The sequence below is a fragment of the Micromys minutus genome (assembly GCF_963924665.1).
Source record: "Micromys minutus genome assembly, chromosome: 11".
Lineage (NCBI taxonomy): Eukaryota > Metazoa > Chordata > Mammalia > Rodentia > Muridae > Micromys > Micromys minutus.
The window spans coordinates 41,940,896-42,084,488 of record NC_137980.1 but is presented as its reverse complement, the minus strand read 5'-3'; the positions used below and the strand labels follow the sequence as shown (position 1 = coordinate 42,084,488).

General features: G+C 49.6%; 2 protein-coding genes across 15 annotated transcripts in view; one reads left to right on the top strand and one right to left on the bottom strand.

The window, feature by feature from the left end:
* Positions 1-37,370, top strand: part of EYA2 (EYA transcriptional coactivator and phosphatase 2) — a 164,259-nt gene extending 126,889 nt beyond the window's left edge. For 2 of the 3 annotated variants that reach the window (XM_080924721.1, XM_080924720.1), the window contains 7 exons: positions 20,763-20,852; positions 27,860-27,918; positions 29,615-29,775; positions 32,079-32,193; positions 32,962-33,083; positions 34,580-34,680; positions 36,749-37,370. In XM_080924721.1, the coding sequence (XP_080780847.1) occupies positions 20,763-20,852; positions 27,860-27,918; positions 29,615-29,775; positions 32,079-32,193; positions 32,962-33,083; positions 34,580-34,680; positions 36,749-36,829 (729 nt within the window). In that variant the 3' untranslated portion in view covers positions 36,830-37,370. The remainder of the gene's footprint in view (positions 1-20,762; positions 20,853-27,859; positions 27,919-29,614; positions 29,776-32,078; positions 32,194-32,961; positions 33,084-34,579; positions 34,681-36,748) is intronic. The other variant, XM_080924719.1, reaches the window with a different exon arrangement.
* An 11,111-nt stretch (positions 37,371-48,481) lies between these two features.
* Positions 48,482-141,855, bottom strand: ZMYND8 (zinc finger MYND-type containing 8). 12 transcript variants are annotated; one of them, XM_080925657.1, is made up of 24 exons: positions 136,779-136,959; positions 136,010-136,074; positions 132,935-133,005; positions 109,274-109,422; positions 103,756-103,974; positions 100,293-100,406; positions 97,474-97,566; positions 96,262-96,349; positions 94,615-94,670; positions 92,618-92,695; positions 92,002-92,117; positions 87,354-87,835; positions 80,524-80,691; positions 76,676-76,825; positions 73,909-74,418; positions 69,918-70,319; positions 67,581-67,771; positions 61,272-61,352; positions 59,227-59,305; positions 58,269-58,508; positions 56,803-56,963; positions 55,874-55,940; positions 51,302-51,385; positions 48,482-49,943 (listed from the first exon to the last, which is right to left on the bottom strand). In XM_080925657.1, exons 3-24 carry the CDS (start codon positions 132,957-132,959, stop codon positions 49,795-49,797), a joined length of 3,702 nt encoding a protein of 1,233 aa, XP_080781783.1. In that variant the 5' UTR covers positions 132,960-133,005; positions 136,010-136,074; positions 136,779-136,959; the 3' UTR covers positions 48,482-49,794. The 12 variants fall into 12 exon arrangements, with proteins under 12 accessions (XP_080781783.1, XP_080781777.1, XP_080781786.1 ...); XM_080925651.1 differs by lacking the exons at positions 136,010-136,074; positions 136,779-136,959 and adding an exon at positions 141,809-141,855; XM_080925660.1 differs by lacking the exons at positions 136,010-136,074; positions 136,779-136,959 and adding an exon at positions 141,809-141,855 and having other exon boundaries at positions 70,077-70,319.
* Positions 141,856-143,593: the final 1,738 nt, after the last annotated feature.

Sequence of the window (143,593 nt, the reverse complement as noted above, 5' to 3'; positions counted from 1 at the left end):
GGCTCATCGGCCTTCTTGTGTAATCTCTGAATCTCTGAATGTGCTCATTCCTCTTCTGGAACCTTCCATTACCTCCCCCAGCTCCCTATTTTTTAAAAAAAAAAAAAGAGGGTTTTTATTTGCTGATTCTGGAGGGTCTGAACTTAAGAGAATTGACATAGCTGGCAGTCATGGTGTACACCTTTAATCCCAGCAGAGACAGGTAGATTTCTGTGAGTTCGAGGCCAGCCTGGTCTACCAAGCAAGTTTAAGAACAGCCAAGGCTACACAGAGAAATTCTGTCTCAAAAAATAAACAAACAAAAGCCCTTGAAATAGCAAAGAAACTACTAATTTCTCATGAGCATGCATACAGACACACATGCACATGCATGCACACACTCATACATTCACACACACACACACACACTCTCATACATTCACACACACACACACACACACACACACTCATACATTCACACACACACACACACACACACACACACACACTCAGACCCCAGAATGGAGGTTCCTCCAGGCTTTGCTCTCTGACATCCTGAGAAGGATGATCCTTGCCAGGATTGCTCACAGCTCACCTCATATACGCATTTCAGCCACAAAGAGGGAACGTGAAGAAGGAAGCCACTCTTTTCTTTCTTTCTTTTTTTTTTTTTTTTGTTATTGTTGTCCTCATTAAATTTTACATGAACAGACATATGTGTGCATCTCTTGCATATCAGTGGAGGCCAGAGGAGGGTCCTGGATATTAGGAGTTAGATAGAGTTGTGAACCACCATGTGAGTGCTGGGAATTGAACTCAGGTCCTCTGCAAGAGCAGCCAGTGTTCTCAACTGCTGAGCCTTCTCTCTACCCGCTTTTCTTTTCTTTTGTCCTCCTTTTAAGGGCCAGACCCAGAAGTTACACATATCATTTGTGTTCACATCCAATTGGCTGAAATTTTGTCACATGACCACAGCTAGCTGCAAGGGAGTCAGGGCAAGATAATCTTTCTCTGAGGCAATCACTTGCAACCAGTTAGGATGCAGGGGTCCTGTTTTTCTGAGGAGAAAGAGATTGGGGAAGACCACTGGCAGTTTCTAGCCCAAAGTACCACCCAGCATACAATTATTTCTGTTTATGGGACAACAGGATTTGTGAGTCTGAGCCTCCAGAGACAGGTCCAAGCTATACCTCTAAGCCAGGAAGTCAGAGAAAGGGGAACAGCCAACATGAGCACACAGAGTAGTCAGGACCCAGTAGCCAGGACAGTGCAGTTGGGATATTCCTAACAAGAACCCAAGGCCTGCACTTCTGTCCCTATTGGTTCTCTGTACTTCCTCTGCTATATTCAGGGTACTTATTCCTACCACCTGAGAGCAAGCAGAACTCTGGGTTTGAAGCACATATTGGCATGCTACATGGCTAACTGATCAAATCACAATACCTGAGCCACCCAGGGATCACTGAGAATCAGGTCTGGCTGAATCCAAGAGCAGCATCTGCAGATCACCCTGATCCAACTTTTCCACATGATAATTGAGTCCCGCTCAGCAATCCTAGCTGAAAAATGGGGTTTCTGCTTCTTAAATCTCAGAACAACTCTTGTCCCATCCTGGCTCCAATGCCCATCCCAGCCTGTGTACTTATGTGGACCCAGGCTAGACCCAGTGTCCACTCCTGGTATGGATGAAGTGGACACCAAACCATCTTGTGCCCTAGAGCTGGACCCTCAAAGGAACCTGAAACAACCTTTCTGGAGGGTGGAAGAAACAACTTTTCTGGAGGGTAGAAGACCCCCAGAGATGTGAAACTTGCTCTGGAGGTCAAAGCCTCTATGGGGCATACCTGCCAAGGAACCTACTGTCCCACTCTGTTGAGCATTACACAGAAGCAAGACTCATGTCTGCCACAGCCTAACCAGAAGAGGGATCCCTGTTTACTTAGAGAACAGAGACCAGAGCTAGCCAATTAAGGAATGATTCAAAACAGGGTGTTTGTGTTTTAAAACAGAAACTGGGCTGTCTTCCTGATCCCAATCAGGGGGTGCTGAGTTCAGCTGTCACCTCTCACTTCTGTGCCAACCTCTCCTGCCCCCCAGGGCTCGGGGCCCTGCAGTAGCTACCTCCCACAGCTCCTGTGAATGCATCAGCTGTGCCCCTGTGCCTCTTGCCCACTTTTCCCTGAACCCTGCTTTTCCTGCTGGGATTAGGAGAACACAGGTGGGAGGTGTGGGGATCCTTTGCCAGGAAGCAGGATGAAATTTGGGGAGAGGTACCTTTACCATCTATGATTTGAGCAGAAGTATCTCTGTTGTGGATTGTCCTGCAGCTATTTGGATTTTGACGCTAATTCCACTTCCCCAAGAACTGCCAAGAATCGCTGCCTAGTCAGGTGACTTCATCAGAACCTTCTTCCCATTTTAGGTTGTAAAATAAAAGGGAGATCCAGTGGTTGGGCAGGAAAGTGGAAAGAGAGGGTCTGAGGAGGAGGAGAAGGTGGAAAAAGATGGAGCTGAAATACATGGCCTGGAGAAACTGCAAGTTCTAAGGGATCTCATAGCTGAGAACAGAGTAGTGTAGTGGTAGAGCTGCCCAGTCTAGGCGCGCAGCCTGTATTCATATTAACTGAGTTGTGTTTTCATTGAACGGGCTTATTCGGGTTGAAGAGGTTACAACTACAAATTGGCGCCCAACCTATGGATTAGAACTCAGTTAACCCGAGTGTAACATTCACTGCCCCCTCCCTGACTTGAGCAGAGGTATCTTAACCATCTTTCCTCCCAGATCCATGGTGCTGCCCACACTCTCTCTGTGGTCCACCCTCCAGACGCTCCATATACAGAGGTGGAGCTTAACTCTGAGATGATGACTACAGCTTGTCTGACTGTTGGTTGTTGTTAAAAGATGACATCCCGGAGTTCGGTGCCAATGTTAGGAAAAGGATGAAGGGGGGTGTAGACATGGCCCATAGAGGTGTGGCGAGGCCTGGAGGCAAGGGAGATGACTCTGGGGGGCTCATGCTGGGAATCCCTTCCCCCTGAGGGACCAACCACATGATGTATAGTACAGAATAGAGTTTATTCAGGTCATGGGGGGAGTTAAGAGGGTAGCAGAGGCAGAGAGAGAGAGAGAAGAGAGAAATAGAGAAGTAGAGGAGTAGAGGCCAGCCATGAGCACATGGAGAGAAAGGGGGGAAGAGTTAGAGGAGGGGCAAGGGTGGGAAAGCAAGAGAGAAAGAGCACAAGAGAGAGAGGAGGGGGCAAACAGCCTCTTTTATAATGTCAGGTAACTGGGGCGGAGCATACCTGGCTGCTGCCAGGTAACTGGGGGATGGGGCATACCTGGCTGTTGCCAGGTAACTGGGGGGTGGGGTTTACAGAATCCCATTGGTGTCTGCTTTGTAGAGGTTCAGTGTGCTTACTTTCAGTGTACGCGGTACAGCAGGCCAGTCTATTCCCAGAACTGAACGTTCAGTGCCATGGTCTCATTTTCTAATTTTGTTATATTTACTTAGCATGTGTGTGTGTTTGTGTGTGTTGCCACATGCGTGCGTCATGGTGTTCACATGGGTCACATAACAGCTCACAGGAGTCAATTCTCTCCTTCCAACAAGTGGATCCGGAGGATCAAACTCAGCTGTATGTGGGATGGGGAGTCAACCATTCAGATGCAGGCTTGTTTGGGGCTGTCCGTTCTACGTCACTTTTCTGTGTGTCCGTCTGCCTACATCACCTTTATGGTTAGTTTTGGAATGGCAATGCACATCGCCTTCAAGTTGACCTCTGTAACTGACACCTACCTCGGGTGTGTCGCCTGTGGTTCTCACAGGACCTTTGCACGCACTGTCTTGTCTACCAGGAATCTCATTTCCCAATTCTGTTCCAGGTTCTTCCCTTCCTTTTTCAGGAACCTGCCCGCAAGTTCCCTCAGCAAACAAACCTTGCCGCCTCCTGCCGCAGCTGGTTTATGCTTTCCCACCCCACTCCTGCCAATAGCCACAGCATATGAACGTAGACTCCATGAGAGCAGTTCCAAGGCGGGTTATGTGACCAGGGTTCACCGGCCCTGTAAGGTGATTCCAGCTTCTTGGAGCCTTAGTTGAAGACCTGAAAACGCACACAGATAGCAGTGTGATGGGGGAACTTTCCAGGAGCAAAGCAACTGGGGGCAGATCAGACGTGATACACCTAAGAGCAGCAAGGGTACTTGAACCAGAGAACTCAGGGCCCAGGTATTATCATGCCTTCCAATTCCTGGGCTAGGAGGAGGAGCTGGTTGCTATGAGTGACAGGGTTTCTGTTTTGATTGACAGACTTGGATTGTGTGAGCCTTTGCTCACTAGAGAGCATGTATCTGATTTTAACTATGCTAACCATCGAGTTAGACATAAGACAGTAAATAGGCTTTACCCTGAAAGTTCACTCACAGGATATCTTGTGCCTTGTTGCTCATAAAGCCAGAAGTCCTTCAGGCTAGATCAGGCTCCAACCTCCTATACAAAGATATGTTCTGGAATCTGTGTCCAGGGCATACACAAAAGGAAAGTGACCAGACCCACAAGATGGCTCCACAGTTAAAGGTGCTTAACAACCTGAGTTCAATCCCTGGGACCCACACTAGAAAGAGAAGACTAACTCCCAAAAGTTAACCTCTGACCTCTATAGAGACACTGTGGCATTTGTGGCATATGCCCATACTCACAGACCCAAGAATAATAAACAAAATAAGTTGTTTAATAAGATGAGTTCCTGGGCTGGAGAGATGGTTCAGTGGCTAAGAGCACTGTCTGCTCTTCCAGAGGTCCTGAGTTCAATTCCTGGCAACCATATGGTGGCTCACAACCATCTGTAATGAGATCTGATGCCTTCTTCTGGTGTGTCAGCGGCAGGATGATCATATACATTAAATAAATAAGTCTTTCTCTGAGTGGCTACTGGAGAAAGGCTAGCTAATTCTATTGTTTAGAGATAAGTGTGCACATGGCCCAAGTCAAGTGGAGTCCCAGTTCACTGCATTATCCCCTCTGCCTGCCTGCCTCACATAGGTACCTGCGGTATAGACCCAAACTGTGTGCAAAACTTTGAAAACTGTACACTAGCCATAATTTTATGCAATATCTGAAAAATTCAAAATCAGTGCTAAGACTTAAATAACGAACAAAAATCGGCATTTGAAATAAGGGTTAGTGACTGTGATTCAGGTCACAACCTTACATCGTGAGAGTAGCTGCCAATCAATGCTGGTTCCTTGGCTGAAGTGGCAGTTAAGTCTCTACGTGGCAGATACATCAGTGTCACAACAAGAATAGACTGGCTTTATGGAGTCCTGGTGGGTTGTCCTGTGTGTGTGTGTGTGTGTGTGTGTGTGTGTGTGTGAGAGAGAGAGAGAGAGAGAGAGAGAGAGAGAGAGAGAGAGAGATCAGGTGTACTGCACCTAGTCTCTACCTTGTTCCCCGGAGACAGGGTATCCCCTGAGCCTAGAGCTGAGTGGGCAGCAAGCCACCCACAATAATCCTCCTCTCCCCACCCTCCTGCACTGGGGCTACAAATGCATGTATGACCACACCCAGCTTTTTATGTGGATGCTCAGGACCAGAACTCGTGTCCTCCTGGGTGTGTGGGAGCCCCTCTCTACCCACCGAGCCTCCTCCACAGCCTTAGATATAGCTTGGTTTTTCTTGTACATATTTCAATAACTTTTTCCACGTGGTCTAAAGTATAGAGATATAGAAGTATGTTTAGGGGATCAGTTTTCTTCTGCCTTGGGCTAGACAGGAGCATGGGCCCAGCTGTAGCCTGAGGCCCAAAGAGAGCCTGGCAAACAGTAGGAGCCAGGAGTCTGCTGAGGCCATGAGAGTTCTTGAGGGGACACTGAAAGTGACAGAGTTCTCTGCCCTTGCTGCCCTAAATAGAGTTTTCTTTTGCCTTAATACATTTTACCACCCAAATCAAGCCTGTGTTCTCCGGCGTCCTCGTCAGCCATCCCCAGACCAGATCAGACTTCTAGAGTCTCAGCAGGAAGAACCTGGAGCCTAGGATAGTGCAGTCCTCAACTCCTGGGGTGTCACTGGGGTGTGTCTGGTTCCTGTCGCTGGGGCTTCTCATAGTGAGGGTAGTCATGGTCACAGCTGCCTCATCCCAGCCAGTGCTTAGCTCCTGAGTGGGCCAACAGGGTGGGGCCTCACAGTGGGGAAGCCAAGGGTCCTCAGAACTCCCTCCCCATCAGCAGGTTTGAGTTTGGGGACCAAGGCCAGGAGCCAGCATTGCAAGTTGTTCCTTTAGTCCAGAACTTCGGACTTGCTCCTTTTTGTAGAGGAAGCAAAGATCAGAGGACATTCTGCCATGTCACTGTAGGAGGGACTGGCAGAGCCTGTGGGTCAGAGAGGTTGGTATTGTGACAGTATACCCAAGACCCAGGTGCACCCATGGTGCCCTGAGTGTGCCCAGCAACTATAGCAGCTCAGCTCTGCAAGCACCCGCCCCACTCCTCCTGGGCCAGGGTCATGTCCCAAGCACTGAGGAAACAGCTAGGAGCCAGGGCCAGGAAAAACTTATGCCTTCGAGGGGGACAAAGAAGACAATAAATGAGAGAAATCAGGAATACAGAAAAAAGCCAGACACAGTGATACAAATCTGTGGTCCCACGGTTGGGAGGCTGGGGCAGGAGGATCACCAGTTGGAATCCAACCTGGACTTTATAGACAGAGCCTGTATTAGAAAGAGGGAGGGGCAACAGAAAGAGAGAGAAAGAAAGAAAGAAAGAAAGAAAGAAAGAAAGGAAGGAAGAAAGAAAGGAAAGAAGGGAGGGAGGTAGCAAGGGAGGGAGGTAGCAAGGGAGGGAGGAAAGGAAAGGAAAGGATAAAAAAAAGAAAGAAGGAGCAAAGAAAAGCAGAAAGTCCGATGGGGACAGGGGATCAAAGAAGCTACATTTGAACATAAACCTCAAGCCAGTGAGAAACAAATGCCCAGAAGAAAGACAGGGACTAGCACATGTCAAGAAGTCTGGTGAGTGTGAAAACCAGCAGAGAGGCCAGTCAGGCTGTAGCCAGGCAGGAGTCAGGGGACCACAGCAACAGCCCAGCTTCTGCGAGAAGCAGAGAAGCAGGAGGCTGGGGGGGGGGGGGTGCAGAGGAAAAGCCAGGATGAGTTCTCTTTCAGTAGAAGCCCTGGCTGCTCCCCAGGGAGGTGTGGTCAGGATTGGGGAGAGCCTTAAGAGAAGGGCTGCCTTCCATCTGAAAGATTCTATTTAAGATAGAAGGTAGAGCAGGGAGGGAGGAGAACAGGAGGCTGCATCCATTTTAAAAGCAAGCAGAACCAACCACAGATAAAGATTCAAAGCAGGGCCAAGGAGCCGGCTGTCAATAAAATGTGTGCTTTGCAAGCATGAGGTATTGAGTTCAATCCCCCAAACCCATATATATATATATATATATGTGTGTGTACACCACACATTTAAAAAAAAGTGTAATCCTAGCACATAGTGGAGACTTGCCTACACACAAACACACAAGTACAAACATATACACATACATCACATATAAACATACACACTACATATACATAGACATACACAAACATACACCACATACACACATACACCACACGCACAACAGAAAATTTAAAAATAAAAATGATCACATTACTATTTTTGATGATGCTAAGGTTCAAATGAGCAGGGCCCTTGGATTGGCTCTCCACCCCCACCCACCTCAAGACACAACTCTCTGCTCACAGCTGCCTCTCAGACATCAAGATCTCTCCATCCTCAAACAAACACCAGGCAAAGTGCTTAAGGGACGCTGTTTATTTTATTTCTTTAATGAGAAAACCTTCGGGTTCCTCCGAGTTCAGCTGTGTTTATTTACATTGTCCTGGGCTCCGGGCCTGAGGTCTGACGGGCTGAGGAGGCCCAGCCCCAGCAAAACACAGACCTTAGAACTCTATAAAGTAGACTCTCAAAATAAATACTGCCTAATTCGCTCGGCAGAGGTGGATTAAGTCAAGATGAACACAATTTAGAAAGGATTTGCTGAGGAAGTGGGAGATGTTGTTCCCCCACTGGGGCTGAGCTGCATCAGAATCTTTTCTCCACCTTCGGACTTTGACAGTTAAAGCAATTTAGTTCTTGTGCCTAATGAAGAAACAGCTTGGACCAGTGCTTCCGACCACGGAGTGTGTGTGTGTGTGTGTGTGTGTGTGTGTGTGTGTGTGTGTGTGTGCGCGCGCACGCTCGGGGCAGGGTGGGGGGTTGGTGTATTAGGGGTTGGGGTAACTTGCCCATCCTATAAGGCATCTGTTTTGGGGTGGGCCAGGGGATCCGGAGATACTTTGAAAGAGACGTCACTCAGGTGACTAACAGAGATGGGGCCTCCGGCAGAGGGTGGTACCCTTTGTCATCTTAATCCTTTGTAATAGCGGAACCCTGAGCAGGAGCCTAAGGCCTGTGCTTATACGTTTTCTTGGCATTAAAGGCTTCCATCTAACAGAAAATACAGGTTTTGGTGACTGCTAGAGGTTATCTGAAAAGCGTTCATTATGGTCTTTCTTTGAAGCCTCGACTCGCTGTCACTTGGAAAAACTGTCTCCTTGTGGAATTCCCCACCCCCCACATTAGGTTGAGGGTAGGGGGCTAGTTAAAGGCTTAGAAAGCGCTGCCCCTGCTCCCTGCCCACCTCCTGGAGGGGACCTGAAAGGAGAAGAAAAAGGTTTGCCCACCTCTGAAAACCTAAGGGCACTTGTTTGGAATGGGGTGAGAGGTTCTTTTGTTCTCTAAATACAGGGGCTGTGCTCTCAGGGGTCCTGGTGAGAAAGGTCGAGGTGCCCTAGACATGGAAACAATGGCAGAGGGTTCCTTTCCTTGTTGAGAGGGTGCACCCGCCCCCCAGCGCCCACCTGTGCGTCACGCCCTTTAGTCTCCAACAATAGGGGTTTTGAGCCTGTCCTAAGGTTGCTAGGATGCCTGGGGCCTCCAGGGATGCAGTGAGACTGGATGAGTGGCAGGTGGGCATCAGTGCTGCAGTCCGCACGCTTGATTGACGCTGCAGTGGGGTGTGTCCCTCCCCAAGCCAGACTGTGTGTGTGTGTGTGTGTGAAAACTCCCATTAGGACCTTATTCTAAGTAGGAACAGATCGCTAAGGGATCCCTCTGGGGACACCGCCGGGTCACGTGGTGGAACATCATTTGGTCACGAAGAGGAATGGAGCCGTGTTACGTGGGGCAATGTGAATGAAGGAAAGCTGCAAACATGAAGAAGTAGGAGAAGAGGAGGAGGAGCCTTCCATGGTCTCAGAGCATGTGGCAAGGGAGCTGGGATGTGGCTGGTGAGGACCTGGGATAAAGCATGGTGGAGAAACCATGTTTTGTGAGGATGCATTTTATTTTTCAGTGAGGAAAACTCTGTGCAGATGGAAGTGGTAGCTGCCCCTGAATTATGAACTCCAAAACAAGCGTGTGGACCAGAGAGATGGCTCAGCCATTAAGGGCACTGACCTGCTCTTGCTGAGGAGCAGGTTGCTTAGCAAGATGCACGCATGCACGCTCACTCGAGCGCAGACACACACACACACACACACACACACACACACACACACACGATGTTTTACTGACACACAGCCGCCCCCATGTACTTACATATTGTCCCTGGCTGCTTTTGTGTTGCCCTAAGAGGGTTAAGGGGTTATAGTCAAGACCACACAGAACATAGTGCCTAGTATGCTTTGTATAAAATAAAGGTCACCCTCTTGTGGTCTAGAACGTACACTCAGAAATCAGATGGCTCAAGTTCAAAGCCAGCCTCACAAGTTGGTCACCTTTGTGCCTTCTCAGTTTCAAAGGTGAAATGTGCACATTAACATGTCACAGGTATTTAGAAGGAGTCAGCTCTGGAATGGGCAGATCTTATAAAGTAAATGAATGGCAGTGTCTTACAGAGTTGAGTTTTAAACCACATGTGGTAATAATACCTGTGATCCCTCACTCAGGCCTGAAGCAAGGAAGATAAGGGTTCAAGGCCAACCAGACCCTCTTTTAAGAAAGAAAAGAAAAAGAATTTAATTTCAAGAACCAAATAGGCTCTGTCACAAATGCTGAACAAGTTGACTGTAATGGGGCAAGGACACAAATTGTACATGCAGTTGTGTTTTAATAAAACTTTATTCGTGGACAGAAAAAGAAGCAAATGTTTAGAAACAGGCCACTGGAACCAGTAGTAGGGGCTGATGCCTGTAGTACTAACACTAGGGAGAGTTTGAAGGTCAGTCTGGAATACAAAGCAAAATCTTTTTTCAAAGAAATAAAAACCACGCTATGGGCTGTGTGCAGTACTGTGTCCCTGGAAGGGGGTCTGAAGGATTGCCACCAATGAGCAAAGTGAAGGAACCACAGGAGTGCTGGTAGGGACAGGGGTGTCCCACCTATCCCTATATGATCAACGCATCTCTTTGGTCACAGCAGGCTGCAGTGTCTGTCATCCACACCTCTCCATCCTCGACTGTCATGGACCCGGCTCCTGTCAGGGTGATGGTCTCAGCCAGGCTTTCAAAGTTGTCTTACTTGTTAATAGAGGCAGCCTCTGTGTCCAGGGCAAACAAGATGGAGTCTGCCGTCCCCTCTGTGCTTCTGGCTTTGGGTTTCTGACCTTGGATAGAATAAAAAAAAAAAAAAATAGCCTGTCTAGAAAGCATTGTGTTCTTTAAACATAAACGACTTTAAACCAGTAGCAGTCCAAGTGCCGTGAGGCCTGTCACCCGGAGAGCAGAACTGGCTAGAACACCTTTGCTCTCTTGATGCTGATTCCATAGTGGGTCCCCAGTTGGCTCTTGTGACGGTGACGGAATTTATCCTGAGGTCTTTGGTGGAGTTCTTGTTCATACACATAAACCCTTGTGTTGATAGTTTCCTATTTTTCTCACTCTCCTGTTCTCCGGAGCTGCCCAGGAAGCAAGTCTGAAGGGCTTTTGGTTTGTGTTGTTTTCCTTTACTGTTCAAACGCACGAATTAACCTTTTTTTTTTTCCCACAACCATCATTTTCTTGTCTTTCTTGTTTAAAAAGGTGGGGTTCCCCCCCTTTTTTCTTTCTCCTTCTCTCACAAGCTGATCTGTTTTCCAGGAGTTTCCAAGTAATTAAACCCAATTAAAACCATTAAATTCATGCTTTTAATGACAACTTTATTATTGAAGGCTAACCACAAGGAGGAGGTTTAACTGGCCTAGCCTTCCACTGTGTGCTAATCCGCCCCTAACCTCTGGCTGACACTCGGGAGATAAACCCTGCAGAACAAGCGAGCTGCTCTAATGAATAGCTTTAATTAGTAGTTTTCTTCCTCCTGGCAGAGTAATTATTTGTTCGGCTTCTAAACAACTACTTGGCAGGGATATTTAAAGGCCCAGTAGATTTGGACGGAGTGATGGCTTCAATTGGTTTTGTGTGCGCAGGTGGGACTTTTTTTTTTTTAAGGAAGAGAAGGGGGTCTTCATACAAAAATGGGTGCAATCGTATATCATCCGGCATATCATCCTGAAGTTGGGGATGGTAGGGTAATTGACACAGAAGAAAAAGCAAGGTGACCGCAGGCGGCGGGCTCTGAGCCAGCCCTAGAGTTGGCGAGACACCCACCCTGTGTATGGAACGTGGGCAAGCCCAGACAGCACCGCTCAGAGACACAAGCCTGGCTCCGGGGCAGTCTGGGTCCTGACAGGAGAGGCAAGGGCCTGGGGTGGCACAGAGCCAAGCCATTGCCCTCCTTCTGTCCCCAAACCTTTCTCCAGGTGGCATCTAAGGAAGAAACCAAGTTTACAGGATGGGTGTGGCCAGAGAGGCCAATGAATGGCCAATCCCTAAAGCAGAGGCTTTTCCTGTGACCAGACTATTGACCCATTTCTCTGAAGTGGACACTGTGGCTACTCAGGTCAGGATGAGGGACATGAAGTTGAGTGCGCTGCCCCCAAGTCACATTCAGAAAATACAGGCAAAGTCCCAGTATGCACCCAGGGTCTTCAGTGTGGGTGCTTCCAACTACTGAGTCTCACTTTCTCCTTGAGACACAAAAGGGGCGCCTCCTGCCATTGTGGTTGGGAGCCTTTAATTAGGGGTGGTGGCGGGGTGTCATGTAGTCCAGGCTGGCTTGGAACTCACGGTAGTCAAAGATGACCCTTGAACTTCTGGGTGCTGGGATTACTGACAAGTATCCACGTCTGGGTTTACACACTGACTGGGCTTGAACTCCTGCTTTGTGCAAGCTAAGAAGGCCCTCTACTGGCCCCAGCCCTAGGTTTCTTTTTTGTTTATAATGTAGTTCAGTTTGTGCCTGTGTTAGTGAGAAAGCTAGCTTCGTTTCACTGTTTTTCCCACCCTGGAATTCAAAGTTAGTTTGCTAAAGCTTGCCATCTAGAAACTCACTTTTTCTCATCTGGAGTCCTTCAGACTGAGTCTTCAAAACTCGAGTGACAGCTCCTAGGGCCGGATGGGCCAAGTCTAGGGAAGTCCGTGGCTGTCATCACCGGGTGGAAGGGAGAGGTTGCTGTTGGCATCAGGGGTGGAGATTAGATATGCCGATACCTAGAAGGCCTCCTCTGGACGTACTATAACCACTGAGCTGGGGGCCCAGAGGGCCTCAGGTAGTTGTGTGCATGCTATGCAAACATGGTGGCCTGAGCTGGGATCCTTAGGTCCATGTGAAAGCCAGGCCTGGCAGCACATGTCTGTAACCGGAGTGCTGGGTGGTGGGGAAAGTGACAGTAGAGGCTCCCCAAGGCCCAGTGACCAGCCAGCCTAACGGAAGCTCGGAGCTCAGGTCCAGTGAGAGACTCTCAAGAAAAAAAAAAAAAAAAGTAGTGATAAAGGAAGATGTCCAGCATCCACACACACACACACACACACACACACACACACACACACGCACACGCATGCACAGGACTAAGGCAAACCCCCTGACTGTATCACTAGAACACTGAGACTAAGTACTCTCCAGGGACCTTGCAGACAAGTGACAGGCACATTCATGTGCCCTCTGCGGCCTGGCTGAGGCTCTGTGGTAGAGTGCTTGCCTGGTACCTACAGAGAGGCCTTGTATCCGGAAGCACAAGGAAAAAAGTTAACCAGCCCAATGAAGTTCCTACCCATTCACAGCAATCTTTCAGAAACACATTTAAAGAGATGCCTGCTAGCAGATGATTTTGTGTGTGTGTGAGAGAGAGAGATGAAGTTTGTGTGTGAATGTGTTTTGTGTGAGTGTATGCACACACACATACACTCACACACAGAGAGAGAACAACTCTGTAGAGTTGATTCTCTCCTTCTATCCTTGTTTGGGTCCCAAGAATCAAATTTGGGTTACCAGGTTAACACAGCAAGTGCCTTTACCCACCAAACCATTTTGCCGCCCCCTTAAATCTTTTTTATTTATTTATTTAGTCAGGGTTTGTATTCCTGAACAAAACATCATGACCAAGAAGCAAGTTGGGGAGGAAAGGGTTTATTCAACTCACACTTTCACATTGCTGTTCATCACCAAAGGAAGTCAGGACTGGAACTCAAGCAGGTCAGGAAGCAGGAGCTGATGCAGAGGCCATGGAGGGATGTTACTCACTGGCTTGCTTTCCCTGGCTTGCTCAGCCTGCTTTCTTATAGAACCCAGGTCCACCAGCCCAGGGATGGCACCACCCACAATGGGCTGGGCCCTCCCCCCTTGATCACTAGTTGAGAAAATGCCTTACAGCTGGATCTCATGGAGGCATTTCCTCAACTGAGGCTCCTTTCTCTGTGATAACTCCAGCTTGTGTCAAGTTGACACAAAACCAGCCAGTACAAGATATATGAGTACACTGTAGCTGTCTTCAGACACAGCAGGAGAGCATCAGATCTCATTACAGATGGTTGTGAGCCACCATGCAGTTGTTGGGAATTGAACTCAGGACCTCTGGAAGAGCAGTCAGTGCTCTTAACCTCTGAGCCATCTCTCCAGCCTCCGCCACCCCAGCCTAAATCTTAGAAAGTAGACAACTACTGTCTTAAACTAGGCATTTATCAAAAGAAACATTATTGTTGACTTCATTGTAGTAATAGAGTATTTTGTTTTATGTCATTGTCTCTGCAAAGACATTCTGGAAATGAAGTTTTTAGTTTTAGGAGTTTTGTTTTGTTTGTTTTTAATTTAGTCAGTCGTATTTAGTCAGTCATGAGTTCAAATCCCAGCTTTTGCCTCTTGTTAGTAGCGTGGCCTTGGAGTCTTGATTTGTCTGGAGGAAATTAACTGCGGCTGGCCACGTAGTCTGGGAAAGAGCAAGTTACAGCAACTGCTTGCCCAGCTGTGACCTCTGGTGAAGTTTGCCTCCTGTGGGTGTGTGGGGTGATGAAATCCTACCTCACAAGTACTTGATACACCGAGGTCATTTCAAACCACGATAAATGCTATTAAAAACTAAAAGTAAGCCAAGTAGTAACGGAGCACACCTGTCATCCCAGCACTCAGGAGGCAGAGCCAGACAGATCTCTGTGAGTTCGAAGCTGGTCTAGTCTACAGAATGAGTTCCAGGACAGCCAGGGCTATACAGAGAAACCCTGTCTTTCAAAAATGGGGGGAGGGTGGAGGAGCCACTAGAGAAACAGCTCAATTGTTAAGAGAAGTACTGGTTGCTCTTCAGAGGTTCAATTCCCAGAACCCATATGGTGGCTCACAACCATCTAAGTCCAGTTCCAGATGCTCCAATGCACCTTTCTGGTCTCCACGGGCACTAGGCACATACTGATGTGCCTACAAGCAAGAACAATCAAATTAAAAGCAAGCAAGCAAACAAGCAAGCATGTGCGAAGTGCCGTGGCTTTAGTTGGTGGAGTGCTTGCCTGGAATGCACGGAGCTCTGGGTCCAAATGCCCTGAAACTACCTAAAGCAAGCAAGATCCCAAGCCTGGAATCCCAGCATTCACGAAGTGGGATGAGGAGGATCAGAAGTTCAAGGCCGTCCTCTGCCACATCACTCTGAGTCTGAAGGCAGCCTGGGATACTAGAGACCTGCCCAAACCATAAGGCAACAGAAGAATGGGCCACAGCTTGCAAAACACCAGGTTAAATGGTTGTGTGAGAATTTTTAGATGGGAGGTATTTTCTGTGAAAGATTTTGGGCCCTGCGGCGTTTTTGCCAAAGGTTCCGAAGCCCCACGTGTTGGTAAGAGGTATCAAGCAAGGCCTTACCTGGGGAAGCCCTGCAAAGACTGCGAAGACTCGTCAACTGTATTCAGATGAAGACACGTGCGTGCGTGTGTGCGTGCGTGCGCACGAGCGTGCATGTTTGTGCCTCCAGAGGCCAGAAATAAAATCACCAAATCACCTGAGTCACGGATGATTGTCAGCTACCTGGGAACCAAACCTCAGGCAGAGTAGCAAGTTCTCCTTCAACCTCTGAGCTGTTGCTCTAGCCCAGGGAACCAACTGCTGCCCAGGTTGTTCCAAGCCACGCCCATCTCTCTGGCCCAGGGAACCAACTGCTGCCCAGGTTATTCCATGCCACGCCCCTTGCCTTCTCGGGTGATTATTGCACATCAGATTGATTTCCTTTTAGGAGAGACTTTCCCTTTTTATAGTCTTACTGTCTCACTTCCATCCACGCATCCCAAGATACCATAGCAACCACCAAGCTGATGTCTGAACAGCCCACAGGATGAAACTGCCTTCTCGAACTAGAAGAATTTCACCACAAAGGCATTAGAATTGGGTCCCCGTGCTTCGTGGGGATCCAGAGTACTGCCTCTGCCCCAAGGGCAGTCCCATCACAACTTCCTAGCCCCCTAACCCAAGGCATGCACGGACCACCACTACGCCATCAAAGTTAATTCCAGAAACCCACAGAACATTAGGGTTCGCTGGAAAAGTTTGGCCGAGTCTGGGCCTGGTTTGTAGCTTCTCAGGGAGACAGCCACCCGCAAACATCCTAGGCCAAGAACGGCATTCCATCCTCCCCGCCCTGCCCCAGCAGAACCCTTCCAGGGGCGTGTTCCACACTTCTCCAGCCTCTCGGTTCTGGCTTTAATTGCCCTTTGTTTTCCAAGTCACCCACGTAAGACGGTGCTAGTTTAGCAAGTTAACCCACTGGACCCGGCTTTAACCGGAAAAGCGTGCGGTGGTTAGGAAAGTGCCTTTCAAGCATCTGACATCTCTGGCTGCAACGTGGGGATGTCAGAGCTGCGTCTTTGTTAGGGGTGTGAGTCCTCCACAGGAGTCCTGGGACTCTGGGCCGGGTGTGTTTGACGTTCGGTGCACGGTTGGCTGAGACAGGGATCAGCCTGGATCGGTAAGCAGGGTGAGAAAGCTGACACGCTTTCGGCTGTATGTGGCTGGGTCACACTGTCGACTGCGTGGCTGAGTCCAGCAGAGCAGGCTGATGTGTCATGGTGGGGTGGGGTGTCAAAGTTCATTCAGCAGGCGACTTGAAGTATATGGAAGTGTCTCTCCAGCTCTTACACCTGAATTGTTTTTCTTTTAACTAATCTGTCCTTTCAAACAATAGTAAGTAAGTCTGTGGCAGGGTATATACGGATATTCAGATATATGTGTATATGTATGTATACTCACATACGTGTATATGGTTCACGTGTGAATGCACATATGTGTGCAGCTGGCTAATGAGCTTCAGAAACCCACCTGCCTCTGGCCCACCTCCAGCACCGGAGTTACAAGTGAGCCACCCTCCCTGGCCTTTTCCCAGGTGTTGGGGATCCAGACTCAGGTCCTTGAGCTTGCATGGCAGGACCTTTTACGGACTGGGCCATCGCTCCCCCGCCCCTGTGACCATCAACTCTCAGTATTTGTATCAGCACAAGGACGTCTGACGGACTTCTTCCTGCTGAGATTTGGGTTTTCCATTTTGCTCTCTTTGACTCCTCCAGCCGGACGGTCCAGTTAGATCGCAAAGATTGCAAAAAGTTCCACTCTTTGACAATTCACCCTCAGTTCTGTGCGGATCATCTCAGCAGGTCCCTTGCTCGTGAGTTTGTTGGTGCCTTTTGTCCTTGTTCTGACCAAATACCCCATAAAAGGCAACTCAGGGAAGGAAGGGACCACTGTGACTCACAGTTTGGGGGGACACAGTCCATGGTGTCTGGGAAAGCAGGGCAGCAGGAGGCCAGGATGCAAATAGTCTGTCCATCAAAGATGAAGGCCCACCCCTACTGACCCACCTTCTCTCCTGAGGCTCCGCCCCCTACAGGTTCTGCAACCTTCCAAAACAGCACCACCCTTTGGTTACCAAATGTTCAAACACTTGAACCTGTAAGGGCTCAAACACAAGAAAGAGTATGAATTTCTCCCCCTGGGTTAAAAAAGCAAAGTGGCACTTCAGAATATGTTGCCAATCATTCTTAACTGTTTTTAAGCCAAGAAAAGTCTGCATCAACTTTTAAATTCGTGACATTATATACAGATAATTTGAGAAACAGCAGCCCCTACCAGGAGACAATTTTCAAATCGTGCTGAACTATACTTAGATGCTTATCCCCAAGTTTCATTTTTCTGTCTCCTTCTTCATCTCTGATGTCAAAAAAAATGCAAAATAAAAAATGTAGTTCTCAAGGCTGGGGCCATAGCCCATTAGTGGAGCACTTACCCAGCACGTGCAAAGGCCCTGGGTTTCCTCCCAGCACCAAAAGAATAAAGACATCACCAAAGTCCTTTTATCCTAGCACTTGGGAGGTAGAAGAAGAGAACCAGGGGTCTAAAACTAGCACTGGCTATGTAGTAGGTTTGAGGCCAGCCTGGGCTTCCTGAGGACCCGTTCAAAACAACTGTCTCTCACCCTTGTTGTGGTCACAGGCACAAACTTCCTGCTCATGTCCCGCCTCTATCAGCCAGTCATGCACAGCGACTGTTGCGTACTGGGTCAGTCCCTTTGGGCCACATGGCTGTCCTCTCTCCTCCTGCCTTTCTAAAGGCTCTCAGAGGTGCGCAGAGGGAAGGCACACAACCTTCCCTGGGTCACATTGACTCCCCAGGCTCCAAGAGATTCTCCACCCTGCCCCCACTGCCCTCTGCAGAGTCTGTCTGCCACCTCCTGGCCAGAACCCTGGATTGAGGCTCTGCAGCCCTGAGGAGGTGTCCTGGCCTGGGTCTCCGCGGCTACCCTCCCCTCCTTTGCACTTTTCCTCTTTGTTGTCTCGTTTCCTTTTTGTTGTTGTTGTTTTGTTTTTAAGGTCCAAAGATGTTTGCATTTGGAATTACTTACTTTTAAAGCAAGAATGCCTCTGTCTGTCTGTCTCTCTCTCTCTCTCTCTCTCTCTCTCTCTCTCTCTCTCTCTCTCTCTGTGTGTGTGTGTGTGTGTGTGTGTGTGTGTGCTCACTGTCACGGGCTCATGTGCACATGGAGGCCAGTAGACAATCTGAGCCGTTATTACTAAGCACCAGTTGGGACTGGTTTCACTCACTGGCTAGCGGGGAGTCACAGGCACCCACCTTTGTCTGCCCCTCAGCACTGAGATTATAAGTCTGCACACCACACTGAGCGTTTTATATACATCCAGGCTCAGGGGTCAAACTCAGGTCTTCGCGCTTGAACAGCAAACCCCTCACTGCCTGAGCTGTCTCCCCAACCCTCAGTCCCTTGTTGGCTTAAAGTTTGTTCTAGCCTGGTTTCTGTTGTCATGGCAACCACAGTGACCAAGGGCAGCTTAGAGGAGGAAAGAGTATTTGGTTTATACTTCATGGTCCCTCACTGAAGGAAGATGGGGCAGAAACCGGGAGGCAGGAGCAATGGAGGAACACCGCTCACTGGACTGCTAGCAAGCTTTCTTACATAGCCTGGACCTGCTTCCTAAGGATGGTGTGCTCCCAGTGCACAGAGCCGTTGCATACCAATCACCAATCAAGACAGTCTCTCTCAGACGTGGCCAAAGGCCAGTCCAACTGAGGCGGTTCCTCAACTGAGGTGCCCTCTTTCCAGGGGGACTCTAGGTTGTGTCTAGTTGACAGTAAAAACTGGCACACACTTGAGTCCACTGTCATCTGTGAGGCTGCCCCCTCATTGTCCTGGAACCCGGGCATAGGTCGGGCTCTGTGAAAGGCTCTGTGTTGTGGAGAGTGTGGAAGACCACAGGGCTCTTAAGGCTCCCAGCTGGGCTGGAGATAGCATGTGTGCCACATACAACAGTCTTCAGGGCCCAGCCAATCCATTTTCTGAAGGCTTTCAGGACCCCACAGTCTCTGTGCGGGGGCCATTATTCTCTGTCTTCATATGCTGGTAACACTGTTAGCTGTGCCCCCAAACACCTGGAAAAACAGCTTTACAAAAAAAAGATGAACTTTGCTCACGTGTTCCAGAGGGTTCTGCCCATGGTTGCTTGGTCCTGTGCCCTCAGAGAGAACAACATGGCAATAGGTGTATGAGGAAGATGCTGTTCACCTGGGGGTAAGGGGGAAGAGGAGATAAAGCAGAGAGGGGGGAGAGAGAGAGAGAAAAGGGAGGACGACTAAGACATGTCTAAGACAGGATACAACAGTTAACGGTCAACCCCCATTGGCTTACTTCCTCTAGCTATGCCTGAAGTTTCCAGAAACTCCCAAAATAACAAACAGATAGGGACCAAGCTTTCACCACCTGAGCTTGTGGAAACAATTTAGAATCAAATCAAACACTGAAACACACACACACACACACGAACTAAGCAGCAGGGGTGGTAGTGGTACACACCTTTAATCCCAGCATTTGTGGGAGACAGAGGCAAGCAATCTCTGAATCTGAGATCAGCCTGGTCTACAGGGTGAATTCCAGGATAGCCAGGGGTATACAGAGAAACCCTGTCTCAAAAAAAAAAAAAAAACATAAAACAAGACACATTAAAAAAAAAAAAAAAAAAAAAAACAGGCTGCAGAGATGGTTTAACCGTTAACTCACCGACTGCTCTTCTAGAGGACCTGAGTTCAATTCCCAGTGACCACATAGTGGCTCACAACCATCTATGCTGAGACTGAGAGCCAGTGCCCTCTTCTGTCGTGCAGGTGTACATGCAGATAGAGCACTCAGATATATAAAATAAATAATCTACAACAAAAGAAAAAAAAAAAAAAAAAACAAGAACAACAAACAGCCCTTCATTCATGAGTCAGACATAACAGGCAATCAGCCACGTTCGCTGTACACTGGAATGTATCACCCTCTGGGAGGAGCAACTGGGGACAAAACCTTATGCCAGCTACTTTCTTCTTTCCTGAGCTCCCTGACAAAAGCAAGCTAAGCTAAGGAAGGAAGGACTTCTTCTCATGGGGTGGAAGTCCTGTGGCAGCTGGTTAGTTTGGGTCCCCATTTGGGTAGGGAGACGGATGAAGGCTCTGCCCACTTCCTTTCCCATCTTCCCGTCTTCGTTTGATTTGGGACCCCAGCCCTGGCAGTGCTGCTGTGCACACCCGATTGGGTCTTCCCACCAGGCAAACCTTTCTGGGCACATTGTCACAGGCACACCCAGAGGTGTGTCTCCACGATGAGTCTGTGTCTGTCAAGTTGACAATGGACATCACAGTAGCCAGCTGTGTTGTTTATAGTGGGGATGGGGGATGGGCACACCAGCAGGACTCAGCTGTCCCGAACTGCGTGCTCTGATCAGCTTGCTCCGTCCCCTTCGAGGGTTCTTGGAGATTGCTTATAGCCATCACTCCAGAGTGGTCTCATTTTATGACCTCTGCCTCCTCTCTCCCCGTCCCAGGCCATGCTCTCAGCCACGCAAGAGTTGAGAGCAGGGACTTCCAGCTGCCTTCCAGAGCCCCAGAGGCCACATGTGCAGAAAACTGTCCCTTCTCTTTCCCACAGGACACCACGACATCAGTGCGCATCGGCCTGATGATGGAGGAGATGATCTTCAACCTCGCCGACACGCACCTGTTCTTCAATGACCTGGAGGTCAGCACGCGACGTTCGCTCTCACAGCTGCTTGGCTTACTCGTGTTAATTGGGGATCAGGAGATGCTATCTCTGATAGGAATTTTTTCCTTTTTTATGTTTAAAGATTTGTTTATTTTATGTATGAGTACACTGTAGCTGTCAGACACACCAGAAGAGGGCATCAGATCCCATTACAGATGGTTGTGAGCCACCACGTGGTCGCTGGGAATTGAACTCAGGACCTCTGGAAGAGCAGCCAGTGCTCTTAACCACTGAGCCATCTCTCTAGCACCCCCCGCCCCCAAAGCTTTAAAGGTTTTTGAGACAAGGTTTCTCTGTGTAGCCCTGGCTGTCCTGGAACTCACTCCGTAGACTAGGCTAGCCTTGAGATCAGAAATCCACTGAGTGCTGGGATTAAAGATGTGCACCCCCACTGCCTGATTCCTTTCCTTTTAATTTTTTTTTCTTTTTAATTTATGTGTCAGAAGAGGGCTGGAGTATAGACTGGCACGAGCCACTTTAATGTGGGTGCTGGAGACAGAATGTGGGGTTTTAAAGGAGCATTGGAGACGCCCTCCAGCCGTCCCTTGTCTCTCAGAGACTCTAATCCCTCACTAACGACTCTTAAGATCATACAAAACTGTAGTAGTCAGTGTCCTATGGGGAGACACTCTTGTCAGAGTGACCTTGTTGATCCTCCTCTCTTCCTGCTCCAGTCAAGTGGGATGATGGTTCTGCTAACCCAGTAAAAAACTGGCGGCCTCATCCTTTTCCCTCTGAAATGCCTTACTTAATGCAGTCACCCAGGCACTAGTGCAGGTCCTCTTAGGACATCGAGACTTAGCAATAGGGCCAGGGGGAAACTTTTTTTAAAAAGAATTTACATTCTTCTGGTGCGTGTTTTACCAAGAAGGGGGGAGAGACAGAAAGAGAAAAAGACAGAAAGACAAAGAGAGACAGAGAGAGATAGACAGAGAGAGACAAAGACAGAGAGACACAGAGACACAGAGAGAGACAGAAAGACAGAGACAGAGAGATAGAGAGACAGAGAGGGTCAGAGAGAGACAGAGACAGAGAAACAAAAGACAGAGACAGACTAAGACGGAGGTAGAGAAAATACACTTAGTGTGTTTGCCCTTGGACTCCTTAGTGAGATGATTAAAAAAGACGTGTCAGACATGGCTTAACTCATTTGTTTGAACCTGGTCTGTGTTGAAAGATTTGAGGATGAATTCAAATGAAAAACACATTTAAAAAGAACTCCTTGGGGCCAGTGAGGTGGCTCAGAAAGTAAAGGTGTCTGGGGCATCTTAATTTTGATCCCAGACCCACACAAAACTGGAAGGAGAGGATAGAATCCTCAGCCTTGCCCTCTGGCCTCACCTGTGGTACCCTGTGATACGTGCACACACTCTCCTCAGGTTTATGTGTACGTGTGTACACAATAATGAGTTCGAGCTGCAATCCGGTTTAAAGGTGACCTTTAGGCATCTTGGCAGACAAAGAGAGCAGGGAAGCAAGACCCTTTCTTGTGATGAGTTGAGCTCTGCTCGAGGGGAAGAGGGCAAATCCCCCAGGAGAGCCGATAGATTCGCAGGCTGCACTGACTGTGAACGAGAAAGGCAACCTAGATTAAGCTGGACATGAAAGGACATTTCTGTCTGTCCTGAGGATGTGGCCAACTGGAACATCCCTGAGGACTAAGCTGTGGTAACAGTTCCCAGCAAAGGCTAGACAACAGGGGACCCCTGCGGAGACCCCAGGGCTGCACACAGTTTCATGGTTGAGCAATAGGAGGGCCAGGCAGGCACAAGGCACTCTGTCCATCTTGGTGAGCGGGGAATCAGCCAGATTGGTGTGGGCTCCAGGCAACACCTGCAGAGGCCCACCCTCCCGTTTTTCATAGACCCCAAAGTCAGTAACTGTCATGGCCACAGCTTGCGGAAGGCCATCTTAGTCACCAGACAACTGGGGGCTACTCAGGGATTCCAGACTGTTCTCATTCTCCAAACCTTGTTCCGTGGCGTTCCCATGCCAGATACCCCCAGAGTCCCTTAACAGAACTGAAACCATGTCTTCAAGGAGTAGATACATGCCTCTTGCTGAGACAGATAGCTCTGTGGGACCATGAAGAGCAATTCCCCAGGGTGGGCTGTAGCCAGACTCAGGAGGGAGATGGGAACCCATGACAGACTCTGTGCACAGGGGCGTGGGGAATAGCATCCTGTTTGCTGTGCTTTCTACAAATAGGGCCCCCAGGGAAGTCTCCTACAGCCCAACCAAGTGCAGATGTCACATCATGTCAGGTGGAGAACTCTGAAGACACTAGGAGGGTGGCAGAGAGGCTATCATGGAGCCCATGGATTTACCTGGAATTCTGGCTTCCCTTCTGTAGCTATGATGAAACACTCTGACAAAAGCAAGCGAGAGAAGTAAGGGTTTATTTTAGCACACAATTTTAGGTTATAATCCACTACTGTAGGGACCTCAAGGTCTCAGGTATGTAAAACAGCTAGTCACATCACATCCACAGAGCAATGCATGCATGGGTTACATCATAAGGCTAGCCTGGGCTACATAGTAAGGTCAGCCTGGACTACATAGAGAGGCCAGCCTGGGCTACATAGTGAGGCCAACCTGGGCTACATAGTGAGGCCAACCTGGGCTACATAATAAGACCAGCCTGGGCTACATAGTGAGTTCAAGGCCAGAAGCTGGTACAGAATAAATGATACTGTCTCAAAAAGAAGGAGAGAAAAGAAGAAAAAAGAGAGGAAGGGGAGGGAAGGAAAAAAATAAGGCCGACTGGTTGTGGTGGCAACCAGCAATAGGATTTTCTGAAGAGGAGAGGACACTTAAATCACAAGGAACTAAGGAAGCTCTCAAAATTCAATGATTCATGATGTCAAAGGAACAGGATGCAACCGATAGGGTCCCCAGGGGCTAAAGCTGGGGTGATTTAGTAATAAATAATGAGTTATTAAATTCCAGCTCAAAGTACAGAATGAGCACTCGGGGGTCCGTGCTGACAGATGACACATCCCTGAGTAAGCAAACAGGGAGGTGGCCCCACCTCCCCGGCACAGAGCCCCACATGCTGCGCACACGCTGCAGCCTCCACAGGAGCCAGTCGGCTATGGCCGAGGCAGATGGCCGAGGGCAGCTCCTTCTGAAAGTCGTGAGGGACACGAGCTTCCAGCTCCTGGTGGTCTCCAGCATGCATGTGTGTCACCTCCTCTTGGCAGCACTCTTCCTCCATGTGTGTTTCTCTCTGTGTCAGATCATGTTTTCTCCCATTCACGTACTAACCGGCCTGACCCTGCTTAGCCTCCCAGATCAAACCAAACTAGGCTCCTGCAGGGCGATACGGGCAAAGATGGAAATCTCCCCTCTGCCCAAACCTAGGGACTCAGCAGAGTCTCATTCAGCGCCAAATAAAGACACGCTCACAGGCGTGGGAGGTTAAGTTGCCAACACAGCTTTTTTTGTGAGGAGGACAGTTCAGCCCATAACACGCCCTGTTACTCTCTGCTTCACTTTCTCCCATGTGATGTGGGAAGATGAGAGTCTCTCTTAATGGATGTAAAGGCCTAGGCAGAGTCCCTGCACAGTGAAGCTCATAGACTGTTAGGTCTGTCTCCTCCCAGGAAGAGATTTTCAATCACTTACTCAAAAGTAATGAATATATGGTTAACCTTTGTGTGTGGCTGCATGTGTGGCTGTGTGTCTCTCTCTCTGTGTCTCTGTGTGTCTTCGTGTGTTTGTTTATGTATGTGTGTGTCTATGTATCTATGTCTGTGTGTATATGTGCCTCTGCATGTGTCCATGGGAGTGTGTCTCTGTGTGTGTTTATGTGTGTTTGTGTCTCTTTGTCTTTGTGTGTGTGTGTGTGTCTATATGTGTATGTGTCTATATGTCTATCTGTGTGTATGTGTGTGTATGTTTGTGTGTGTTTGTATGTGTATTGTGTGCCTGTGTGTATATGTATCTCTGTGTGTCTGAGTCTCTGTGTCTCTGTGTCTGAAACTGTATATCTATGTGTGTGTGTGTGTGTGTGTGTGTGTGTACTTGTGTGTGTTTGTGTATAGTATATAGAGCCTCCCCATTTGTAAGTACTCTACCCACAGGCTAGACCCCAGCTCATAACTGTTTTTGTTGTTTTTTTCTGTACTGAAGAACAAAACTAGAGCTCATGCTTGCCAGGCAAACACTGTGCTGCTGAGCCACGTCCCCCCTTGTTTTGTTTTGGTGGTGATAGCGGTGCTGGGGACTGCACACAGAGCGTGCACATGCTACACAGGGCAGTCTCTCTGGGCTACATCCCTCGCTCTCGTAATTTTTATCATCTTTATCATAATTTGGTGACCCTGTTTAGATATGGCTAATCCTCTACTGCCCACAGGCAAACCTCAACTTCTTCCCTGTGGATCTGTTGTTTCCTGCCAGATGTATAAACACCTACATTGTTCTTTTCCCACTTTTGAATTCTCTATAGCTGGTCTTTTAAAATAACACATATTTTAGCAGGTTGCTGTCAACACACACACACACACACACACACACACACACACACACGCATGACCCCACGATGAATGTCTTCTTCTTAGCCGATTTCCCACAATCTCGGATGCCTTGAATCCTTCTGTGAACAAACTTGAGGACCTGCCCTGGTCTTCCAGGCTATGAAGTTGGAGTCCCTCCAACACCACCATTCATTCCCCTCCATTCCAGTAGGCAAAAGGGAAGGGGTGGGTCATCTGTGTGTGTGGGCATGTATGTGTGCATGTGTTTGTATGTGCACGTGTGTGTTAGTATGTGATGTGTGTGTATGTAAGCAGACATATGGTTGATCTCTCCACAAGTTCCTTAATCCATACCATCTCACCTGTATAGAGGTCATCAGAACTCTGTCTTTGCCATTGGTCCCACTGAAACCCCTTCCTCAGGCTAGTCCCCTTTGACCTGAGATAGACCAGAATTTTCCTGCAAACCATGTGAAGATACCTCCCCTCCAGCTTTAAGAAATGCCCCCCCACGCCTGGGGATACAGCAGAATTAGGAGCAGCAACCTCCCTCCAAAAAGCCCCGTCGGGCTCCCTGTCCCCAGCTTGCATTGTCCGGTGACCCTGGCCAGTGGCTCGCAAGGTAACTCGATCCAGGTCAGCTGACAGAGTATGAGGTAGCGTCTAGCGAGTGTCGTGGTGTTTTATGAAGTCCGAAATGTGATCGCGCCTGTTGTCACAGTTTAGCACCCCTGACGATCCCTCACAAATGAGGAAAGCAGAGAGTTACATGCCTTTCCCCTGAAGTCAGGGATGCCCTGGGGTGGGAGCTGTCTGACCCTGCAGGGGGCTCAGGCCCGAGAGAAGGGCATCCTGCGCCAGGTCTGCAGGGCATGTGAGACGGACAGCGCTTACCATGTTCTCTCCAAGCCTGGATCTGTGAAGTCAGCCTTGCATTGTAAATGCAAACCTTTAGGTGATGGGGACGCCTCTCAGTTGGCAGAGCACCTGCCTTGGAAAAAAAACACAAAGCCCTGGTTCCATCCCTGGCACTGCATAAACGAACCTGTACTGTGTCCACAACACTCAGGTGGTGGAGGCAGGAGAATCAATAGTTCTGGGTCAGCCTTGGCCACATCATGAGTTGGAGGCCAACTTAGTCTGTCTCCGAAGAAAAATGAAACTCTTCAGGGTGTCCGGATGGGTCCTGGGCCCTACTTCATGCGGAATGGCTGTGAAGCAAAAAATCTCAAACTCAGATACCCCAAGCACCAAATAAACAATGTGGACATCCAGAGCCCAGGGCACAGCCAAAGTTCAGTTTCAAATGGCATAGTACCTGGAATTGAGAAAGCATTCTCTTGGTTTACATATTGGTGATTGTTACAAAAAAAAATATTTTGGGAGAGTTTAGAGATATGGCCCATTGGTTAGAGCACTGACTGCTCTCCCTTGGGACTCAGATTCCATTTCCAACACCCACGTGGAAGATCACAACACTCTGGAACTCCAGCTCCAGGATATCTGACACCCTCACACAGACATATATGCAGGCAAAACACAGATGCCCATAAAAAGTAATTGATTAGTTAGTTATATCCAAGTTCCAATTCTTTTTAGAAGAAAAAAAGAAGAAAGTTATCCCAACACTTTGGCCACCACATGTATTTACATGGGTGAGTGTGCAAGTACAGGTGTACACACACACTGTGACCCCAGTCCAGTTTACAAGCTCTTTCCTGGAAGGGCTCACTAACCCAGTCTAGGAGTCGGATGGTGACCCCTTTGTCCTAGAACAGCACTCTCTGTGCATCCTGCTTTATGGTGTCTTCAGGTACATGTGGTTGTTGGTACAGAAGGGAAACTGAGGCACAGAGCAAGTGGAGCAGAGGGTGACCTGTGGAGGCTGATGCCTGGGTGCCACAGACCTCCCTGTGTTGTGAAGGTTAAATAGCACCCACCCGATGGTCAGGGTAACTGTTTTCCTAGAGTTTGGGGGAGCCTAGGAGTCCCCCAATGCCACATTAGTCATTCCCCTTTACCTGTGCAAAGCTCGCTCAGCTGAGCTGGCTGCTTCCCTAATATTGCTCCTTGAGGCCACGGGCTTGTTCTTATGGAAACCAAAAAGAAAGCAGTCAGTATGTCAGCAGAGGCCCTAACCTTTAGTGACAAAACCCATGCCAGCCCCTGACAATGCCAGCTCCAGAGCTTGCCCACCCTCAGCTTAGGAAACACATTCTTAAAACCAGGGCCACTAGGCTGGGATGTGGCCCAGTTGATAGTGCTTGCTTAAGAGGCATGAAGGTCTAGGTCTATCACTGGTGGTGGTGATGCTCCCCTGAACTCAAGAAGTGGAGGCAGGAGGATCAGAAGAAGGTCAAAGTCACCCTCCACTACATAGTGAGTTCAAGGCCAGTCTGGGCTACATTAGACCCTGTCTCAAAAAAAAAAAAAAAAAAAAAAAAAAAAATCACCTCCACTGCAGACTAACTGGTACATCTTGGTCCTTTCACATTTCCAAAGGACTGTGACCAAATCCACGTGGATGATGTCTCATCGGATGACAATGGCCAGGATTTGAGGTAAGGATGTGGGGCCCAGGAGTTTCCCTCTCACTTGGGGACCTCCATGCAGGTCAAACTGGACTCCTGCCTATACCAAAGAAAAGAATTTCAGGACGAGCCAACGTGGATTTTTTTTTATTATGTTTTAGTGTGTGCAGATGTGCTTCTCTGTGTACGTGTGTGTAATGCCAGATGTTACACGTCTTACTTTATAGCACTTATTTTTATTATGGGCTTTCTCAGTAAACCTTGAGTTTACTCTTCCAGCTAAACTGACTGGCCAACCAGCCCCAGGCATTCCCCTGTCTCTGTCTCTAAAGCATCTTACCATGCGCTGAGATTATATCTCCATACACTGCATTTTTCATAGGTGCTGAGGACCCAAACTCAGGTGCTCTGACTTGTGAGACAGGCATTTTACCCACTGACACATCTCCCAGCCCCAGATTTCCAGCACACAGTCTGATGAAAAGAAGGGTGCTTAGGGAAAGAGTAAGGCTCAAAGGAGAGGCCGGCCACTTTATTGTCCTTGCCATGAGATAGGTGAGTAAGTAGATAGACGAGACATACATGGATGGATGGACGGATGGACAGATGGATGGATGCATGGATGGGTAGATAGATGATAGATATATAGATGATAGATGGATAGATAGGTGATAGATAAATAGAAGACAAATAATAAATAAAAGGTAGATGACTGGTAGTTGACAGCCAGATACAGAGAAATAATTGGAAACTGATGATTGATTGATTGAATAATAATAATCAACAGATTAATTGAGGACTGGAATTAATTAATTGAGGGTTGAAAGGTAAACGGATAGGTGATAGATAGCACATAGTTGATAGACAGACAGACAGACAAAGATGGCTAGCAGATAGATTAGCTGATTGCTAGATGTTATGTTGGTGATAGGTGAAAAGTAGATTGAATATTAATAAAAAAATTGATGATTTATTGTTGGTGGATAAATAGATAATTAATAGGCAGATAACAGATAAAGATAGATAGATAGATAGATAGATAGATAGATAGATAGATAGATAGATAGATGGGTGGATGAATGGATGATGGATAGACAGATAGGTAGGTAGATGATCAAAACTGGATAACTGGGAGAGATTAATTGATTAAGAAAGATAAGTTCGGACATCTGTAAGATGCTGTGGCTGCTTGAGTTGCCTCAGGAGTGTAATCTACAAAGTTTAAAGATTAAGCAAAGCTCAAATTTTAAGCAAACTTTAAAAGTTAAGTGAAGATACATGAGCCAGTTTACCTACTCCTCTTCAAGGATGTTGGAATGAGCACACTTGAGATGTCTTGTCTGGAGGAAAGACAAGAGACAGCACTGAGGTGTCAGACTCAAGGTTCCGAACACTTCGGTCCCCAGTAAGCATAAAGTTCACTGGCACTTGGAATTCCACAGGGCAAAGGTGGAGGTTTTCTCAGGCTTCGCTACTGTGTGCGAAAGCAGTGATAGTCTCCCCCAAAGAGTGTAGGGTTCACTCTGATGCCCAAAGACAGGAACAAGGGCTCTGTTTGGCCTCAGCAAGCATGCAGCCTTCTTAGGAATTCAGTGAGAGCTGAAGTCCCTCCCTCCAGACACATGCCCTGAGTGTATCCAGGGACCCATGGATACCACAAGGCCTATTATGGACCCAGGGACTCGAGTCTCCCCACACTAATGTCATCCCTGTCCTGTCTCTCCAGCACATACAACTTCTCCACTGATGGTTTCCACAGCACGGCGCCAGGAGCCAGCTTGTGCCTGGGCACCGGTGTTCATGGCGGTGTGGACTGGATGAGGAAGCTAGCCTTCCGCTATCGTCGGGTGAAGGAGATGTACAATACCTACCGCAACAACGTGGGCGGTGAGTGACAGAAAGGGGGCAGGACATAGGAGACTAGGCCCGGTGCTCCTGGTCGCCGCTGTGGACCAGGCACTGCTTTGGAAGGTTCTGGAAGATTTATGAATAGATGAATATCAGTGGGCTGATTGGTTTCCGGTGTATGTGTCTGTGTGTCTCTATATGTGTCTGTGTGTGTGTGTCTGTGTGTGTGAGTGTGTATATGTGTATGCGTCTGTGTGTACACATGTGTGCATATGGAGGCTGATGTCCAGTGTCTTCTTCAATCACTCTCTGCCTTGTTTTTTTAAAGGTTTTTATTTATTTTATGTATGTGAGTACACTGTAGCTGTCTTCAGACACACCAAAAGAGGCATCAGATCCTATAACAGATGATTGTGAGCCACCATGTGGTTGCTGGGATTTGAACTCAGGACCTCTGGAAGAGCAGTCAGTGCTCTTCACCGCTGAGCCATCTCTCCAGCCCTGCCTTGGTTTTTTGTTTTTTTGTTTTTTGAGACAGGATCTCTCGCTGAACCTGGGCTTGCTGTTTAGCTGGGCTAGCTGGCCAGCAAGGCCCAGAGACCGTTTCATCTCACCCTCTCCAGCACTGATTTACAGGTTGGTGCTTTTTACCTGGTGCTGGGGATCCAGACTAGACTCTCTAGTCCTAGTGTGGCTTTTGAGGCACAACCTCTCTATGTAGCCAGGCTGGCCTTGAACTCACAGCAGTCCTTCTGCCTTGGCCTCCCAAATGTCATGTTTACAAATGTCTGCCAACCACTCCTGGCTGCCTTGATGTCATGCAGAGAATGTCTCAGAATGCTGGGTCCCTATGGAGTCCTCTTAATGCTACCAAATTGTGTCCCGGCGAACTCACCCTCCCCATCACAGGCTGCTTCAACACCAAGCATGTTCCTGCCACTGTATCACCCAGGATGGCCCTATGTATCCCACAAGTCCCTCCTGTCCCTGTCTTGTTAGAGTAGGAAGCCTAGAGGATAAGCAGGCATCAAACCCATGATAGCATGGGTGCTGTTGTAGCTAGGTTGTTTTGTTTTGAAACAAGGTTTCTCTAACAGTCCTTCCCTGGAACTTATTCTGTAGATCAGGCCAGACTCGAACTCACAGAGTTCTGCCTGCCTCTGCCTCCCAGGTGCTGAAATTAAAATTGCACCACCATCCCCGGCTCACAAGCTTATAGTTTTAAATCCTCATGCAAAAAAATGCCCTGGCTAGAAGAAGTCTAAGTGTTGGGAGAGAATACTCTGAAGGGATTTGATCCTAGACGTTGGGTAAAAGGACTAATCTGGGTAAAAGATAAGGAAGGTAAGAAGAGAACTGTTCGGGATCTGTAATGGAACATGCGAAGGTCCTGAGGCAGGCACAAAGGACAAGCTCTGAGGCCAAAGTAGAAAGACTCCAGAGCCCTAGCAGGGAGGTGAAGCTGGCAGCTGACACAGGGCCATCTGGAGACTCTGGACTTTATTTTAAGGAGACTGAAGGCTAAACTGAGAAAGACAACTTAGAAACATCAAGGGAGTAAGCTGTCAGTTCTGTCTCCATGATTTCCTCCCTGTGCTAAGCAAGTGTGTCAGCCCCTCACAGGGCCTGCTTCTCCATCAAAAAGAAAGAACACAATCAGTGCCCACCTTTCGGGCTTCTGCAAGGATGAAAGGAAGGACACCTCGCTAAAAGCACATGCTTTGTGCATAGTAAGATCCCAGCAAAGTTGGTCACCAGTATCTCCTGCTCAATCCTTGTGTCCATCTTAATGGTTTAAACCTGGTATGTGTTACAATTCCAAGCACATAGAAAACAATCTTGAAATGCTGGATTAATGGGTGGGTGGGTAGATTGATGGATGAGTGGATAGGTTGATGGATTGATAAACAAATGAATGGGTAGGGTTAGATGGATTGATGGGTAGATGGATGGATGGATGATAAATGAATGGATAATGGATGGATGATGGATGTGTGGATGGGTGTGTGAATGGATGGATGGATGTGTGGATGGATGGATGGATGGATGGATGGATGGATGGATGGATGGATGGATGATGGATGGATGGATGGATGTGTGAATGGATGGATGGATAGGTAGATGGATGGATGGATGTGTGGATGGATGGATGGATGGATGTGTGAATGTGTGTGTGAATGGGTATGTAGACAGGTGAGTGGATGGGTAAATAAATCAGTCAGTGGATGTTCTGAAGGTAGGGCTAGCCTGAGTTGCCTTTGAGTGCTCTGATTTGACTCCCTAATTCCCCTCAGCTTTCTCTAACCAGAGGTTGTCGTCTTTGTTGCCTTTACTACATACAGGCTTGATAGGCACTCCCAAAAGAGAGACGTGGCTGCAGCTGCGCGCCGAGCTGGAGGCCCTGACTGACCTCTGGCTCACCCACTCCCTGAAGGCCCTCAACCTCATCAACTCTCGGCAAGTGCACAGTGGTGGATCTCCATTCCCACACTTGGCAGGGCTCTCCCTTGCATGCTTTCCCGACTCGGGCCAGAGCTTAACTCTTCAAGGCCCATTGGACACCTGCTCTGAGTAGCTGAGATCACTGCCCCTTCCTTCCAGGTTCAGAACTTTCTTTTTCGCCCCCATTTTATTGTTGGATATTCTCTGCATTTCAGATGTTATCCCTTTCCCCCAGTCCCATCCCCCCTCCCCCTCCCATTGCCTCCATGAAGGGTTCAGAACTTTCAAAAGATGAGAACTAACCCGAACTGTCTTGTGGAGCCCAGTCCCCACCCAAGCTGTCTCGAGCGTCTTCCGTGTCTCATGGCCCGGAACCTTGTAGCTAACAAGTTTGCCGCCCTTACAACCCATTCTTGGTTCTAAGTAAAGAAAGAAGCTGAGCATAGTGGGCACACCTCTAATCCCAGCAATCAGGAGTCAGAGGCAGGAGAATCTCTATGAGCTGAATGTCACCCTCGTCCTCATAGCAAGTTCTAGACCAGCCAGAGCTTCACAGTAAGACCCTGTCTCAAAAACATATAAATAAAACTGAACAAACAAGAAAGGAGCCACCTCACTGAACATCGATGTCAGGCAGCCTCAGGCCAGAAGCAGCTACAGTGTCCCTGAAGGTAGCCCAGCCATCCCACAACCCATCCCCAGATCCTGCCCTAACCCACCCATGACACCAGGACTGTCCTGGTAGTATCTTTGGGACTGACACAAAGTTGCCTTTGTCCCCAGACCAAACTGTGTCAATGTGTTGGTCACCACCACGCAACTGATCCCTGCATTGGCCAAGGTACTGCTGTATGGTCTGGGCTCTGTGTTCCCCATTGAGAACATCTACAGCGCGACTAAGACAGGTAGGATGGGCTGGGTTTGGGGCATATACGGGACTCACCCAGACCACAAACGGCCCTCACAGCCTTCCAGAGAATGTAACTGGACTTGGAGCACAGGGTAGAGTGACAGGAATCAATAGCCCTGCTTACTCTCAGCTCCTTGCTGACTTCCTCCAAGGAAGGACGGCTTTCTTTTTCTTATGGGGAGAAATTCTTACATCCCAAATATTCAGGAATAAAAAAATAAGCCTAGGTCTAGGGCTCAGTGGGTAAAGTGCTAAATATGCAACTCGAGACCTGAGCTCAGATGCCCAGTACCCACCTTAAAAAGCTGGGCGTGGCTGGGCATGGTAGTGTGTGACTTTAATCCCAGCACTCAGGAGGCAGAATGGAGCAGATCTCTGTGAGTCAAGGCCAGCCTGGTCTACATAGAGAGTTCCAGAACAGCCAAGGTTACATAGTGAGAGCCTGTCTCGGGGGCGGGGAGGGGGAGCTAGGCATGATTGTACATGTTTGTTACCCCAGCACTGGGCAGGCACAGACAGCTGGCCTAGATGAACTGGAGACCTTGGGTTCAGTGAGAGACCCTGTCTCAAACAACAAAGATAAAGAGACATTTAGGAAGGCAGTTGGCATTGACCTCTGACCTCCACAGCACCTGCGTGCACATCCACACGAACATACATGAGTACACCCCACACATGATCACGAATTCTAGTTAGTTGAGATGCTATTATCTTTAGTTATTTTTAAATCATAGTCTTCTATTTTGTGCACATGAGTGTGATGTAGGAATGTGATGTATGTTCACATACGTGTGCATGGACACACACAAGCTTCCCCCATTTTGAATCAGGGTGTCTCCCTGAACTTGGGCCTTGGACTTATTTGTTTATTGTTTATTTAGGTTATGCTGGCAGCCAGCAAGTCCTAACTATCCTTCACGCATGCATGTGTACGTGTGCGAGCACATTCCTGTGTGTATGCATGCGTGCATGTATGTATGTATGTGTGCATGTATGTGTGTGCAAGTATGTATTTTGGAGTGTGTGTATGTGTGTTTGTGTTCAGGGACCCTTTCAGTTTGTTACACGGGTTCTGGGATTTGAACTCAGGTCCTTGTACTTGCACAATAAGCATTTTTTACTAGCTAAGTCATTTTTCCTTCCTAAATGTTTTTATTGGGGCAAAATAAGAATATAATTATTTTCTGTGGTTCTGGGAATTGAACTTGGGTCTTGATCACTCTTCACTAATGTTCTGTCACTGAACTACATCCCCGGACCTGTTTTGACTTCTTAATGGGTGAGATTGGGTCTCACTAAGTTAGCTATGCTCGCCTCGAGCCCACCTAATGACAGTGCTGAGCTCCCTGGGGGATAAATGGCAGGGTAGCGGTGGCTGCCCTGGATCTCCTAGCAATGGTCTCCTTCCCTGGATAGCCGCCACCTACACTGTCCCACCACTTACGGGGATCTCCAAGCTATGGTCTCCTTCCTTCCTCCCTCTCTGTGCAGGCAAGGAGAGCTGCTTCGAGAGAATCATGCAGAGGTTTGGCCGCAAAGCCGTCTACATTGTGATAGGCGACGGGGTGGAAGAAGAGCAAGGAGCCAAAAAGGTAACCGGACCTCTGTGCCGCCTGCTCTTTCCCCGCCTCCCTTGTGCCTTGTCTGGGGCTTGGCTCTCCCAGGATGCTCACATTTGCAGATCCCTGAAGCATCCTGAGTAATTTCCTCTCACAAATCCACCTTGTGGCCCTGGCCACTGCCCCTGGCAGCCTGGCCTGGTCCTGGACCCCAGGGACCCTGTGGACCAGCAGGACCTGTGCACGTGCGGGGCATTTTCTTTCGTGCTCAGAGGCAGCAGGTTCCAAGAATGCTTCCCTGCTAATAAAGATGGCATTAGGCTAATGAAAAGACAATCCCACATCTGCCTCCAGAGAGCACAGGGATCTCTTGGAAAAGAAACAGCTGCCCAGACCCTGGATCTGGCCCTGTCAACGGCACTCCAGAGAGCGCCCACCCCCCACCCCAAGGCCAGGCCAGCTCCTAGTTAATGTCATGAAGCTTAAATACAGGGACCTGCTTTGTTCCTTTGCTCTCATCTAACAAGTCCCAAAGAGAGGCAAATGTGATTAGGGTCTCAGTGGGAAAGCTCAGAAGAAGCAAGGCCCCTAGAAGGCTGTCCCAAAGTTAGTCCTCTCTCTAACAAAATTACTTCAGGCCTGGCTCACCCACCTCACCTAAGTCCTCTGGTCTACGGTCAGCAGCTGCCATGGTCTTCTGCCATTTCCCCTTGTTCCCTCATATTACAGAAAAATGGCCCGGGGTGCTACAGCCATTGTGAGAGGGTGCTCCAGCCAGTGTGAGGGGGTGCTCCAGCCAGTGTGAGGGGGTGCTCCAGCCAGTGTGAAGGGGTGCTCCAGCCAGTGTGAAGGGGTGCTCCAGCCAGTGTGAGGGGGTGCTCCAGCCAGTGTGAGGGGGTGCTCCAGCCAGTGTGAGGGGGTGCTCCAGCCAGTGTGAGGGGGTGCTCCAGCCAGTGTGAGGGGTGCTCCAGCCAGTATGAGGGGGTGCTCTAGCCAGTGTGAGGGGTGCTCCAGCCAGTGTGAGGGGGTGCTCCAGCCAGTGTGAGGGGGTGCTCCAGCCAGTGTGAGGGGGTGCTCTAGCCAGTGTGAGGGGGTACTCCAGCCAGTGTGAGGGGGTGCTCCAGCCAGTGTGAGGGGGTGCTCTAGCCAGTGTGAGGAGGTGCTCCAGCCAGTGGGGGGTGCTTCAGCCAGTGTGAGGGGGTGCTCCAGCCAATGTGAGGGTTATGTTAGCTGAGCATCTACTTTATGCTGTCCACCATTCTAGACACAAGATCCTGTCCTCACCACTCAGTCAGTACACAGCCTGGGAACTACAAAGTGTGTGTGTGAAAGTGGAAAACAGGGTTAGAAAGGTGAGACATGACAGCATGCAAGCCAAGCCAGGAGCAGGGGGACTGAGTTCTGAGAGGAAGTAAGCTGAGTGACATCACATCAGGACTGAGTGGCCACAGGGGACATAGAGGAGCTGCCCAGACCCCAGAAGAGCTGCAGGAGTTAGGGAAAAGAAATTCTTTTCAAAGCGTACATTTCTAACTTTACATGCACCACACGGAACAGGGAGAGCACATAGGCATGTCGAAGTGCCTGCTGGGTAGACATGAGGACCTGAGTTCAGATCATCTGTATCTTATGTAAAAAGTGGGGGAGGGGCCTGGGGATCAAGAAAGATGGAGCCTAGTCTAGCTCTGAGTTCAATGAGTTTCAAAAAAAAAAAAAAAAACAACAACAACAACAAACAATCAAACTAGAGAGAAAGACAGCAAGCAGATGCCTTCACGGCCCAGTGATCCCTCCCCAGGGCATTCTCTCCTGAAGCCACCAGCACTGCAGGAAACCTTCGTCCACCCTTCAAGGCTTGAGAAACCTTCACGGGTGTCCTGGCCTCTCCAACCCACCTACTGCCACCCAAACCCGAGGCTGCCTCTCTGCTTCCTGGGTCAGGTTTTGCCATCACCTGCCTGAGGATTCCGCTGTGCGGAGACGATAGCTCGGGCCTCACTGGGATAGTAGACACACGGGGACCTGCCGAAATGGTCTCGGACCCTCTAGGCTGGTTGGGCAACTTATCTGGACACGTGTAACCATCTGCTTTCCGTCTTAGCACAACATGCCTTTCTGGAGGATATCCTGCCACGCCGACCTGGAGGCTCTGAGGCACGCCCTGGAACTGGAGTATCTATAGCAGTTCCGGTTGCAGCCACCACCTGCCACCCACCAGCCAGGCCCCTATCCCCAGGGGACACGCTCCACGGCCATTTCAGAAGTGTCCTCTTCCCTTGGGGACAGAGAGTCGAACTCTGCTATGAAACCCAGAGACCCAAATGAGGGCGCACCGACTCATCTTGTTCTCCTTTTTAATTTATGGACTGCTCCCATTACCCACTTGTCCCTGTGCTATGGTTTCTTGGCTGTTGGTGTGGTTTGGGGTTCTAAACTGCCTGTGGGGTAGTGAGTACCCAGTTTTGTGTTTCAGGGACAATCATTCTCGGGGCATCGGTGAGGGAGGCGATGTGGGGGTTATGGGGAAGCCTGTTGCTTACCTTTTCTTTTCCAAGCTCCTCCCTGATGTCACATGGACAGTGTGGGTGCCTTATGCCGCCATCTTGTGTTGTAGGAGAAGGGGGTGGGGACTCTGGGAAGGAAAGGGTACTCAGCAATTATGGATAAAGGCATTAAATAAAACCACGTTTACATTTTATGTCGGAAGAGTATGGTGACCTTTGCCCACTGTTTAGGCTTCCACATGTTAGCATTTTCAAGTTGCAAAATAATAAAGTCTCATTTGAACTTGAACTGGCTTCAGTAAAGTGGGGAAGAGCATTGCCTGCTGCACACACAGTACCTCCTTGGCCAAATCTCAGCCACGTTCTTTCCAGGAAGCTGGATTTAGGGATGTTGTCATTAAAACAAAACAAAACACTCTTACCTCCAAGGATACAGGAGACAGTTTGTTCTGCAGCCATAAGTCGGGAACATACATTCGGTTACTTCAGGTTCCATGTTCCCGCACGGTGACAGACTCATGAAGACTCGTCACAACAGATCAAAGACAGTCGTAAGTTTATACGTTTTTAAAAAATTTATTGGCAAGAGTGGTGGGTAGATTATGGCAGACTTAGATGGCCTCTGCCACCAACCTCAGATGCTGTCTGACAACATGCTTAGCTTTTGGGTTGGTGAAAGCCAATGGTCTGTTAATATATTCCAAGAGGTTTCAACTGTTGGTCACAAAGATGTTAGGTCAGACCCAAAGGGGTAAGCAAGAAATGGCTGTTTGGGAAGCTAAAGATAGCCCCAAATAAATGGTGATTAGGCTCTGGACATATCTCAGCCCCTTCCCGATTGCTGAAAACTGGGAGTCAGTCACTGTCTGTGAGAAAATCAGTATTATATATGACTTCTTTCCAGGAACTCAAGCTCACCTGGCTGGGTTTCCTCATGAACGGACAGCTGAACAGTTTGCCCCCAAGAAAGCCACCAGCCGTAATGAGCTCCTGCCAAACAAACTAGGAAAAAGCAGTGAGCTGGCATCTGCTCTCCAGTGGTGCCAGGGACTTGGCTCTGAGGAGGATAGGAAAGAGGTTTAAGGAGCCAGTGAAAGGGGCAGGAAGGACATCAGAGAGGTGTTGAAAGCTCTGTGAGCACATCCCTGTGCAGGACCACGCCCATCTGACTGATACGAAGCAAAGACACAAGCTCCTTCTCTGTGTAGGCAAAATCCATGATCCCGGGAGATGGAATGGGAGCCTCAGAGCTGGAAGCTCAGTCACCAGGAGACAGTCAGAGGAGACACTTCCTGATTAGATTCCACACTGTGTTACAGAATATTTCAGTAGACAAAGGAAGGTGCGCCCAACAGTGGTACTGTAAGATACATATGACATATACAGAACACTGTGACATATGTGATCACATATGTCATGTGCTAATATGTCATGGCTTCAGCTGTCAACTTGACATAAACCCAAATCACCTGGGGAGATCATCAGTGAAAGAACCAACCAGATTAGAATAATCTGTGGGCATGTCTGGAGGTGTTTCCTTAATTGCTAATTGATGTAGTAGGAGCCAGTGGTGGTAGGAAGTAGCTGAAGGCTGGAGAGATGGCTCAGTGGTTAAGAGCACTGACTGCTCTTCTAGAGGTCCTGAGTTTAATTCTCAGTAACCACATGGTGGCTCACAACCATCTATAATGAGATCTGATGCCCTCTTCTGGTGTGTCTGAAGACAGATACAATGTACTCATATACATAAAATAAATAATATTAAAAAGGAAAGAAAGAAAGGTAGATGAGCAATCCAGGGAGAGTAAGCCAATAAACCAAGTTCCTATGTTGTCTTCACATCAGTTCCTGCATCTAGGTTCCTGCCTTGACTTCCTTCAGTGATGGACTGTGACCCAGAAGTGTAAGCTATATGAATCCTTTAACTACCTAAGTTACCTTTGTCCAGTGTCTTCACATAGCATCAGAAAGCAAACTAGGACACTTTCATGGCCAGGTGATGGGAATCACCCAAGGGCACACTTCTCAGACTTCATCCCTAAGTAATGGTGGAATGGGAGATGGCCCAGTGGGTGGATAGATAGGTCATGGCCATTGGACAAGCATATGAATGGATGGTAGATGGGTCAGGAGTAAGTACGTATTCAAGTGAATGGATACTGGAACAATTGAAAGATGATCAATAGATGGGTACCTATGCTGGGTGATTCGCTGACAGGCTGATAGATCATGGGTATGTGGATGAACAGACTCATTGACCTGTGGTGGTGATATGGATGGATGGACAAAAGTTTAGATGAGTGGTTAGAAATGTGGATAAAAAAAGGTAAAGAAAGAAGATTAATTAGCACCCCTGGAAGGACGGTTGGTCACTTTTCTTGGTGTTGGAACAAAACGCACGACAAAAATAGCCTAAGGGAGGGAAGGTGTGTTAGTGCTCACGGGGAAGGCATGGCAGCAGGAGCATGGGCAGTTGGTCATATGGCATCCACCGTCAGGAAGCAGAGAGACATGAACACCGGTGCCTGGCTCATCGTCTCCTTTCTTTGCAGTATGGAATCCCATCCCATAGGTTAGTATTGCCCTAATTCTAATTCTGATGCTAATTCTTCTGTCTCAGTTTATGGTTTCTATTGCTATTATAAAACACCACGAGCTTTTTTAAAATGTACTTTGGCATTTTGCCTGCAGGTATGTCTGTATGAGGGTGTTGGATCCCCTGGAAAAGGAGTTACAATCAGTTGTGAGCTACTAGGTGAGTGCTAGGAATTGAACCCAGGTCCTTTGGAAGAGCATCCGGTGCTCTTAACCACTGAGCATCTCGCCAGTCCCACCATGAACTTTTAAAAGTAACCTGTGGAGGAAAGGGTTTATTTCAGCTTACAACACTCAGACTTCCATCACTGGGGGAAGTCATAGCAGGAACTCAAGGCAGGAACCTGGAGACAGGAACGGAAGCAGAAGCCATGGAGTGGTGCTGCTTACTGACTTGCTTCCTCGTGGTTTTCTCAGCCTGCTTTCTTATAGCACCCAGGGACAGCCCAACCCACAGTAAACATGGCCCTTCCACATTGGTCAAGAAAATGGCCCGCAGTTTTGCCCACAGGTCAACTCTGGGGGCATTTTCTCAACTGAGATTCCCTCTTTCTAAACAGCTCTAGCTTGTGTCACATTGACAGAAAACTAACCAGGACATTTTCCCACCTCAGTTAACCTAATCTAGAAAGTTCCCCACCAACAAGCCCAGACTCGTGTTTCCATGGTGACTTTGAATCCTATGAAGTTAACATTGTGAACCATCACAGACAGGAAACTGAGAGGAATTACTGATGGCTAATGGGTGGCTGAGAGCCAAGTGATGGTGGATGGGTGTACAGATGTGAGTGTATCCAGATGTTGGGTGTACAGACATAGTGTATACAGATGTGAGGGTATACAGATGTAAGGTGGCTTATTAGCCAGACAGATGGGTAATACAAGCAGAATGTAAGAAATACACAGGCAGCAATGTGGAGCAGAGAGTGGTGGTCAGACAGACAAACAGTGCAGGTACAACTCCTCACATCTTACTATCTGGTCCATATCTCAACCCTCCACTAGCCTATGTTTCCCCAGGATGAGTGGAATGATCTGATTGGCTGAACTGGCTTCCAGGAGGAGTGGACAGAGACCAGAGCCAAGCCACCCTGGGAGTCTACATCATGCATACTCAAGGACTCCTGTGTTCCAAGAGCACCACACCCTTCTACACATCCACTATGATCTAGTCTCATATCTTTTTCTTCCACCACCACCCTACGCTGAGGGAACTTCCATTTAGAGATGAGCATGCGGGGCTTCAGAGATGCTAGTGGCTCAGGTCACTGGTTGCTCTTCCTAGAAGACCAGGGTTCAAATCCCAGCATTCACACACAGCTCACACCTGTCTCTGACTCCAGTTCCAAGGCTCTGACACCCTCCTCCATGCAGGTAAAACATCAATGAACAAGAAAAAATTATATGTATAGAAAGAGTTGAGCAGGAGCAAATCACTTAACACACATGAGATTCTCTTGTTTTTCATTAGAAAAATTCTTACAGGGGACTAGAAAGAGGGCACCGCAGTTAAGAATGCTTACTTTCCTTCAAGAGATCCCAAGTTTGGTACCCAGCACACACACACAGCTCATAACAATCTATAACTCTAGCTCCAAGGGATCTGATGTGCTCCATGGGCATACATGTACATACATGGCAGGGAGTCATGTAGACACGCATAGACACATAACTACAAATAAATAATTTTTAAAAACAGTCAAATTTTAGCAGCAGCTGAGAAAAGTTTCAGAGAGAAGGTGATCTTATCCTCAATTACTTTCAGGGTTACTTTCCTGTTGTTATGGCTTCTGTCAGGCTGGTCTGACAGAGGCTAACAGTTTAAAGACTCTAAAGCAAGCATTGAAGTTGGAAGTCTGGGTGACTGTGGACGAGGGTAGTATCGGTCTCATCTCTATGTATGTCAGAGACACTGGTGTAGAAAGGGCACCTAGGAATGCTCAGAAGAAAGAGTGGCTGGGTGGGTGTATTGGCTGATAGATGGGTTTGGTTGATAGGTAAGTATGTAGGTGGGTGGATGGATGGGTGAATGATGGATGGATGGATGGATGGATGGATGAGTTGTTGGGTGAATGGATGTATAGGTGGGTGGGTGGATGGATGAGTTGTTGGGTGAGTGAATGTATGGGTGGGTGGGTGGATGGGTGGGTGGATGGATGAGTTGTTGGGTGAGTGAATGTATGGGTGGGTGGGTGGATGGGTGGGTGGATGGATGAGTTGTTGGGTGAGTGAATGTATGGGTGGGTGGGTGGATGGGTGGGTGGATGGATGGATGAGTTGTTGGGTGAGTGGATGTATGGGTGGGTGGGTGGGTGGGTGGATAAATGGTTGGTTGGATGAATGGGTGGGTGGTTGGGTGGATGGATGAGTCGTTGGGTGAGTGGATGTATGGGTGGGTGGGTGGATGGATGGTTGGTTGGATGGATGGGTGGATATATGTATGGTTAGATAAATGGATGAGTGGCTACGTTACTGGCAGCCGAGTAGGTGAGTGGATGATGGAGCCTGAGTTAGGTTCTTTTGAAAAGGTTTCTTTGACAGGATCCTGTGCACAGCCTCTTGAAAGAAATGGCAATACCTATTCACAAAGAGAGGACTCCCAGAACTTGTCCCGGGGTAAACTGAAATCTTGTTGGATAACATTTTCTTTATTTAAGGATATTAACTTGTTTATCATTTTTATTTTTGAGGCAGTGTCTCACTATGTAACGTTGCTGTCCCGGTCTATGTAGACCCAAACGGCCTCAATCTCTGAAATCCACCTGCCTCTGTCTCTTTAGTGCTGGAATTAAAAATGTGCCACCATAACCAGTTTAATATACTTTAAAAATTTTTGAAATAGGGTCTCACTATGTGGCCCAGACTGGCCTTGAACTCATGGCAAACCTCCCAAGTGCTGGGATCACAGCCATGAGCCACTATACCTGACTGAAGAGATTTTAGCTTTTGGTGTAAGGCATGACTCTGATTCCTCAGCGCCAGAGGCTGCTGTCCTCGAACCAGCCTAGGGTGACAGAGATCCCTGCTGTAGGTGACCCAGAACGGAGGGGTCTGTGGATTGGTGGCTCAGACAAAAGAATGGAGGCTAGAGACATCATCCTAAGGAGGGAAAGAGAGCATTGAAGCCCAAGGGGTGGGACAAAGGAACCTTAAGGCTGGGGACCAAGGCTAATGTCAGAGGGACACACAGAGGGACACACAGGTTGGCCCTGGGTTGGGGATTTTAGTTTAAATCTCTTGAAGAGACCTGGGAGGCTGTAGGCAGGACACCATGTGGTCTGACTGAGGCTTTCTACACATCCTGGTTTGAAGGGAATAATGATACCTTGGTCACATTGCTTGGTCACAGGGTTCCTTCCTGGATTTCAAATTTCATTATTAGGTTTTTCATTTTATGAGCAACATAAAGTTTATGGTGCAGATCTCAGCCCTCACCATCCCGATGTATTTGTATTTACATGATTCCACTGGGGTGGTTACGTCACACAAGTTAAAACGGAACGGAGTCCAGAGGCCCATCTGCTCCTGGCACCTCTGCCCTTCACCTCCGCTGCACTGGTCTGTCTCTGGACCTGGTCCAGAACATGGGCTCAAATAGAATGACTCCTTGGTGCTCAGCTTCCTTCCTGTGGAATGTTCATAGTTGGTTTAGACTCATAGTACATTCTAACATACAGACTTAATCTAAAAGTTTTGTACCTGTTGAGTGTGTTGGCATGTGCCTGTGCCCCGGGAGGCAGGGGCAGGTGAATCATGAGTTCAAGACCAGCCATGTCTACTTAGAAGGACCTTGTTTTAAAAAGTTAGAAAGATGGCCAATAGATATATTTATGAGTTGATCGATAACTAATAGATGATAAGTTTTAGACTGGTTGATGAATGATAGAAATAGATAGGCGGTAAATTTATAGGCTGATTGATAAGTGATAGATAATAGATCAATAGACGGGTTTCTATAATAGAAATAGATTTCTTTCTAGAATAAATCATTAGCCTCGTTTCCGTACGGCCTGTTCATGCTATGTTCATCAGTGACCACCAGATGGCAGTGTGACACAGATGGACAAGCTGTGGGACCAGGTGCCCACAATAGCATGAATCTCCCAGTGACAGGACTCTGCAGACCTTGCAGCACAGATGCCCTCAGCCCCAAAAGTTAACAGAGCACACCTCTGTCAGTAACCTACTCTTGGACGCCATGTCTATGAGAGACAGTAGAAATGGTGGGCTGGCAGCTCAGCTCAGTCTTAAACACGGACACTCACATTCTCCATAATAAACTCATTGTCAAAGCTGAGACTGTTTACGGAAATGTTGGTTTTATTTTTATTTTGGTGGGTTGTCTTGGTTTTGGTTTCTTGAGACAGAGACGGTAGCCCAGTCTGGTCTCCTTGGTAGGTAGCAGAGGCTGGCCTGTGTGTTCTCAATCCTTCCGCCTCTGCCTTCCAAGTGTTGGGATGACAGGTTTGTGCCGGGTGGGCTAACAGGCAGACGCTGCTACACCTGGGGGCACGTATTTATACCCAGAAGCTCATGCTAGGATTGTGCTAAGTCGGCTTTGATCAAACACTGATTTTAAACAGTAACATTGTATCAGGAACAGTAGCAAATGCCTGTCATTCCTACACCCAGGGGACCAAAGGTGTGAAGACTGTACATTTGAGGCCTGACTAAGCTACAAAGTGAGACCCTGTCTCAAAATTGGAAAAACACACACACACACACAACTAAAATTCAACCTTATGTCTGTGGCTAGAAATGGACCCTAAGTCTCCTAGCTATTGTAATCATTATGAGTGGGAGAGACAGAGAAAGATGGGGAGGAAGAGAGGACAAGAGGGAGAGACAGAGAGAGGAAGAGAGACTGTTCAGCCTGAGTTCTGAGCCCTGCATGGGAGTCTGGGCTAGACGACCTCACCTCCCAGCTGTGAGGTCAAGAATTGGCCACAGCACCTGAACCTGTTTCCCTCTTGTAGATTTTCAATTCTTTAATTTTATTTCCCAAGGGCTGTTCAAAATCAGCAGGCTTGGGGCTGGAGCGATGGTTCAGTGGTTAAGAGCACTGATTGACTGCTCTTCCAGAGGTCCTGAGTTCAATTCCCTGCAACCACATGGTGGCTCACAACCATCTGTAATGGGATCTGATGTCTCCTTCTGGTGAGTCTGAAGACAGCTACACTGTTCTCATATATATATATAATAAACAAATCTTTTTTTTTTTTTTAATCAGCAGGTTGTGACATTAATTCAACAGTAAAGCTAGCGGTGCCATTTAGAAGGCCGTGAGACATTAGAGGAGGCGCCTCCTGGAAGGAAATGCGTCACTAGAGGCGGTCCTTACCAAGCCTCACTTCCTGTCCGCTTCCTATGAGCGCCAGCTCAGATTCCTGTTACCATTTTTCACCACCCTACTGGCTGCGTCTCCTCCTAGACCGTGAACAAAATGAGCCCTTTTCCCTTGTGCTGTTCCTTGTCAGGAATTTAGTCACTGGTAGACGTGGCTTGGTGACACATCCTTTACTTACGTACATGAGTGATGTTCACAGGCACACGTGTGAGCATGTTCTCCTGGGAGTGGGTCATCGTTCCCCATCTTCAGCCTGTGTGATGCTTAGGCTCACTTGAATGCCTGGGCTCAAGCAATCCTCCTGCCTCAGTCTCCTGCCTGAGTAGTCACACGTGCAGGCATGCACCACCATGTATTTTTATGACGGAGGGCAGCTAAGCAGTTTTAAAACTACTGCTTATGTATTAGTATTATTGCTTCTAAGAAACAGGGTTGCTTGTAGCTGGGGGAAATGAGGCTTGAGACATGACGTTCCACACATTTAGAACCAAAGCTGGCCCTGCCCAAGACCCACCTCTGCCTCGGACTGTCATCCCTCTCCAGATAGGATGGAAGTGGTCAGGAGCTCAAATCTGTGTCTAGTGTACAGCAGGTGCTTAATAAACACTAGAAGTGGGTCTGTAATTGCGTTCTTCCCCAGCAGTGTCAGGTGACCAGTAGGCTCAGGGCTGAGGCAGTTTGGGGCTTTTGCAGCCCCTGTTGCTGGTATAGAGAGGGCATAGTGAGGGCTTACTGCCCAGGGTACAGACTGACAGAACGCATGAATTCCACCATTCTACATTCTTCTCACAAACCGTGATCCCACAACTCTACCCCCGTATGTATTTATATAGAAATATAGAGGGATCTTGGGCTAACCTAAAATTTTGAACTGAGTGTGACAATGCTTTTAATCCCAACACTTGGGAGCCAGAGGCAGGCAGACGACTGTGAGTTGGAGACCAGCCTGGTCTCCAAACAGCCACTACCCACAGCAGGCATGATCCACCCACTAGAGCAGGGCTCAGCGCCTGCCTTCAAGCCCAGGTCACTTCAACAACCGCCCGGTCCCAAGCGCCTCTTCTTTGGACTCCTGCCTTGGGGTTCCACGTTTCCGTTCAGAGGGTCTTCCCATAAGCATCGTGACGGCCACCGTTCACCCTCACCAGGACCACCCCTGGAGCAGCTCTGGAAAATCTAGCTGGCCAAATCCACCTCAGAGGACTGATGTCATTACTAAGGGGGCATGGAGTCCAGGCACCGACTGTCTTTCTAGGTGCCTCCAATACTCGATCAACATTAAGGGTTGTTGCCTGAGGGGCCAGCAAGATGGCTCCACTGGGTAAAGATGCTTGTTGTCAAACTTGATGACTTGGGTTCAGTGCCCGGGACCCACATGGTAAGAGGAGATAACAAAGTTGTCCTATCACCTCCAAATGCACAGACAAGACAGACAGATACACTGAACACACATACAGTAAGTTTTGTAAGAGAGATGCTTTAAAATAATCCACACTAGTTCCTTGCCTCCTGGTTTGAGGGGGCTGCGGGGGGGGTGGGTCCAGCTGTCAGATCCCCAAAATGACTGTCCCCAGCCACACCCTCCTCTCTGTCCTACTAACCTTCAATAACTAACTGGAACCACCCAGAACATGATGTATGCGGCTGTCTTCAACAAGGATTTCTACGTGTACAGATACCAGCCACATTTGGGTCATGATTGTGTGACCCGTGCTTGACTTACCTGCAGCGCTAGGGTGACCGAACCTTGCACCCTGTTTTTCCGTCCCCTTAGCCTAGGGGCTGCAGTTCCGCACACGGCCACCAGGCGGCAAGACCACTGAACTGCATTAACTGGTTTGACTAGCCAGATTCTGCCTCAGATCCCTCGTCTTCCCCTGCTAAGCAGGAGAGGGTTCTGCGGGTTCAGATTTGTAGTTTGGCATCTGCAAACACTCAGCTCAGGACTTGGGAGTGTAGCTCCATAATAGGCAACTAGTGCAAACACCCTCTACCCAGTACAAGGTCACGACCTGTGGTGTCCCGCCTACCTGCCATACATTGACCCTCTGGGCTGCAACCAAGCCTCCAATGAGACCAGAGCATGTACCACGTTTGGAGATAATCTGTCCGCCACATGGGGACAGACTAAGGACTGACTGTCCACGTGCTAGAACATACTTCTGTAGTATAAGGAATGAGGACATTCGGGCCATGTGTAATCAAGGGGCTATGTAAAACAACTCTGATTAGAAAGTGTGCCGAACGATCCGTTTGTGTATACAGAGGGGGAGAGAAGCCTGCACTGTGTAAAAAGCTGGACTCCGAGGGACATTCAAGGACACTGGTCAAGCTGGGTGGCTGGAAGGGCCTTTACACAGCCCCCTTTCAAAGGACTCGTGTGACTGCCTTTGGCAGTCGGATAAAGATATATCAAATTTTGCATTAATTGAATTGCTCACTCACTTGAAACAGGGTCCCAAGGAGCTCAGGCAGGTCTCATTCCCTAGCGAAGGGTGACGTTGAAGCTGTGATTCTCCTGCCTCTGCCTCCCAAGTGCTGAGATTACAGATGTGTGCTACCATACCTCATCTAATGGAACCCTGGGGACCAGACTCGGGGCTTTGTGCATGCCTGGCTAACTGAGCCATATTCCCAGGCTAGAATTCATACTTTTAAAAGCCCCACCATTTTCCTACTCCATGAGCAGGCAGTCAGTTCTTTCCTACATGGAAAGCGTGGGGGATGCGGGGCTCAGGAAAGGAAGGCCTAGAGGTGGCTTTCTGAGGGTGGCCCCGTAATAACCCTCTTAACTCCTGGAGACACAGAGGGAACAGGTCAACCCTCTCCCTCACAACTAACACCCAACTGGGATCCACACCTGAGCATTTGCCCACGCAGGCATGAGCCCCAGGCCAGAGATATGGGCATCTCTACCCAAAAGGCCATGGGAAACCTCATCCTTTGAGGGTGGACCCTTAGGGCTAGAGCCAGAGGTTGATGTGCCAGTTGCTTCTGGTGGTGCACCCCCACGCCTGAGCTCAACCCTGTGCCTGGCCTCAGAAGACTGCAGCTACCATGGCCTGTAAGAAAGTACCAGCCCAGGCCCTGTCCCTGGAGGGTGCCCAGGACCTCAGGGGGACCTGCCTCTTGTATTTGGCCATCCAAACTTGACACAGCCACACCCTGACCCGAGGGAGACTGGCATGACCAAACTCGTTTGTCAAAAGGGTTTTTCTTTTTTTTTAAAGGTTAAGAATCTGAAAAACTTGGGATGTCAAAGGATAAGAACCCAAAAGATCATCACCTCGAGAGAACACCACTCAGTCACGAAGAAACACCATCGTCAAAAAAGATATTTAAGTTTAATACAAATTTTATACAAAGAAAATGTGAAAAAATACTCCCATATGCTAAAAGCAGTTACGCTTCCCAAATAAGGCCAGCTAGGCTAGATTGTTTTTTTTTTTTTTGTTTTGTTTTGTTTTGTTTTTGACGACCGCAATTCACAAATTTTCTCTCTCTCCTGTTTTCTTCTAGCATTTCTTCCTTTCTTCTCTAGTGGGGGTAAACTAGCTGGACGAGGCGCAGCTTGCATTCTCTTATCAACAATGAAGAGAAAGTAAACGGAGACTAAAATGTACAACGGAATGTTCTGGAATGATATACAGTTAATTTTTTTTCTGATATACACACATCACCTTTTGCTTCGATCGATGCTCGTTTTACACAACATACAAAATGGAACTACAGCAGACGTAGCATTAAGGGACAGCATGTCGGGTCCTGGCTCTCTCTCACACTGCCTGTGTTTCATGCTTACATAAAAACGTAGAACGCCAGCATATAAATAATACATACATGCTCCATCCCGGGCTCGCGTGGTCTCCTCGTGCACCTTGCCTTTGAGTCCTTGCTTTGCAAATCTGTGTGAGTACTTATGGGAAAAAAACCCAGCAGAGAGAAAGGGTCTCCCTGTACGAACGTGTGTGTGTGTGTGTGTGTGTGTGTGTGTGTGTGTGTGTGTGTGTGTGTGTTCAAGACACCACAGGGATTGTTCGTGTGGACCTTCTGTAAACAGGAGGCTGCTTTGCCCTTTCAGGGACCATAGCTGGAAACACCACACACTCTTCTCTCCGTGTCCTTCGAGCCCAGCAAGCCTGTGTTTCCTAACATCGTCGTGTAGGGTCTGTGAGGGGCCGATGGCTTGGTGTGGCGGGTCCAGCACAGCCTGAGAGCCCCAATCATGGTGTGCTGTGGAGACAGTAGCTCCCTCCCCTGGGTATCCAAGGACAAGGGCCTATGTGAGAATAGCAATCCCTGGGCCCAGCCCTGACACCACAGTGAGGCCAGTGGGCTAACCAACCAGCCCCTGGGTTATCAAAACATTCTTTTAATTGTAGATTTTTTTTATATATATAACCTGTTTTTCTTTCATAAGTTAAGGTCAGTATAGATATGAAAAAGAAAGGTACGCTAGGTCAGTGACATCACAAAGTGTACCTACATACACCTAAAGTGTTTGGCTCACAGGGTAGAGCAGTCCCGGCCACGTAGAAGCTGGGGTGGAGTCAAGTCATGGAGTCAAGTTGCTGTCCTGCAGCCAAGCCCACGGGCAGAGCCTGAGTTGGAAAGTCTAAAGGTGGCGGTTCTCCAGTTTGTTGCTTCCTGTTGTTTGGGTTGTTTCCCCCCACAGGGAGGTGTCTGGCTCACAACGCACCCCTAGTCCCAGAAGGCGTCTAGCCTAGACTCCCGGGACTCTTTGGGGATGAGGTTCTTCGTGCTGGTCCCTGCACTGTGGTCGGAGCGGGCTGACCCTCGCTTCTCCTCGCTGCTGCTCCATAAACCCGCCTTGCTGCTCCGGGAATGGTCTGTGGAGGAAAGGCAGCAAGTTCAACTTCTCTCCCCACCTCTCCTCAAAACTCATCTCCCCCGGGGAGCCACCTTCCCTCCAGACGTCCCACACCCACAGCTGCCCCTGAGATCCCTTGGCTGTGGCACAGAGGGCAGCTGACTTTTAGGCTTTAGCTACAGCTAACTGGAAGATCAAGGTGTCACACTTGCAGAGTGAAGCTGACAGTGATGGTGTCCAGCTGACAGGGAACCCCTGCCCTGTTAGATGACTGGACCACGCACTTTGTCTCTGACCTCGATTCTTGGAGAAAGACCCTCAGAAACTGGCATATGTGGTCTTCCTTACATTAACAGAACTCCTGATTAATGTATGAGACTCACATCCAAACCAGGAAGAGATTGTAAGAGGAGAAACAAGGACCAGATGAGACGGCTAAGCCCTCCCAGACACTGCCTCCGTGGACTCCCAGTAAGGACCATGTTAGGGTCGGTAACAGATGAGATCCCAGCTGAAGCCTAGGATGGCTTTGAGGACACACAGGCAACAAGTTAGGTGGTGGCTGAGGAAGCAAAGAAGAAGCTAAAAGAAGAGCCACAGAAGCTATCTCAGAAGAGGACAATAGCCCCAAACTATGGGCACGATGATGGCTTTAATGGCCGGCCACCAAGATCCCTTTGCTGCTCCCAGATCCTCTAATTCTCTTAAGCTGTGGAGGATCAAGCTGAAGATGGAGTGAGGCCAGTGAGGGACCACTGCTGCCCCTGGCGGACTACACTTCTGCCTGTTCTCAGTGCACATAAAGAAATAAACTATAAATAAAAATAAAATAAACTAAAAAATGCCCCTTTGCACTTATGTTCAGCCAGAAGGGGGCAGTGTTCTAAAGGCTCCAATGTCGTCTATGTCCGCTCCTGTTCCCGGCGCTTACGCTATGCAGTCTTCAAGGGGGTGACATAGATGGGGTCACACATCACCAAGTCCTTCCAGCTGTGGGGAGAGCCAAGACCAGTGGGGACATGAAAGAAACAGAACTCGAGATCTCAAGGTCTGTAGGCCTGAGGCTCAAGTGGACTGGGCCCAGGATGCTGGGTAACATGGCAGATCACGGCAGGGGTGATGTAGTGTCCAGCTAAGACAGAACAGAGGCTCTAGAAGGCCGAGCCTACGACAGTTTGCAAAGGCAGCAAGAGGACTAGACAAGAAGACTGACAAAGCAGAGGAAGAGAACACTCAAAGCACAGGACAAGCACACACACGCGCGCACACACACACACACACACACACACACACACACACACACACACACACACACACACGGCTTCTGAATGCCAGGAGTAACTCCCAGCAGCTCCCCTGAGACAGGGTCATACTTACACTTCTGGGCTGGGTAGTTGGGGTGCGGCTGGTGGTCTGTAGTGGTTGGGGTATAGGCAGGCTGCTTGTCACACCTCTTGCTAACTGAAGAGAGCACAGGTAGCCTTAGAATCTGTCACAGCTAAAATTCCACACAACCCCAGGGGCCGACACCCACGGTCACTGACGGGCTAGCAGTTCCTTCAAGAAGGCCACTCAACTGGATGTGCTTAGAGGTGACTGGGGCTTTTAAAAAACTCATGTAAACCACAAACAGGGTCGCTGGACACAGCACCACAAAGGAAGGAAGGTGGACACGTGACATACGGGGACATGAAAAGCAGCCCCGTACTTTGCAAGCCACAAATACTTGGGATTTTGAAAGCAATGTTCTGAACCAGAGCCTGGTTCTAGCAGGGAAACTGAGGCTGCACTGAGGTGCACTAGAGTGCCAGGCAGGCTGGCAAAGGGGCACACTGAGGACAAGGGAGGGCAACTGGCAGGGACCAGCTGGCTCAACTCTAGGCGGCAATAAAGGAACATCCACAGACTCTATCCAAATCCTTAGACAAGCCAAGTGTGTTTCTCCACCTGTTGCCCCAGCCCTCAGGAGGCTGAGGCGGGAGGTTCATGACTTTGAAGCAAGCCTTGGCTATGGAGCAAAAGTGCCTAGAAACCAAAAACTGTGAAGTAGAAGGGGTGTATTAAAGAATATCCTGAAGAAGGAGAAAACAGAATTGAGAGGAAGGAGAAGAGGAGACAGAAATATCACCACAGTGGCCATGTGCCTAGGTACTGAGCGGCATTATATTTAGTACAAATGAACTGTGGGATTACAACAAGAGGGGAGACGAGAAAAGCCAGCGGAACACGTGTGTTCTCAGTCTTGATGCCAGCAGACCACGAGCAGACACGGAGAAAGAGAGCAAGTTGCCGAGACTCTCCTGACAGGCTGGGAGGAAGGCAGGTTCCACTCAGCCAAGTGTGGCCAGAGCACATAAAGCAATCGGACATCAGGGAGGCAAAGTTCACCAATACATCCTAAAGGCAGGTGAGGAAGCGGGCCTGTGGAAGTCCCCAGAGGGCCAGTGTGGCAGTGGAGTCAGGTGAGGCCACCTTGCTGGATCTCAGCTTCTGTACTTGTATGCAAGGACAGTCTGCCTAAAGGACAAAATGCTGCTGGGGACATGACTCTGTGGCGAGCCCTTGTTCCACTCGGATGCAGCTCTGGGTTCAATCCTCAATACCACACAAAAGGCCTGGGGAAGTGTGTGTCGTATACATGTAACGTGATTGTGTGGGGTGTACATGTCACATGTGAAGTGTGTGTGTCCATGTAAGTGTGTGGGGTGTGTGTATATGTAACATGTAAGTGTGAGGGTGGAGTCTGAAGGTCAATAAATGCCTTCCTCAATTATTTCTACTTTTTAAATTTTTGAATCTAGGTCTCTCACTGAAACTCATGTCTGGCCAGTGAGTCTTCAAGAGATCTCTGGATCACAGGCACATGCTGTCTCACTAGACCTTTTACATGGGTGTACATTTTAGGCCTTCCTGTTTGTACTGAGTCACCTCTCTATCACCCCGACCTCATTCTTTACCCCAGATATTCAAGACAAGGCTTGTTCTGAAGTCTCCACCCGCCCGGGCACTGTCTGAGAGAACATGTCAGAACATGTCAGCTGGGTTGGGGCTCAGAGTGAAGAACAGCAGATTAGCATACGGTGGCTTGGGGTCTGCCCCAGCATCGCAGCCACACCCAGCGCTGTAAGAAAAGTAAATATGGCAACCCTTGCTTGTCACAGCCTCCTGTCTCTCCATCTGCGCCCCCCACACCCCCTTCCGATGATGGGTTTTACTCTGTAGCTCTAGACGGTCTGGAACTCACTCTGTAGACCAGGCCGATCTCAGATTCACAGAGACCCACCTGTCTCAGCCTCCAGAATACAGGCATGTGTCACTATGCCCCAATGGATGGCTTGTGTGCGCGCTGTCTCTCAAATTTATATGAGCACACTGTAGTTATCTTCGGACACACCAGAAGAGGGCGTCAGATCCCATTACAGATGGTTGTGAGCCACCATGTGGTTGCTGGGAATTGAACCCAGAACCTCTGGCAGAGCAGTCAGTGCTCTTAGCCGCTGAACCATCTCTCCAGCCCCTGGCTCTATCTCTTAAGACAATGGTGACATGCCAGCACAGAAGCCAGATGGATGGGGAGTGGGAAGAGGGAGATGGAGGTGAGATGCCAAGGAGGCTCTAACTGGGCTGGGAAGCAGAGTGGGCAGGTGTCAGGTTGTGCTGTTCAATCCAGTAACCGTGAACCAAAGGCACTACTTAAATGACCTACAGGAAAAAGTCCATTCCCACCCCTCAGGTGCGTGAGCTCAAGGGTCTGACATCCATTTCCATGACGGACAACACAGACCTGACCGTGACTCTTATCAGTGATGAGAGGCGTGGCATGAAGACACTGGTGAATTTATCACTGCTCCCCAGGAAGATGTAGGCGGGGCAGCTCAGCAGGCAAGGACAGCAGAGAGGCGGCTCAGGTGCGGGGAGCTAGTCTGACTAACAGGGCAGATCGTCAGCGGGTCTGCTCAGAACAGCACCCGCACCTGATGCTCATGAGGATACAGAGGCAGGGAAAGCCAAGCAGGCGTTCTCACAGGAACCGAGAACTCTGAATACTGCTGTCACGGAGTCGGGAAGCAGAGGACCTTGGTAGGGACTTAGTAAGGTGACCAAGCAGTTGAGAAACTGTGCCCAGGGTGATGAAGACTTGTCTGTTCGCCGGGGTGATGTTCTCCAGCTCACTCAGGGGCTCAGGTGCAGCCTGAGGAAGCTATGGGAACCGGGCCTTTGCCAGGTGTACGTACTGAGGAGACAGGGACCCTGGGAGACTGGGTTCCGTGATCGGAGTTTCTGATGGGAAGAGGGCCAGGGAGACATGGCTGACAGGAGGGGGTAAAAGGGAACGCTGAGATTGGATAAACCAAGGCCACACGGCATGGCCTGTACAACTGTCTCTGGCTTCCACTAACAGTGGCTTTGTGGGTGCTACCCACTGCACCTGGCACATTGGGAAGGAACACCTGCGTGGAAGCCCTAGCTCGGACACCTAAGCCAAAGCAAGATTTCTCAGAGGCTAGAACAGAGAGGCACCTCCTTGGAGTTCATGACTCCCTCCCCCACACACAGCCATGTCCTCCTAGACCTAAGGTCTTCTTCCACTCTTCCCTGTGAACCAAGAGTCAATAAGTCAAAGGGCAACAAACGGAACCCACAGGCCCAGGCCACACAAGCTCGTCTGCAGGCCGGGCTTTGCTGGGACATTACCAGCCACACATCTGGCTGTTTGTTCTGTGATGTCCGACAGCCACCAGGTCAGCATGGACCTGCTAAGGGGGTCCCTTGGGTCAGTCCTCAGCTCTACCTTCTCTGCAGCTCCCAGAGTCCCGAATGGTAGTTCCTAAGTGGAATAGTGCTGGCTGCACTCTAGGATTAGAGCATCCCTACAGTGCTGCTCGGGCTTCTTTCCTTGTTTATATTTGAAACTGAGTTTCACTCTGTAGCCCAGGCTGGCCTGGAACTAACTCACAGAGATCTACCTGCCTCTGACTCCTGAGTGCTGGGATTAAAGGCGTGCGCCACCATGCCTGTTTTCACTTTAAACTTATTTTCATTATCATCACTGAAAAGTGGAAAAATCCCTAAGGCATCTCTTCAAACATAATTAATTAAAAAAAAAAAAAAAAAGGTTCCATGGCTAGTAGAACCCAGCTCACTGTCTTTGTGAAGAGCAGAACTCAAGCCAGGAAAGGTGGCACAGGCCCATTACTCCAGCACTCAGGAGGCTGAGGCAGGAGGATGATGAGCTGAGGCAGGAGGATGATGAGATCAAAGACTGCAATTCAAAACAAGCCAAGATGTTAATAACATCACCATCTGTCATGGAATGAGCAGCTACGCTCAGCTCAGCAGACAGGCTGGAACTGCAGGGGACAGTGGGGGAGGGGCTGCTTCCTTCACCAGAGGCCTGGGATCATCACACTGTGAGTTTATCTCCTCCTTACCACCAGCCTTCAGACAGTGACCATCCTCTCTGCACTCGCTGTACACAAGAAAAGTCTTAACTTTTAGTTTTCAGCCACAGGAAATCAAGGGACAAAAGATCCTGGGGCCGAGACAACAGGAGAGCACTCGTATTGGCTCAGAACTCTAGAAGTAAGTTCAGAAGAACTCAACAAGACACCCAAGGCTCCCAGGAAAGGAAGACGACTTGTATCGGATCCCAGAGGAAGCTGAACACAGAAGTTCTGGCATCACCACCTTCATGCGAAAGGCTTTGAGGATCTTCAAGAACCAAATATACCCTGAGGACCTCAGTGACACGAGGGGATCACTCTGTGTCCCCAGGAAGGGCGCCCTCAGTAAACACAACCAATACAAGAGGTACCTGGATAACACCCTGCCTAGCCATACCTTCACCAAAATCCATCCAAGGTACGCCAAAAAAATCCCAAACCTCAGACTTCCCCCAACCTGACCAAAGTGATATGCTAAACCCATGTGCCCACTGGGGCTACATACCAGAGCCTTGGTTGGAGCCTAAGAGAACGGAGGAGGGCGTCTCTCTGGAGCCAGAAAGGTCCAGGGTCTAGAAATAAAAACAAACAAAAAGATAGAACCCCAGGAAATCATGGGAAGGCGCACCACTCCCCCCCACCCAAGACACCTTAGAGGCCTCTACCTGGTGATCAGACAAGAGCCAGGGCAGATGGATGTCCACACACCTTTGGCTCTGCCTGCCCGATCCAACAAGCCAGAACTGGATGGATCGCCCACTTATCCCTGCTGTCTCAGCTCCCACTACATTCACTACTCCCCCTGCTTTGCTCTCGGACCTACCCAGTACCTTGCTGTGCAAAGAAGGTGTATACTGCTCAAAAATCTTTTTATTTCATGTTAGTCTCTTAGGAGGCAATACTCAAAACGGTCTTTACTGACCACCCAATGATCTGGGCTCTTGAAACACACAGCAGCAAGTGTAAGCACAGGTCAGTAACCACGACCCTTAAAATAGCCCATGTATTGGACTGTTATCACATACCCCACAGGAAGTAAGCAGCTGCGAGCCCTATGGTCCAGTGTGACAGCACTGGCCACATTGGCCACTTGAATCTCAAGTAACTTTATAATGAGCAGGTCCTTGATCACATCAGCCACACTTCTAGTCCTCCATAGTGACGAGTGGCTGGTGGCATACAGGGTCGGCAGAAGAGACACTATTTTACTTCCTCAGGAGGAACACCCTTCTGAACTTTGAGGAACTCTACAGAGCAAAGGTCCCACATAGACACTACCTGGACACCCCATGCTCTTACTGGGGTGGGCGTGGGGGCCACACTGCCATAAAGAACCATTCTCCCTCCACCCAGATAAACCCAAACAGCGAGGGACACCAAGCAGATACAGAAAGGGTCCTTAGCACAAGGTGGCTGTCAGTGGGGGACTCTCACCGAGTTACTCTCCTTGCTCTTCTCTGCTGACGTCTCTTTCTCTTTGGGGGTGCTGGCTGGTTCTGAAGGTGCTGACTGTGTGTTGGAGGAGCTGCCCTGGGATGACTTATTTCCTGTTTCCGTGCCTGCCTCGGTATCCGCTTCCTGCTGAGGGGCAGTAGCTGGGTACCAATGAGAACGAGGGAAGTCATGAGATGCTTCAAGCCTTGTGTGAACGTTCAGGAGCCCAGTTTACAATTGTGCTACCCCTGGAGCCCCCCCCCCCCCCCCCGCAGCTCAGTCCTGATCCAACCCCACCAGGTTCCATCCCTTCCAAACCCAGCCAGAGATCTCACACGGGCCTCCGACCCCAAAACCCAGAGCTCCAAGCTTTATTTGAAAATAGACCTTTCAATATTGAGCGATTCAATCTTTAAATCATTTTGCTGAGAACATGTCCTCAAAGCAAAGGAAACTTTGTGGGGAGCCAGGATATGACCCCCGAGGAAGCCTGTGGTCTCCCACTAGGCTTAGATCCACCTCCGCCCAGCCCAGCTGAAACAGAGCGAGGGAGATTAGCATTCTTTGAGAGGGGCACAGAACTTCTGGGTGAACGGAAGATGTCACCATGCCACAAAGAAAGTCCAGCTTGTCATGTCAGAAACTAACTATCTCGCAGAAGTACCCACATGGAGGCCTCCTCCTAATGAATGTCACCAAACACAGTGGCGAGAACCCCTGAGTCACTTAACCATAAACCCTAACTACCCTACTCAAAGTCACTGGAACTGCTAGGAGGTGATATTTCCTGCTTCCATCCAAAAGGAGATGAGGTTGTCTAGGCGGGCTCCATAACCAACCAGTTAGTCCCCAGCAAACACACGTCTCCCGGGCTCTTCACATTCTCTAGTGTGGGGACACTGGCGAGAAAGAGCCCATTCCCAGCCAGCAAGGGACATCCAGGGGTGTCCCTTCCCAACTAAACTCCTTCCTTAACCTAAGAACTGGGACGGCATCCTGTTTGAGGCAGCGAACCATTATCACCTCAAAGAACAGAGGTTCTAGGGGCTGAGAGATGGCTCAGAGGTTAAGAGAGCTTTCACGGGCTGCTCTTCCAGAGGTCCCGAGTTTAATTCCCAGAAACCTGGTAGTGGCTCACAAGCATCTATAATGAGATCTGGTACCCTCTTCTGGCATTCGGGCATACATGCGGACAGGACACTGTATATAAAGGACATAGTCTTTAAAAAGAAGGGGGTGGTGGTCCCACAATCACTGAACCACTCAGTGCCGAATCACCAGCTCGAAAGCTCCGCTAGTGTGACTGCCAATGGCTGCAGACACTGAAGTTTTGAGATTTAACTTCAGGTCTGCATCTCCTGTGAGTCAGAGCAACAGCTGTTCAGTGGCTAGAGCCCGGGTGAGTGTCTCTCAGCACCCCAGAGGCCCCACCGTGCAGCCCTCCCAGGCAGGTGCACAGACATTACCTGACTGGGTGCAGGACTTCATGTGCTCCGGCCAGTGGGCCTGCTGACAGGGGTAGTCGCAGTAGCTGGTGTTCCAGCAGCAGTAGAAGATGGCCTCCTTCTTGCAGTTGGCACACCACTGCTTCTTCTTGGTCTCATCGACCGCCTGCTGCTTCTCCAGCTCCAGCTGCTTCTTCACCTCAGCGATGAGCCGATCCCGCTCCTGTTCCAAGCTCTGCCGCATCTCAGCCATGGTCAACTCTGCAGGAGGAGGACACCAGCTGCATCCGTTACTCACACAGCAGAGGACACCGGGCATCTGACCCCCTCAGGTTCACACAGACACAACTTGGAAATGGCCCCCACTACTAGCTCAGTGGCCCTGGGCCAGTAACCCAGCTGGGACATTCATCACTTGAATCTCATAGCCTGTCATGCCGCCAGTGACGTGCCTAGTATGTAGGGGATATCATCTACACCCCAGTGATGTCACCCCGCGTAACCCCAAGTTGTAAGAATCCCACAAACCCTTCAAATGATTCCAAAATACATACACAGCACCTACTATGTGCTGTGGCCAGTTGCTATGGTAACAGAAACCACCAAACCACTCATTTCTAAAAAGAATTCCAGGCAGCATACACACTTACAAGTGACCCTTACACTGAAGCTAAATGGTTCCTCTAATCTTCACAAGCTCTTCTTGAATTAAAAAGACCAAAGGGCCACCAATGTGACTCAGCTGGTAAAGCTGCTTGTGGCCAAGCCTCATACCCTGATTCAGTCCCCAGATCCCACACCAAGGTGGCAAGTGAGAACACAGTTATCTTGAGAGGGAAAAGTCACCCGACGCTCAGCTCCTCCAGGCTGGACCCTTGAGAACTGTGATCCCCCTGCCTCCAGGAACAGCCTCCTTTCAACCAGTTCACATCTGGGCCCAGCCTGGGAGCAGCCAGAGCCTCACATCCCCCTGCCTCACCCAGATTGTGCTTCATCTCAGCGAGCTCCTGCTGGTGTAGCCACTGCAGCTTCTCAATCTCAATCCTCAGCCTTCGAATCTGCGGGCAGAGCACAGGGGCCTGAGACTCCGCCACACCGGCTGCTCCCCATCCGGTCCCCCAACTCTACCAGGCAGCCTGGCTCTGAGCCCACAGCCCCACAGCTCAGGACTGGGGGTAGGGAGATCAACACATTCATACTCACTCACACACAGACACACAAAGCTCACTTTTTCCACACACAGCCTCTTTCTCTCAACATACACTCACACACAAACACACACCCTCTCATACACTCACACTCTCTTGCTCTCTCTCTCTCTCTCTCTCTCTCTCTCTCTCTCTCTCTCTCACACACACACACACACACACACACACACACACACACACACACACACACAAATTCTCGAGGACCGGTAGTTCTGAAAACCAAGACAAATGAGCCAGTCTCCCCAAAAAATGCAGGAGAGAAAACCACAAAGACAAGGATGAAAGTATTTTCATAGAAACAATATATCTAACATTGAATTGGGACCTTGATTTTTTTTAAAAAAACACATAAAAACAGAGCTGCTGAGATGGCTCTGCTGGTGGGGGTCCCTGGCACCAAGCATGGTGACCTGTGTTGGATGGTAGGAGACACTGGAGAGAACTGACCCATCTAACCCACTCCTAACCACTGCACAAAACCCCACACACAGTCCCGGTGCCTAACACGTCATTCCTGACATTTCGAATCCCGTATCTCTGAAGAACAAAGGGATCTTGTGGGACAGATATATCTGGGGCCTCTCATTTAGAGGGAGAAAGTAAACCCAAAACCACGCTGCTTTTCAGCAGGGCAATCTGCCCACCCACAACAGTGATAACGCCTACTGTCATTCTGAGTTGTCACAACGTACAGCACTTCTGACTCAAGGGGTACAGACAACCAGTAGCTGCTCTACACCCTCAGCCTACACGGGATGCCCCGGAGCCAAGGGTCACCTGTGTCACAAACCTGAGCAAATGAATGAACAGGCGAATGTCAACACAGAGGAGATACTGCAAGATCAGGGCCCGGGGAAGGGGTGTAGGCATCCTAGACAGATCCAAGGTTTCAGCAGAGACGCATAAACCAGAAACTGTACCACAAGAGCTCAAAACGAACAGAAAAGGCTGAGTGTACTGGTGCTCGCCTTTCATCCCAGCTCTCAGCAAAGAGGCTGTCCACTTGAACTTGTGAGATCCTCTTTCCCTGGCCACCACACCTCACACACACACACACACACACACACACACACACACACACACACACACACACACACACACACACAAAAGGTTCTCCCAGGACAGAGAGATTTCTGCTTGACTGACACTGTGCGTGTAATCACAGAGGGTGGTATTCATAAAACACGCCAGCACAGCTGCACATGCTTGTTGGTTCTTAAATCTCCCCTGATTTCTCTGGGGGCCTCTCAGAGGTCTCTATACTCCCGCAGTCCTCTCTTGCTGTCTTAAGAAAATCAGTGTTTCTGCTTGGGATGCATGGCCAGCCCGAGAGAAATCCTGCCCACCCCCTCCCAGTGCGTTGCCTGGTGACAGGCCACTGACAGGACCAAGGGATCCACAGATAACTGCAGGTGGTCACTCTGAGTGGCCTCAGAGGGAAGTACAGGGGAGGAAGTGTGAGTGTGAGTGTGTGTAAGTATGAGTGTGTGTGTGTGTGTTTAATTAAAAGAAAGCTTCATAACTTATAAGAGGTGACTCTGTAAGTAAATAGTTCAGCACTTTAACCACTGCCTTTACTCACAAAGCTATGGTGCCTCTGATACACAAATTCTCACACCAGAAGTGCTTGTGTAAAAAGGGGAATGAAGGAGACTACAGCTCTGGCCACACGGACACCAAAGGTGTCCTGTTTCATTGTGATCTAAGAGGACACAGGCAGGAGGCAGGGCCAGTCTCCCAAACCACCTACTTAATCAAACTCCACCCATGCTCAAAGCCCAGCTTCCCCAGGCCCCGGAACTCCCCAGCCGCTGACCTCGGCAATCGTGCTTCCAGTGGTGTTCTTGGAGAGGTCATTGTAGATCTCCGTCATCGTCCCCTTAATGGCGTCCATCATCTGGGGAGGTAAAAACAGCTCCAGTAACCCAAACACAGTGAAGTGTCAGACGGTGTCCCTCCCAGACCCTGGGTGCTTCAGGTTGTCACAGAGCAAGGAGGAGCTGCTCCTAGTAACCAAGGGTAGAAGCCAGGGAGGCCAGTAAAAGATCTACAGTGTACAGACCAGCCCCTCACTGAGCCTAGAAACCCGAGACCAAACTCTGCTCCCACGTGTCTTGTTGCGTCAACACAGGAGGTTAAGGAAGGGATTATTCTGTCCTCGTGGCTTTATTTAAAACAGAAAAAGAAAAGAAAAAAAAAAAAAAAAAGCCAGGTGGTAGCAGCACACACCATCAATCAGCCTTCAATCCCGGAACTCTGGGAAGCAGAGGCAGGCAGATCTCTGAGGTCAAAGCCAGACAGGTCTACAGAGCAAATTTCAGGAAGGCCAGGGCTACAGAGAGAAACCCTGTCTCAGAACGAACAAACAAATTATAGTTTTGCTTGTTTGGTGGGCTTTCATTTTGTTTATTTGTTTTGATTAAGTCCAGGCCTGATCCTACCGCACCATGCAGCTGGTGACTGGCCTCTGACCTCATCTGGTTTAAAGTTCAGTGGTAGAGCTGGAGTCCAGATCTTCATTGTGCTAGGGAAGCAAATAAGGTATATCACAGCCCACCAAAATAAATGGGGGGTTGGGGGATATTTAGAGATAGGGTTTCTCCATGAAGCCTTGGCTGTCCTGGAGCTCACTCTGTAGACCAGGCTGGCCTTGAACTCACAGATTCTTCTGCCTCTGCCTCCCAAGAGCTGAAATTAAAAGGCTCATCCCACTACCGCCCAGCTTCAGGTTACTGTTAGAAAGCATATGTATGTAGATATGCAAAAGCCTTGTGGTTTGAGTGGAGGTCAGAGGACAACTCTGTGGAACTGGTCCTCTCCTCCCCTAGATCAGATGGCTTGAATATGATTGGCCCAGGAAGTGGCCCAGTTGGATTTAGGCGTGGTCTTGTTAGAAGAAGTGTGCCACTGTGGAGTGGGCCTGAGATCCTCCTCCTAGCTGTATAGAAGACAGTCTCCTTCGGCTGCCTGGATCAAGATGTAGAACTCTCAGCTCCTCCTCCAGCACCTTGTCTGCCTGCACGCTGCCATGTTTCCCACCATGATAATAGACTGAACCTCCGAAACTGTGAGCCAGCACCAATTAAATGTTTGCTTTTATAAGAGTTACTTTGGTCATGGTGTCTCTTCACAGCAATAAAACCCTAACCAAGACACCAGATTTGCACAACCTTTACCCACTGAGCCACCTTGCTGACCCAAAAGTGCATTTTAGTGAGAAATTACCCACTTCACCAGGTACGGTGCACACTCTGCTGGCTTCTGTGTGCAATACAATGACTGTGTGCTAACTAGCATGCACACACATTCAATGGTTCTTAGCATGTCTAAAGCTACCCAGACAACAATAGCACAAGCAACACCCCAAATATCACACACACACACACACACACACAACCTCCCCAAAACAGGACCTACCTCTCCTTTCTACTGGAGGGTAAAACACCATGACCAAAGCAACTTGAGGAGAAAGGGGTTTATTTGGCTTATACTTCCACATCACTGTAGCCATCAAAGGAAGTCAGGACAGGAACTCAACCAGAGAAGGAGAGTAGAGGCAGGAGCTAATGCAGAGGCCATGAGGGTTTGTTGCTTACTGGCTTGCCCTGCATTTCAGACTGCTTTCTTATAGAATCCAGGACCACTAGCCTAGGGAAGGCACCACCCACAATAGGCTGGGCCTTGGGCTCTCCCCCATCTGTTGGGGGTTGGTCTGGTGCTGCTACTCACTCAAATGCTAAATACAGATCCTCAGATACACCAAAGGATGCTAAACCTTGCTCCTCAATGTAAAACTATTGGTTAAATAAATCTAGCAACAGCCAATTGGGGGGGGGGGGGTGTGAAGTTTGAGTTTCTGGACTAGGAGTTTCCAGTAAGTACCAGGAGGGGAGGAAAAGGGGTGAGGGGAGGAGAGAGGGAGAAGGGATATGGAAGAAGAGAAGACAGAGAGAACAGTAGTCCGCCATTAGTCATGATGGACCAGCAACATGTGCCAGAGGGAAATGCCTCCCCAGAACACCAGACTGCTGGAGCAGAAAGAACCCAGAAAAACTCAAACAGTAAGTATTTGGGGAGCACAGCTGGGGTAGTAGCCAGACTAGTGTTAGAGAATTAGACGAGGGGTAACCCACCCCCCATAACTGCACAGAGCCTAACAAATAAATCATAGTTTGGGTCTCATTCATTTGAAGCTAGAAGTCGATAATCACAATTCGGATTAATTTACATTAAAATGCCTTAGAGGCTGCCTACAGACCCACGTTAGTTATGGAGATTACTTCCTTTCAGATGACTTTATAGTGTCAAGTTGAAGTGAAACTTTCCAGCACAACCCCAACACCCCCCTTACCCCTACTACACCCAAGTAGGAACCATTTATCCCCCCTCCCTTTCTGTTTCTATGAATTTGTATGCTCTGGACCTACATTGAAATGCCCGTAACTCCACGCTGGGGCCTTAGGGCCTGAGATCAAGCTTGCTCAAATCTACAGCATGCCCCAGACAGTGCCTCTCGCCTCTCTCTAGCCCATCACAGGCCTTCTAGGTTCCATGAAGCAGCAAAGCTCAGACAGTTACCAACTGATGTACCTGTAAGCCCCTCCCACCTCCTACCTCACCACAGCCCCAAGACTAGAGAAGAGGGAACTGAGAACCCTTGGCTTTGGGCCTCTCCTGTGTTTCCGGTGGGAAGGCAGGACAGAGCCAGCTGGCTCAGGAGCATCTATCCCCACAACAGCTCTTCTCTCTCAGAGGCTCCTGATCCCAGGTAAAAAACCATGTGTTGGGTGCACCTATCAATGGATGGAGAAAATCAGGGGAGGGTTTGGCTATCCCTAGACAATGATGCATAAAGAAACACTTGTGCCAGACAGAGTGTGCACTGCCTTTTAAAAATGAGTGAGAATAGGCCCATAGGTGCCCTCAGGTAAGGGCATTCGTCAATAAGCTGGACAGACCCTGGAACCCCACATGGAAAAAGACCACAACTCAAGTTACCTATACACACACATACACACACACACATACACACAACAACAACAACAATGAATAGAAAAAAATTTCAAAAAGGAAATCCATGTTCTGTTTTACAGAAAATATGCTAACAAACACGTCATACTTAACTACCACCACAGACAAAACAGCAACCTCAAGTTTAGCCCAAAGTGGGTATCAAATGAATAAATTATGTGTGGGGAGTGACAGTCCCTGCCTGATGCAGGCCCAAGGCTGCCAGCATGGGCCCCACGGACCTTGTCAGGCACCTGTGACAGCCCTGTCCTGGCTTCCTCACCCATCACATTAATATAAACAAACAAGCAAACAAACAAACCAACCGGCCTTAAAGCCAATCCATTACTAACACAAAACTTAACTTTATGAATCTGCCAACTGACTCACTTCCAAACGCAAGCAAAGACCTCAACTTTTAGATGGAATGTCCCTGTGCCCAAACACAAAAAGTCACCTTAAAGACAAGCTGGTTCATTGGCTCCCTCAAATGTCACTGTGTCCAGTTTTTTGATGGCAATGAAAATACCTCCCCAAGAGGACATTCTTCATTTTGGCTGTTAGAAGAACACTGCAGGGCAATGGGATTTCAACTGTCTCAGGAGCTGTGGCAGATGCACTCTGCAGCCTCAGTTTACCCATTTTTAAGTAAGCAGCCCCCCCTTTCATAAAATAAACAGCTTGGCTCAGTCAGTGGAGGGTGGTGATGAAGTGGACGGGCAGTTGAGAGGCCCCTCCTTAAATCGGCCCACCCAGAGCTATGACACCTTCACCACAATTTCCCCTTTTCCAGCTCTCATCTTTACCTACAGTGACGTCTCCCTGCCCCATGTGCACGTGTGTCATGTCATGTGCATGTGTGGATGCCCAGGCTTCACTTCCTAATCCCTCTCCACCTTCTACGCTGAGGACAGGGTCTCCCAACCGGGGATTCCACCTCTGCTCTGGGGTCCCAGGATTAGAGACAGGATCATAAGCCAGACCTTTATACCTGCACAGCAAGTACTTCATCCTCTGAGCCATCTTCTCAGGCCCTACCATCCCCTCTTCACCAAAGTGGATGGGCTGTGTCTTTGTGTGTGTGCTGTGTGGATTCTCTAGGTTCTAGGTGACAGTGATACATACAAGTGAGGAATTAAAAGAAAATGAGTAGGGGCTGGAGAGATGGCTCAGTGGTCAAGAGCACTGACTGCTCTTCCACAGGTCCTGAGTTCAAATCCCAGCAACCACATGGTGGCTCACAGCCATCTGTAATGAGATCTGATGCCCTCCTCTGGTGTGTCTGAAGACGGCTACAGTGTACTTATATGTAGTGAATAAATAAATCTTTGAAAAAAAGAAAAGAAAAGAAGCAAGAAGCGGTTATACAAACCAAATACAAAGTTTAGATTTCTTTCACTACCGAGAATTTTACATTTCTACTATAAACTCAACCCAGTAAATTTTAACATAAAACTCATTAATTCCAGCTGCTGAGCTGTCTCAGCTGCTCTTCTGAAGCACCTGGGTTCAATTCTGGGCACCCACATGGCAGCTCACACTGTAACCCCAGTTTTAGAGATGCCAGCACCCTCACAACATGCAGGCAAAACACTAATGCACATGAAATTAAAGTAGATTAAAATGTTTTTAATTAAAAAAAAAACACCTTATTAATTCCAATCAGGGCTGAGAGATGGCTCAGTGGTTAGAAGCCATAGCTGCTCTCCCAGAGGCCCTGGGTTCAGTTCTGTGCACCCACATGGTGTCTCACAACCATAGGTAACTCAAAATTACAAGAGATCTGACTCTTGTATTTCAGGCCTCTGAGGAAAAGAAATACACTATGATATGCTCAACCCTGACCCTAACTCTGTCTAACCTGAACCCTGACCCAGACACACACACATAGAAAAATAAAGAAAAAGTTCCAAGCCTATAATCCAGCACAGCACTCAGGAGGCCAGGTTGGGAGGATTAAAGACCAGGCTAGGCCACACAACAGTTTCTGACACAAAGTAGACCAAAACAGGAGAGGGGGGGGGGGAGAGGAGGGGGAGGGAGATCTCTCACCTGCATCCTCATAAGCTTGAACTGCTATTCCCTCACACTAAATACTCACTGCCTCGTTAGTAAAAGACAAATTGGTTTTGCTCACACAGCAACTTACTAAATAGGCAAGTGTTTTTTGTTAGCTATTAAATTACTAGCAGAGATAAGCCCGGTAAGCTAACACATACTAAGTCCGCAGTGATAGACTCAGTACCTCTACCAAGCACCTACTACCCGTATCACCCCTTGTCCTTGGGGGTGAGCCAAGAGCCAAAGGAGCCCTGGGGGCCATTACCACATCTCTGACACCTACAGGACACAGCAGAGGTCTCCACAACACAAGGTGTATGTTTTATTCAACCGAGGTCACACAAGGACTTGCCCAACTAAGAGAGCCCAACAGGTTCACACACAATGGGCCGGCCTATCTGCCAGGCCAGCAGCAGGGACTGGGTCCTGGAGAGTGGATGAATTAAGGAGGGGACCCAGGAGCCCCAGCCCTTCTGGGTCCCTGGCATCTCACCTTGCTGGTGTCACAATTAAGTCTCTCACCCCAGTTCAGCATCCCTTCTCTCGCAAGCCAAACAGACAAGTGTTCACGTCTCCCCAAGAAAAACAAGCAACACCAGACCACAGTTTTCTATTACCGAACCTGCTGGCTGTGGGGGCACACACCTTTAGACCCAGCGCTCAGGAGACAGAGGCAGGCGGGTCTCTGGCTAGTTCAAAGCCAGCTGTGGTGTACAGAGGGAGTTCCAGGACAGCCAGGTGGGGGAGTGGTGGCCACACACCTGTAGTTCCAGATGTTTATGAGCCAGCCTAGACTACAGAGGAAGACCTTGCCTCAAAATAAAACAGAATCTAGAACTGCACTGGAGACACAAACTCAGTGTTCAAGAGCTTGTGTAGCATGTTCCAAACCCTGGCTTAGCCATGAAAAACTTAGAACAGAGATGTAACTTGAAACTAGCTACGAGACCCAAATGCAAATTGCTCTAGCAGACCCTCTGTAAAGCTAGCAGCTCAGCCTGTTTTACAAACTACCAAGACAGCCCCACCCCGGCCACAGCACCAACCTACTTACTTTGCTGGTGTACTTGGCAATGTCTGCGGCCACATCTGCTGAGGCGGTGGCAATGGGCAGGTCAGCATTGATAGCAGATGCCAAGGTGCTCACAGAGCCTGAACTGCTGACCAGTGCTGCCGGCTGTGTGCTGGTCACCAGCGTGATGGTGGACGTGGATGGGCTCTGGGTGACTTCCTTCTGCTGAACAGCTAAGAAAGCAAAGGGGTCGGTCACTCCACCCATATGGAAAAGCACATCCCAGCACAGCCGGGTTAGGGAGGGAGTTCTCCTCAGTCCCTACTCAGCTTTTAAATGGCGGGCACCAATCCCTCACCTTGCCCGAGCTCAAGCCAGGCTCCTCTGAGCTCTCTTCTCGACTAGGCGCCAAGCTCACACTACAAAGACTGGAGCAAACATCTCGAAGAGTTCGAGGCCGTACAGTTTAGGTGACTTATCTAGTCTTAAAGCATCAGGCTACCAAAAGGACTTAACAGCCGGATGCAGCCAACATCTGAAGACCTGAGACCACTATCTTTCCATCTCTATGAGAAGATAAGAGCCCGGCAAACCCAGACAGCTCCACAGCACACACGGACGCTCTGCTTTCATTACAAGGTCTGAGCCACCCCTTCTACCTTTGAAAACGCCAGCCACCCCGGCACCAGCCATGCTGGCCCCCTTCCTCAAGGGCAACTGAACCAGTGTTCTACTAATTAAAGCCACTTCCTGCCTGAGGGGGTAAGAATCCACCACTCATTAAAATCTCAGTCCTTGACATTCTTGGTTTTTGCAGTGTTGGGAACTGAACCCAGGGCTCTGCACACTGGGCAAGCATTCTGCGACTGAACTGCACCCGTGACCTAACAACTTTAACAGTCCAACAAGCATCGTGATCATTAAAGCCAACGCCTATCATTTTAATTGGTGGCCAAACAGTACCTTACTCATTGAGGTCGGGCCCTTGCCACTGTGGCTGTAAGTGCTATGAGCCATTAAAACCAATGCTTGGCCATTTCAGTGAGCGGGAGGTGACAAGAGCCTCTACTGATCAAAGTCTGACCCGACAGGCTGTAAGGCATGTAGATGGAGCACCACTGCTTGACGTCTGTCCCAGACGCTTTACTGATTAAAACTGGTAAAGCCCTTACCAGTGGAAATACACCTTACAACAATGACACGGGACTGTCTGGAAGCTGAGAGTCCACTGCCACTAGGTCTGAGCATTGAGGCCACCTACCCTATCCGCAGGGGACAGCCTTGTATGAAAACAGAATCGAACGAGGAGCTGTCCTAACCCCACCTCCACCCTGATCGCTACATCAGTGAGCTCGCCCTCAGCCTGTCCGCTTCTCGGGCCTCCTCCAGCTACCTGGCCTTAGACCCCTGTAGGTGTCCCTGGCAATGGCCGGCTACCTCACTGGGATGAGCTTCAATGGCAGGAGCATGCGGGAAGGACAGAGTGGATGTGAAGGAAGCCCTAAGAAACCAGACCCAGGTTGGTGCTCCTGAATCTGGGTTCAGACAATTGGGTGGAGCCATCAGGTGCAGGACAGAGCCCGGCCTCCACCGTGTTCCCGGAGGCCAGCTCATCCTTAACACTGGTTTGGAAGGAAACCGTTGTCCCTACAGATTCTTCACTCTCCAAAGACTTTCCCACAAATGTGCCTGGAGGTTCCCAGACGCTCACAAGACGTACTCCACAAAGATATATTCATTGCAGCATAACTTAATAGTGGGGGAAAAAACCCAAAGGTATTCTAAATGCCCACTAGCAGGGGAACACTTTAAACAAACTAGGGAATACTGCGCAGCAGTCCAAAAGAATAAGACACAGACAGACCTCTAAAACATGCTGATGGGAGGGAGGGGGGAAAAAAAAGTCAAGAATGGTACCATTTTTGCTTAAAAAAGAAAAGAAAAAAGAAAAAGGGTAATATTTTATGGTATAATATTATATGGCATAAAAACAAACGTGTATACGCATGCACTGGGAGAGTCGTCACGACAATTAATGACTGTTCCACAAGGGCGGACAGTGACATGGACAGCGAATGAGCCCACATTTAGCACTCAAAGTTCTACACATTTACCCTGTCCCCTCAGTAAGGAGGAAACTGGTATCCTTTACAAAACAGAAAAAAAAAAGAAAAGAAAAAAAAAAAAAGTCTCAAAAAGAAAATCAGGGAAAAAGTAACAGCAAGCCAGTTGTTAAAAATAATTCTATGTGGGACGGTAAGGCCTGCGATGACCATGACATATGGATGTGGGGAAAAATAAAACAGGGGTGGCCTTTCTCCTGTTGGTGTGGCAAAAAAGGAGGGTGGGTGCCACAGAGAACAGAAGGGGGCGCGGTACCTTTCACGGCCTGTCTGGTCTGATATCTTGTCCCCTGGGAAGACTGAGGCTGCTGCTGCTGGCTCTGCTGTTGCTGCTGCTGCTGCTGCTGCTGTTGCTGCTGCTGCTGGCGCTGTATCTTCTGCATGTGCCACTTTTGGGAGGACGTTTGAAACTTACTTGATGCGTTCCACACGACCCGCTGCACGGCTGGGGCAGTCTCCTTCGGTAAGAGCGGCCTCTGCTTCTTCACGGGGCTTCCGGTGGCGGCGGTGGCCGGTGCCGCAACCGTGACAGTAGAAATCGTGCTGGTGGTGGCGGCCACGGTGACCCCAGCCGTGGGTGCTTGCGTGGCTGAGCGGGTTAGTACCAGCGTCTCTGGGGGAGACTGGCTGCCTGCCGAAGTGGACGGTGGTGGTTTACCTATAGAAACAGCCAGGGAGGGTGGAAACAAGCAGAAACTGGTTTGGATTCCTTCACCCAGCAGGCCGCTTCTGGGTCAAACCCAACGGAGGGAATTCAGAGAGCCCCTGGAGCACCCAAGGAGGAACATGTTCTCTAACAGCTATGAAGAATTATGCCTTACTGAGCACTGAGTTCACAGCCCAGATCAAGACGTTACAAGCCTTCTGGGGAAAGAAAAGGGAGCAAGACCCAGCCCCCTGCCAACCAGCCATCAACCTAGTGGCCCTAGCAGTGGGGAACGAGGGACAGCCCAACTGCAGCCCATCCTGAAGAGGAGCCCTTTGGCTAGAAAAGTGTCAGGATGTGCAAGACCCTGAAGGTCAAAGGTGTGCACACCAAATCCACTTACCCCACACCCAGACAAAGCCCCAGGGAGGGGCAGCCTCGACTTTTAACAAAAGAATTCAGCCCCAGGCCTGAGACGACCCCCCCACACACACACACATTCAGCCTGACTTCCTGCCCAGCCTAACTTTCCTTCTAGATGTTTCTGCCACAGCCCTAAATGGATAGCAAACAATACCACATTTCCTATCATGCAATGGTCAAGTTTAAGTCCCCTTCTTTTCCTAGACAGGCTCTAAGTAGCCCTGGCTGTCCTGGAACTTACTCTATAGACCAGGCTGGCCCTGAACTCAGAGATCTGCCTGCCTCTGCCTCCTGAGTGCTGGGATTAAAGGCGTGCACACCAACCAGTGCCCATCAAGTTTAAGTCTTAAACAGGTTTAACTTTAAAAAAAAAAAAGTTTTCTTAAAAGCTTTTAAGTTGGGGGCGGAGATGCAGCTCATGGTGGGGAACTAGCCGTCTGCATTCGCCTGGGCTTAAGTTTGGCGCTGGGAGGGCTGGGGGCAGGAGGGGAAGAACCTGTGCAGGGTACTCAGCTTATGAAGAAGAGATGGTAGCGGCTCCAGAGGTGCCTGCTTGCACTACATCCCCACCCAAGGTGCTCAGAAAACACACTCCAAACATGGTTACAAGGGGGCTTTGCCATCATGGACCCCAGTCCTTGACATTACAGGAGAATGACCCTTCCCCTTCCCTTGACATTCAGATCACCAGAAGAAACACATGGTAATTTGCAGTTAGGATCTTGAGCAAGCTTTGGGTGACAAGAGGCTAGGAGAACAGAAGAGAAGAGTTAACTCCTCCGAGGAGGTTTCCAGTCTGATTAGCATCCTGATCCTCTGGAGACCAGAGTTCAGTCAAGCTAGTTCAGAAAGCTGCAGGGAAGCAGGGCTGGCTGGCCAGACCCTGTCTCTGAACCTGCCCCTCCTACGATAGGCAGGTGTGCCTAGCAGGGTTCTAAGGGGAAGCAGCATCTATGTTGGCTTTGGGTTGCTGCTTGTGATATAAAAGTCATTATCACTGCTGACTAACTAGCCTGCCTCACTCTTGGCGTTCCTGCTTGGCCGGGTATGGCTTGTTAACCAAAGAGTATGGAAACTTCCTCAGTAGGATGAATTCCAGAAATTTCTTCAATGGGGACAATTCTGGGGTTTAGGGCGGGGTGACTTGAAAGCTCCGGGAAATCCTATTGTCTTAGGGAACTCTGAGGATCACCCTTAAGGAAATGCAGATTGCCTACTAGCCCCATTCAAAAGTAAACTGCAGATCAGAGCTTTGCATCTGTAAGAGCCCAGTGAGGATGGACACGCCCACAGGGAGGCAGTCATGCCCACAGGGAGGTAGTCACGTAAAGGCTTTAGTCTAATCAGCACTTGGGCTGGGTGGCCACACTCCACAATGCCCTTCCTTCCCTTTAGGACCAACCAGAGAAGAGGAAACATGGCTGTAAAGATGCTAGAGTGTCACCTCTAAGAAAGACCATCCACCCACCATGGCGGGGCGTCGAGGGGCATCGGGGGGCATCGGGGAATCATCCTGTGGAAGTAAGTTTTGCCTCAGACCTTGGAAAACTGCTCTGATTGTGTTGTGTTCTAGAATCGTCTTTAACTCAATCCACCATTGAGCTAGATCTCAGCTGCTTCCTCACACACCAAATCCAGGAACAGCTTTGCCTAACTGCTAACCGTTTCTTAAAACTATGAACTCCATTTTCGGTGGCTCTTTCTGCTTTCACTGACAGGAAGTTCTCGGAAATGAAAGCTCTAGGTCATGTTCCCCAAGTCGGGACAGCACATTTTGCTTGGTCTGTTCTGTTTGAGACAGGGTCTGATGTAACCGAGGCTGGCCTTGAACTCCCTATTCGGGGTTCCTCTACCTCCAAGTACTTGGATTAGAGGTTTGGTTTACCACACCTACACTAATACATATTTGTATATCAAACCTTTCTCCTAAGCCAGCGCAGAAGGCAAATCAAGCGAAAGGTGCATTCTAAAGCTGGCAAGGTCTCTCCTTGGGCAGAGAAACCTGCCACCAGGGATGCTATCCTAAGTCAGATTCCCAGGATGCACATGGTAGAGGCCTGAATCATGGGTTGTCCTTTGACCTAAACACAATACATTTTTTTTTAAAAAAAGCATGTTTCTGAGTGTCTCGGGAGAAGCGGAGTCCCACGGTCCTTACACAGAGGAAAGGTTATACCTAACAAGCAGGTTCTCTACCCCAGACAGATTTCTAAGGCCTTCAACAAGCCTAATAGGAACCACACGCTTCCTTACCTCCCCCATCACAGAATCAGTCTTTATTAACAACTGAGATTCCAGACCACCCAGGTAGGCACCCCACAGGGAAAAAGGTTCTCAAGGTCTAGCAAGGACAGGCAGCAATGCAGGGGACACAAGATTCCTGCCTTAACTCCTGGTTACTATGGGAGATTAGTTAGCTCTATCAGAAACAAGACACACTCAAAGAATGAAACCTGGCTGTCCCGTACCTAAGTGATGCCATCCCTCAGCTCTTGATGGACCACTCGGGTTCTTGAACGTTGCTGGATGTTGTTGGCATCCCCCTGCCTCTTCCAAGGAGGCTTCCAGCATGCCCACTGTTGCACAAAGCCTCAAGAGGCTGTGCTTTTCGGCATGATAGGTTTTGCCCACTAGGGGGAGACATGTCTGATGGACGGATGCTCCTGCCATCTGGTGGCTAGAGGCCAGAGTTGTACCTATGTCTCCTCCACTGTAAGGAGCAGAGTTCAGAGAGAATCCCAGGGCTCAGGTACCTCAACACACATGGGACAGACTGTCATGTCCAATGGGTGCCCAATGAGGTCTCTTCCATTTTCAATGGAAGCACAATTCCTAATGGACGGCGCTGTCCTAGTTGTGAAACCCTGGGTTCCATCGACAGCACTCTTAAATCTGGTATGGTGAATAACTAATCCTGTCACATGGGAAGTGAAGGGGGGGGGGATCGGAACTCAAGGTCATCCCTGGCTATGTTAATTCAAGGCTAAAGTGAACCATATGCAACCTTAAGCAAGAAGACCTGAAACTGAAATGAACTCCCCAGAAAACAGGTATTTTTCTGGTCCACGGTGTTGAGGATCAGGCAGGGCCATGTGTACCAACCCGGGACCCTGAGACATTGGGCTGGGGCTTGATCCTCGAGCGCTAACATCAGTCAAAGCCTATGTATGGGACTTACCATCTTGCTTAGGCGACAGCACCTTAGGCTCTTTCTTGTTTTTTCGACCCTCCCGCCCAGAAGGATCTTCTCCTAAGTCTATGACAAGTTCACTCTCTGAGTCTGAATCCAAGCCCAAGTGCACTGTGGGAGAATCTGTTTCGTCCTTTCCCTTCAATTTGTCCTTTGTGGGATGAGGGGATGGCTTTGCTTTCTCTACAAAGTCCTTCTCAGGCTCCGGGCTGGCCTTGTCCTTGGCGGGGGTAGGGTCCGCTTTCTCACTGACAGGCGAGTTACTCTTCACTTCCTCTTTGACCTCCACCTGGTTTGTGGGTTTGGGCTTTCTTTTGATGGCAGGGGTCTCTTTGTCCACCCGATTCCCCTCTTTGTCCTCGGGGTCCTCTGGCTCATTCTTGGGCTTCTGTTCCTCGTCACTCACGTACTCGCTGTCGCTGCTCTCTGACTTTTCAGAGTCCTCTGAATCACTGTGCTCCACGGCCGTGTAAACGTCCTCTGAGATCTCATTTATGCCTGAGGTCAAAAAGAAACCAGCACAGCTTAGCCACGAAGCAAAGATGGGTAGGAAGCGCCCACCTTCTTGGTGGGAACAGCAAGGCAGAGGACCTGCAGACTGTCGGGCTTTTATGTAGACTAACTCTGTAAGGCTGGTGAGTGATGGCAGAGCGTCAAAATAGAGGCCTGGAGAAGCCAAGTGTCTAGGCACAAACCAGCTGGGAACCAAACAAGAAGGCTGAGCTCCCCAGGCGTAAAGAGGCAGCCCCAGAAGGCCAGAGCCTGGGGGGCGGGGAAGGGAGGAGCCTGCTCAGTGCATCCACCCTCATATTTCCCAGCCGGGCAGTTCACGCGGCTTACCTGTACACACTGTCTTTTAAGGATTAGAATTCTCTACGGAATTCACAAATGAAGAACTTCCACATAGGAATCAAGGCAGGGGTGACTAGTCAAAGAGCAGAGGCGCTGGCCAAATTGGGGTGCTGGCCTATGAACAGCAAGCAGCAGGTGGGTGAGGGGGAACTGCCAAAGCCCCTTGAGTGGAGGCAGGTCTCTAGGTGACCCGGTGCCAATCTGGGTCCCTGCCTTACGTGAACGCACTGCCCTCACAAAGGGGACAAGATAAACACCACACCTGTATATGTCCATCAAAGAATGCAGGCACAGAACAGCGGGTGCTATGCACACATAATTCATCCCCAAAAGGATGGGAAACAACCAACTCTTCCTAGCATCCTTCCAGGGCAACAGACAAGTCTCCACCACGATCTGGAAGCATCTAAGAGAAACTAAGGAAGGATGAGAGCCAAGGTACAAGCAGTTGTCCGCAGAGTTCCTGGGGAGCTTGTATCTGCCTCCCTCGGGGGCCAACAAACATGAAGTCTTTACTGATGACACAGTCAAGAGCTTTGTGCTGGTAGGTGAGCATTGGGGATAGAGGCAGGGATTAGGGGACCGTGGGGCAAGTGGCCACTCGTTAAGCATCATAGTTAAAACTGAGCTGAGGATAATTATGACTCCCAGAATAACAGGGACACAGAGCTTGGCAGGACGCGGTGGGTCCAGGAGAGGGCAAACAAATGTAAGAAAATTCTTACTAGCAAGAGAGACCCTAGAATCACCCTTCAATCCCTGCCTCTCAATGTCCTGGCGGGGACAGGGACCCTAACGAGGAGAACCATGGTGCTGGCAGGAGATGCCCTAGCCGGACGGACACCCTTGTACTGTCTCAGTATCAAAACAAAGGTCCCCATTCCTCAGCCATTTCATGAAGGTAAGGCCTGGTACCAGGGGACCTTGCCTGTGGGGAAGAGAAGCAATGGTGGGTCACTAACAGACAGGGCCACATCCAAATCAGGATCCCTTAGCTATCTATGCAAGCTCAAGCCCTCTTTTCTTTTTAAGATTATTTATATATGTAAGTACACTGTAGCTGTTTTCCGACAGACCAGAAGAGGGCATCCGATCCCATTACAGATGGTTGTGAGCCACCATGTGGTTGCTGGGATTTGAACTCAGGACCTCTGGAAGAGCAGTCCGTGCTCTTAACCACTGAGCCATCTCTCCAGCCCATCCAGCCCTCTCTTTAAACTACACTGAACACATATCCCTCCTCTGCTCCGCACACTACCCATTCCTTTAATTGGTCTGTGGGACACAGCTGGTCACGCAGTCAGGGCCCAAGCTTTGATCCTAAAAAAAAATCTTAGAATCCGATGATACCCACTGGTCACCTATGAATTATAATTCCATTCTAGCTAACCCTGTATTCCAGAACATGAGCTATATGCACAGGACCAGCTTCCACTGAGAGGGCAAATTAGATCATCTCCCTGTTTTTGAAGCTTCCATAGAGGGCAGGTCTACCACAAGAGAACCCCACATGCTTTGGGGCAAGAAAGGGATACAGGATGACAGCCAACAGAACAGTAGTCCTAGAGACTCCAGGTGGAGTGTGTAGGAGGATCACGTGGGTGGCCACATCTGTATGGTTGGCCTTTATAAGACCCATTCAAGAGCAATGCTAAGACCCCTTAGTTTGGGGGTAAACTTGGAACACTGGTGCTTTTGCACCCACACCTGACATTCTCAGGCAGGGTAAGACCCTCCCCCAAATCCAAAAGCCCTTTTGGAAAACCTAAAATAGGAAATCTGAGAAAATTCTGGGTGCCGTGCGTTCTAGCCGTCCAAACAGATGGAGGCCAAAGTGAGTCATGCCTTCGACCCGGGTGCATCTCCCAGACTAGTACCCCCAGAGCAGGGAGCCGGGACGCACCTAGCTGTGCTTTGCAACTCTCTATGGTCTTGTCCAGGTTGAGCTGGAACCGGCTTCGAATCTGCCGCTTGGGAGAGATGAGAGGGACGGGGGCCGACTGCTGAACCGACTCGCTCAGCTCCTTCAGATCCATCTCCGCTTTGCTTCGATCTGAAAGACAGCAGCACATCCTCAGTCAGACCAGGTCCTCACAATGGGGATGACCCAGCACCACCCGCCTCTCAGGTGAGCAGGGTGCTAATTAAATTCTCATATTCAACCCCACAGCATCCAGCTGCCCCGAGAAAAACAGCATGCCCTCGGTGGCTGACAGCAACAGGAAGCACGTGACAGGCGCACTTCCCCCCCACGGAACAATGGCTTGAGTATAGAAAATGCTTACCCCAGCTGCTGGTAACATTTGTGGAGCTCAGCTGCGCTGAGAAAGCTGCCAATAATCTATCCAACCACAATTAGTGGGGAGGGAAACACCTGCCTGGCCAGAGTCTAGAGATAGCTTCCCTCCAACAAGAAGCATAGTACCCCAAGAGGAGAGACACCCTGGACATGTCCCTGCAGCTTCCAAACCAGAGGCTAAACTTTCATTCTCAGTCTGGCTAAGGACTGAACGGCAAAGACAGGAATTAGGGGACCTGTCCTTTCTAGCTTGAGTGTCAGCACCCAGGGAAGGCAGATGGGGAGAGGCAGGGGGCGACTCTCCTGAGGTACTGACCTGGGCTGAAAAGTCTTCTCAGGTGAGCCAGGTCAGCTCCGGTTCCCTGGCTACCTCTGGCAAGGTGCTGGCTGTTGGACCAGCTAGACCAGATTTCTAAAGACCAGTGAGTTCACTGTTCAAATTGTTTCTCAGGGTCCAAAACCAAAGGAGAGGAGGAGGCACGGAAAAGAGATTTGCAGGGGGGCTTGAAAGTCCTTCAACTGACCTGTTCTTCTCCCCACCGTCCCCTCCAAATCACCCGGGCTGACCCCAGGATCTATCAGGGACAGAAACACTACTTCTGAGCCCGTTCCTCTGAATCTGAGCTGCCCCCCCACCCCCCATACCACAGAGTCGGGGCCTCCCTCCACCGCTGTCAGAGAGGTGACTCAGAAGCGATCCGGGAGCTAGACAGGAAGAGCTCTTTGGTTCCTCTTTGGTTTTTGACCCCCTTCCTGTGGCAGAGAATTCTCCAACATCATGGAGCTCCCCACAGCTCCTGCCGACCGGTGGGTGCACAGACAGAAAGCACCAAAGAGCTGTTAACTCATTCATTAGCATTAACTACTTTGAGTCCTCCTCGAAGGGAAGGAACCAGACCTGGCCGGACAATGGCTGTGGACAGGTCTGTGAGTAGACACCTCCCTTGAGCTCAAGGACAGCCTGGCCTACACAGCAAACAGGACAGTCTTGGTCTACTCTGTGTGCCTACGTCTCAGAGGCTAAACTCTAATATGATAATCCAAAATACCCATTTTACAAAATGGCCACCCCTGGCCAATAAGCTGTTTTATCCCATAAGAACAAATCACCCAATGCATGAGAGCTGGAATCAAGTCTAAAGACAGGCTTTTGGAGACCTAACCCAGACATAATAGACCATCCTGGAGTGCTGGCCAGGGTGTGCCTCTCTCCTCTCTGCGGGAGAAGGCAGCAGCAGCTCTTCCTGACCCTTCTCTACTGGGATGGGCCTCAGCTCCCCCAGGTTACCAGCGTTTTGAATGTTTCAACTCCAGCTATAAATGGAAACCAGAAAGAGCAAATAGCCACCCTAAATAAAGGTGTGCACCTCCATTTCTGAAAGGGAGCACAAAGCTGAACAGTGATTTCATGGGGCAACTTCTAAACTCAAAGCCCATGAGGTCTCTGGCCCTCCCCCTTCTCTCTGGATTTCCCTCCCACATGGGTAGAAATGCCTACACTGTAGCTATGTTGGAACAGACAATTGCTTCATGCCTGTAAGTAAGGATGAAGGCTCTAGATTTTCCAGAAATAGCACTGGGGTAACAGGGCTGGTGAAACACAGCAAGGGAAGATTCCTAGCCTGTTCTAGAAAAAGGAAACCAGGGGCACAGCCAGGGAGCCTTGGGGTGGGGAGAAAGGTAAGATGGGAACGTGAACACAGATGTTCCTGAGGTGCTCCGGTCCTGATGATGTGGAGCTAAGGTAGTCATGGTGCTGAGGAGGATGCTGCCTTACTGGCACAGTGGTGGAGAAATCCCTCCAGCTAGGGGCACCACATCATAGAGGACAAAAACAGGAATGAGACTCAGGACTCAGAAACAGGCACATGGGGAGAGAAGCAGGCGGCAGTGTCACCTGGGGGAAAAGTACGGAAACGGGCTCAGACCTGCAGTGACGTCCTTCCTGAGGCTGGCAGCACCACTGCCAGGGGACAAGGATACAAGGACACTATGCAGAATGCCAACGTCCAGGGCTGCCCCGTCACACGGATACAGGGACAAACCGGCGTGGGGGGATTCCCTGGAGCTACCATCACTGTATCCACACCTCAAGCCAAGCTTAAAAGACCCAGGGTGTCACAAGGATGTCCAGTGGGCTCCCTTGGGTCTATTCTTGCCAGGCGTGATTGGCAGAGAAGAAACGTCACTATGAGAAAGCCTCCGTTCCACAGCTGTTCAGAGTAAGAAGGTGGGAGGAAGCCCTGAGAAAAGAAACCACATTTCTAGAACAAGTGGGTCCCTTCTGAGTCAAGCGAGGAACCAGCTGGTGGCTCTGGATGGAGTCCTAGCAAGGACCTTGAATGTCCGACTCTGGTCTGGCTGCAGATAAAAGGCAGGGGAGTAAACTGGACCGGACCTGGTGGCGATTGATCCTGTCACCCTGGGAACAAGTGGCACAGCCTGGATGGTGCTGTGAACTCACGTGACATCATACACAGGTGGCCTCTTCCCCCCTCCCCCCAGGAGGTGGGTATCACAAACCCCTGGAGTTCCTTTGGTGGTGGCTTCTCTTCCCATCACTGAATCCTACCTGCCCCAGTGGTCCAGGGCCCCTGCTCCTTCTGAACAATCTAAGCCCAAAGTCCTCAACCTCGGGACCCACTGGGGCTGGGTCACTCTGTGCTGAGGTCACCATAAGCACCAGACTCTAAGCTGCATCTCCCATCTTTAACCACAAGGTGGCGGCATTCAGTTACTCAGAAACACAGGCCTGTTTCAGTCAGCCTTAAAGATCCCTGAGAATGTAACCTGTCCCTTGCTACCTAGGATGAAGACCATGCTAGCCTGCATAAATTTTAGCTGCAAGCTAGAACTATACACATACAAACACACACACACACACACACACACACACACACACACACACACACACACACACACACACACACACACGCCAAGTGGAGCCAGGCCTGGAGGCACATGCCAATAACCCTTGAAAGGTAAAGATAAAGCCATGAGATCCAGGGCCTAAGCTAGAAAGGCAAGCTCAATTTGGATGAAAATTTCACATTAAATAAAAAACAAAACGCTGGGGGCTGGTCCCCAGAACTAGGAGCTGCAATCCCAGTTCTAAAGGGTGTGAAGCCTTCTGGCCTCCACAGGCAATGGACAAGCCTGTGGCACACAAAACAGTGAGTCCCATAGAGTTTGCTTCAGCCACACGTATTTATTTACACAGGGCGGGACTGGCTTACAGGAATTACTTGTAAAGACTGTCCCAGGACGGTATCAAACACCATTTCGAGCAAGCGAGCTGCCCAAGAAAGCCCCTCATCTTGTTCCTCCTGATCCCCCCTCGTCCATCAAAGTGCAGGCTTTTCAATGTCTAAGAGCCACTGACCAAAGGGTAGAAGCGGTCACTGCCGCCAAGAACACACACACACACATACACTTCTGAAAATGCCACTAACCCAGGTTCAAGTTCAGGATGCTCCCGGTGGTGGTGGTCGTGGTGGTTGTGGTGGCAGAGGTGGTCTTGTCAGGTTTCGTCATGATGGGCGTTGGCGCTTGTGGAGAGAAGGGCTTCGGGCTGCCAGACAAGCTCCCTGCTTGCCCGGTCTTGGTGGACGCTGGAGAAGCTGGAAAAGTGCGTCATGGTCAGAAGCTGTCTTTACAAATCAGCAAACCAATAAAGCTCTGAGGTTAGGGGCTGAGGACGGGACAGAAAGGATGCAGAGCAGTTCATCCCACAGGTGCTGTTGAGTGCTGGCTGGGATTGGGAAGATGGATGGCCTTGAACTGTCCACAGGACTCTCACCAAATAGGCTAGGGACAATCAGACAGCTCTAGGTCAAATAGCTAAGCTACCGATAGAATTGCCTTAGCCCATTCACAGGTTTAACCCACGAGCAGGCCTCACTTGCCGTACACACAGATCAAAAGCGGGCTGCCACAGCCATTGGTGAGTCTGAGGGGGCTGCTCACAAAGCCTGCCCACCTGCCTCTGACCAGCCCTGTGGAGGTCCAGGCACTAGCTCAAGTTTCTCGGTGCATAAAAGCAAGCTGAGCATCAGGTAAAGGGATAGGGATGTCGGCAAATTATCCTCTTTCTCAGTGAGGGTCAAACTCCTACAAGAAGGACAGGCCATGTTCCCCATGCCTACGGTGTTTAAACCTAATTTAAAACTAGGCAAAGGAGAACGAGGCCAGAAGCATTTAGAGGGGTCAAGAGCTCATTTAAGGGCCCGCACCAGACCTGACCGGTTACCCACATACGGCTTTGCATATTTTTGGGACTGCCCAGCTTCCCTTCTGAGCCCTGACAAGGCAGCGCCTGACCAATTAACCTGAATTGAGGAGATGCTGTGGAGATCTGGTGCTGACAGGAAGTCAGAAATAGCCCGGGAGGGCAGGAAGCAAGACACCACCAGAGACTAAAAATGTAGGCTCACTGAGGCGTGGCTCTAATCCACAAGGAAGCTGATCCAGGAAGATAGGTTCAAGGTCACCCTCACATAGCAGGTTGCCTCTGGTTCTGCATGCTTGGGGGAGGGGGGGTGAGTCCAGGTACCCAAGGAACCAAGGAGATGTTGAGTGCTAGGAAACAAACCTGCCTCCTAAGTGCCGGAGTCACTCTTGATCCCTGGGCTCTAGTCCTGTGATTTGCTTTTTAGTGTGAGGGGGAAAGACTCAAGACTAGAGAGGCCTGGACTCAAAGGTGAGCACCTTCAAACTGAAGCCCCTACTGGTCAGCTGTGACTTAGGCACCTCTGTCCGTGCCTCTGCGGCTGCCTTGGGAAGAGGGGCCCAGACTGACAAGGCTAACAGAAGCCTTGTGTACCCATCGGGTCAGAGTGAGACAGACTCTAAGCGGTCGGCACTGACAATCCAGGAAGTTGGTGTCAGTACACGCTCTTGCTGTCGCCGACTTCCTGTTTCCTCACTTCCTCCGGAGACCAGTGGCCCTCAGTCCTTGTGCCACCATAACCAGTACATACTGGCCAATGTATGCAGTTCAGTCAAGTAGCCGTGACCGGGGACATTGGCAGAAGCAGCAGTCTAATGCCACAAGCCAGAAAGGGCAGGAAAATCCCCCACCATGAAAGATTATCGTCTGGGGAATGGAGAGGTGGTTTTGGTGGTTAAGAATGGTTGCTATTCTTAAAGAGGACCAGGGTTCGAGTGCCCACACCCACATGGCAGGCCACAACCATTTTGAACTCTAGCTGTGGGGGATCTAACACGCTCCTGGTCTCTGCAGCCCACGGCGCACAGGCACACACATTTTGCTTTGTTTTTCTGAGGCAGGATTTCTCTGTGTACTGGAACTCTGTAGACCAGACCGGCTTTGGACTCAGATCTGTCTACCATTGTCTTCCAGTGCTGGGGTTAAAGGGGTGCGCCACCACGGCCCAGTTCAAATGAGATTTAAGAACATCTGCCTGTGACTCTTTAATATCCTCCTCTGACTTCCACGGACAACTCATGCGTGTGCTCACATAAATGTGAGATATTCAAATGCCGAAACATTTCAAGATAAACCTTGAACCAAAGAAAGGAGTTGGTGTCTGCCCTCAAAGGTTGCTCCAGACTTAAAAGCATCGCGTCCTGGGGCACCCGTGGAAATCCTCTCCCTCCTCTGGAGCACCCGTGGAAATCCTCTCCCTCTGGGAACGGAGCAGCAGACACGTGGCCGCTAGGCCAGCACTCAAGGAACAAAAAATTTGCGAGCGAGGTTTGGTAAATATTGAATCCATTTTATCACAGGGAGTAGCAGACTGTCTGACCCAGTAACCAGGCAGGCAGCCTTCCCTTCCCCCAGGACTGTCGCTGGGGTGATCACTGTTAGTTCCACGCTACTGCAACAAACGAAAGCCAGACAGAATACTTGTTACATGGAAAAATGAGAATAGGCTGTGTGCACATGTGCACCCGTGTTTGTGCAAAAAGGGCACTCGTGCACATTTGTGCACACGAGTGTGGTGCTTCTTATGTGCTCACTATGGTTTGCTTGTTTTAGTTGTGAGACAGGGCCTCTCTTCGGTCTCGAACACCCCCCCCCAGCAGGTTAGGCTGGCTGGTGGGGAGTCCAAGGCACCCAGTCGGCTCCTGCCCAGCACTGGACCACAAGGACAAATTACCACACCTCAAAACGCTAACATGGCTTCCGGGCAGCGAATCGGCTCCCTAGGCTCCCAAGACAAGCACTCTATTGAGATATCAAGCCCCAAACGAGGCAACTTTAAGCAGAATCACTACTACAAGAATGTTTTAAATAATTCACTCACTGCTATTTGTGATCGCTAAAAATGATCCAGGGGAAAGACTGCCCTGGGGATAGAAACCAAGGCTTCTCCAGCTGTGCACTCAGTAATAAACAAGGCGGTAATAACGGGGCTCTGCGCGGGCCTTTACAGACAGGATGAGAGGGTCCAAGAGGAACCCAAACAAAGGTGCCACTGCACACAGACAGCGACTCAGTGAACCTTGTTTCTTCTAAAGTCAGGTTGATGGACTACAAAGGTGGGCTAACTATATGGCTCAGTGAGTAAAGGCGGCTTGCAACCAAGCCAAGGACCAGAGGTGCCTTCCATTTCTGGGGCCCACATGGTGGAAGGAGAGGACTGGTTCTCATAGGTTTGTTCTCTGACCACCTCACAGGCACCAATGATAAATTCATACAATTCATGAATCAAAATATGGTGGGAAAAACTTAGGTCAGGTGTGGTGGGCACTGAGGGCAGCCTCGAATCTCTGAGTTCGAATCTAGCCTAAGGGGTTGTAGAGACGGCTCAGCTGTTAACAGCACTTGTTGCTCTTGCAGAGGACCTGGGCTTGCTTCCCAGCACCCACATGGCAGCTCACAACCATCTGTAGCTCTGGTTCCAGGGGGACCCTGATGCCTTACTCCGGCCTTTGTAGACAAAAAGCATGCAAAACATCCAGACACATAAAAATTGTTTTAGATCCAGCCTGGGTCTTTATGGTAAGTTCCAGGCCAGTCAAACTACAAACAGCAAAAGCTGCACATAGCCTAGGGCTCCACCCCTCTTCTGACTTTAAAAAAAAAAGGGCCATGTCTGTCGTGCGTGCGTGTGCGTGTGCGTGTGCGTGTGTGTGTGTGTGTGTCTGTCTGTCTGTCTGCCTGTCGTCCCCCTGCTGTGGCAGCAACTAGACCATAGTGTCAGAGCCAGCCACAGGCCACTGTAGTTCAGGGGTTAGGGGACTTTCTTAAAGAAACAAACCAGCGATGCTAGCCCACACCTCCAACCAAGGGTCACCTGGGGCCATCAAGATGGCGAAGCTGGTAAAGGCACTTGGCAGCAAAGCCTGATGAGCTGAGTTCAATACCCGAGACATGCTGGTGAGAACTGACTCCAGCACGATGCCCTCTGACCTCTACACAAGTATAGACACATGTACACGCACATCCACAACTACTAAGTGTGACTGCCGTCCGCCGAGGCCCGACACACCAGTGAACACGGCCACAAAGCTCAGAGCAGTTCAAGATGACACAGGTTCTCGCTGCCCCTCGACCCCATCACCAGTCAGTCACAGTCCACTCTCTTCATGACTCTGGGTACGTGCCTGAGGTCAACTTAACAGCATGTCACATAACTCCTCAGGAGAGCTGGCCACGGGAGGGAGGGTTAGTTAGTGACTTAGTATTTGTCATGGACAGCCATTTTGTGACAACTATTGATTTCACAATAAAGCAGGGACGGTGAGAACACTTTGCTGTCTTCCAGACAGCAACGCCACGGTGGGAAGCCAAGACCAAAGCGCCATTAGCTCAGAGGGGTGTGCAGGCTCATTACACATTAGCATCCTCGGCAGGGACTCTAGGAAAGAGTTAGCACACACTGACAGCTGATGAAACCCACCGGCCCAAGTGGCCCATATGTGCTGGTGACAGTGGGGGGAGTGGTGTAGAAGCCACGTTGTTAAAGGCAGGGGGATCCGGCGCAGTGGCAGTTACAGACTCCCCGTGGAGCAGAGGGCTGCCTGAGAGCTGCATCTGTTCGTAGGGGCAACAGACACAGGACGAGCTACTGAGTCTTCTAAAGAAAATTAGTCTTGGGCCCAGGGAGATGGTACAGCAGGTAAAGGTACCAGCCATGGACCCTGATGGCCTGAATTCAGTCCCCTGGAAAACACACACACACACACACGGCAAGGCAGAGTCCTGACCTCTGACCTTCATTCACATGGCTCTTCATGCATGTACCCCCCCCACACACACACACGGAGGCTGCACACCTTTAATCCCAGCACCAGGGAGACAGGCAGATAGATCTCTGTGGGTTTAAGGACAGTGACACCCTGTTGGGGGGGCACTCTGGATTCTGAGAGCTGTTTTTAATGGTTTTTGTACTTTAGAGCATGCCGTTTTGGAGGGACCCCAGCCTGATCCCAACTCTGCTGTCCCTGACCGTGGGGGTGTCTGGATGAATTGTGTGCCTCCTCGTCTCCCTGCACCGACCAGCTTCCGCCATCAAGCTAACAGCAGAGGGTGGGAGGGAGGAGGAGGTAGGCAGGCTTCAGGGCCTGGCTGTGAGGATTTGCCAGTCAGAGTCCTGCTGTTCCTTGGAGTCCACAGTGAGAGCTGGCAAACCTGAATCTATGGGCACAGCCTGTCCCCTGTCCCCATGCGGCCTGCTATTTGAGAGTATAGAACTCCGAGGTGGGACACAAAAAATTCAACAGTTATTTTTTTCCTGTACACGAGTGTTTGCATCTGTGTCTGCACACCACGTGTATGCCTCATGCCCAAGAAGGTCAGGTGAGGACATCAAGTCCCTGGAACTGAAGTTACAGATGGTCAGGAGCCATGTGGGTGACAGGAATTGAATCCACCCCACCACCACCCCACTCCCCCACTCCCCTCCCCCCACCGCAAGAGCAACCAGGGCTCTTAACCAGCGAGCTGTCTCTCCAGCCCAACTCAACAGTTCTTAAAGCAGGCACTTAGAAGAAATTCAAGATTCATTACCCACCAGCCAACACCAGTTAGGCTTTTATTGAAACTCAGTTATCACTGTCCAGAGCCACTGCCATGGCCAAAACACAGAACTTCCCCTACGTGTCTACTGTGGGCCCCCCCAGTAAGGGATGCACTGTGAGAGTCTGTTGTTGTTTTAGTATTTTTGAGACAGAAGTTCATGTCCTCAAGGCTGCGCTCGACCTCCTACCTGCCCCTACCTCCCAACTGCTCCGGCTACACACTGGCGTGTGGTGTCACAGCAGATTATACGGCCACCTTACAGGATTAACAAATGTTGACCATGGTAGGGTACGGAGTAGGTTGTGCATTTTTTAGAATAGGGACTTTGAAGTCTAAGTTCTCATCTTTAAAAAGAAAAATCTTTTTTTTTTTTTTTTTTTGGCCAGTGAACAAGGAATTTTGCTGCAAAGCTGACGCCACAGATCCCACCCAAGGGACGACAGGCACTAAATTAAACGCAACCATTCTTATATGCCTAGAAAACTCTATTTTTTGAAATGCGGAAAAAGAGAGCAAAGGGGAGCTTGCACACGATCACACTTTATTTTATGATGTACTAACTTCAAGCGGGTTTTAATGGGGTAGCTGTGGTGGGATACGCCTGTCAACCCAGCAAATGGGAGAGGAAGCAGGAAGATCCTCCTGCCCAAAACCAACCAGCCTGGACCATTACTTAAAGCCACCCCTTCAGTGCACCGCCTCTCAGATCCTTGTAGATGGCACATTAGAGATCACCAGGCAACATAATTCCACGGTCAACACTGTCCTGGGCACTATTCTCTGTCCTGACTCTGTCTGTTCTCAGCATAGGAGAGCCTACATGTCAGTTATGTTTGCTGTGGTTACGACGGGGACGCTAAGGCATAGGACATTAAATATGTTCTCCAAAGCCTCATCAGCTGAGTGGGAGTCCTGCAATTAGAGGCCAGTGTCTGGACAAAGGTAACCTTGAAGAAGGGCAGGGAGACCAATTTTCACCTTGATTCTCTTAAAGTCTAAGTTAACCCTAAGGCAATGGTATCAAAAACTAAGCTTTCAACTATGGTGTAATAAGAAAACAGTCCCAGGGCATTGTTGGGAAGAGCCTAGAGGCTCCGACATTGGCCCCAAGCCCTGCAGTGTTTATGGCCATTTCCACCTGCTCTTAAGAATGGCCGCAGCTGGCCTTTGAGGAGATGTCCCTCATCTCTGGGATCTGGTGGTGCCTGCCTGCTCACACCTACGACTGAGGCATCCAAGGACGCCAGAATGCACCAAGCGGCCTCCTACCCAACTCCCCCAACTGGGGCTGACCTGTGCTCTTATCAAGGAAGTCCATGGACTCCTCGCTTGCGCTGAAGTGGCTGGACGGGGCCTTCTTCTCGGGGTCCTGCTCCACATCAGAGCCCGTGTGCACAGAAGAGTTCGTACTGGTGGGGGAGCGAGGCATGTCGGACAGGGAGATCCTGCGGCCCGCGCCCCCGCTCAGGAGGGGCTTGCTCAGAAGGATCTTGGGGGACGCTGTCATGTCAAAATTGAGCTTCACCTTCTCCTGCTTGTCTGTCTTGGCAGTGCCGGCGCCGGGGTTGCTGGGATCGAGCAGCATTTGGTACTGGCTATTGGGAGTGTAGGGCGTCCTGAACGGGGAGTAATTAAAAACCCCAAACTTCTTCCGTATGTTCTCCACGTAAACTTCCATCTCTTGCATGGCGCTGTTGAAGATACTTTTAGTCTTTTTCACAGAAAAGGGGATTTCTTTAGACATGAGGTAGCAATTATTGACAGGAACCCAGGCTCTAGGATGGCAAGAGAGAGAGACTGAGTCAGCGTCATTTCCAAGGTAGTTTTGTTTAGGTTTTTTTTTTGGGGGGGGTTAATGCAAATCAAATTACCCTGGTGGGTGTTTGCCAAGATTCTTAAACATGGGGCCTCCTTTTTAAATAATGGACTTGTTTTGAATGGTTCATGAATGACCCACTTCACAGAGTTTTAAGGATACACCACGAACAAACACAAACTTTAGCCAGAGATGTGGACGGGTTCCACGTGCTCAGCCGTCTGAATCGCTCAGAAACCAACGGACAGCTCCACAGGCGAAGCCGCAGCGGCCAAGCCTGGAGACCTGATCCTGCAAAGCTCACAAGGAGAGAGCCACCTCCCACAGGTTGTCCTCTACACATGCGCAGTGCACCCTCATGTGACCGCACGAGCGTGCACAGAGATGAACGACTGAATGGATATAAAACTAAATGTGTATAAAAACCAAAAATAGATAAAACTAAATAAAACGATAATCCCTTCGGCGTTCTGCTGTTTTACCGAAAGGAAAACAGAGTCCCCCACGACATGTCTGAAGAGAGACGTCTTTCCTGGGCCACGCTGGGCGGCACATGCAGGTTCACGGTTCGGTTTTATTCGAGACAGAATGTCACTATGTTGTCTCGACTGGCCTGCAGCTCAGGATGTGTCTTCGTCAGCCCCCTCAGTGTCTAGCCACACCTGGCAATATGTGAGATGATAACCCCTGGGAAAAGTCTTGCTTTTGGGGTACACACGCTCCACAGACCTCGATACTTCAGGGAAGGCCCATCTTCCTCCATCAAGCCCCACACCCCAGGACGTTTTGCAGAGACCCAGAAACCAAAAGCAACAGTGGCTCTTTTTCCAGTACCAGCGACCCCCATGACCCCAGGAAGGTCTGAGAACACCCCAGCCACCACTCCTGAGGAGAAAGGCCACCAGTACATCTCGATAATTGTGCACTCCCGACTCTACAGCCCCAACCTGGTTCCTAACTTTTCTGCAGACCTTTAAGGGTTCCTGGACCTCAAACTCAAGGCTGGGCATAAAGCCATGGGTGTGGTGGGAGTCCAATAAGAGAACCTCTGCCCAGCTATGTCCGAAGTGCCTACTTAGGACTCTGGATCCAGCCCTTCCCAGTCTTCGTGGTCTTCGAAGAGAAACAGTGGGATCCACTCTAACATTTTACACGTCAATAGTTAGCGTTGAATTCCTGTATCTGAAAAGGAAACAGTCCACAGGAAAGGAAGCCTGTGCAGAGGCACCATTCGGCACAAAGCCTGGTTGCAAGGGAGAACCTCCAAGCACACAGCTGATCTCGGGGTGCTAGAAGTGAGCAGCTCCCCTTCTTGTCTGTGATAGGGACACCTTTCTGCTGGGACTTGAAGACCCTTATGTTCAGCAGGGGGACCCAACCAAAGATGAGCAGAAACCAAATACCTGCAAGAGACAGGGCTCTGGGCTAGGTAAGGGAAGAGGCCAGAGTCACCCAGGGGGCCACAGACCCAAGGTCCTTGACCCATTCTAGGCTAGTATAGTTTCAAGGTCCTAACTGTCCAGCCACCCCTAGGTTCCCAAGCCACTTAAGTGTCCTAGGCAAGAATAAGCTGTGTCCTTAAAAGGAAATGAGGTATCTGTTCACACAGAAAGCCTGAGGGAGGGGCCCCAGCGGCTCTCCCCACAGGGCTGCTGGGCAAATTCTGGGATCCACTTTTCTCAGACTGAAGGTAGTTCCTTCAAAGGGTGACGAAGTGTCTAAACTCCCTCCCACCCCCCCGCGCCACCGCTGCCTTCAGGAGGCCAACACTGGCTCAAGGCTGGTTATCCGATGAGCGCCCAACCACACGGTGGGCGCATGATGGCTGACAGGTATTTTCCTTAAGCCCTGTGCTCATTTGGTGTAAGAGTTCCTATATTTTTAGATAAGGGTACATATATCTAAGACCAAGCAAACAGTTCCTTGAAGAGGGAGCCTGCAGAGCCTCCAGGGGCTTATTCCCAGGCTGATCAACTTGACAATCCCAGTCTGGGCTCTGGGCTGTTTCTTAGGCTGACCTAGCTCACTACCCTGTAATCATCAGTTTCCCCGCATCTTAGCAAAGCAGGCAGCAGATGAGCTCGCCTGAACTGACTTTAAGACTATCTAGGTTGGTATCACGGCACCTTGAACTGTTCACATATCCACAGTGGGGCCACCCTGCTCAAAGGAAACCCACCAGGTTAGCACAGCCCCTCGGGGGAACAGAAAACACTGAGGAACGTGGAGAACCTCGGGTCTTACAAGAGAACGGGAAAGCCCCGAACTCTTGGCCAGCACCAAGGACTAAGGAATATCTTACTCACATCTCACTCAACAGCCTTAGCGGAGAGGACAAGCAATGTTTATGTAATGTGCATGTTCCCAAGGCCACCTTTAGGGGCAGTGTGCGGGGTGGTCACAGTAGAAGGAACAAAGCCCTGAGCTCCTGAGTCTGGATCCACTTGGTAAATGGGGACATGGGCTGTGCCACGCACTAATGTGCACACAGGTAGCTAACTCCACACACAGCGCTGCCCCACAGGAGAAAACCCGTTAAGATGGTGAACACCTCAAGTGCTCTTCGATGAGAGGGCTAAGGCACCACCAGCAGTCAGCTCCTCCTGTTCTGAAACCAGAAAGCAAATTCTTACTTGCCTCTCCTCGGAGCACCCAGTTCAAACCACTAATCACAGCCCAGCCTTTCCTGGCACTGCCCTTCGCTGACCTCTGTCTGCCCCACAAGCCAGGCCTGTGTCTGCGGACCATGCATTTCCTACAGACCAGAGAGAGACAAGGGAGCTGAGCAGCTCCGGGTGGACAAGTGTCTGCCTGCTATCGCAGCTGCAGCATGGGAAAGCGCCTGAGAGGGCACATTCCTTTAGCTGAAGGAATGTTGAAATTCAGGATGAAGTCCACCAGGACAGAGAAAAACTCACGAGGTAGAGAGTCTGCCTAGCATGCAGGTAGCCCGGGTTCCACCCCTACCAACACACTACAGGCGCCCACGTGCTTGCCTGCAGTTCCAGCACTCGGGATGTGGATGAAGGAAGATCAGGAGTTCAGAATCGCCTTCTAATAGAAAACAAGGCGAGACCAGCTGAGGCTACATGAGACCCACACACACAAAGGCGGTGTGTGTGAAAATTAAATTGTGATGGGCCCTGCCGAAGCCAGTACTGACTCAAGAAACTGCCACCTGTTCTCCTGACAGAAAGTCTAATATTGAGGGTTTGTGGTTTTTTTTTTTTGCTTTGATTCATAAGCCAAGCACATTTTGACAGAGTGAGCATGCTAATCAGATGCTGATTGTCACCAAAAAAAAAAAAAAAAAAAAGCCAATTTTCTGTGTGACTCCTGAGTGTGTCTTCTCGAGATTCGGGGCTGGGCATACTCTCGAGGAACCCCGGCTTCGTCTAATCATAAGGGAACTTTCGGAAAGCGAACACGTTAAGTGGGGGTCTCTGACTACCTGTTGTTCACAGGCGGGGGGGGGGGGGGCGCCAAGGCAGAGGGAACTGCTGTTAGCTGGAACGACTCCGTAACTCCACTCAGCCTGCTCAGGAAGGAAAGGGGAGGCTGGAGAGGCTGGGAGGGAGGGCTCACGTCTGTCAAAACATCATCCCCCCTGTCATTTCCCATTTTAGATACACAGAAAGCGGGATGGGGGGAGTCACTCCACCTACTGCTAGGAGCATCCCTAGTGGCAATCCGGGAAACTACCCCAGGTCCCTGAAAGCATTACTTTCAAAAGCAATTTGCACAGAGGTTTAATTTACTCCAGAAAAACAAAATTAATAAATAACTACACACACATCAAACAGCTCGTCAGAGAGCCACGGAACTCATGCTGAAGCCAGATCCACCCCCGCAGAACCACGGAGGCCAGACTCTTCGCTCACACACCCGACACCTGGACGAAGCCTCCCCGCACCAAGCTTGGCGGCGAACCAGGAAAACATTTTGCAATAACAAGATCGCAGGTTGTTAAGACAATATATAAAAACAACAGCCGGAGTCACTGGCGATAAAACGTAGAATTTGCTTTTTAAAAAAAAAAAAAAACAGAGTACTCTCTGCCACGGTTAGTTACCCTGTGACGTCATCACGCAAAGTTCCACTCGCAGCCCATTTTAAAGCCCCCACCTGTCGTGTTGTCCAAAGAAACGGGCGTCAACCTGCCCGTCCTTGTCCCTCAGAGCTTTCGCGGGCCAGAATGGAAACCCTTTCAGCTTTGCCCAGACCAGGGGGTGCGGATTGCTCTAGAAGAACAAAATGCAGGGGTGGCATTATATTTGGCAGCAAGACACACATCCAAGTCTGAATGGTATTCTGAACGCAGGGAGGCAGGAAGAACTCAGCCTGCGCTGATTAATTAGGCCTTTGTCAACTTGACACAAGTCATGGGGAAGAGGGAGCCTCAGGTAAGAAAAGGCCTCTGTCAGACAGGCATGTAGACAGATCTGTGGGGCATTTCCTTGATTGACGACTGCTGTGGGCGGGTCCAAGCCACTGGTGGGCGGGGGGGCGGGGCTGGGGGTGTGTCCTGGGTCATGTTACAAAACTAGCTGTGCAGGCCTTGAGGAGCAAAGCAGTGAGCCTCCAGGGCCTCTAGTTCCCGTCCGGTCATAACTTCCCGGGATGAGGGACTATCAACTAGAAGATGATAAAATAAACCCTTTCCTTCCCAAACTGCTGCTGGTCTCAGTGTTTATCACAGAAACTAGAAGGCCCCAGAGTTTCCAGAACCGATCCAACTTACACAGGGCTCACAGAACCAGTTCTCTCGTTTCTGGCAAGCTGCAAGATAACATTCTGGGCATACTTCAATTTCATTCATCTGAAAAGCAAAATAAATAAATAAAAATTACATTAGAGCATGGATCCCCAGGGGACCCCCATCTGGCAGTCCTACTAAATCCCTGATGCTTTTATGTGCTCGTATATTTATGTCAAAGTCAGACTTTCTTCTCTCAGTTCTTCTTTTGTTTTACGGGGCAGGCGGAGAGCAAAAGAATCTTGCCAGGTAGCTCAGGCTGGCCCCAAAGTGATCAAGAGAGTCTCCTGCCTGGGCTTTCCTAGTGCTGAGACCATAGTTCACAAACAGAACACACTCAGTAGGACCAATGACAACCAGAATGTCGACTACGCCGTGACTCGATGGCTCCCTTTTAAGATGATATCCAGAGAGGTGGACAGCAAAGCTTAGAACCAACCAATGGTCTCACCTGCTCAGAGGCTGCCACTCGCAAGCCCAGAGGCTTCAGAAAAAAGTGCTCAAGGCTCTGGGCCTGCACCACTTCATAGGTAGTCAAGGACGATGAACCACATGGAATCCACACAGCAGCTAACGCCACAGACTTAGCATACTAAGATGCCTTAACACAACCAAACCAAGTCCTCACAAGTGGGACAAGGTGAGACCATGGTCATCTCATTTTAAAGTACCATGAAGCCCTAAAAATTCACATATCTACAGAGAGGTGGGGAAGGGACTTGAACCCGGGCATCTCTAAAGCCTATGCATCTCATTACACTTAGCAGCTATTCCTGGTACTGGTGGCTTTACATTGCTTTTGCCTCCTGGTGCCACGCAGGGCCTGTGTATACAGCAGGTGATCTGCAACATCTTCATCCTGTAGCCCACATGCATGCCCTATCCATCCTCCTGAGCCGGCCTCACAGGGGACTGAGTGGGAGGGAGTACTGGATGACCCCTTCCAAAGGCTAGTGGTGCGGGGTGCATCACGACTGGCCGCCAATGCAATACAACCAGAAACAACAGTGAAACGTTACTGTCCCCTGATCTCGGGCAGGAAACACGCATACATATGCTTTTTAAATTTAGACAGGGTGGAGAGGTGGCTCAGAGGCTAACGGCACCTGCTGTTCCTGCAGACAACCTGGGTTCGGTTCCCAGCACCCACCTCAGGAAGCTTGAAAGCACGTGTAACTCCACCTGTAGGAGACTTGCCCTCTGGCCCCTTCAGGTAGTTGTGCACTCATGACTCACATAAATACAGAGGTACTCATATACACATCGAATGAATGAATGAATGAACGAATGAATGAATCTTTTACAGAGGTTGCACTTCCTGTGCTGGAAGAACACACAGTGCCGACTAGTCGCACCCCAGATTGACGCCCACACTACCACACTATCCTGGAATCAGAAAATTGTCACCAACTAGTGGAAATGTCTTGTCATCATGACACCCTGTTATCTGGGAATTTCATGCCTGAGAACCAAACAATAAAGTTGGGAGAGAGAAGGGGGGGGGGGAGCCACCATGGCCAAGCAATATGGCTGGAGTGGCCACATAGTGCTGTGGCCTCTTCTTCCAGACTAAGGAGGCAGAAGTCAGCCCAACCAGCAAGTTCAAGGTTAGTCAAGGGTATATAGTGAGACCCCATTTTCAATAAGAAAGAAAACAAAGGGAGGAGGAGGAAGAGATGGAGCCTTCCTTTGTGAGTGCCAAAGTCAGCTGACTCAGTCTCAACAGAGGAGGCCAAGGTCAAAGCTGACTGAGGAGACTGGATTCCCTGCACATGACCACGACTTCAGACTAAAGGTTACTCCCGTGTTCACACGAAACTAAAGAGCTCCTACAACATTGGGGTCCCCCTTCTTTCCTGCTTTCATGCTGCTTGAAGAGAGATGGTACTGTACTTAACACAGTGCACACAAAAGTCACTGCAGCCACCCATGGGGTACCCTGCCTCTGGGAGCCACCCACAGGAGAGCTGGAAACCGCATACCTCGTGCTCACAGATTTTGATGACAACCTTTGCTATTTGCGTCAACTTGTGGTTACCTAAAGGAATAAGAGAAGGGGGATTATCTCACAGTGAGTGGCCCTCTTGGCAATCACTCTCACACACACACACACACACACACTCACACACACATATTAGCCATTTTTAAACTCATTTCCCCCCCCACCAAGATTCACCATTTAAAGGTTAAAACCTGTCTACCAAGAACCAAGCTTTGCCAGCATCTTGCAACAGAGTAGCTGGTGTGGAATTCCCTAGATAAGTTACTTCAAGTAGGCTGACATTCAAAAGGCTATAATTAGCAGAAAGGAGCCTTATTTAACCCTGTAATTCCAGAGCACCATTCAAGGAAGAATGACTGCGGCCTCCCTGAGATCCCACCAGAAACCATATAGAAAAACAGGGGAGATGATTCTCATTTACTTAATAACTACCACAAAAGCCAGAGCCCCTGCCTCTGCCCGAACTCTAAGCTAGTGAGCCGAGCATCTGGCAAAGAGCTGACGCCAAGCCTTTCTCCCTTGCACCAATGCAGAGGTCAGGATGGCCAAAGGGCTATGATCTCTTTGGTCTTTTTTTTTTTTTTTTTTTTTTTAAGATGTATTTATTTCATTTATTATACACTGTAGCTGTCTTCAGACACACCAGAAGAGGGCATCAGATTTCATTATTAGATGGTTGTAAGCCACCATGTGGTTGCTGGGATTTGAACTCAGGACCTCTGGAAAAGCAGTCAGTGCTCTTAACCACTGAGCCATCCCTCCGGCCCCCTCTTTGGTCTTAATAGCCATTTTCAGAAACTGTCCGTTTTTGCTGGGCTGAGAAGACGATTCCAGAAGTAAAGTGTTAGCTAGACTTAACAGGATAAGGACTCCATGGTCAGCCATTCCGGCCTAACGGACCAGCTCTGAGCCTGAGCGACCCGCTCCCACAGGACCACAAGAAACCAAAGTGGAGGGTTTCCGAGGTTGACCTCAAGCCTCATACATGCTCTCACGCACACGCGCGCGCGCGCGCACACACACACACACACACACACAGGTGCATGCCCAACCCTGTGCATGCATACACCCACAGGAATATGCGCTCATGGAATATGCACTCATCCATGCCTACACATAACACATAGCCATGGTAACTAACTAAACGACGCACAGGAAGGAACCTGTAACAGTGGCCTCTGCAGACCTGTGGGGACCTCCTGTCCTCCATCCAGCCCACACCACGGCCCATCCTGCCTGGAGTAAGTGCTGTGTTCCTCCATCATGGTCTATATCCCCATTTGTATGACCTAATAATCAGAGCTCTCTATCAGACGTGTCCCCGGTTCACTATCCAAGTGTTTTAAGGCAGAGCCTGCAGCTCATCAGAGAGCATCGGACACTCCCCTGCCTTTACCTTCCCAGGGATGGGGTGACAGACAGGTGCTGTGACGCTGTCTGGCTTTTACACAGACAGGCTCGGGAAATGGCAACTCCAATCTTCCCAGCTACCTAAGCCTGATTTTATTATTAAGACGGTCTTAAATTATATGTAAGGGAGAGGCGAAGTTTAGCTGCAGAGGACAGAAGGGTCGGCTGCAGGGATCTGGGAGTTACAGGCAGCATTGAAAAACCCAGAGCTACTCACCCCCATTATAAATAATACAGTTGTGCAGGATCCACTTGGCGTCAGCCAGGAAGGCTTCCGTACAACCATACATCTTCTTCTTTGCATTCTGGGAGAAGCCAGAGAACATTATGACCATCCAAGTCTATCTAGGTAGCATCGCCAACACCTGGGTCCCTGCACCTTTCACAGGAGCCATCTGCCGAATTAATCGGCGCTCTCTGACTCATTTCCCAGGATGCTATTAGGTTCAAGATCTACAGCCCTATAAAATGCGCTCGGAGTCACCTCGGGGATCTGAGCATTCTCATCTTAAAAATGCTGTCATTCATCTGAGACTTCATCCAATGAAGGGCACATTTCATGTAGCTGAATCTCACTAGCTAACGGAAAGGTCACTCACTACCAGTATCACATGCATCACACAAAAGCCAATGAGGTTTGACAGAAGGAGAAACTGAGGTGGGACACTAAGAAGACACCTCATCCTAGCCAGAAGCTAGGCCCCAACCCTGCAGTTTATTTACTGCTTTCTCTTTCGTGCATTTCAAAAGGTCTGGGCAATTTTCCAAAGTAGATGTGATCGACTGCTTTGGGGGGGGGGATTAGCAATGCAGACATTATGACGTGTTCCCCTTTATGGAGGCTTTTGTTTTCTTTCAGAGTCAGGAATCACAGACAGGGCCAGGCACAGGCCAGGCCAGCCCCAGTCCTTCACAGATGTACTTCAAACACATCTTTAGCTCCTGTGTTGGGAAATCTGCTTAAAAAGATGTGCTCGACCGAAGTGTTTTAAGTGTGATTATACATCACAGAATTTTAGCACAAACTCTTAAAAATACCTTAGGGCATTCCAGAAACATCCTGACGGGCAATTCTAAGAAGCCCCCTTCCTGCTAATCTGAAGGTTTCCAAACATGTCATTTTCTCTACCTCCTTCCTGAAGTTCTCATTATCACCTCAGAAGGAGGAAGTGAGATGCCACCCAATCAAATGACTAATTCTCAGAAGCTAGGATATCCCTCAAGAACCCTGCCTGGGATTTCAACAATCCCCAGAGACCCCACTCCTAGCCCGAGAAGGTCACAGAGAAAGGGCATGAGAGTCTGAAAGCTCTATCCGAAGACGTCCAGAAATAATCCGCCTGGAGCTAGGGCAGGGGAAGGGTTAGGCCAGCCTGGGCTATCTCCGACACCTGTGCTACTACGGCCAGGCTCTGTGGTAGAGGCCAACCTTTTCCAATGTACAAAGGTCCATGGGGTGGAAAATATATTCTGCATAGTCAGGGTGTTGCTCCAATGGAACGGGCTTCTGGAATGCATCCGTCTGTAAGAGAGAGACACAGGCAAAAAGCCATCACTCCCCTGAACACCAGGCCGGGGCGGCAGAGGATTCTGACAACCAGACACGTTCACAGTCTGGAGATAACCACGCAGGATGACCTCAAGAAGCTCAAGGTGACACACCTAGTTCTGCTCTTCCGGAGTGCCCTGAACCCAAGTGACTGTGTCTGGTTTGTTATTTTGTTATTTGTTTTGATTACAGCCTCTGCCTTCTTCCATTAAGACTGACAAGCAGCACGTTGCTGACCACTCTGGGTCTCTAAAGGACAGTTACAGGGTGCTCCACACCCCAGAATCACAGTGATAGGGTCACTCAGCAGAAAACATTCCCGAGTGTGAGCTCTGGGTGTGACCTGGGGGGGGACCTACGAAGTGAGGTTCTGTTCCTCTCTCAAGAAGCCAGACTAATAAAATTTTGATCTTGATCCACTTCAGGCATCAGCTCAAGGGGCAACTACTGCCTGGTATGGGTGGCAGGTATTTACTCTTCAATCTAAAAGTGCCCGATGCTGGCCAGGCACAGTGGCACACACCTTTAACCCGGGAGGCAAAGGCAGGTGGATCTCTGAGTTCCAGGCTAGCCTGGTCTACAGAGGGAGTTCCAGGACAATCAAAGTTTCATGAAAAAACCCTGCATTGAGATGGATAAATGGACGGACGGATGGATAAAAGAAAGGAAGGAAGGAAAAGATGCTGGATACATGGCTCTGGATAAGAGTACTATCTGTAATTATAGCTCCAGGAGATCCTATACCCTTGTCTGGCTGTGTGTGTGTGTGTGTGTGTGTGTGTGTGTGTGTGTGTGTGTGTGTTCGTGCAAGTGCAATGCTCTTTTCTGAGCTCTTCGAGCACCAGGCAAGCACATGGTATACACACAGGCAAAACACCCACACATATGAAATAAACAAAACTCTTTAAAGAGATCATGCATAAAAGATTAACGCCTTCAGTTTTTCCTTTGGGTTTAGAATCCTACAAAGCTGGACTGGGATGCTGGGCGTGGTAGTACAAGACCTTAGTCTCAGCACTCAGGAGGCAGAAGCAGGTGCCCATCTGTGAGTTCGAGAACAGTGTGGTCTACAGAGAAAGTTCCAGGACAGCCAGGGATATACAGAGAAACTCTGACTCAATGAAACAAAACAACAAGAAAGCCAAGCTGGGTTTGTTTCAGAGAGCTCACTGGCTGTAGCCCTGTGTTAGAGCATTTATCTTGCATAGGTAGGTAAGGCTCTGGTTTCAACTCCCAGCACCCCTCACCTCCCCTGGGAACAGGAAAACAAACACCTGTTCCAGGCTCCCTGCACTAGATGATCCCTTTATGGTTTTTAGCAGACACAATAAGAAGCTAGGCTGAGGTGAAGCACACCTTTAATCCCAGAACTTGGGAGACAGAGGCAAGCAGATCTCTGTGAGTTCAAGGTCAGCATGGTCTACAATGTGAGCTCCAGGACAGCCAGGGTTATGCAGGAAAATCTGTTTTTTGAGTGTTTTTCTTTTTCCTTTTTGAAACACATTCTGACTATATACTTTACTCCCAGTGATTGGGATTCAAGAAAAAAATAGTTACCCATTTTAACAAGAGTCAACTAATAACACCAGATTTCAGAATATATCTCAAAGAAGACTGCTTTTGGTTTTGCTTTTATTTTCTGCTTTATCACATTTGAACTCTGGTCAGCAGACTTTGCAGCAAGCATCTCTATCTCCTGGGACATCTGGCTAGCCAGATTTTTGTGCTTCTGTAATGGGTTTGAAGGGTGAACCCCAACAGCAGTACTAAGAGTCTCTGTGAAGTCCTTACACTTAAAAAACAACTGTGAACTACCTTAGACCATCGGGTGCTTTTATGCAAACAAAATAGGGAGCAGCACCCAGTCTGTCCCTTGAATTCATCCACAGGAAAAAGTGTACCAAGTAATGAATTGCAATGTTTTTAGGTGACATGGGGTCAGCAGCTCCTCCTGCTGACCATGGCTAAACTGAAACCTGTCAAGCAGATCGAGGTGGCCTTAAACTTCTGCCTCCCACGTGCCAGGATTATACAAGTGCATGTACCCCCGAGACTGGGTTTAAATATTACGTTTTCAAACATGGTGCATCTTGGGGTTGGAGACAGGAAGAGCTCAAGGAGAGAGCACACCTAGTTCATGGGGCCCTGGTTCCACACTCATTGCCACAAGAAAAAAAATTTGTAAAGGCATTTTTCTGACACTTTCCCGAAACCATCTTAGTAAACACAGCAAACACAGCAATGCTGGCGTGGTGGGAACTCCCAGGAGGGCCACTGCTGTGTAGTGCACCCCTTGACAGCCAAATGTGGCAGACCACCTTCCTACACTGTTCAAACAGAAGATATCAAACCCCACGCCCTTAAGGGCAGTCTCACCCACAGAGAGCTAGCTGGCTCACTGTCACTAAACTGGGCTGCCTCTCTGTCCTCAGTTTTCACAAAGACCCGAGGGAAGAGCAGGCAGTCCTCCTAAAGCAATGGGGTCTGTCCACACATCTTTTCAGAATCTTAATCCCCCACCCACACCTCACTCCCTGCTGTCTCCAGGCTAAACTCTTCAGGACAGACTCTCAAGTCTGCACCTACAGGAAGGTCCCCAAGCACGTGTCTGTGCGCCGTGAAGGAACCCGGAGGTCATCAAAGGAAACAAATGGCCACTGTCATTCCGCTCTTGGCAGCGGCGGCGGCAGGCCTCTTACCCCTGGCTGCTTCATTTTCTGAATGGCAAACTTGAGCAGGTAGGACAGTTGTTCGGTGGTCAGCATGGTCATGGCTTTGCTCTGTGTCTCGATGCATTCTGCCACTGTAATCTTCTACAAGTCAAAAATCACACACACACAGGTCCGTTAGGGAAGAACACACCGCGGCCTCTGCCCTTCAGTCTCCTCCGTCTCTGCGCTCACAGGCAACAGCAGTTCCCACCTACACGGGGACAGCTACTGCTCTCAAACGGACTCCAAACTACAAGACCAGCGTGTACTGGATCTGCGGGCAAAGATTTAAGTCGTCAATCCACATACACTGTGTCGGGAAGTTGCTCAGGCTGGTGCAGACATCACGATCTGAGCTGGGACCTGGGAAAGTGCAGGACAGCAACCCCTGGCTCTAAAGAACTGCCTGTGAGCCAGGTGGTGGTGGCGCACACCTTTTATCGCAGAGCTTGGGAGGCAGAGGCAGGAGGATCTCTGTTGAGTTTGAGGCCAGCCTGGTGTCTACAAGGTGAGTTTCATTCAGGATAGCCAGGGCTACAAAAAAAAAAAAAAAAAAAAAAAACTGTGTCTCAAAAACCAAACAACAAAAATTGAGAAAGAAAGGTCAGGAAGAGTGGATGGAGGGGGCCTGCCACAGAATGTGAGCTCAGCGACCTTCACCCACAACTTCCTGGGCCCTGGGCAATACGGCCAGGAGACTAACACAGCAGTTCTCAAAGGGGATCAGCCAATGAGAAACACAACTCCATGTGCCACTCCCAAGGACGTCCTGCAAGAGATGCTTTACCACTGCAATCATTACAAAAGGACCTCTTGGGCTGGAGAGATGGCTCAGAGGTTAAGAGCACTGACTGCTCTTCCAGAGGTCCTGAGTTCAAAGCCCAGCAACCACATGGTGGCTCACAACCATCTGTGATGGGATCCGATGCCCTCTTCCGGTGTGTCTGAAGACAGCTACAGTGTACTTATATATAATAAATAAATCTTTATAAATAAATAAATAAATAAATAAATAAATAAATAAATCTATCTCTTCCTTTTTTCTCTCCTTGTTTCAAAACCACCTTGCTCTGTAGACCAGGCTGGCCTGGAACTCACAGACAACCACTTACCTCTGCCTCCCTAGTGTCAGGAGTATGGGTGTTCACCAGCATAGCCAGCTTTCCTTTCTCCTTCCTCTCCCTTTTCCATCCCTTACCTTTTCTTCGTCTTTCCCTTCCTTCCTCTCTTCTCTTTGGAGAGACTCTCATTACGGAGCCCAGGCTGGCCTCAAACTCCTAATGCTCCTGCCTCAGCCTCTGCAGTGAGTTTACAAATGTGTACCACCACACCAGGCTCACAGCCTTCACTTCACAGGAGGCATGCTTATCACAGCGAAGATGCAGATAACCGACTGGAGATATCGGGGACTCTGAGGTTTATGTGGCAACGACCCCCCCCCCAAAAAAAAAGCAAATCTAAAGTGTCAAGGACTCTTCTGGCCAGGCTGTGAAGGAGAGATGCGAGATTTTTCTCCATTAATTTGGAATCAGTTTCCATCTGTCACGTCTCCGGGCCTTCCAACAAACTCCCACTGTGGTTGGTTGTCAAGAGAAAGGCCACACAGAGTCACTCAAAATCTGACATGAGTGCCAAGCACACTGACAGACTCCGTTTCATCTTCTCGGCTGTCTTTACAATTCACCCCAAAGGGGGGTGGGAGGGGACTGAGGGCTCCCGAATCTAAGCACACAGCAAGTACACCTGCTTGTTTGAATGTGGTGTCTCTCTTCGTGCTATCGATCCAGAGTCACCTGCCCACCTATCACTCCCACTCCTATCCACTCTTCCCTCTCTCTGGCCAGGACTGGTTAACAAAACAAAACAAAAGGTCCCGATAAAGTCTTTTTAACAAGGAATTTGGTGCGCAACAAGAACCAAGGAGCCCAAAGGCCAATTAGCTGAAGGATACTGGGAAAAATTTCTGGATACAAGAGAAGCTAGGAGATGTGCCGTTTTCTTAGGGGAAACTGTCTATCCACACAGGATACCTGAGCCTCCTCCAGCAGCAGCCGTGAGGACAGCGAGGAGCCAGGATTGTAATGGCAAGACAGCAAGCTTGGCTCCAAACCAATTGGCTGGCCCTAGCCCCGTGGGCTGCTTCCCACACAGAATGGGCACAAACTCTGGGGTCTCAGACACCTCCCACTACAAGCGTCACTTGCAGAGAAGGTAACCTATCTGTTTGGTGACTCAGGTGACGGGAAAGGCAGAAGAAATCTGGAGAACCCACAAAAGTATGGGGGAGCAAACCCAGCTCTGAGCAGAGCGGGGAGCTATCAGTGCAGAGTGTGCAAGTCTGTCTGTAGTAACCCCAGGGGAGCTTTTGCCTTCGACATCATCATCATTTGTCTTAAAGTCTAATTTCCTCTTGAGAATTTCTTTTCTCTCCTTTCCCCACCCAAGAGCGGCATCACGGGTTCTGTCCTATATCGAGCTCCCCCGCACGCATGCATCTGGGCGGTGCTTCCCTCTCATACAGGAAGCTGCCTCATGATCTAATCCGCTGGAATCCCAGAGAAGTTCTACGTGAAGTGATGTGTGTGAGCGACCCTCTTGTTTTCAGCAGAGAGCATCACAGTGGGAGACACGCAGACCCGGGTGGGTCTCAAGCCGTCGGCTTAATGATGGTTGAGCTGCTACTGAGTCTCAGGGTGGTCTGCCTTCAGCCTGGCTCGCACAGCGGCAGCCCCGAACCTGTGGCTTCCTCGGCCCAGATGTCCTCCCCTTCGGATCCTCCTTATACCTCAGTGTGTCCTTCCCAGGCCTGGACTCTTTAAAGACATCGCACCTCAACTTCCTCTTCCTGTCTTCCGGCCCATTTTCTCTACTTTTCTTCCACCTTCTACTACTTTCAAGGTTTGTCCTCTATTGCCCAAAATAACAATAAATAACAAGCAGGGTTATCCACTCTGTCAAACATGTTGTTGAATCCCCGACACCTAACGGGCACGGGAGAAATGCTGGTCGCAGGAAAGAAAACGTGAGCTGGTCACCACGAGGAACACACACACTAGAGCGGTCGTCCCAGCAGGTACTGGTGAGAAGTCAAGGCCGAAGAAGGGGAAGAAACACAGCGTGGGATCCTTTCAAAAGGCGTCAACCATTACAGATCTACAAGGTCCCTTCCAAGGCACTCACGGCAGAAGCAGCAGACGCACAGCAGCAGGTCTCAAAGCGCTCCCAAGGCTCGGGGACAGGCAAGGCGACATGTCTTTCCAAGAGCTGCCCCACTGCAGCCAGCGCAGAGGCGGGTCCCCAGAGCGGGGCGGCCAGGGTAGAGCAGGCAGGAGGCAAGACATTTCTCTTTCCCTCTATTTGGATTATTTTGAAATTTTTAAAAAATAAAAAGGAAGAAAAGAGAAAGGAGAGGAATTGAGGCAGGTAATGAATTCATTCATCGGGAACTAACCTCACATTCAGGACAAAACCAGTCCCCCTCTGGTTCCGATGTCAGTCTCAGACACTTAGCGTGATAAACCCGGGGACAGAGCTCACAGCAAAGGACTTGTCCTTCCCGGTGACAAACCCAGCAATAGAAGTCATTCCGTCCGTCCTGCGGTACAACATCAACAGGGTCTGTGGTGAGTGGCTGCTTCATATAGTAAAACGGACCATGCCTTAGTTCTGACTGAAATGTAGGCAAGAGAGACAGGTGGGGTTTCAAAACACAGGTGGTTTCTTAGCAGTACATCAAGAACAACACACCGACAACATCACACACCTCACAACCCCACTACACAGCCAGGCCCTCTCCACCTCCCAACTAAAAACAGCAGTGGCTGGTCCCCAGCTAGAAAGCCACCTGCCTGTATGTTAAAAGGCCAGGCACTGAAATCCTGCTGGCACCTGAGAGTTAGTGACTAGGTGGCCCGAGAGCACAGCTAGCCCCCCCAACCCCCATTAAGCAGCTATGTGACCTGGGCCATGTCTCTACCTCCCTGCCTCAATTTTCTCATCTGTAAAATGGGGTTGAGAGTCCCAACATGCCGGGGTTAAAAGGCAGCACAGCCACTCCTCAACAAAACTGAAGGGCCCAAGCTGATGCAGGCTTGGCACTCCACCCTAGCAAGCTTCAAATAGCAAGTATTTGGAGGGTAAAAACAATTAGATTTGGCTAGCACAAACTTCTCCGTTCACTTAAGTCTGTCTCCAAGGTGGAAAATATCTTCAAAAGGCCCCCCAAAGCCCCGATCCTTGAGCAGGAAGCCTGGCCACTTCATCAGAACCGACAGGGAAGGAGAGAGGAACGGGCCAGCCAATTTGTGGGAACCAGACATCTTCCTGGGGAACGGCATTGGGAAACCTGTCTCTAGACATTCAACAGCATGGCAGAGCCAAACACAAAAAAAGCCTGCAAGATCCACCCCGAGTTGTCCAGTGGTGGCTGTCAAATGGCCTAGGAACAGCTCGGTGACCTTCAGAAGCCACCAGGAAACAAGATGCCTTCCACCAAACCCATGGACACTGTGTAGATATCACATTTACACAACACAAGCGCGCTGTCAGTAAAATACTGTTTCCTCCAACAAGACCTCATACTGGCCACACACAGCACAGACTCCGGTCATTTGGAGGAGCAAAGAAGGCTGGGTCCGTAATCCCAGTGCCTTGGAACTGAGGCGGAGGGACTGTGAGTTAGGAGGCCAGCCTAAGAGAATGACAAGATGCGTCAGCCGGTAAAGGCCAGCCTAAGCAACCAGTTCGATTCCTGGAACCCATGGAAAGGAAGGAGAAGCCCATCATTCATATATACATGCATGTATACATGCATACACACACGTTCATATGCACACACAACACCCACACACTCTCACGTGAACACTCTTCCCCCACTTACATATACACACTCACTCTCTCTGCTACCAAACTCATATACATACTTTGTTTTTAATTTTAAAGTGTGTGTGTGTGTGTGTGTGTGTGTGTGTGTGTGTGTGTGTGATGAACAGGGTTTCCTAGTCCACTCTCTAAGTGACTACTACACTTCTTACACAGACATACAACATTTTAAAAACTGACCACATATGAAAGCGGCCGTAACATTTTGTTGACTGAAAATCGGACTTCTCATTAGGGCCAGCCTTCTGCGTCCCTGTCTACTGCTGCTCTTTGCACTCAGGACCCGGGATTGAGGCCAGGACGTCACAAACTCTAACCAGGGAGCCACACCCATGTGTGTATTAGACCAGCTAGAGCCTGCAGGATGAGAACTGTCTCAGAGGTACAGGCAGCCCGGGTTCTTCCCTGGATCTCAGGATGAGGAGTCAGAGCTCTGGTTCCCCCAAACTCCTTCAGGAAGTCTTGGGAGCTTTTCTTTGGAATCGGTCTTTTTAAATCTCCCTAAGTAAATAGCTCCATCTTCCTGAATCACCAGTAGGGGCTTGGGTGGGTCTGCTCTGTTTCCAAGAAGGCATCACTGGGAGAGTCTCTAAGTGGTTTTCAACGTACTGTGCTGCACAGGTTCAGGGGAGCCTTATAATTTAACAACACTCATCTCACTAACAAAAGAGTCAAGCCAAAACTCGGGAATCAAATAACCCAACCTGACACCACAGCCCAACTGGGGATTTCTGATAAGGCTTTTATTTCTTTGATGGCTCAGAAGTTTCCCCCAGGCTCCATCTCTTGGGGTGCCAAATGGGTATCCTCAGGACCAAAGGGATAACCAGGTGACTCTGATCTCTTCGGGGACCCCTACTCCAGGAACCCCAGTGGCTGCGGAGGACAGCAGCCCTGTCAATCACATACCTCCCTCATGGCTTCCCTCTTCTATACCACAAAAATAAGCTGATACCAAACGGGGAGGTTTTTAAAGGAAAAGCCCACAAATTCAGGTAAAATGGATTCTGATCTCTCTCTCCCACGTGTCTCAAGTATGTAAGCGGCCCTACAGCAAAGCACACAGGCTGCGACAAGGGGATAATTGCAGGTTACAGAGTAAATGTTTTTATTCCCTGGCTTCTGCCCCAGGTCAGCTTAACAAGAAAATGGAAAAGACCTATTCACTCACTCCAGGGATGTTTTCATCCTGCACTGGAGCCGGCAGATGTTTGCAATTCAGGATTTCTGTAAGAATAATACCTGAAGGGCTGGAGAGATGGTTCAGTGGTTAAGGCCTGAACTACTACGCTTTCAGAGACCTGGGTTCAGTTCCCAGTACCCACAGCTCACAGTTTTAATTCCAGTTCCAAGGAATCCCATGCCTTCTATGGGCACTACCTACACACAAATGGGGCATAAACATGCCGCAGGCAGAACTCACCCGGATGAAATGAAAACAAATGAAGCTTTAGGGATAGTAAGTATCAAGGTTGAACAAGCCGCTGAGACAGTTTCCAACAAATGCCTGGCAGCTAACAACCTTCTCTAACTCCAATGCCACCAAATCCGGCCTCCGAGGGCTCCTACATGCAGCGCATATAAACCCACGCAAGCAGACACATATAACGTAATTTTTTTTAAAAAATGAATAAATCTCTTTTTTAAAATCTTGGTATGGTGGCACACACCTCTAATCCTAGCACATGAGACAGAGGTTGGAGGATCTCTGTGAACATAATAAGTTCCAAGCCAGCCAGGGCTACATGGTGAGAGTCTATCTCAAAATGAATTAACTATTTGTGATCCCCTTGGTAGAGTGAATGAAAATTGTCCTTTTCTGCAAATGTCATATGCTAGAAATAACCAAGGGGCAAGACTCTCTCGCCTTTGCCTAGCGAGGCTAATCTACCTGTCAATCAACCTTAGACAGTGCTGATCCAAAGCCTTGTTGAAGACCTAACAGAAGCTCTAAGAGAAAGCCAGTAACCCGCTCAGTGAGTGTTCCAGATGCTGGGAGCGAGGTCATGTGACCTGGCAGAGCTGGGCACCTTCTGCAATGGCTGCTCACAACAGGCCCCCAGAGGCAAGCTCAGGCCCCGTGTCTATCCCATACCCTAACTGTTCTCTGAAGCAATGGCATCACACCCTCTGTCAAACCCTGAGCAACAGCAACTCAGGAGAACACTGACATTTATCTGAGGCCATCGGTAAGACGGAAGTGACAGACACGGGAGGGAGGGGCCCGGCGGGGGGGGGGGGGGTGACAGGTTACAAGCAACCATAGTGAGCAGGGCGCTGTCCTGTTGCTGAAGTGGGTAAGTTTGGAGACTGGTCCTGATGTTTGATTGCTTTTGCTCTTTGTCTGTATAAGGCCTTGCTAGGTAGATAGCCCAGGCTAGCCACTGACTCACTGTGAAGCCTAGGTTGGCCTTTAATTTATACAGCTTTGAACTCATCAACTCAGGTCTCAGCTTCCCAAGTACTGTCTGGAATGGCAGGTGCAGACGACAGTCACAACTTGGCTCAGAAACATGTAGTTACGAAAGGGAAGAAAGAAAATGTTCATTCCCATCCACTAACAGAAAGACAGCTAATTCCCAGACACTCATGGACTTGCACTTAAGAGCCCATGTCAGATCATCCTTAGGAAAGTCCTCTACCTCCTCTGAGACAGTCTCTCACTGGCCTGAAACTCACTCAGTCGGCTAGCCTGGCTGACCTTGAGACAGTCTCTCACTGCAGAGCACTTTACAGACTGAGCCACACTCACAGCCCCTGTTTGAGTCTTCATTCCTACTAGCTAGGATGGTTCCCATGTGGCAGGGGCCAGATGTCACCAGCAAGACAAGCAAGACTAACCCCACTTGCCCTGAGACCCTGAGGAGGGTTCCTTTACCAGAGACAGTTAGAACCCCTCCCCAAACAACTATATCTGTGCTGTCTAACACGCAGCCATGGGCAGCCATTCAACTTTAAATTAGAAGAAATGAAAAACCCAGTTCCCAGTAAGTCTCACCCAAGAAAGCCATACATGGCTGTGACTACAGTGCCAGACAGTGTGGATCTTTAGTGCTTTTTCAGATCCTGGGGGGTTTTATTGTATGCAGCGACTGAGATTGCTAGAGCCAAAGTCCAAGGCCACCCAGGTTTACACACGAGTCTCTGACTCAAAAAAAAAAAAAAGGTACAGCCAGGCTTCCTTCCCAAATTCTGTCACCGCTGTTGGCATCATCTGGCAATGAATGGTGCTCCATTAATGCCCCAGACAGCCCCGTGGACTGGGCAGTACCATGATACTCATCTTGTGAATGAAAAAGCTAATGGCACACAAAAGGTTAATGTGCCCAAAGTCACAGAACCAAGATGGATCTGGTCGATGGCTATATAATTTCGAGAGTGAAAACAGACCTGTGTTCAGAAACATATACGTGAGGTGTTAGGCATTTAACCATTGCGAGACCTCTGCCCACAAAACCAGCAACCTTGCTTCAATCAATCCTCGCTCCCTAGAGCCCAGTCTGGCACTTGACTAAAACACAGAATGGAGGAAGGCACTGTCACCGAAGACGAGAACTCACAAGCGTCCGAACCAATCCATTCACCGGCCTCTAGTCAGCTCACATCCAAAGACAACCTAGCCTGCATCCGAGAATGTAAAGCCAGAATAGTCTTTAAAAATAAATCCTTTCTGACAGCATCGGCTGCCAGGTGGGCGGGTCTGTGCGCAGAGAGAAGGAACAAGTGGCTCATGACCAAAGCTGGACTCAGACAGTGTCTCTCCCCGCTGACCTTCATTTTACAGATGAGAAAACAGTCTCAGCCACATAATCCCCCCAACCCCCTCAGGCAGCTGTCTTAGCCCAGGGAGGGGGAGGAAAACCCTGAGACCACCAAAAACTAACCCAAGGACCCCCATCCCTGGTATCTGCACATAGCTCTGTCCCCTGTCCTCAAAACAGATCTGAAACCCCTTCTGAACTGCCCTTTATGTAAACGGCACCCAGTGCCAGACAGCCTTCTACAGCAATGCCAAGGACCCAAGCTACACCACCGCTGCCTGGCCTCCATCCCACAGGTACAGAGGCCGCTCACAGCGGCTTGTTTACCTGCTCTTTATTGCCAGTGTTGAGTAAGCCGGGTTTCTTTTTCTTTTTAATGGGGCTCGTGGATGAGTCTTGGGGCGAATGCCCATTGGAGGAATGTGGAGGGCTGGGGAACTTTCGTTTCTGGACCGTTCTCTCTGCAGAGCCAGGATCTGAAAGAGACATAGAGGAGTGTCTTTGCAAAGCTCTCAAGGAGGCCTGGGTCATTTGGGGAGGGTGTGCAGGTGACACTGTCACTGTGGCTCCGTTCCCAAACTCTGAGTGACTGACAGGTTTGTACTTCCCTTCCTGGAATCTACCTCTCTCTTCCTTCAGAACCGCGAACTTTCTTCGGCCTATATAACATCTCTGTAGTCTCTTATCTTAGTGCCTAGTGCAGGGGAAAAAAGAGGAACCTCAAACCACCTAGATTATTGCCTTCTCTTAAAAGACGAGAATAAAAACAACAATGAAAAAGCAGACCAAGGCCCACAGGCCCCGGGGCACCTGCCACACCGGTATAGCAAACACCCATCTTTACATGGGAGGGCACCTCCTGTTTCAAAACAAAATAACCCTTGCCACGGCCTTGGCCGTGACCGTGACCACAGCTTGAATGTGAGAAATCCCCCCACGGGCTCATATATTTCAACACGCAGCCACCAGCTGGTGCCACTGTGGTATTTTGAGGCGATGGAGCCTCTCTGGAGGAAATGGGTCCCTAAGGGTGAACTTCGGCACTTTTTGAGGTAGGCCCTGCTTCCTGTCCACTTTCTACCTCCTGATAGGGAGCCGAGGTTATGCAGAGCCAACTGCACATGCCCACCGCCACAGACAGTGCCACCTACCACACCAGGCCTCCTAAGATGGCAAACGACATCCCCTCAAGATGGAAGCCAAAATAAACCTTACCTTCCTTAGGTTCTTGTCACAGATTTGGTCACAGCAACAAGAGAATAACACATCGAGTTACTAGAAGTAGTCACACAATCGGGGTGGGGGGTAGGGGGTTGGGGGGTGCTGCTCAGACACCCAAAAACACACTTCTCCAAACCCTGCCCAACAGCAAAATCAAGCCACCCCAAAACTTCAAGGAAACTGAGCCTCCAGCCCTCATTCCCATTCAGCTAGCTAAGAGTAGGTTAAACCCCTCCCACAGGATAGTTCCCATGGCCCCACGCACACCCTGACTGAGACCCTCGTCCTAAGGCATCAAAGGACACGCATTGACTCCCACCTTAAAAAGCACCACCCACTGCTGTTAATTTGCCCTGGGCTTTAAACTCTCACTGCCCCCACTACCACATTCATGCCCGATGGTGGGTGGTTAGCTTAGGGACAAGGGCACACTCTCGTGCGCCTCACCCCCTGAGAAACTGAAGCATCAAGAGCCTAGAGTTAATCAGTAGTTGCTCGGTTTCAACTTTACCCTTAACCGCCCGCCATGACTGGACACGGACCTCAGTGGCCAAAACAGAAGCAACTTAATACATGGCAGCCGTACAAAAGGACATTCTATGACCACTAAGACTGCTGAACCGCAAGCTTCAGGGGTGGCCCCCTGGTCAAGAGCCCTGGCTGCTCTTCTTTGGGTTCAATTCCCAGCAACCACACGGTGGCTACAACCGTCCGTCACACCAGTTCCAGGTGATCCAGTACCTTCTTCTGGCCTCTGCAGGCACCGCGCGCACACACGGTGCACCTACACACATGCAGGCAAAACCCCGGTACACATTTTAGAATCGAGAGGAATGCTCAACACAGCCAGGAGGCAGAGGCAGACAGACAGATCTCCATGACTTTGAGGACAGCTTAGTTGACATCGTGAATTCTGGGCCAGTGAAACCCTGTCTCAAATGAAGAACACTGCAGTTAGTGAAAAGGTTAAATCTGTGCAAGCGGAAGGATCCCAGTCCAGACATCAGGTAAAGTTAGCCATGATTGCCTGAATCCGTAAACCCTGCGCTCCTTCAGATGTGAGGCAGACAGCAGACTCCCTCCGTGAGCTTATGGGCCAGTTAAACTGCTGCATACATGGTAAACCAAAGACTCTCAAGAGAGGAGAGGCCTGACACCAAGGCTGTCCTGCCCTCTTACCTCAACACATGCATTATACGTAGACCTCACACACACACACACACACACACACACGCACGCACGCACACGCACACACGCACACGCACACACGCACATACAGGGTCAGACAGCTGTATTCACTGGCACTTGTAATCCCAGCGCTTAGGAGGCTGAAGCAGAAAGGTTGCCCTGAGTTCCGGGCCAGACATGGTAACCAGAGTGCTGCACGCTCCGCCCACCCCTCCCCCACTGAAAGAGTGACACAGTAATACAGAGGGTGCCATTTAAGTGGCAGAGCTCTTGCCCAGCAGCCATAGTGCTCCGGGAAGACATCATCTCTCCGTGGACTGTGTATGACAATCTCCAGCCTGGGTCCAGTTACAAAACAACACATCTAACAGCTCCAGGAGGGAACACGCTCGTCCCCAAAAGGTTGCAATCCTGCATGTAAACACTTAGAATACTCCAGAGGGAACCCCAAAGTCCAGCCAGGTTCCTCTCCTTGGGGGTGGGGGTGCAGGTGGGTGTCTCAGGAGGAGGGATTAAGTATCTACAGTCACAGAGTGCTTGGATGACTTTATCAAAGTAAGGGAAATGAAAGGGATTTAGAAGGCTCAATTGCACATGAAAGGAAGCAGGTGCAGGCAAAAAAAAAAAAAAAAAAAAAAAAAGGCAATGGCAATAATGGGTAGAAGGGTGGGACTCCAGATAGATATCACAGATGGATAAAGTGGGGGCTGGGCTGTGGGCTCCAAAGCCTCGGGAAGAAGCTTGGGGTTTATTCCATGTGCAGCTAATACGTCCCCATTAACCCTGCTCAAGTGTCAGAGCCTAAGTACTTACTGCAGGTGACTTGAGGGAGGGAGTGTGTCACAAAAGAACTGACCAGGCAAAATGTCTGCTGTATTTACAGAATCCCTGCTAGTGGTTAGGTTTAAAGACAATTCCCCAATGGAAAACGAGAAGCAGTTTCTAGGGTGCCTCAAGATTTCTTAGCTGGCTTTGGCCACGCCTCAGTTCTCAAACTCAATTCCATTAAGACCCCTAAGGACTGTGACAATAAGAACCAGCCCATCAGGAAGAGGACAGGGCACTGCTGACCAGAGCAGTGCAGCCTCAGAGGCAAGCTTAGACCTTGGCAGTCTGAATCTTTCCTACTCAGAACCCCCATGGGGGACTATGGTTCTTATGACCAACAGCACCTTAAAATACGCACCCGGGCACACCATGTGTGTGTGTATGTGCGTGCACACACAGGTAAATTGTTGGGCCTCACCCAGAATCCACAGAATCAGCAGCTCTTAAGATTAGCTATTAGCTGTGGGTTAGAAATGCTACAGGGCACTTATATGCTTGAGAGGGTGGGAATGGGGGTCTGAGACGCAAGCACATATGAACCGCCCTAGGTTTGGGCTGCTATGAAACTCCATGATTTGACAGAAGTGACCCTGAGCAAGGCTCTTTGCCTCTCAGGTCCTCCCTCATCTGCCATTTGAGAAAGAGGAAACTGGGAACCACGAGTCCTTGCCTGGCTCCATATAAATACCTCCGGAATCCAGGAAGTACATGGCTACCCACTCTGTACACAGACACAGTTTCCTGGACTGGGGGGGAGGGGGGAGCAACTCTGCCTTCAGTGAGATGTCCTAAAGTGTTGGGCTTGCTGACAGGCTTGAAAACCTGAGTTCCATCCGGAAACCACAGGGTAAATAGAAGGAGACAATCAACTTTTGGGGCTGTTCGCTGGGGCACACGTGTGAGCAGGAGGTCCCGGAAAGAAGCTGTGATGATCAGAGCGTGGCAAGCCCAGACTGTCTTATTGCCTGCCCTTTGCAATCTACTAACACGGCAAACCACTAACTTCCATCAACCCCAAAATAAGGAATGTCATCAGGTAGCCGCTGAAACCTATAGAAAAGGGTCCCCCATCTCTCTGTACCGGTCTCAGTCTCTTTGATGTACCCACCACCTTATTCTAAACTGTTTCGAGTTACAACCTTCTCTGTAATTTGAACAAACAAACAAAGCCATGAAACTGCTCCTTTATCAGAACATGGAATTTGGGGCAACCTAACTGTGTTCCGGAGCCATGCAAGTGTACACACGTGACACGAAATGCGAGATACCTACAATGCAGAAGAATTGTAAAAACCTTCCTTTGAACTTTAAAATATTGGGGGGGGGGGGAATCACCAGAAAAATAATATACTCATAAGCAATCTACGAGGGAGTTTTGTCCCAACCTACTAGGAACAAAAGGGACAATGAATCCTATTAACTGCCTCACAGCTACCCAGGTCTGAGTATTCCAAACCTTGTCCCAGGAAAACAAAAGCCTCAAGCTGGCCATGGTGGCACACACTTTGATCCCAGCACTCAAAAGGTAAAGGCAGGCAGACGCCTCTGTGAGTTCCAGCAAGGCGTCAGAGGTACTTAGAACCTGTCTGTCAAATCGCCTCAATTCCATCTGCTGTTACAAACAGAGCTGACGGGAGTCTAACCACTGTATCTAAGCTAAACATCTAAGTAGCACCCAAAGGCTTTCCACAAAGACTCTCATCAAGAAAACTTAGGCGATTCGGCTGTATTTATCATTCCTCAGAAAACTAAAGGGCAACTCAGCCCTACTACTTAAACGCCTCCGAGTTGCACTGGGAGCCCTGCGGTTTAAACACACCCCCCCCAGCTCCATCAGGAACCCAGCATCCGGTGAGTGTACAATGATGGGAAGAAACCCAGCTGTCGTCATGGCAATGAAATCACCATAAGGACCTCTTCCAGAAAGCTGAGTCAGATTTTTACATCTCGAATGATTTGATTCTGATGAGGGTCCATTGCTAAGCACATCTCATGTACAAATCTGGACTAATGGCAAACAGCCACCACCAGCTGCCTCGCTGAGAAATGGTTCACCTTTCATCTAAGAAGGACTTTTTTTTTTTCTCTTCCACCTTCTCTGGACCAGCAGGATGCCATTTGCTGGCCCTTCACCAACTTCCTGCCTCCGATCCACCCCCTCAAAATGAGTCTGGCTCTGAATGTGTTAACTTGGGTGAGAGAGCAGGGCTGCTTTGTGGAGGAGATGGCATGGTGACTCAGGAACACAGCCTGGAGTGGAGCAGGCAGCAGAAGCTTCCCCTCTTTGTGACATTTCCCTGAAGTTAATAAGAGGCCTCCTGGGTATTAAGAGCTAAGCATGTGATGTAATCCTTCCAGAGCCTGTGTCTTAGGAACCACCAGAAATAACCAGGCTCAGCAGTTCATGTGTCCTTTGACTTAAGGGACAGCTCACTTCAAGATAACCTGGCCACAGCAGGAACCTGTTCAAACTGCTTCAAATGTATTTCCCATCTGCCCAACACTCACAGCTATAACCAAGTGTTGGGGCCAGGATTTGAACCCAGGAAGTAAAGTGGCTCCAAACCAGATATTCCTAAGTACTACTGGACAAGGCCTTTGCACCAGAGGGGTGCAGTATCTATGCCTCTAGCTCTCACCCATTTGTTTTTGTTTTTCAACTGCAGGTGGAGGGATGGGGGCAGGGATCACCCCAAAGCCCCGCAGATGATGATGCTATCCCCTCAAAGGTGGTCTCTAGGAGCGCTGACCCCTACCTTCTCAGACTGCGTCAGATCCTAACTTAAACCGAGCCGCCTGAACCCTACCCTACAACCACACATCCCATCTCCACCTGGGCCGAACAAACCACCCACATTCACATCCACACCCTTAACCTGAGTCAGAGCACCCCCAGCCCTCCAGGGTCTACACTGTGACATACAGGGAACTGGTTTCCCCTGGGGAAAAGGCTATGGCTTAAAAACTGGGTGCTTCGTGTGTTTTTGTGGGTGTCGAATTTCCTTAATGGTACAGATAGCAAGCCCACTGGTGCCCAGGTGCAAGGACTAGTGGGACAGAGGTAAGGACACATCTGGCCCCGTGCCAATAAACAACATTCTGAAAAAAAGGTTTAAAAAACAAAGAAGGAGTCGGGGAGATGGTTTAGTGGTTAGCACCTATTGCTCTTGCAGAGAACCCAGGTTCAATTTATATAACACCCACTCCTACCCGATGTGTCAGCTCTTCAGCCCCCATGCCTTTTTTTTAAAAAAAAAGAAATAAGGCTTTCCCTCCCCTCCTCCTCTCTCCCCAACTACCCAGTCTTAAAGGAGCTAGCCTTCTTCCAAAGAGCATCCTAAATCAATCCCACGGGTTCAAAGTAATGAAAAAATGTCGGCCTCCATCAAGTAGAAAGCAAAATGGGTCCTGTACGTGACTTCAATCACTCCACACACACTGGAGAGATCCTGGGTGCCGCAGAGGCCTCTGGGTCTGGAGCAGCTGGGGCACACCAAGTGTCCGCATAGGCAGAACTCCCAGGAACTACCAGCCTCAACGCCGCCTACTTCAAAAGGGGACCACCCGCGGCCTGCTCTCCCAGAAGTGGCAAAGCTGAGCCCCTGGTTAATCATTTCCAAAGCTATTCCCGAAGACACAGAGCAGGTATCCAAAGAGCCTCCCTCCCCAGGAATCTCTGGCACTCCGCACTGGGTAATTACATCATAAAGACACAAAAGCCCAGAACTTCCTCCTGGCAGAAAGCAGATGCAAAGATGGGGGGCTGGGGTAGAACTGTCCCTCCAGCAAAGGCTGTCGAGGGAAGGTGAACTCCCTGAATGACCCCAGCTCTCACAAGGAACACGGTTTAGGAACTCCACCAGTGCTGCCTTGTTTAGGCCAGCCAGAGCTGGGAGCCAGAGGCAGCCAGCTTTGGCAGGAAGCAGGCCTAGCAGCTTCTCACCCAGAACCAGGAAATGCGTAGAAGAAGCAGAGGTCACACTCAGCTCGGGAGAAAATGGCCCTTCACCTGGAGGCCTCCAGGCCAGCATGTAAGGAGCAGATGGCACAAGGGGTGGGCACTTACCTGCCATAGAGGTAACTTGGCCGCTGAGAGAGCCTGGCTCCCCTGTTCCAAAGGAGGACAGTAGCAAGCTCCCGGCGGCAGACATTCCTGCTTCCGGCTCCTCGGCAGCCTCTCCCAGGGGGAGGAGGAAGCAGAGAGCACGAGCTGAGAGTCACCACTTACCGGGCCAGCTCTGGTCTTACACTCATTAGAAAGCCCAGCAGCACAAGGACACCTTTGCAATAGGCCAGGAAGAGCCTGGCCTCTTGTCCACAGGCCTTGGATCTAATTCATCACCCTCGACTGCAGTGTGGCTGTGCAGGACGTCATCCACGCACGGCGACCAAGAGCCATTTATTATGGTAGACTGGAATAAATACACACACAGTCGCTGTGGCTCTGAGGACATGGTGTCTGTGGGAGAAGGGAGATGCTTTGCATTTTGAATATGTTCTTAATATTTTTTTATTAGGTGTTTCCAACAACTCCCTTTAGTTTTGACGCTCCATCAGCCACGGGGACACATCCCTTCCGGTGCCCTCCATCCTCTCCAGGCACCAAAATCAATAAGTAAAATGCAAACCACCAAAAAGACCAAGCAAGACAGAAATTGCTATCATCCAGGCTGACAAATTGTGTTTAGCCGGTAACCACCAGACTAGTGACTGTGGCCTGAGCCTTCCTCATCTTCAGCGGCAGGAAGGACACCGGGGCTACCCCAGGCTGGAGAAGGCCAGGCCCTTTCCAACAGCAGAAGAGGCAGTCAGTAACTGCACCCCACCCGGGGCCTCCTAGTCCTAAGGCTGCCTCCAGCATAGGTACCTAGCTAGGTCCTTCCTTTGGCGCCCACCCAACACAGCTGCCTCCGAAACCAGTTTTGAGGTTGATACCAAGCATTCACCCCACCAGGGAGCTGGCCCTGGCCTGTGGCTTACAGGCTGGGGGAGGGGGGGTTGCAGCAATGGAGGGCCTATTCAAAGGATCAGAAGAAGGAAAAAGTGCAGCTGGGAACCAGGCCACAAGCACAAGAGGTTTCAGGCTCCAAAAGTCACCCTAATGAGGACGAGGAAGATGCCAGAAAACGGGGGAAGGGACAGGCCTTCCAGGCAACTTGCCATGCTCTTCTGGACAACCTATCTTAGACGCAGAATGTCGCCCAGATTACCCTGGGGAGCGGCATGTTTAAGGTCCCCGGAGCTCTCTGGGTGCAAGAGCGGCCCTGCAGCATAGCTTAGAGCAACACAGGCAGCAGCGGGGGAGAGGCAGTCAGACAATGGAACCCTGTGGTAAGAGCATGCAGAAGATCCTCCAGAAAGGTCAGGAACTGAGCGGAGAAAAAAACAGGATCACAGGAACCCCGAGTCTGCAGCCCACAGCTTGGGGGTCCTGGATCTCTTATTTGCTGCTGTATGTGCCAAGCTGCCTTAGCTCCAAAGCTTCAGGGGTTTTCCTCTTCCCAGCTCCCCCCCACTCCTCTTTCCGTAGGGCACAGGAGACATGGGGATCCAAACTCAGGTCTCCTGCTTCTGGGACACTTTACCCGCCTTCCCAGCTTTTCATGGTAGGAGCTCCAGGGACTATGGGACTACCCCCATGGCAAGGATAGCCACACTTGCATCCACAGCATGGAATACAAGGTGTCACTAAGGGCAAGGCCCACCACCAATTAGGTGCCATTTCAAGGAGCTCAGGTGTCCAGAATGGTCTAAGGCAGTTCCTGGGGTAGACTTCAGAGTCTAGAGGCAGGTTTGGTTGTCACAAAGGGTCAAGGACATTCAGGAAAGGGAGAGAGATGCAGCCTCCTTCAAGGCACCATTCTCAGTGGCTAGTGGATTCGCGGTAAGGCACCTGCTGGACATTTGGACACCAGGAAGGGAGGTCCTATTCGCTCAAGAGTGCAGCCAGAGACACATGGTTCTAACAACAACCGCTGAACACACTATCTGAGAGCTCCTCCTGCCAGAAGGCAGACTCCGAGCATGCCCATTTTATGGATCAGTAAATGGGGCCTAGAGGACAAACTGACTAGTAAATCCAGATGCTTCAGAGACAGAAGGAGAAAAGATTTCTTTTTTAAAGGTAGGCAGGAAAATGACCAGGAGTTGCGGATATAGACTGGAGAGAGGGCAGGACCAAGGAGTAATTCCTCTCTTTCTTCCTCAAAGTAAGCTCATTTTTTAAAAATTGTTTATATTATATTGGGGGTGCATATAGCACATGCATGCCTGGAACACACTATGGCCAGAAGAGGGTATTAGAGCCTGTGGAACTGAGGTTACAGATGGTTGTGAGCCACCATGTGGATGCTGGGAATCAATCCCAGGTCCTCTGTAAGAGCAGCCAGTGTTCTTATCCGCTGAGCCCAATGTCTCTTATCTCTCCAGCCCCCCCGGTGTCACAGGTATTATTGATGAAAGGCTACTTTTAGAACTTCCCCCAGAGCTGGGGGGATAATTCAGTGACATAATTCAATCTGGGGAAGGAAGTGAGGGGAACCTAAGAATCCCATGAGGTTGGGACAAGTTTCTGTAATTGCAGCTCATGCTAGACCACACCACAGCCAGGTGCCACTCTAAGCCCTTCCTCCCCAGGCCAACCCTGGCTATCTTGGTTCTGCATGCCACTAGTTACTGCTCCGTGAGGAACGCCACACTGGGACCATACTCACACTGCCATAGCTACGGTGTGCAGACCCTGTCGTCGGGCACAGCTCTCTGAACCCAAGAGCTGGGTGCCTTTGGGCAAGTTACTTGGTCTCTCTGACCCAGTGGGCTCTGCTATAGCTATTAGAGTCTTTCTACATGTGTGCAGACACAATAACCACTGACAGGACCATTAGTCATTGCTGTTACTCCCCCGACCACCCACCCCCGCCCCCAGACTCCCCTTATAGACAGTCAGGGTACTTGGAAACCTCAAACCAACCAGTTTCCCAGACCATGGCTTGGGACAACATACCTGTCTGGTAAAACCTGTCTGGCTGGTACAGTTCATCACAGCCCCTGCATGCTCAGGACTTGATTCCTGACCAAACCGAACCTCTTCTGCGTACCATCACCCAAGTCCCACCTGTACCACCCATCCTCAGACAGTGCTCCTCTGACTTCGTGCGACTCTCAAGGAACAGGGAGCTCTTGAAGAGAGAACAGGATAAAGGGAAGTCCTACCTCAGGCAGCTCCTCTCTGAGCTTCAGACTTTAGAACGCTAAACCGAAACCCAGAGTGGTGAGTGACACCCGTGATCCCAAAACTCAGGAGGCTGAGGCAGGGGGACCTTCATTGATGCAAGGTCATCCTGGGCTACAGAAGTTCTAGGCTACCTAAGGGCTACAGAGCCAAAGTTGTCGTCCCTACCCCTTACCATGATGAGGTAAGCTCAGTGCTGCTCGTCCAATCCCCTCACAGACCCAGCCCGTGATGGCGTAGTAAGTTCGATTCGCTTGTCCAATCCCCTCACAGACCCAGCCCGTGATGACGTAAGTTCGATTCGCTTGTCCAATCCCCTCACAGACCCAGCCCGTGATGACGTAAACTCAGCTCTGTTCGTCCAATCCCCTCACAGCAAAACCTCCTTTCCGGCTTTCCAGTCACACTTCCTTTGCACTTAGCCTGCCCCTTCCTCCAACTACAACGTTCTGTACCCAATCTCCTCCACAGTAATTAATGGCAGCCTGGCTTTGACTCAAATGTCACCGCCCGATGGGCCTTCCCTGACATCCCAGCCTGCAGGTTCCTCAACACTGAAGTAGCGGGCCGTTTATTCTCCATGACTCCCATTCCTGAGGCTTCTCAGACACCCTCTCTGGCTCACTTGCTCAGAATGTGTGTCTCCTCCAGAACTGTGAGCTCAGTCTTAGTGACTCAGTGCGGGGTACACAGCCTGGCTAACAGGGGCCTGCACGATGTGAACCTGACTGACTGGGTGCAGTGACACGTGGGAGTGAGTAAAGGAAATGTTTAAGATAGGGCTGAGCAGGGAGCTCAGTGGTTAGAGCACTGGCTGCTCTCCCAGGACCTAAGATCAGTTCCTAGCGCCCACACTGCAGCTCACAACCGCCTGTAAGCCCGCTCCAGGGGATTTGACTCCTCTGGACTCTATAGCAACCACACACACACACACACACACACACACACACACACACACACACACTCATCTACACATACCCACATGCAGACATCCCACACATGCACACATAATTTAAAATAACAAAAATAAATCTTGAGAAAGGTTTTTTGTTTGGCCTTTTTGTTGTTGTTTTCTAAGACAGGGTCTGACAGTGCAGTTCTGGCTGGCCTGAAACTTGTTAGGGTACCCGTAAGAATATATGTTGTTGTGCCAGGCTAGCCTCAAATTCATAGAAATCTACCTGCCTCTGCCTCCCAAGTACTAGAATGAAACCCCTAGCTTTGGGGGAAAAACAATTTTTTAAAATATAATTCAGACTTGCTCTGAACTCATGATCCTCCTGCCTCAGCCTCCATAATTCTAGGTCAATCTGGTTTGAAAGACAATCCCCAGGCTGCAGAGAGGATGAGGAACTCCTGGTGGGTCAATCACAGGTAGAGTAATGAAGCCCAGAGCTACTGAGACTCCAGAGCCTGAGGGGCACAGGCCCTGCCAGGGGGAAGGAGCCCGAGAGGGTCTGCCTAACCCTGCTCATCCACACCCGGGTGCTTTTACATTTGTAGCAAAGCATCAAGCCCTACCCACTTGGAAAGACAAGACTTTTCAAATAACAGGAGTGACAAGGATGTCTGACCAAGAAACCACTGACCAAGTGTCTCCACGTGTGCCCCAGCACGGTGCTTCCTAGTCTACTACCCAATCCCTGGAGGCCACAGCACAGCAGCCTTCTACTGCAATGGCGGACGTCCGTACACTGTCTGCACCTTCCTGGCCAACACTGAAGTCGGCTGTATTTAGCCCACACGCACCAGATGTGGGGCTTGGGCCACGGAGAAAAGAGAGGTGGCTCCCCTTATGCGACTCTGAACAGATTTACACATAATTGGTAGATGCCATTCCGGGTCTGGCAGGTAGACAGGGCGCTTGGGAAAGTGCCTACCCATCCCATGCGCCTAAGGGACTCTCTAACCATATCCAAGTCACAATGAGGGCACAGGCCTCGAACCTGCCTTTGGCTTGGACAGTCTCAATTCTGTACTATGCACACAGATTCAGATTGAAGCTACTTCCTTTCAGGATCCTTCCAGGGCAGTGTTGACTACAGGGGTCTGCTGGTTCATTTGGATTTGTTTATGTTTGGGGGTGTTTTTACTTGGGGTTGTTTCTACCATGCTGGGTATCAAACCCAGGACCCAGAACTCAACATCTACTCTGCCACCAAGCCACACCCCCTCCTGCTCACGAGACAGGTGTAGGTGTAAACAAAAGGCTGGAGAAGCACGAGTGGGACACACACACACACACACACACACCACAACACAGGGATGGATGGGACACGCTTGTGTATCTAGAGATACAATGAAGAAAGGAGAAGGTGGTCCTCAGAGAACAGCATGGGAGAGTCACAAAGGCAGTGACAGAAGCAGGTCATAGCCAGAGAGGAGGGACAAATGCTCAGGAACTGGGGGTGGGGTGGGGGTAGCACACAGGGAAAGGCCTGTAATCCCTGCTCCAGAGCCCATCTTAAGGGAAGACAGTCAGTGACAGAGAAGACAGTTGGTTGACAGACATTAGTGATCACTGGGAAGGAGAAGAGGCCATGTCAGAAAGTACCACGACTCTGGAGGAGCAGAGAGAGCGACGGTTTCAGAGACGGATTATTGGAGCCTAGTAATTACTCCCAGGCACTACATCTTGCCAGAGTAGAAGCTGCTCTCCCCGGCCGAAAGGCTGCTCTGCCTTTGCCGACATGATCTAGGGAGGAAGTTCCGACCATCAGAAATAGTCTGGCTCGTTCTGCCTATTGTGCGTAGATAGAGAGCAACAAAAGGCAGGGTTCAGTCTCAGCTGAGGCTTAAACCTGGAGGGGCCATAGGGGTGGGAAGCGATGGCTGAGGGGTGGGGGGCACTAGGATGTCTCAGCAGGTAAGGCACACGTCACCAAGCCTCATCAACCCGAGTTTAATCCGCAACCCGTCTATGGTGGAAGGCAGGGGCTACCTGCTCCCACAAGCAGGCTGCCTGACTTTCCCATATCACAAAACAAACAAATGTAACTCTTAAAAGGAGAACAAAATGTGGAAGCGAGAGAGGATGGTACACAAAACAGCCCTACAGTCAAAAATGGCTCTCATGGTAACCCGAAAGGTCAAGTGTGAATGACGAAGGGAGAGAAGAGAGCAATGAGCCTGGCAGGCCGGGGCCAGAGCTGAGGGCTGTCGGAATGTGCCCTTCAATAATAACCAGGGAGGGTGTGGTTAAACAGTTCTCAGCCCATACCCCACGGTTTTACCTTCATGTCTGCACCCAGAGAAAAGAAACATACACATGGACAGTGTGTGTGTGTGTCTCTTTGTTTCTGTCTCCCTCAGGGTATCTGTCTCTGTCTACCTGTGTGTGTGTGTGTGTGTGTGTGTGTGTGTGTGTGAGAGAGAGAGAGAGAGACAGAGACAGAGACAGTCTCTGTTTCTGCCTCTCTCTCTCTCCTTTCTCTTGGTATATCTCTGTCTCTCCCTGTATGTCTCTGTCTGTGTTTCTTTCTGTTTCTCTTCCACCCACCTCTCTCCTCCCTCCCTCTCTCCCTCCCCCCTCCCTCCCTCCCTCCCTCCCTCCCTCTCTCTCTCTCTCCCTCCCCCCCCCCCTCTAGGCAGCATCATAAGCAAAGAGATTAACTAAGACATTCACAGACAGTAGAAGCGGATACAGTGGGTTTGGCCTATAGTTTCAGCTGTTTGGGAGGCTGGGGCAAGAGGACCAGATGAGCTCACAAGCTGGGTTGAGAATGCAGCTCAGTGAAGGTATCTGCCAAACACACAGAGGGCCTCAGTGCTGCCACCACCCCACCACCCCACCACCCCATCACCCCACCACCCCATCACCCCACCACCCCACCACCCCATCACCCCACCACCCCACCACCCCATCACCCCACCACCCCATCACCCCACCACCCCACCACCCCACCACCCCACCACCCCACCACCCCATCACCCCAGGTACCGCAGGCTCTCTTGCCCAGCCTCATAGCACAAGCCTGTAACCACAGGTGCTCAGGAGACTAAGACAGTAGGATCCCAAGTCCAAAGCTTACCTGGCATTCTCAGGTTTGGACTACAGATCCCACAAACCTTGAGAGTCCACCCTGAGCAACATCTCAAGACTCACCCCCAAACCCCCAAAACTACAAACGCATAAACTGTAACTTGAGAAGGAAAAAAAAAAATCAAAGAGAAGAAAATCTACAGCCCTTGCAGCAAAATGTGGGAGAGAGAGAGAACCCCAATCCAAACACTTGATCAGAATCACTCCAAAACCTGACCATCTTCGAGTGCTGATCCTAAGTGGGGAGTCCCACACCCGTTATCAAGTCCTGGCTTGTGGTCTATCTGAACAGAAGCCAGGCATGGCGGCTTACATCTGTAACCCCAGCAGCATCCAGGAAGCAGAAGAGGCTGAGGCTGAGTTCCAGCCCAGAGGGGCAGCCTGTAAAGATGGCCTCAAAACTGACAACATCGCCTGAGGTCCTTTGTGCTCTGCAAGGGATACGTCATCCCCAGAATGCATCACTACACACACAACCCAACTGTTTAAAATCTGAAATCCAGAACAGTCCTGGTTTCGAGGCTTTGCGATGAGAGAGATTCAAGCGTTAATTATTACTTGAATGTCTGCTTGGTAAGAGAAGCGCGGATGCTGAGACAGGCCCTCCACCTGGTACATTTGTTTGAAGACCTTTGGAGGAAGAAACAGAAAAGTTCTTTCTAGGGTGGAAACACTTTGGGGTGACAGTCCTCTAAATTAATAAATAAGCTGCATATCACTGTGGGTGGGGCTTCCAAAATGGGGCAGGGGAAGTTTCCCCACAGAGATTTTAGTCAGTAAAATCCTTGCTAAACAAGGAGGCTGTGAATTCAGATCAGCAACGCCCCTGTAAAAAGCAGGTTGTAATCTCCATGCTTGTGAGACAAGAACACAGCAGGGTTGCACTCGCCAAGAGGAGGAAGCCAATTTCTAGTCTAAAAGCCATGATCAGAGAGAGGGCCCCAGCATTTTGGGATAATTTAAACCTGATTAGGGAGGGAAGTTCTCTACACAGACCTGCCACTACACACCGCAGGGCTGGCACTTCCTGGGATCTCAGCGGCCGGGACAGTTTAAAACCACTAACATTTCTTGAAATAAAAACTCCGCAGTGGCGCTTCTGCAGTCATGGCTTAAAACCACTGAAGGTTGTTTCCTTAGAGATCCCTGGAAAAATGACAGAAGGCCTCTCAGCTCAATGCCGGGCTCACATTCAGTCTCTTTGTGAAAGCCTTAATTTACATACAACAGAGAAAGATAGAAGGTCCAGTGTTAATCAAGGTCTGGGACTACTGAGCTAATTGCTACGCTGCATCCCGGATGTTACCCTGGCTGTCAACACATCCCTCCGAAGGCAGGTCTCACAAAGAATGACAGTGTGTGGAATTTTAATATGTTGGGCTTCCGCTATACATGTGCGCCTGGTTTCTGAGGGGACCACTCCCTTGAGCTGGTGACACAAGGCAGACTCCACACAGCCGCCCACCAAAATGGACACACAGTGGGATCAAAACGCAAGCGGCCTGCACAGGGAGCCTCCGCCCGGGGAGTGAACCTTAAGTGAGCCATTGCAGACAGGGCCTTGTCTGACTCACACAGTTACGGCCAAACTCCTGCAAGGAAGTGTGCTGTGACCAGTCTTGCACAGAGAATGTAAAATGACAGCCCTGGGCTATTTCCGTCCCCTTGATGTGACTTTCTGGGTTCATGCACCATCTTTGGGAAACTGGTCTACACCGAGAAACATCTCTGCATCTAAATGAGCTACTGTTGCAAGAAAATGGTAGGTCCATCCCAGCAAGCAGACAGTGAGCCCAATTCCTAGCATTGAGCAATAAGGTAGACCCCCCACCCCCAACCATCAAAGCCCCCTATTTTCCCCATACTGGCAGCCATTATGCTGCCCTGAAGGGATGTGATTCCGACATTTAACGCAAAAGACAAAACCTGCCCCCCCCAGACCTAATCAGTCACTTCATTCATCCTCACGAGCCTCAGTTTCCTAGGCAGTAAAATGGAAAAACACATGTCACAGCGGTGAGCTAAGAATCATTGAGGCGGGACGGAAACACTACACGGTGTCTGGTGAGACCTCAGGAGCCATTCACCGTGCCAGCACTCCTGGTAGATGGTGCTTGCAGCAAATTGTCACCCTCGGACACAAATGTCACCCTGGCATCTCGAAAGCCTTCTGAAGGCTTTGTCTCCTGAGAAGTGAGCACTCTGGAAAATGCCAATGGTGGCATAAAGGAGGCAAGAGACTCGGGAACTACCCCATTAACAATAAGAGATTACACAGGCAGAGAGCTGCTGATTGAAATTCAGAGAACCTAAAAGCCCTGCGGACGAGGTGTCGAGGTGTCGGAATAGGATTTGAGAATCCTTAGCTAGGCCGGAGAAGATGGCTCTGTGGGCGCCTTCACCTGCCACTCAACCTCAGTACCCGACCCTGAGACCCACAGAGTGGAAGCAGAAAAACAGCTACCGAAAGCTGACCTACACACACACACACACACACACACACACACACACACACACCCCCCACATTCACACACACACATCACATGCACACACTAAATAAATACACCAGGGTTGGTGATGTTGGCCTTTAATCCAACCCCTCCAGAGGCTGAGTCAGGAGGATGACTCTGATCAGCCTGCTCTACATACTGAGTTCCACACCCAGCATGGAAGGACTCTATATTCGAACAAAAATAACGCAAAGAATCCCAAGCCAAGTATGTTGACACATGGCCTACCATTCCAGCTACTCCCATTAAGCTGTAAGTTCGAGACCAGCCTGGGCAACATAAAAACAGCTCAAAGAAAGAAAAAAAAGAAAACGGTAACAGCTGGGAATCCGAGGCAGATCTGAGGAAAGCCTGGATTATATATATATTGAGTTCTTGGGCTATGGAAATGGCTCAGGAGATAAAGGTGCTTGCTGTCAAGCCCGAGGACCTGAGTTCTACCTTTTAGGCCCACACAGTTGAAGAAGTAGGCATCCATACACTGTGGCACAGAGACACCCACACACATACAGCAAAATCAATGCAGTAAAATAAAACTTCAGCTGGGGGCTAAAGAGGTGGCTGGGGGTCCAACACTTGCCTAGAAAGCACACAACACACTGGGTTTGATCAATCGCCTCTCTACCAATTACTATCAGTGTCTGAGTTCCCAGAGCCGGCTGGACTTCACACAGCACCAAGCCCTGAACAAAGGCCTGGGCTTCTCCAGATGGCCCACCTCATCTCCGGGGGAATTTTCTCTTACTTGCGGAGACAGCCAGGGTGGGTCCAAGTGTCTAGACAGCAGCCAAAGGGCAGCCACATGACACTCTATTGTTCCTGAGGAGGTTGGTGAGCCATCCACACCCAACTGACAGCCTTCCTGCCACGAAACAACTGACCACTTCCAGGCCAGTCCCCTTCTGCTCCTGCTCAAACAGCCTGACAGACTTCTTTCTGCTCATAACAGAAAGAGAACCCACACAAGTACACCCACTTGGCGGTGGTGGTGCAGGAGGTGACACATATGTGCCTCTCCTCCTCTCTCTTCAAGTTAATTCATGACTTATCTTTTGGGGACTGAAATACAGAACATGGAGAAACACATGAAAAGTGGCCTAAAGGGACAATTAGTGTTCAAAGCCTGAATCACCACACTGGGGACCTCTAAGATAAACTGGGTTGGAGGATGAATAAGCCTTGTCCCCAACACATCACAAATGTCAGCACTGGGCCACAACGCACTTCAACTCTATGAACCTCAATGCCCCAAGTCAAAGCTCAGGCGTGTCCTGATACGGATGCAGAGTTGTTGTGATCCCAGCCCTTGGGAACAGAAGGCTGGGATAACCAGAGTTCAAGGCCACCTTCACTACACAATAAATTCAAGGTTATCTTAGATTATAGGAAACTGTCTCCTAAAGGCAAGTTGAAGCCCCAGTATGGGAACACAAGCTTTTTAATACCAGCACTTAGGAGGTAATTCAAGACCAGTCTGATCTCCAGAGACCCCGCCTCAAAATAATACCAACAGTAATTAATAATGACATGGCCCAGCAGTACTGCTGCTCTTGCTGAGAATCCAAGTTCAATTTGCAACACCCCCAACTCCAGAGCCAGGAATATGAAACCCTCTCCTGGCCTCCCAAGCACCCACATTCACTTGCTCACACCAAAGAGACATCCATAAAAATGTAAATGAATATTTTAAGAGAAAAATGCCCTGGAAACAGCAGCAGCCAGAGCAGGCCCCTATCTACAAGGAGAGCCAAAGGGCTGGCAGAAAGTCCCTTAGAAACACGAGGACCTCTTCCCTCAGATTCTTAGCAATTCCGGGGCCTCCAATCACTCTGAACAGTGCAGAGGCCAGCAGGTCAGCAGGCTGAACCATTGTAACGGAGGAACACTCCCATGAGTACGTACGCATGCACAGACAGACATTTCCTGGTTCCCAGGTAACCCTGGGCAGCCCTACACAGCCTTACCAAGCAGGCTGGACAGTGTACACCGCTACCTCCACAACCTCTTCTTGGGGCAAGAGCAAATATAGCCAGGAAGAACTCCCTGTTCTCCATCTGATCATGGCTGGCATTTGGGGGTGCTCTCATATTCACACACCATTCTGAGCACCCTTGTGAGCAAACCTCATCTGAACTTTTTTATCCCATTTAGGGATAACTAAGTCATAAAATATAATTCAGCTCTGGCAGGGGCAAGCAGGAACCAAGAAGTCTGGCTCTCTGGCCTAGTTTAAAAACTCTATACCGGCGGCGGCGGTTCAAGGTCACACCTTCACCTGTATAGCAAGTTGGAAGGCGACCTGGGATCTGTGAGGCCCCATTCCCAAAAAAATAAAATAAAATAAAAGTTCTGGAGTCAGTGGATAAAGTCCTCACGGCGAAAGCTAGGCAATCCGTTAAAAGGCACCATGCAAAAAGCAGCCAGACCCAGGAATATGGGTGTATAGCCCCAGATGGTTGTGAGAGAGTGAAGACAGACAGACACTAACCAGGGGCTTGATGGTCAGATAGTCTAGCCAAAATGGCTGCCCCCAGGTTCAGTCATTTCATGTCTCACAAGATGAGGTGGAGAGCAAGAGAAAGATCTCCAAGGTTACCTCAACAAGCTACACTTAGTCAATAACAAATGCACAGGCACACAACACACACACACACAAGGCTGCATTACCCTGCTCTTAGATGGGGGTGTGGCAGGCACACCTGGAGGTCAAGGTCCTTCTAGAGAAAATGGGGTGCTCTTGAAGAGCAACAAGCAGAATACAGGCTAGCAGTGGGAACAATGAGAGCCGGAGACAGTCCATTATCTTTTCTCAGTCTATGTGTATGTGTGTATCTGAGTCTGCAAATGACACATGTGTATGCCCTGCCAGAAGGATCTTGGATCCACAGCAACTGAAGTCACAGGCAGTTGTGAGCCATGGGTGCTGGGACAAAATTCAGGTTCTCTAGAAGAGCAGCAACCACGTACCTTGACCACTGAGCCATACCACCCCCACCACCATTATCTTAAGTTAACAGTCTTTACTGTCCACTACAGATGGGCCTAAAAATATTCCAAAGCATTTCACAAAAGGTAAGCCTGAGGATGTGTGTGTACATGTGCACCCAAAATTGCAAAATAAATTTTAAAAAAGGGAGAGACAAGAGCTGTAATTGTGAGTACACGCATTTTCTCTGCTAATAACTTAGAAATCCTAGAAGCAGACAAAATATCATCAACACGCATAACCAGCACACCTGGATCTTTGTCTCTAAGACCACTGTCCCAAAAAGAACCTAAAGCAGAACATAAACAATCATAAATAGACAGAGACCTCAAAGACAAGTTGGCCCAGGGATGCCCAGAGCCAACACAAAGTGCTCCCAGCAGCCCAGTGAAAGCAATCGGGAGTAAGTAGCAATGGATAAACCCCAAGAGCACAGAAATTATCCTTGGGTCCACGATTACAATGAAGTACATAGGGAGGGTCTGAGGAGAAGGCTTGGCAATTAAGAACACTGGTTTTTCCAGAGGACCTGGGTTCAATTCCTAGCACCCATGACTCAAACCACCTATAACCCCAGTTCCAGGGTATCTGTGCTGGTTTGTTTATGCTGGGCCCAGGGAATTAGAAGGTGTGACCCTGTTGGAGTAGGTGTGGCCTTGTTGGAGTAGGTGTGTCACTGTGGTCATGGGTTTAAGACCCTCACCCTAGCTGCCTGGAAGTCAGTCTTCCACTAGCAGCCTTCAGATGAAGATGTAGAGTTCTCAGCTTCTCCTGTACCATGCCTGCCTGCATGCTGCCCTGTTCCCACCTTGATGATGATGAACTTAACCTCTGAACCTGTAAGCCAGCCCCAATTAAATGCTGTCCTTATAAAACATGCATTGGTCATGATGTCTGTTCACAGCAGTAAAACCCTAACTAAGACAGTATCCAACACCCTCTTCTGGTCTCTATGGGCCAGACACACAGAAGGTACACACACAGGCATACATGTAGGCAAAATATTATACATAGAAAATGAAACAAATAAATAAACCTATTTTTTGTATGTGGTGGGGGGAAGGACAGACATCTCACTGTACAAAATTCTAATGCAGTCACTCTGTCCTAAAGGAGGAGGCACACAGAAGACGGAGGAAGGGCACAATCCCCTGCTCCTGGGATATGGCTCAGTGATTTCCTTTCAAAGATTGTACTGTGGGGACCACTCACTGCCTAGCATTAACGAGCTCCAGGTCTCATCCCCAGCACCACATAACCCTCGCACGGTGGCACCTGTAAGCCCAGCACTTAGGCAGATTCCCCTTGAGTACACAGCAAGCTTAAGGCCAGCATAAGCTTGCCATGAGCCTCTGTTCACACACACACACACACACACACACACACACACACACAATGTCAAGGTCAACAAAAACAAAGGTCTGAGAAACTAAGGAGACAGTGTCACATAATGCCACAAGAGCATTCAGGAAGAGAAAGGGGAATCTTTGTCAGGAAAACTAAGGAAGTCTGAATCCAGTATGGGCTCTATGAATTCAGAACATTTAGATATGCCAAAGACAGAAACAGGAGGGATGGGGTGGGGAGGGGAGGGGAGGAGGGGGGTGGGGCGATGAAGGACTGCATAAGTATTCTTGTAATCTAAAACTCTTAAAATGAGCTAACTTTTAAAACAGAACTCAATAGGGGAGAACGGCTCCCTCAGAACCAGCAGCCACCAAAAGCCTTCCTAACAACATCTGTGTTGAATCTGTGATTCGGAGCAGGCTGCCAGGACCTGGGACAGCATGTTCCAGCAAGACAGAGGCACAAACTCCCAAGGACAAACAGAAGGACACAGGGAATGAAGCTGGGGACAGTTGGTACAGGTGAATGGGTGTCACAGGGCAATAAAGAGGCAGATCCCAAGGACATCAGACAAGAAGGATGTTAGAAGGTGTGTGGAAAGAACTAGAAGCTTTGGGAGGACAAACATGAGTGAAGACAGGTGCCTGTGTACGCATGAGCACATGTCTGGAGGTGCAAGGTCAACCTCGGGCCTTACTCCTCAGGAGCTGTCTGTCCACCACTGTATTTTCCCAGAAGAGGTCTCACATTGAGACCGGGAACTCAAGACAGGATATTTACAAAGTTCTGGAGATTTCTGCAGGTCCTCAGCAAGCCTGTTAACACCTGAGCCATCCCCTCAACCCTACAGAACGGTCCTTAGTGCCTTGGGAAAGTCACCCAGAGCTGGCAAGCAAACAGAGGGAAAACAGCATCTGATTATGAACTAAGCACTTTTTGGTATGTAAGGACAGAAAAGGTTTCCACAGTGGGCAAGACAGGCAGGTCCCTGGGGACTTTTCCCAAGTTGGTGGCCTATGACTGTGACCCTCCTGGAAGAGGTCTTACTCTGCCTCCCGAGGATGAGAAAGTCTTGACACGGCCTCCTCCTCCACGGACACCTCCCACTTCAGAAGAAGACTACACAGGCACCACACTAGAAGGCTCCTGTGTCCCACAGGCCTTCAAACATACCAGTATCATTAACCCAGACAGCCTCAGGTGGGAGGAGCCTGAGATAGCAAGTAATCCCACACCCAAGTTTACAAATAATAAAAGGAGCCAGACACGGAGTGGCAGTGTACACCTTTAACTCCAGCACACAGGAGGCAGAGGCAGGTGGATTTCTGTGAGTTCAAATTCAACAGGATCTACAAAGTTCTAGGCCAGTCAGAGCTGCGTTATGAGACCCTGTCTCCAAAAAGAAAAAGGGAAGTAAACAAGACAGACAGACGAAGACCCAACACCACCTGGCCCCTCTTTATGGACTCTCCCTCATCCTCTCTACTCAGGCCTGCGTCACCAGGACATGTCTCATCAGCTGATCACAATCACAATCACAGCAACAGGGCTTCAAGGGGCTCCCTGAGTCCTGATCAACTGTCTGCAAAGGCTCTGTAAGGCCACACCCTGCTCCAGTTCCCTGGGTTCTTCCCCAGTTGGAACAGTGAAACTCAGATGACCTGTATAGGCTGGGACAGCTGAGTCAGGGGACAGGATGGTGAGTCTTACCTCCTCTTCCTCCTTCTCCTCCCCCCTTCCTCCTCCTCGTTTTTCCCTCCCAGCCAGCTCTGTGTGACCACCTGACCCCTAGCTTGACCCAAATAATAGGCTGTCTTTTCTTTTTTCTTTCTTTCTTTCTTTTTTTTTTTTTTTAAAGCCCCAGGATGCTCTCTTTTCTTTCAGGTGCCTCTAGGAAGTTCTATTTTATGACATCCTAGCCTCCTCCCAGAAAGATCTGTAACAACCATTCCTGCAGCCCCTCCCGCCTCCCAGACACAGCCTGGAGCTGCAGCAAGAGCAGATCAGCACAGCACAGTCCTTAGTCTATTGTGGCACATCCGTGACAGTCCTCCAAAGGGCTGCAGTTAAGAGCCGCCCAGGGTACAAGCAAACATCCCTCCTTGGGATGCGCCACAAACGCTCACTGAGCCGCAAGGTAGGCCCAGGCCACTGCAGGTAAACAGAGAAGCCACCACAGTTTGCTCCCAACACAGGCACTGGCCTCCTCATTCCCTTGTAATTTCGAACCAAGGGCACCGGTTTCCAATGAAGCTGGTCCACCCCACCCCCCAGTTTGCCCAGAGGCCTGCTGTTAAAATCAGGAAACCTGCCACAGCTGCAGACTTCAGTGGCGTCCGTAGAAAGCACATTTAGAGTCCTGTTAGAATCGTTCCGGGGAGAGGCAGACAGACAGGCACCCTCAACCCCAGACACACATCCAAAATTTACCACAGGGCAATGTTGGGCATGTCAGCACACCTACACAGGCACGGCAGGGAAGGAGGACTGAACCATGTCTCCAGAAATGAGGTTCATGCACCGAAAGACCCTACAGTGTCGCAGCCAGCCTCACCTCTCTCCAACAACAAAAGAAATCCCCCTCTCCTGGAGGCCAGAGTAGATAATCTGAGATTTTTTTTTTTTTTTTACTCACCTTTGGAGCGAGTAGAGATATCCATTCCCTCCACCACCTCCTGCTCAGTTTTTATTTCCTCTTCAGCCAAGCTGAAATAGAACAGATTATAGATGTTTAGGTGGGCTGCAAATGGTCTCTGTGGGGGCAGCTGCTGGGGAGAGCCAGAGAGCAAACCAGTCATATCTCCAGGCCTTCCTTATGGGAAGGGGGTGGGGAAACAAGCCTGATTTCAGCCAAGTGAGAAGATACCACAGGACTTCTTTAAAATACCAGAATACTAAAAAATACGGTCTTTTTTTTTTTTTAAAAAAAAGTCAAATTAACATTTCAGTTGTCATATCTACTTCATTAAGAGATTCTGAGGGATTTGTTTTTAGTTTAGAAACTAAGTACAACCTAACCAGCTTCTATCCTAAAGAACCCAGCCTTCAAATTTGCAAGTCTCTCATGGCTAACACCGGGGTGCCACGAAGGGAGGTTAGAGAAAGAGGCCTTTCACAGGGGTACCTAGAATTCTTCCATTAGTCCCAGGCCTCCCCATCCTGAACCTAACTAACAGCTCCTCTCAATGAGTCAGGAACAGGAGAAAAAAAAAAAAAAAGACATACTGGGTTAAATTACAAAGTAGGAAAACATGACCAGATTCTAGCTGCCTTTATCACAGGAATCAGGACCCTGGGGTCTCTGGGCAGTCTCAAGCCAACTAGGCATGGCTTCCTTTTGAACTGTGACTAATTACACTCCAGCATAGACAGCGGAATGAGAAAGGATTATTTAAAGAACTAAGGCTGAGTGAAAAGCCAGGCTAAGAAAGCTAAGAGAAGAGAAAAGCAGGCCCCTTTAGCTAGGAAGGTCTGTTATCCAGAACCTTCTCTACCTCCCTGCTGGAACACAGGTCCAACCTAACACTTCCCAAGCCGAGCAGAAGGAAAAGCAGATCTGCTGTTGTAAGCAGGCACTAGGATGTTTCAGGCACTCCAGGATGCTGCTTTGGGGAGAGGCTAAGCAATCGGTCTAGGTGCCATCCCAGCAGACAGATCATGGTTCAGCAAGAAGAAATGGATGCGTCACCAAGTGATCGGGCTGGAATTTTCCATTGGGAAGGCTCGAAGGCAAGACAGGAAAACAGCTGAGACCTCTGTGCTATCTGTGTCAAAAAGGCAGCCTCGAGACTGAAAGGTCAGGGTAAGATGGAATCCTGTTTGGGAGAGCTCCAGGTGTGTAGGGAAGGACAAAATTCAAGACAGGAACTAGGCAGAAAAAGATTACTGTCCACGACAGGAGCCCTCTGACTTTAACTAGTCCCAAGAGAGAAGACAGAGGGAGTTTGGGTTTGAATTTGAATATTAACACACTTAGCATCCTGAGACTAGGTAACAGTTTCATCTAGTCTGGTTCTGTAGAGAGACCAATGTCACAAGTCACCAAAGAAATACTGACACATTGTCACAGGTGATTCTTCTCAAAAGGAGCCTGCTGGCCAAACCTGAGTACATCCCCAACATGGAACAATCCAGAGACCATGGAAGATGCACCTTCTACTCCAGCTTCAGAGAAAGAGCATCTCCAACTCCAACAGCGCCTGAACCACACGCTGGTCATCTGCCTGGGTGCTGCTGGAGAGGTAGATGCTTAACTTCAAAAACACAACCCATAACCTTGACCTTTCTAGCAACTGGAATTCTGTTCCCCTCTCTAGCAAGAGGTATGAGAAATGGGCCCCGCCCATATTTTGAATGAGTGCTAGGGTAACATGCCCATCTGTGCTCCCACTGAAAAGTACCAGAGGGGAAAGAAACAATTAGGAATCTCAGAGCGCTCTCTCTCTCTCTCTCTCTCTCTCTCTCTCTCTCTCTCTCTCTCTCTCTCTCGCTCTCTCTCTCTCTCTCTCAGTCTCTCTCTCTCTCTCTCTCTCACATACACACACACACACACACACACACACACACACACACGACTGAAAACCCACTTGAAGGATTTCTGCTGTGATAGAAACAGTCAAAGGTGTATTGATCAAGGAGGAGAGGACTGTGCTGAAGGGAACAAATACGTGGCTTGTAAGAGCCCAGAGGGGCTGGCTGAATACTCCAGGCAAGAATGCAGCAGAGAAGCAACAAAATGCAAAACACCTCCTTCGGGGTGGCTGCTGAGTTTAAGATAATCAATTCTGAAACAGAAGTGGGGGGTAAGCTGTTTCCTCCTCCCAAGCATCACAAGCGATCACCACAGTCACCTGACTTTAGCACCACCAATTTTGAGCCTAGAATCTTCCAGCACCACTGAGGAAAACCATCTTTTTCACACAACAGCAAGTCATCCCTTCATAGGCAACCCCCATCTGTGCAAGGACAAGCGTGCGCACACACACACAACACACTCGCACACATGCACAAGTGCACGGCTCGTATCTGACTATATTGATGACTGCAGTGTCTGAATTTAAAAGAGAAAGAGAGAGAATACTTTGTTTACAAAAGCAAAGACCAAAATTCAAAACTAGTCATTTCGAATAGCCACATCTGAGGGACTTCCTTTTACCCACACACCAATCTCAGCTTTTTTTGGGGGGGTGGGGGGTTGTTGTTGTTCAGGGTTAAGCCGGGCTATGTTACTAGAAAGGAAGAACTATAAATAATCATATCAAAGGTGCTGATGAGAAAGAGTTACATCTTTCTAAGTGCCCCCACAGATCTTGGGCAATTTAGTTTAAGAGCTGTTTGGAGATTGTGGGGTGGAAGTAGGGGGCGGGCAGCCAAATAACAATCTTTAGAAAGAAAACTGTAGTTGGAGAAAATACTTTGAACTTTTGCCATTAACACATTAAAAGTCTTAGCATATGCAGCCCCCCCCCATTTGCCACACAGCCCTCCCTCTGCCCCCCCCAACTGCTAGAATCCAACAGCCCTGATCTGATCCTTTCCATCCACAAAGGAACAAGTCCTATTTCCAAATTGACATTTCTGTTTTGCAAAAGGTCTGATAGGATGAAAGGACACATAAAGAACAGAATGAAACAAGCCAAGAAGGAAAAATATATCAACTAGTTGCATACATTGTATACCCACGACCATCAGGACTTAGGCTCATATTTACCCAAGGCACTTGCTGGGGGCTCCACAAACTGCTGCATTTCAGGCACGGGAAAGAAGAGCCAGCACCTGCAAACGCAATCAAGTCCATCCCTTCCCCTTGTCCAAAAAGAAGACTCCCACATAACTCATTCCCTGAGCAAGAAATCTGGGCTTCTAACCCTACGCGCACTGGGGAAAGAAAAAGGAGCAATTAAAAGTTGCATATGCACTCTTGCCCTTCTAGGAAGCCTCGACCCTTCTGGTTATTAATCCTGAGGACTCAGGGATGGTCCGTGTTTTCCCAGGCATCTCACCCCTTCAACACTTCCAAAGGAGAGAGAGAAAAGAAAAAGCCCAGCTATTTGACAGGGTGTTAGGGGGAGCCTGGGTGGATATACAATAGGCAGATCCTTCTTTTCCCAAGCGCCCTTACTGCTTGACTTTTACTACAATCTGTAAGCCAGCTAGAACATAGAACCAGCATGCACCAGACCTTGCTGCCCTAGTCAGAAGAGCATCACACAGCAATTCAGAAAACCATGCACCAGACCCAAGTCACCTAGGTTCAAAAAACCAAAAAGGATCCAGGCTGTAAGAAATACTTAATACCCAAGACATAGCATCCTCTCCTTCCCCCCCCCCCCACATGTCACAACCATCAGCATCAAAATGTAAAGTGGGGGGGGGGCACAAGAACAAAACAAAACCAAGCATGCTCCTCTAAATCTGCAAATAAATCCCTTTAATTGGGGGAGGGGATGGTTAGCAAAGCGCCTTCTGCAATCACTCACCTAAAACGGGCCGTCATCAGGAGCTAAGCTATTTATGCAGGATTCTTAAAATGGCGGCTGGCAACCGTGCCTCATTCCTGTATTGAAGCTAAAATGGTAGCAGTTTGTTCAATAGCTGAGCTCATGTTTAAGGAGCCCTGCTAGTTCCAGAGCCGCCTTCATAAACATCAGAACTAGGAAACGCTCCACCAAAGGATACCAACAATCCAACGTTTGAAGAATAAAAAAAAAAAAAAAAAAAAAAAAAAAAGGAGAAAAAAAAACCAAACTGCCGTCAGTGGCAGAAAGACTTAGTGAAGTCACAGGCTCCTAAGGAAAAGCCTTTCCTCTCAGACGTCCAGCCTTCCTCAGGAGACTGTGCTGGGGCCCCCCTTACCCTGCACTGAGGTGGGTGGACGGTTAGGAATTACGCGGCCCCCTGGCATTAATGTGAAGACAGACAGGTGTCCCTGTGTCTCTGCGACGCAGATCTGTCCTAGAGAGCAGGGCTGCAGCGGGAGGAAGCTCCTGTGCCCTTCTGAGTCCAGAGCAGAACGGCTCGACATCACTTCTCCAGGTAAAAAAGAAAGCTCCCAGAACAGCAGGCATCTAAGACACAAAGCTACAGGGCTGCACCTCTGTCGGAGGCCAGGGTGAGAATGTAGGAAGACTATGAGCCTAAAATCTGCCACCACCAAATACAGCAGCTACTCCTGAGGCTGGGGATCATGAAGGTCAGCCCTTCAGTCTACAGAGGACTAACCCCAAGTCCACAGAAGGCTCTCACAAATGAGGTTTCCGTCCACCTCCCTCCCCAAACACAGCCCGGGAGGTAACAATGCATTGTGTAAAGCCCCCTTCACAGGTCAAACTCTTTATAATAGCCTCATGGTGGCCAACATCGTCATTGACTGCTAAGGTCTGAGAGCTTCAGAATTCCTCTAGCACTGGGAGCAGGGAGTTCCAAGGTGACAGCTTCTCAGCTCCTAGGGAGAAAGGAGGGCACCATGCCCAAGGCTGAGCAGGGCGAGGCCCGGCTGCTGGCTGGGAGCCGGCCTGCAGGTAGGTGATCCGGGTAGGAAGGGCCGGCCTGGCAGCATGCAGGCTGAGAGCTGGCAGGGCCTCCCTGTTTGTCTGGAAGGAGAGCAGGATCCGAGAGGGGGAAGGGCAGTCAGAGCCCAGCAACCTGAGGCCAAGGGTAACTCCTGAGTTGCTTTTGCATTTGAAGAACAACCATGAGAGCTTCTAAACCCACCACTGCCTTTTACATCTGAGCCAGGAAGAGGGGCCCCTTGAATGCGTCTTTCTTCTCAGGGTCAACCAGAGGCAAAGAGATCCACAGGCTGGCAAAAGGGTGCCTCGGTCAGAGGAGCCAGAAGGGGAAAGAAAGCAAACAGAAACAAAAGAGATCACACATTTGACTAGGTTGGACTTTCCAAACAGCCTGCCTCCAGGGTTACCACCAGCACCAAGCCTTGTAAAATATGACAATACACACACACACAAACACACACATACACACACACACACACACACACACACACACACACAGACACCTTTTCTTTAAGACCTGATGCAGCACTAGCTCTCTGGAAGAAAGAGGGAAGACTATTTTTTTTTTTTGATCTCTAATTTATAATCCAAAGGACCTCATGCTTTCTGACCCAAATCTTTGAGGGCCGTCGATTATAAAAAGTAACTAGACTTGGCTGCAGCATTTCTGCAACATTCTCGCTCTACGATTAGAGGAAAACCCTGAAGAAAGTTTACTGAGTGATTATATGTAATTAATTCCTAGTTCAAAATGAGCACTGGCCATTTTCTGGAGCTAATAAAAGCAGATGCTCCCCTCCCCCCACATGAACGCCACTTCATCTCCTGAAGCAGAATGGTGAACCCATCTTGGAAGGTCTTAAACGGGAGAGGCTGGGGAGAAGGCTGAGAGATGAGAGGGAGTCACTGAAGGGGGGGGAGAAGAGAGAGAAAAGGAGGGGGTAGAGGGAGAAAAGGAAAGAGTGGGGGGAGGGGGAGAGAAAGGGAGGGAGGGAGAGAGGGATGGAGGAGAGTGGGAGGGGAGGGGGAGAGAGAAAGAGAGGAAGGAGTAAGGGGGAGGGAGAGAGGGGAGGGAAGAGGGAAAGGGAGAGAGGGAGGGAGGGATCAAAAGCACCAGTGTCCGTATCTGTTCCTTTGCAGCTGTGCATCCTCTTTGGGGACCAGGAAGGCAGGAGGAAAAGGAAAACAGCCCATCGGTTTGTTTTCACCTCTGCAATTTGCACAAAGTGTTGAACCTTCCACCTTGATGAGGGAGAGCAAGGTGGGGGGGTGGGGTGGGGAGTCCTAGGGATGGAATGCAGGAGACTCCTCGGCTTGGCCACCTGCTTTTCCTAAAAGGAACAACAACAAATGGTAGAAAGTCCTATATTCAGGCCACTGCAAATGCCAATCTTTAACCTTTCCCCTAGATCTACTGGTTAAGAGTACAGAAGAAAAGGGAACCCCGTAGGGCCGGTCTGTGGGCCAGCACTGAGATCCCACCCGGTCCAACTGCAATGCAGACTTCTTTTTTTTTTTTAATTCTCCCTTTAGTAACAGGAAAAGAATGCTACTTCGAAAGCAATTAACTTTTTACCAACCCCAGGCCTGGTGTGGCCACAAGGAAAAGCAGCCAGCTTGAGCCAGGGCTGGGAAATTGGCGGGGGTTCACATTCACAAACAGATCCTGGCTTCCCGGACCTGTAGGAGCCATTTTACTGTGAGCTTCTGGAAGACAAACGCTTTGCCCTCAAGTTTCCCTTCAGCCCAAGAAGTTACGCAAAGGCTTGAGAAAGGTGAACCAGGAGGCGGGTGATTAGCCACTCACTGGTTCTGCAGAGGCTTCAACAAACTGGGTTTGTAATTTCTATTAACAGCAAGGAGGTTTAGAGACTAGCAGCAGAACTTGTGTGGAGCTCAGACACTGTTTAAAGAACGTCATACCTCATCTTGTCTGGCTCAGAGACGCCCGGCCTGCCTCACACAAGACTGTCCAGTTGATAACTTAGTCCATTATATAAGTCGCTCTATACTGAGTGAACTTTTCAACCGATGTCAAAGGTTCAGCTGCTTGAACACCAAAAGCAAAGAGTCTATGAAGTTGGCCCAGGATGGCCACTGCACACAGAAGCAACACTGCCATGCTGCCTAGCTGGGTCTCAGAGCAGAAAGTATATGTGGTAAGCTTCCAGGTGGACCCTGAGGGGGAGGGTTTTCAATTTCTAGTGGCAGCCTCAAAAAGTAGAGCAAACGAAGAGCCAACATGCACAGAGAGGTGTGGACCAGACTTTGGGGGCGTGGAGGGGGGCTGTATCTGCTGGTCAGTGAGTCCTGAGCCAAACCTAGTTTGGGAGTGGACAGGCTTCTCTGTACTGGACATAAACACCGTTAAACTTACACATGAAAACCCCAGCGCACATGCAGGCACATGCCCCGTGTGGGGGGCTTTGGAACCCCCCCCCCAAGAACACACAATTTTGTTCACATTTCACAAGCAGATCACCTACCCAGAGTTCAGAAGAGCCAAACACAATTCAAGGTCTAGCTGCAAGTTACAGCGAACCCTGTAATTCCTCCCCCAAGCTGAGGGTAAACAGGAAGTGAGATCTTTAGTCCTAACTGCAGATCAGCAGGAACAACAGTGGATTCAAGCCATCACCTAAACTCAAGACACTCTCTAGAAACCATCCCCCACCCCCACCCCATTACCGTACCCCAGAGGTTTACCAAACTCTTGATACAAGCTCACAGGAGATGAGTTGTTTTACTTACCCAACACACGATCAAACTACCGTCTCACTTTCCCCAGTTAGGAGAGGACAGGCTGGCAGATTTGAAAGTTGATCAAAAAGGAATTTTTTTTTTTGGTAAACAGTTACATGGCATTATTAAAAACACACACCACTACCACAACAACAACAACACAACCCAGCAAGTGGATATGGGATGCTGTCATGAGCCTCAGGTATGATCCATGTCTGTATGACAGAGGACAGAAGATGATATAATGTTTTCAGGGGGGGGACAAAGAGAAAAGAAACATTAGCCCATGGAAAAATCATGCAAGAATATAAAACTAAGGTGTCAGAGTCTCCACAGATCCTTCTCTTTTCCCCCCTTGCAAGATGTTATTCAAAATCTCTCCCCATCCCCACTCCCACCCCACCCCACCCCCCAGGCACCATGCCTACTCCAGACTCCCTCAGAAGCTAGGAAACACTTTCAGAACCATTTGCTGGCTGTAGGCTGACTTGAAGAACATTCTGCACCAAGCCAAGTCGGGGGGTGGGGGGTGGGGGGAGAGAAAAGGGCTGAACAATGTTGTTGCAAGTGCGAAGCTCTGGGGAGGAAGAGAAGACAGTCCACACGCCACCACCCACCTAGGCCCAGGAGCCTCCCTGGCTCCCTCCCTGGCTCCTGCTCTCCCTCAGGCCTGGGTTCTGTTGCAAACAGACATCCTCTCCTCTCTTGTCAGAACTTAGCCCAGCCTTTCCCAGAACCTCTCTGGAGAAGCAGGCTTGCTTGCTCTGCTCTCTGCCACAGTCCTGAACTGTGCTGGGGAGAAGACCTTCTGGCTTACCTTCCATTTTCTTCCCCAAGCAGGTATGTGACACACAGCAGGCTGTGTGCAGGGGGAGGACTGTTCAGAGAGAGAGAGGGAGAGAGGGGGAGAGGAAAGGAGGGAAAAAAAAATAAAAGGAGGGGGTAATAATAGCTTCTCTTTTGGCATACCAGGATCTAGCTTCAAACTATTCCAGAAATTCTTTGTCCTGGTCAGAATAAAGGTGTTCCAGGCCCTCACCAGTCTGTAAAATCAAGCTATGGCTAATGGCTACTTAGCCATGTGACCCAAAAAGGAAAAAAAAAATCTCTCTAAACAGTCCCAAGTTAACCTAAGTGCTCTGGGGGGTGGGAGGGGGGAGTGTGGCAGAGCCAGGCTAGAGAGAAATCACACTGCTACTCCACGACTCGGATGACTCAGAGGGAGGGGGAAAAGATGGTTAAAAAGCCGAGCTTACCTCTGTGGATGCATTGTTAACTGTGTAATGTCAATACTTATAAAACATGGAGGACAGGCTCCTAGTTCTCACAGAAAAAGGGTTTGGCACTTCGGCTGATGATCTGGCCGCCTAATAAAAGCTCATCCCCGATTGGCTGCCCCGGCAAATCCGAGTGTAAAGCCGCCGCGGATTGGCTGAAACACTTCCTGAGCGATTATCTTTGTGAGGCTCGGGTGAGCAAGAGCCATCCTGTGCATAGAAAAAGACAGGCTAAGCTAGGCCTTTTGCAGGAAGAAAAACTTGGGAAAGGGGCCTCCACAAGCACTTCTCCCACCCCCTGGCTAGATTCCCCGGTCCAGGCAAACCCGTGCAGCCAGCCTGACCTGCTCCAGCAAAGCCTGAGGCCAGCATGCCACTGGGAAGAGCCCTTTTGGGGTGGGCTGGACACCTCATCCACACCTGCCCCCACACCGAAGTCCTTTCCTAAGGAGGCAAGCAGGCCGTTTTATAGAACAAGCCAGCTTGATTGGGTCTCAAAGGAGAAAGTCGAGCTTAGAGGTAGAGAGCTCCAGGGAGACAGGAACAACAGGGACTAGGCCAGACTCAGGCCTCTGAGGGGCTGAGGGGGGAACAGGCAGCTCAAGGGAGGCCCCCAACAAATCGGCGAGGGGTGCCTAGGTTCCTGAGACCTATGAGGCGCCGCTGCTGTGGGGAGGAGTGGTCAAGTTTGCCTAGTCATGGTCAAAGTGCCTGTTAGAAAGGGCAGGCCCACAGAGCCATTTGCAAAGCTGGGAGACCTATAACCTCACACCACCCCCCTCAGCCAATCCTCAAAGAAAAACCAAAAAGGTCTCTGTCAAGATGGCAAGAGAGGGACCCTCTCCAGGCTTACCCTAAGAAAAGCCAAATGCGTTGCTTAGCAGGCCACATGCCTCCATCTAAGACTTCCCTTCCCAGCTCCCTCCCCCACCGATGAGGCCTGCTAAACCTGTCAGTTAAACAAAAATCTGACTTCCGTATTAGTCTGCGATGCCTTCAGCTTCCTGCCTGTTAACCCTCTCTCGGACTCTGGGCCTTGCTGGGAAAAACTAGGCCCTGGAATTGCAGAAAAAAGCCTGTGGAAAAATACCAGCTGCAGCTCTCCGGGCAGATGCAAAGAGGGAGCTAGCTAACTGCTGCCTCGCCTCTGCTTCCCAAGGAGGCGTGGACCTTCTGAATCCAGGGCACACAGGCAGTGCCTCTCAGTCTGAGAAGCCATTTAAATCCAGAGGGACAGAGAAAGATGTCAAACCGGGCCAGGAAACAAGAACCTCCATTATAGTCAGGCCTACACACCCACAGGTTGGCCCTTTCTGCCACAATCGTCCCTGTATGTGTGTTCTGGGAGGAAACTGGGCCCTGTTTGGTGGGCAGACAAATCCCCTGGGCTTCGTAAGGGTTCTTGCTTCAATTTATTTCCACAGAGAACTGCTTCTTTTCGTCCCCTAAGGCAGATGGAACGGCGATTTCACACACACAGCCTCACATTGGCAATCCCCCTACACCCCCCATCTCTGGCTCTGCTCCCCAGTAAAATATTAACTAGTTTCTCAGACCTGCTTAGAATTCTACCCGATGGTGCTGGGTGGGAGAGCAGTGCCTGCTTCTTCCCTAACAGCTGCCATTTATAGAAAGGGCACAAAAAAGAATCAAAGCCCCTCTCCTATTCTTTATTTTTCTAAACAACAACATCCTTAATTAACAAGATTTTTTAAAACAAACAAACAAAAAAAAACCCCACAGATGCTAAATAAACACCTTTCT

Coding starts and splice junctions, on each gene's coding strand:
- ZMYND8 (XM_080925651.1), bottom strand. Junction 96,350..97,473: donor ACCTTTGTACATTGGAAAAG/GTTGGCCTCTAC, acceptor GGCTTCTCCCAG/AATGCAAAGAAGAAGATGTA. Junction 56,964..58,268: donor GAAGTCCTGCACCCAGTCAG/GTAATGTCTGTG, acceptor ATTGGTACCCAG/CTACTGCCCCTCAGCAGGAA.